At 36.9% G+C, this 137,989-nt stretch overlaps 21 protein-coding genes, 2 long non-coding RNA genes and 1 pseudogene across 41 annotated transcripts; 10 read left to right on the top strand and 14 right to left on the bottom strand.

Moving 5' to 3' along the window:
* LOC109720177 lies at positions 2,184–2,858 on the top strand. The gene has a single exon (XM_020247091.1). It carries the CDS (start codon positions 2,274–2,276, stop codon positions 2,664–2,666), a length of 393 nt encoding a protein of 130 aa, XP_020102680.1. The 5' UTR covers positions 2,184–2,273; the 3' UTR covers positions 2,667–2,858.
* LOC109720174 (RNA polymerase I-specific transcription initiation factor RRN3-like) lies at positions 5,228–11,162 on the bottom strand. The gene is made up of 15 exons (XM_020247086.1): positions 10,946–11,162; positions 10,318–10,422; positions 10,158–10,229; positions 10,000–10,071; positions 9,675–9,911; positions 9,287–9,397; positions 9,090–9,203; positions 8,812–8,931; positions 8,108–8,176; positions 7,846–7,952; positions 7,623–7,706; positions 7,453–7,549; positions 6,710–6,829; positions 6,358–6,542; positions 5,228–5,989 (listed from the first exon to the last, which is right to left on the bottom strand). Exons 1-15 carry the CDS (start codon positions 11,045–11,047, stop codon positions 5,689–5,691), a joined length of 1,896 nt encoding a protein of 631 aa, XP_020102675.1. The 5' UTR covers positions 11,048–11,162; the 3' UTR covers positions 5,228–5,688.
* LOC109720176 lies at positions 14,015–14,669 on the top strand. Its single transcript, XM_020247090.1, has one exon. The coding sequence runs from the start codon at positions 14,098–14,100 to the stop codon at positions 14,530–14,532; it is 435 nt and encodes a 144-aa protein (XP_020102679.1). The 5' UTR covers positions 14,015–14,097; the 3' UTR covers positions 14,533–14,669.
* LOC109720175 (homeobox protein knotted-1-like 13) lies at positions 15,867–21,670 on the bottom strand. Of its 2 annotated transcripts, none has more exons than XM_020247087.1 (6): positions 20,773–21,670; positions 18,284–18,404; positions 17,715–17,908; positions 17,221–17,352; positions 16,352–16,488; positions 15,867–16,264 (listed from the first exon to the last, which is right to left on the bottom strand). In XM_020247087.1, the coding sequence occupies exons 1-6, from the start codon at positions 21,496–21,498 to the stop codon at positions 16,228–16,230; spliced, it is 1,347 nt and encodes a 448-aa protein (XP_020102676.1). In that variant the 5' UTR covers positions 21,499–21,670; the 3' UTR covers positions 15,867–16,227. The 2 variants fall into 2 exon arrangements, with proteins under 2 accessions (XP_020102676.1, XP_020102677.1); XM_020247088.1 differs by having other exon boundaries at positions 15,867–16,256.
* LOC109720489 (chaperone protein dnaJ A6, chloroplastic-like) lies at positions 31,891–36,857 on the bottom strand. The gene is made up of 8 exons (XM_020247642.1): positions 36,707–36,857; positions 35,700–35,880; positions 34,657–34,798; positions 34,474–34,531; positions 34,190–34,232; positions 33,304–33,352; positions 33,138–33,218; positions 31,891–33,029 (listed from the first exon to the last, which is right to left on the bottom strand). The coding sequence occupies exons 2-8, from the start codon at positions 35,828–35,830 to the stop codon at positions 32,181–32,183; spliced, it is 1,353 nt and encodes a 450-aa protein (XP_020103231.1). The 5' UTR covers positions 35,831–35,880; positions 36,707–36,857; the 3' UTR covers positions 31,891–32,180.
* Positions 37,274–39,472, bottom strand: LOC109719941 (peptidyl-prolyl cis-trans isomerase CYP28, chloroplastic; the record flags this gene model as incomplete). The annotated part of the gene is given in 2 exon segments (XM_020246797.1): positions 37,274–37,717; positions 38,903–39,472. Coding segments are annotated over 2 exon segments (779 nt in total), but the record flags the coding sequence as incomplete, so codon positions are not given.
* LOC109720013 (aberrant root formation protein 4-like) lies at positions 41,897–43,708 on the top strand. Its single transcript, XM_020246873.1, has 6 exons — positions 41,897–42,113; positions 42,213–42,392; positions 42,573–42,722; positions 42,889–42,961; positions 43,204–43,288; positions 43,705–43,708. Exons 1-6 carry the CDS (start codon positions 41,997–41,999, stop codon positions 43,706–43,708), a joined length of 609 nt encoding a protein of 202 aa, XP_020102462.1. The 5' UTR covers positions 41,897–41,996.
* Positions 43,819–48,390, top strand: LOC109720723 (aberrant root formation protein 4). 2 transcript variants are annotated; one of them, XM_020248001.1, is made up of 14 exons: positions 43,819–44,038; positions 44,135–44,311; positions 44,492–44,641; positions 44,820–44,892; positions 45,134–45,312; positions 45,405–45,464; positions 45,568–45,721; positions 45,847–45,906; positions 46,251–46,522; positions 46,593–46,664; positions 47,025–47,102; positions 47,200–47,397; positions 47,506–47,557; positions 47,967–48,390. In XM_020248001.1, exons 1-14 carry the CDS (start codon positions 43,922–43,924, stop codon positions 48,182–48,184), a joined length of 1,860 nt encoding a protein of 619 aa, XP_020103590.1. In that variant the 5' UTR covers positions 43,819–43,921; the 3' UTR covers positions 48,185–48,390. The 2 variants fall into 2 exon arrangements, with proteins under 2 accessions (XP_020103590.1, XP_020103591.1); XM_020248002.1 differs by lacking the exon at positions 44,492–44,641 and having other exon boundaries at positions 43,821–44,038.
* Positions 55,607–62,241, top strand: LOC109720466 (probable adenylate kinase 5, chloroplastic). 3 transcript variants are annotated; one of them, XR_002218979.1, is made up of 20 exons: positions 55,607–55,875; positions 55,960–56,067; positions 56,873–57,001; positions 57,093–57,227; positions 57,685–57,831; positions 57,983–58,057; positions 58,156–58,261; positions 58,366–58,406; positions 58,520–58,648; positions 58,957–58,992; positions 59,062–59,142; positions 59,240–59,378; positions 59,768–59,847; positions 59,935–60,000; positions 60,499–60,528; positions 60,640–60,749; positions 61,385–61,522; positions 61,686–61,715; positions 61,803–61,889; positions 61,988–62,241. XR_002218979.1 is itself a non-coding variant. In XM_020247609.1 (19 exons), the coding sequence occupies exons 1-19, from the start codon at positions 55,669–55,671 to the stop codon at positions 61,825–61,827; spliced, it is 1,812 nt and encodes a 603-aa protein (XP_020103198.1). In that variant the 5' UTR covers positions 55,607–55,668; the 3' UTR covers positions 61,828–62,241. The 3 variants fall into 3 exon arrangements, 1 of the variants encoding a protein (XP_020103198.1); XM_020247609.1 differs by having other exon boundaries at positions 61,803–62,241; XR_002218980.1 differs by lacking the exons at positions 57,983–58,057; positions 58,156–58,261; positions 58,366–58,406.
* Positions 67,187–69,430, top strand: LOC109720509. Its single transcript, XR_002218984.1, has 3 exons — positions 67,187–67,441; positions 67,818–68,485; positions 68,562–69,430. It is a non-coding gene; the product is annotated as an uncharacterized LOC109720509 (long non-coding RNA).
* LOC109720510 lies at positions 68,702–71,388 on the bottom strand. Its single transcript, XR_002218985.1, has 3 exons — positions 71,173–71,388; positions 70,193–70,299; positions 68,702–69,194 (listed from the first exon to the last, which is right to left on the bottom strand). It is a non-coding gene; the product is annotated as an uncharacterized LOC109720510 (long non-coding RNA).
* On the top strand, positions 76,608–79,825 carry LOC109720518 (probable receptor-like protein kinase At1g80640). Its single transcript, XM_020247688.1, has 10 exons — positions 76,608–77,147; positions 77,546–77,713; positions 77,800–78,044; positions 78,136–78,268; positions 78,370–78,433; positions 78,528–78,624; positions 78,753–78,855; positions 78,948–79,066; positions 79,174–79,263; positions 79,354–79,825. Exons 1-10 carry the CDS (start codon positions 76,928–76,930, stop codon positions 79,510–79,512), a joined length of 1,398 nt encoding a protein of 465 aa, XP_020103277.1. The 5' UTR covers positions 76,608–76,927; the 3' UTR covers positions 79,513–79,825.
* On the top strand, positions 82,015–84,369 carry LOC109720519. The gene is made up of 4 exons (XM_020247690.1): positions 82,015–82,379; positions 82,464–82,513; positions 82,623–82,675; positions 83,846–84,369. The coding sequence occupies exons 1-4, from the start codon at positions 82,123–82,125 to the stop codon at positions 84,188–84,190; spliced, it is 705 nt and encodes a 234-aa protein (XP_020103279.1). The 5' UTR covers positions 82,015–82,122; the 3' UTR covers positions 84,191–84,369.
* Positions 86,955–87,704, bottom strand: LOC109720008 (zinc finger protein AZF1-like). The gene has a single exon (XM_020246869.1). The coding sequence runs from the start codon at positions 87,702–87,704 to the stop codon at positions 86,955–86,957; it is 750 nt and encodes a 249-aa protein (XP_020102458.1).
* On the bottom strand, positions 89,099–93,140 carry LOC109720634 (succinate dehydrogenase assembly factor 1A, mitochondrial). 8 transcript variants are annotated; one of them, XR_002219020.1, is made up of 4 exons: positions 93,030–93,140; positions 91,634–91,963; positions 90,429–90,871; positions 89,099–89,335 (listed from the first exon to the last, which is right to left on the bottom strand). XR_002219020.1 is itself a non-coding variant. In XM_020247875.1 (3 exons), the coding sequence occupies exons 1-3, from the start codon at positions 92,338–92,340 to the stop codon at positions 90,758–90,760; spliced, it is 456 nt and encodes a 151-aa protein (XP_020103464.1). In that variant the 5' UTR covers positions 92,341–93,023; the 3' UTR covers positions 90,350–90,757. The 8 variants fall into 8 exon arrangements, 1 of the variants encoding a protein (XP_020103464.1); XR_002219018.1 differs by lacking the exon at positions 93,030–93,140 and adding an exon at positions 92,059–93,023; XR_002219015.1 differs by lacking the exon at positions 93,030–93,140 and adding an exon at positions 92,329–93,023.
* LOC109720530 (50S ribosomal protein L35, chloroplastic) lies at positions 93,433–94,869 on the top strand. The gene is made up of 3 exons (XM_020247708.1): positions 93,433–93,737; positions 93,818–93,934; positions 94,516–94,869. The coding sequence occupies exons 1-3, from the start codon at positions 93,486–93,488 to the stop codon at positions 94,591–94,593; spliced, it is 447 nt and encodes a 148-aa protein (XP_020103297.1). The 5' UTR covers positions 93,433–93,485; the 3' UTR covers positions 94,594–94,869.
* On the bottom strand, positions 95,498–101,041 carry LOC109720529 (lysosomal Pro-X carboxypeptidase). Its single transcript, XM_020247707.1, has 10 exons — positions 100,454–101,041; positions 99,820–100,000; positions 98,771–98,904; positions 98,042–98,154; positions 97,673–97,796; positions 97,264–97,419; positions 96,541–96,693; positions 96,252–96,331; positions 96,075–96,124; positions 95,498–95,885 (listed from the first exon to the last, which is right to left on the bottom strand). The coding sequence occupies exons 1-10, from the start codon at positions 100,877–100,879 to the stop codon at positions 95,752–95,754; spliced, it is 1,551 nt and encodes a 516-aa protein (XP_020103296.1). The 5' UTR covers positions 100,880–101,041; the 3' UTR covers positions 95,498–95,751.
* LOC109720158 (pentatricopeptide repeat-containing protein At5g66631) lies at positions 104,860–107,717 on the bottom strand. Of its 2 annotated transcripts, XM_020247053.1 has the most exons (3): positions 106,852–107,717; positions 106,283–106,749; positions 104,860–105,238 (listed from the first exon to the last, which is right to left on the bottom strand). In XM_020247053.1, the coding sequence occupies exons 1-2, from the start codon at positions 107,492–107,494 to the stop codon at positions 106,376–106,378; spliced, it is 1,017 nt and encodes a 338-aa protein (XP_020102642.1). In that variant the 5' UTR covers positions 107,495–107,717; the 3' UTR covers positions 104,860–105,238; positions 106,283–106,375. The 2 variants fall into 2 exon arrangements, with proteins under 2 accessions (XP_020102642.1, XP_020102641.1); XM_020247052.1 differs by having other exon boundaries at positions 106,283–107,717.
* Positions 107,517–108,933, bottom strand: LOC109720006 (vegetative cell wall protein gp1-like). The gene is made up of 2 exons (XM_020246866.1): positions 108,877–108,933; positions 107,517–108,197 (listed from the first exon to the last, which is right to left on the bottom strand). The coding sequence occupies exons 1-2, from the start codon at positions 108,931–108,933 to the stop codon at positions 107,517–107,519; spliced, it is 738 nt and encodes a 245-aa protein (XP_020102455.1).
* On the bottom strand, positions 109,275–111,902 carry LOC109720155 (probable CCR4-associated factor 1 homolog 7). The gene has a single exon (XM_020247049.1). The coding sequence runs from the start codon at positions 111,560–111,562 to the stop codon at positions 110,711–110,713; it is 852 nt and encodes a 283-aa protein (XP_020102638.1). The 5' UTR covers positions 111,563–111,902; the 3' UTR covers positions 109,275–110,710.
* On the bottom strand, positions 112,091–114,661 carry LOC109720156 (actin-related protein 2/3 complex subunit 3). 2 transcript variants are annotated; one of them, XM_020247051.1, is made up of 5 exons: positions 114,517–114,661; positions 113,287–113,395; positions 112,936–113,205; positions 112,600–112,754; positions 112,302–112,416 (listed from the first exon to the last, which is right to left on the bottom strand). In XM_020247051.1, exons 1-4 carry the CDS (start codon positions 114,517–114,519, stop codon positions 112,645–112,647), a joined length of 492 nt encoding a protein of 163 aa, XP_020102640.1. In that variant the 5' UTR covers positions 114,520–114,661; the 3' UTR covers positions 112,302–112,416; positions 112,600–112,644. The 2 variants fall into 2 exon arrangements, with proteins under 2 accessions (XP_020102639.1, XP_020102640.1); XM_020247050.1 differs by lacking the exon at positions 112,600–112,754 and having other exon boundaries at positions 112,091–112,416.
* LOC109720004 (stromal cell-derived factor 2-like protein) lies at positions 115,571–119,550 on the bottom strand (the record flags this gene model as incomplete). The annotated part of the gene is made up of 6 exons (XM_020246864.1): positions 115,571–116,074; positions 116,562–116,691; positions 116,779–116,828; positions 117,685–117,825; positions 118,940–119,080; positions 119,191–119,550. Coding segments are annotated over 6 exons (906 nt in total), but the record flags the coding sequence as incomplete, so codon positions are not given.
* Positions 120,476–123,739, bottom strand: LOC109720003 (annotated as a pseudogene).
* On the top strand, positions 126,506–136,181 carry LOC109720279 (formin-like protein 6). 6 transcript variants are annotated; one of them, XM_020247276.1, is made up of 19 exons: positions 126,516–126,977; positions 127,103–127,178; positions 127,488–128,188; positions 128,723–128,944; positions 129,046–131,129; positions 131,225–131,354; positions 131,762–131,833; positions 132,188–132,241; positions 132,332–132,373; positions 132,569–132,649; positions 132,752–132,802; positions 133,278–133,359; positions 133,507–133,601; positions 134,121–134,192; positions 134,283–134,399; positions 134,742–134,810; positions 134,921–134,987; positions 135,417–135,788; positions 135,892–136,181. In XM_020247276.1, the coding sequence occupies exons 1-18, from the start codon at positions 126,945–126,947 to the stop codon at positions 135,596–135,598; spliced, it is 4,230 nt and encodes a 1,409-aa protein (XP_020102865.1). In that variant the 5' UTR covers positions 126,516–126,944; the 3' UTR covers positions 135,599–135,788; positions 135,892–136,181. The 6 variants fall into 6 exon arrangements, with proteins under 6 accessions (XP_020102867.1, XP_020102866.1, XP_020102865.1 ...); XM_020247274.1 differs by having other exon boundaries at positions 126,517–126,977; positions 132,143–132,241; positions 135,895–136,181; XM_020247273.1 differs by having other exon boundaries at positions 126,517–126,977; positions 132,143–132,241.

Below are 137,989 nucleotides of genomic sequence, written 5' to 3'. Positions count from 1 at the left end.
CTGCAGGGGATTTTTCCCTTTGATATGGTCTACCTGAATCCTCTTCTTTTATTCTCTGTTTCTTTCTCTCTCACCTTTTTTTTTTTTTTTTATTTTTTGACAAATGTGAAGTTAAACAGTAATTTTATTTTGTAGAGTTTAAATTAAGCAAAATTTATGTAGACCCCCTAATAATAATAATAATAATAATAATGCGTTCAAGAGTTGAGATGGGAAGATTCTTATTCTTAGGCCGTTTTCGACAATATTTACTATTTCAGTAAAATTATGGTATCAAAGTTAATCTTAATTCTTTGTTACTTTATGAGGTCGAGAGTTTTAATCTCCACCATCAACATTTATTAATATCCCTAATTGTATTTTTCATTTTCTTTCGACCATTACTATGGGCGTTTCATTTTCTTTCGACCATTACTATGGGCGTTGTTAAACAAAGAGAGGATTGCTATGTCCAAAGTTTGGCCCTAAGCTTGAGCTTATCCATATCTCAGCATTTCCAACATTTTAAACTAATAAGCATCTGAATACCGGATCTTGTGAATCCGCAACCCGGGGTACCGACTGCTGTGGGTCCGGTATCGATTCTTGGGATTCCTCAATGGAAGCGTCGAATCAGATTTTTACCATAAACACGTTTTATCAGTAAAAACTGCTACAATCATAAAAGAGAAAAATATACAGATAAAATAAGATTCATTAAATAAGAAAAAATTACACCTGACTCCTCTTTTGCAACAGTAATTATAATCCGAGCCCTCTTTCTGAATTTCTTCTATCTTTCTCTCATCTTCTATAAACCCACAAGAAGACAATGCTTCTCGTGCACCTATGCACTAGGTGCACTCAACTCACTAATTTTCTCTCTCTAGTACGGCAACCAAGGCCTCTCTCTCTATGTGGTACGGCACACCCAATGCTTCAGCCATACTAACCCCTCGATAGCCTCTAATGCATTATATATAATGCTCAATTCTCAATCCTAATATATTTAGAATTTTGACTTTAATTAATATTTAAATTTATCTTAATTAACCTCTAATAGATTTAAATATTAATCCTAATCTAATTAAATTTATACTCTAATTAATATTTAAATCTTAATTTATTTCCAACAAATTTAAATATTAATCCTAATTCAAATAGGAATCAACTATAAATCTAACCAAATCCTAACAGCATCAATACAGAGACTCCCAAAGTGTACACGAAAGTTTAGGACCTCATGATCTCAACGCCGAAAAAAAAAAAAACCGAGAAAACAAAACGAAACATAACTTCAGATTATTTCAAAAAATATATATTATTGAGAATCTAAATCTATGGCTACCTACGGAATCTTTTCAGAGTTTTCATAATAGATTGCAAGACTAATATTTCTACAAAAGATCCATAAATTGCTGAACTTTTTATGAGCTTGAATTGGGTGTAACTCGGGATACAGCCTAGAATTTTTTTTTTTTTTTTTTGCTTAGCAATATCTTATAATATATATATATATATATATATATATATATATATATAATCCATTAATTTCCAACCATATTGGCGATAAGCTTCTAAAGTAGGACCATGCACTAATTAGTACCCTTTTTTGGTGATCTCTTTTGCCTTTCGTTTTCATCATGTGTTGGACGTGAAGCTTTTCTAAATCCAACCTCCACCATTGAATAAATACGAACTAAAAATAATAATTATAATTATTATTATAAATCGTATATATCTTGTGCTAGATATTAGCAGATAACTTGTAACAAATGAAATATAATTAATAACTTTTGTCCCATGGCAGTAGAATCATGAGAGATTTGCGGGAAATTCTATTTTATTATACCATCGTTTTCACGAATACATCATGTATTAATTAAAGATATAAATTTTTATAGTTTGAATATTTATTTAGATATTATAAATCATATCGAGCGATATTATTAAGATTATAAAGCCTCTAGATTTTTGGCTTTTTAGAACTCTCTGCGGTCTATAGAGGAAGGTTCATACAATATTTTCTACAAAAACTTTTTCTTCGAAATGACGAAACTACCCTTGCAGCTTCATTGCCGCGTTACTTAGGCCCGTTGCTTTTCGGGCTCTTCCCATTTGAACCGCGTTGTCCTTATCCGTCATTTTAACACGCCCATATAAATACTACAAACTGAATTGTAAATTGTAATCCCTCTCCCATTTCCCCGTTCTCTTCCTCGGATCTTCGACCCTAACCCTAACCCTAATTCCCGATCCCCCAAACGCAAAAACCCTAGTGGAGAGAGTCGCCAATGGAGTTCGACCGCCGCTACGGCTCGTCTCCCCCGTCGCTGAAGCAGAAGCTCCGCAGCTCCGTCTGCTTCTCCTGCTGCTTCGGCGCCGGCGGAGACGCCGACGACGAGTACGGCGGAGATGGGGCGCCGTCGCTCCTCCGATCGTCGTCGACGTGGATCCGCGCCCGCGCGCAGGAGATCCCCGACCTCGTGGCGCGGATGCGGCGGCGCCGCCGCTTCGCCGGCGACTTCGGGTACGACCCGCTGAGCTACGCCCGCAACTTCGACGAGGGCGCCGAGGACGACGCCGCCGACCCCGCCGGCGAGGGTTTTAGGTACCGGAACTTCTCCTCCCGCCTCCCGGCCTCGCCGGCGCCGCCGCATGCGGCGATGGAGACGTCGCGATCTTGAGTTAGGGTTTACGATTTGGTCTTCGCGTGATTCTTCGATCGATTCTTTTCTACGTGTATATACATACATATATTCATATATTAGAAACAATTATAGGACTCTGAAGGGTTTGATTTGATGGGATTGTTTTTGGGCCTTTTGATGCTTGTAATTGTTGTTTATTTAATTTAAAACAGATTTTTTCGGATTATAGATCGATATATTTTTCTTTTTCCGTTATATCTTTTTTATTTGAATCGTATTGGTCGTTTGAATTAGAAATTTTCATTACTATAATATAATTAACCATGAGATATGCGAATCAACATTTCTGTTAACTTAAAATGCCGATAAAATTATTATTACTAAAATAAATAAATTTTCTAATTAATTAGATGTGAAGTATGTAATATGATTAAAATTTTTCTAGCGTGCAGGGTTAATGAGAAAAAAGGTTAATTACTCTAACTATTATGTAAATTAACCGCGTAATTGGTAATTATTGTTTTATTTAATTATGGAAAAACTTCAATTTGTTCTCCTCCACGTGGTTTAGATTATTTTTTCACTTTGTCATTCTATGATTTAAAAAAATATATTTAATTATTCCGCGGTTATCATCAAAAAAAACTTTACTTTGCATCTTATTTAAAAATAATTTTTTAAAGTAAAATAATAAAAATTTTAGAGTAGTTAAGGATAATTTTTTACAAAATATATGACAAAGTAAAAAAAAAAAAAGAGAGTGAGCTAATTAAATTACAGTCGAGCAAATTGAGATTTACTCTTAAAAATAAAATATTAATTGTGATTTAGATAAAGATCATAGGTAACTCCGCCTAAAATATATATTCTCACAGTGAGAGGGAAACGCGTTTCCTTTTTCTTTCTTTTTTTTTATATTGGTCGGACTAATGCAAAGCGTTTCCCGCGAGCGTATTTTGTTGATCGAGAGGTGGTCGTTATTCTTGTTCGCAATTGGAGGGTTCCGGAGTGCTCTCGCGCGTTTTGATTCTCCGCCTTTCAACTTTCAAGCAGCCGCCGCGGCGGCTGCCAGCTGGTGCCTGCTTCGAAAGTCGCGTCGGAAGCGCTTTTCGGATGCAGACGTTTCCCGCGCTCGCTGCGGGCATAATAAAAGAGGCGGCGGCGCGTTGACGCGCATTTCAGATGTACCGCGGAATGAACGAATGAATGAATGAATGGTGATCTGATCTTATCTTATGTTAAGGCCCTAGTTCACGAAATTAAATTTATTTTTAAAAATAATTTAATTTTTTATTTTATATTTCCAAACTATATATATACCCCTCATGCGTTTGAAAATATCCCATCTACGTACCCTTACTTCTTTTTTTTTTTTTTCTAAAATACCTCTCATATGTTCCACCATTATTTCAAAATACTCCTGTAGTTATATCCCCACAGTTATCCCCTATTAAACTAACTCGGGTTAATTGGTAATTTTTCAGAGATAACGGTAACTGTTAACACCTTAATAACGGAATTTAACTCCAGAAGTATATTAGAAAGAACTTGGAATATAAAAAAGGTATTTTCAATATTAACCTTCTAAGAAGGGTAAATAAGAAAACCGAGAACATTTTAGAGGTATATAGGCAATTGCCCCTATATATAGGAATATATATAGAGAGAGAGAGAGAGAGAGAGTCTGGCTGGGATACTATCGATAGCACGAAGCATTTGGTGCTATCAAATTTTCTGCCGTTAAATTTATCCTTTTTATTTTCATCTGTTCGATTATACTATTCAACCAACCACCCACTCAATCCTAGAGGACCCACATCATTCTAACCGCACATCTTTTAATCTAAGAATAGAAAACTTAATAACACCAAGTCATTAATGCTATTAATAATATTCCAGCCTAGTTNATATATATATATATATTATTTTCGTTCTTCTCTAAATATTATAACTATGGGGACAACGGTGACGACCGGTAAAAGTTAACGGTCACATTTGCAATGATAACAATTTGCTTTGCAATTTTATAGCCATCCTAAAACTTAGGATTTTTTTTTTTTTTATATTTAGCCCTCTTGGAAAAAAGAATTTATAAATAGTCATAATAAATTTGAATTTGTAAATAGCTTGTTTCTTGTCACGTGAGCACTTACATGGCATTTTTAAGTTGAACACGGTAATTCAATCATCATGTTTAAATACGGAAATTTAATCACCCTTTTTATTTTTTTCGTCCGGAAGTAAAAAATGAGAAAGTATGGATATGAACATAGTAATTTATTCATCGTATTTAACAACAGTAATTTATTCATCGTGTTTAACTTAAAAATACAAACACCACGCTCGCGTGACAAGGAGAGGACTATACTAACAAATATAAATTTATTAGGATCATTTATAAAAGATTTTTTTAGAGGGACTAAATACAAAAAAAACCCCTAAGATTTATAAGTTTAATTCCAAGTTTCCAACCTAGATATACATGTAGTGGCAAGCACATGAGACAATTTTAGCTGCGTTCATGTGTTCGATTAGAAGCTGCTCAACTTAAAATACATCAGATTACGATGCAAATATCACGGTAAGGCTTAAACTCATAGATAGATCTAAGGCTTTATTTGTTCTCGTTTTAGCTTCAGGCTTTCAACCGCAGTCACATTTTGACTAACAAAATATTCTAACAAAACAGAAATAAAAAGGAAGAGTTGGATTGCATACTTTATAACGCGCTCTCAAAGTCGCAAATAACCCCTACTACAAGAAACAACAGAATCCTCGTATACACCAAAAATTTCACACCAAATGTTTGTATTCTACAAGAAAAACAAAAGATGTCGTAATTTGCTCGTGTACACTCCGCCCCCGAGATGTTCCGACCGTCACACCGCCATTTTCTACTTTACACTCAAGCAAGAGATTTATAGGCACAACTGCACCATTGTTCAACTGCCGCCGCCATCTCCAACAATGTTTATCCAAATTTGCCCCAAATCCTTCGCATTTGAAGGCTCTCCAATGTCTCACGGATAAAAAATTAGATGAGAATGTAGGCGGGTAGTTACCATGTCGGACTAACGGAGGGTCTAATCCTGGCAGGCATTCGAGAGGGAATTTGGAAATCGGTGGCCATTGGGAACTGGAAGGCGGGCTTCGGAGTTATCGACATCTTGTTCATCGAGTATCCTAAATCATCTTCATCTTCGCTTTCGAATCCAATATTGTTATCCTCATAGCTCCCGATGTTTTCGGCAAAGTCGGGGGCGTCGAGGTCGTCGAATTCCTCGTCATCTTCTTCACTGTTGCAGTTGCTGTATGTCGTCTTGACCATGGACCAGAACTCAAAATTCGGCCGCACGAACCTACAAAAATGGGAATTCCATTGCTAAAATCAAGTCACAGGACAACATTCATAAGGCCAACATAGTGTCCGAGTTATGAGTAATTTATAATGCAGGTATTATGGTCCAATGTTGGAAAACATGGAAATGTTTTGGTTTGTTCCAAGGAAGCTGAAAACCCAGGTATTAGCAGTGTTACAGTGTGGTTTCTAGTTCACTTACAACAGAAAGAGAGGAGAGAAAAGACCCAATTGAAACAGATTTAAATTTAGTACACTCAACACAGCAAATTGAAGTTCAGTGACCTAAATTAAATTTTGCAATAATTTTAGCGAACAACCGTGTGCTTAAAGTTAAATGGGTGCTTCTGAGGTTTCAGGTATACCAACCTGTCAGAATCTTTTAATAGATATGGATCAAAGGGGAAGAACATATCCAATCTCTCTGTTCCTCCAAATGCCTTTGACAATTCAGACTCAAGTGAGTTTTCATAAATCGAGGGCACGGAGGCATTGAATAATCGAGCAGCCTTCGCCTGTCGAAGGAACTCTTGGACTATAGAAGGTAAACAGACCTGTAACTCCAAAAAAAAAAAAGAAAAAGAAATCAGATGAAAATCAACATCGCTAGGAACCACAATTCTTATCACATCAAAGCGAATGATGCCATTTAAGCAGTTTTTACAATCATAGAAATGCATATTTTGAACAGGAAGTTGAAATTTGCCCCAAAAAAAAGCACCTTGAGAGGATCCAAGGCGTGAGACAAGACAAATCCCAGAGGCATGTGGAAGAGTAGAGATCTGAGGTCGGGATAGTCCATTATTGATCTCATGCGGAAACAGAGGATGTACATCATTGCCTACGGTAGAGGAAAGGGGGGAAGAATGAGAAAATGCATTATCATTAGCGCACATATATTAAAATAGCACTGAGATTCCACCAAAAACTAAAATATTTTGAGAACTAACAGGTGGAAGACATGTCAAAAATAATAAGATGGTTGTATTACACCTCCAAAATATAAAAGCATGTAGTCTGTGCTTAAACAAGACCCCAGATAATAAAGATTACTGCAAGGGTAACTCATTATCTTCAAGTGCTAGATTGGTCAAATAACCACTGTCATCACCAACATAGTGCAATTAACAGTATGCCATTTTACGAACTGCTATTATCAAGAAAGCATCCACTATTCAAGACTTCAACCTAGATTTAAATAAAGTCAGAAAGTGAGGGTAAATAGATGGACTAGACCTTCTAAAATCATATTAAACTAATATATCCAAAGAAACCAGGCAGCACAACATTAGAGAGTGCTACTCAAGCTGCACGCGAATGATTGAATGATCTCAAAGATCATAACCTCCCAACATGCTGAGAAAGTTAAATAGAAACTCATGATCTCTGTCACTTCTTGAATTTCTATCATGGTAATAGTGCTCCATTTCTCAAATGCAACATCTTTAGTCATAAGATATTTACCTGACAACCAGCGTAGAAGACTTGATGAAATTTGGGGTTAATTAATTTCTCCTGGACGTTTTGAAACCGGCAGTAGTCAAAACACCAGTCCACTAATCTGCATGAGGATTTTAAATAAGTGATAGAAAACATAAAGTGCATAGGCAGGCGATAAGGAAAATTCACCTCACCTTTTGAGTATTCTCATGACGACGGGAGGGGAAATAAATTTTGCCCGGGCTAGATAACTTGCAAGATATGAAACAGCGCTCATTCTGCAATTAGTCCCAAATAACATCAGAAAAACATTCTTTCCTTAAAGCTAAGTAAGAAAATAGAAATAAGAGAAAAAAATACATCATGAATCGGACTAAACGAGAAAGATTACATAATAACAAGTGTGCTTTTGCATACCTTGAAGTTGGATCCTCACATTTATCAACAAAAACATCAGTAAGAATGTCAGCAAACTTCACGCCACAGTCATCAGGATCCAATGAACAAGCATAGAACATGATAAACTGCATGAGTAGCAAGCCACTCAAAGCGTCAGAAGAAGAAAAAAAGCATTAAAATTTCTGCGATAGATTTACTATTCGCAGAGGGAAACTAAAACTTGTTATGCAATAATTCACATTATGATCTGTAAACAGAAAATGAATTGCACTGTCTTAACCTGAGCAAACTTGGATTTGTGAAGCTTTAGTACGGATCTCTTAAAGATGTCCATAAGCATGCCAAATTCCTGCAACAAACTTTAAAATAAGATCGAAAGATACACCAACCAAAAAGTGCAGTAAATTGCTTTCACCAATCAAGCAGGATCAATTACAGTTGGTCAATAATATGCCAAGCAGAAAACCTATCCTAATCCAATAATTATGAATGAAATAAAGTATAGGCTTAAGCTTTGAGTGGGACAGAATCCATGATAAGTTGGACCAAAATTTGGAAGATGAAATGGCACAGAAAAAGATATGGTCTTATCTAATATGAGACAAAACTCACAATTTGACGACAACAACAACAACTAAAGAAAACCAAAAGTTACCATTGTTAGCTACTTCAGAAGATGTTCAGAACATGCTACAAAGCATTGGTCGTTCTATGTTCTCTAAAAGCCTTGAAAAGACATGTTGAAACAACTTAAAACATGTAGTAAGGTATTACAAATGAAGTATATGATAGCAAATATGAGACACTTCCAGCAAATTAAACTCCTGCGTTTTTAGCGCAATCAAAAGTAAAATGATTCGATAAAAAGAAACCTAAAAGTCGAATACTAGGGATGCCTTTTTCCCCTAGCACAAGAAATACAACTTGACATAATATAGGAAAGGAGCCCTATGAACAACCCGAAATATAGCAGTAGAAGCTGACCTGAAACAAACGGCCATCATCTGCACGTGATTTGAGATGCTCACACACAACCACCATCAGGCCATCCAGCTTTTCAGCAAAAGCATTACCCTTAAAAGCTCTGTTATTATCTTCGAGAGGCTGCAAAAAGAGGTAAAGCACCTCAGCACATACTCTAAAGACAGCTGATTAAAGAAACTAGGCAACTTCTACTGTATACTCAAAGTTCACATAATTAGCTAGAATATAATAAATACGAGAATAGTATAGAAGCCAAATTCTGCATATCCAAAGCTGACCTTTCTTCCATCTTTCCCATCTTTAGCTACATCTTCCTCTAAATCTTCCAGCTCCATGTCAAATATGCCTTTGTTCTGTTCTTCCTGTAGAATGTCTTCCCACGTTATATTTACCTGCAACACTTGGAGAAGAATTTGTTAGATCGTAAGCACGCTGCAAAAAAATATTCCATGAGAGCAGTAACATGGCAACTTACATCTAGGTCTGTCAGTAGATCCACCACCTTCGCCATCAATAGGTTTCCCAGAAACTCCCCAATGTCGTCAGTTTGTACACCTAACATGCACTCTACAAATACTACAATTTTCTGCAGGAATGATATAGATAAATAATGAGTTAGTATAATTACTAAAACGACAAAGACGGAAGGCTTCAATGTCAATTTCAATGATTAATAATACACTACCAAATTTATGCCACTTTTTAATGACATAAATGTACCAATGGTAGGGGAAAAAAACAGAAAAACAAAGGAACTCGTCGACTTATGAAAGAGTCATATAGTTAACAGCATAGCTAACTATAATCTTAAACTAACAAACTTACAAGAAAGAAATATGAGAATTCTGTAGTACATGACTTACAGCTTTAGCATCATTACACCTCGGCATACTCCTATCAATTACTTCCTTCAACTTCATTGGAGCAAGAGGAACCAAATCAGTTATATAATGCAAAGCCATGTGCAATTGTTTATGAATTTCTTTCTTTTTTACTACGAAGCGTGGATGGCTTTCAAATTCCAGTAACCTTTCAGGTGGGAGGAAGTTGCTAACTAGCATGTGCAAACAACCATCCAAAAATTTGTCAGGTACAGCAGCCTGTTTTTATTATGAGAAAGATCGTCAGATGGTGAAAGACTTAATTCAGCCCGACAACAGTAAATTGCTATATCAGTAAGGTGCATACCAAGGAAGTGATTAATTCCAATAAAGCATTCCTTGCTTCAACCCCATAGTTCCAAATGCGCATGGCAAATATCTAGAAAACGTATCACAGGGAGTTTTAAGAATCTAGCCAATACGAAGGGAAGAGAAAATATATATTGATTCACAGATAGGACATACATTGCTCAAAAGTGATCCGTGGAAGATGATGTCGATTTTTGATACAGCCCCTGTAAGTGCCTTTAGTGCTGTCTGGAAATTCAGACAAAAATAAAATCAAATTCAAAAAAGATTATCTTGGACTGGTTTTGAGAGGAGGTATTAGGATTCAAAAACTCACCACGAGCAAAGCCTCCTTGTCGGAATCCATTTTCTTGCCCGGGTCAATGATACTTAGCAAGGTGTCGTACTGATCTCTGTCGCTCTGAGCCACCAAACTCGGAGCCTTGAGGCGAAAACAAAATACCAAGTATAATTAGTTATATTTACCAGCAAAACTTGATTGATATAAACGAAAAAACCACAAAAGCAGATGAAAATATGAAATTGCTTCTCTTATTTCTAATTAGTTAAAAAAACTAAAATCGTAGCTATCCATATCGTCTGATTATGTTACTTGTGGATGGAGGATTCATGAACTGAATTTTAATTAGAATAAAACATAAGAAACAGGAAACAGAGTATCTATACCGTCCAAAGATTATTCTTTTAACTGCATCCAACATCAAAGTGAAATACTACACCATCAAAACTATAAATCGGTGGATAAAGCATTAAGAGATACTCAAAAAGCATAACAATATTTTGTTACTCCAACAACTATGATTATAATTTGCTTACGTATCACATCATTTCGACAAAAGAACCAAACTTTACCGCAATTAACATCAACTGCGATCAATCCAAACATGCCCTAATACAACCCAGTGAAAAAATCCAAACAAGTCGATCGTGTACGAGTTCCTTACCATCCGAACCGCATCGAGCACTTGAACGACCGAATCGAAGGCCTCGGAATCGCTGATGTATCCGTCCTCCGCCATGTCGTTGCTCATCAACTCCGCTCCCATGCTTCTCTCTTTTCTAGGGTTTCGCGTGAGGAAGGGGGATCTCCGCGCCCTAATTCGAGAGCGGCGGCGAAGGAGCGGGCGAGAGAGGAGAGGGCTCCTGAGGGCGAAAGTGCTCAGGAGGGTGAAGCGGCGGCTAGGGTTTTGGCTTTTATACGGTGGGTTCCGGGTCGGAGCCGATTCGGAAAAAAAAAAACGGACCCGGTTCGATCGGATTTTTTTTCAGTATTCGAACCGTTGATTGGGTTTCCTGGGTGGTTGGGACTAGGGATGAACGGTTGTGGTTTAAAGGCTTTTTTTAAAGTCGAATTATGTATATGTTGATTCGCTTTGTTTATCGAGTTTTTAACTTACATTTTTTGGGGGGTTGGTAAATATTAAATTGTTAGATATGTTATATATTTATGATTAGTTTTGTGATAATATTTTAAATTCGATGGTAGTGGTATTTAGTTTAAATTATTAATTATTAATCATCAATTATAGACTAATACGTAGTTTCAGCTACCTCTGTTTAGAATTATAGAAAGAATATATTATGCACGGCTAGAAAAGTGTGATGAAAATAATTATTTTTATTTATGTAAGTGGTAATACATTATGGGTTTGTTCATTTCACCGAAAGTGAAAAAAAGTGAAGTGATTTTAACTGTAAATAAATGTTTTCGTTGTTTGGTTCATTGTAACTGTAATTTCGATTTCCGTCGTAACTCTAACTTGTCAAAATATCGTAATTAACCTTAATCCACAATGAATTGAAGTCAATTTTTTGAGCACCATTCACCTCTTGCCAAAAAAATAATGTAATTAGAAAAACTTCAACTCTACAGTTATAGAAATAAACAACGAAAGATAAGTAATTTTTATCTAAAGGGTTGTTTGGTTTTCTAGAATTAAAAAGAAAAATTTTAGAAAACAATGTTCTCTATTTGAAAAATCTTTTTTGACCGTGTAGTTTTCAGAAAAAGTGGTTTTTCTACAAAAGAAAAAAAAATGGAGAGTTCATGACAACAAATCTCTTTTTATATTTTTCAATTGTTTTCACTCAAAAAATAAAAATTATAGGAAAAGGATGGAATGAAAATCATTTCCTTTTTTATTTAAAAATAAATTTATAATTTTTAAAAAAACCACACTCTCTAAATTAGAGCTCATTCGAGATTCTATTTCAATATAAATCTTACTTTCAGTGAATTAAGTAGGTATATTTTCGCGGTTCCTCCGAGATATTTTTTAAAAAAAAACATTGGTAAAGAGATCGACTAAAGAAGCTTTTGAAATTGAAGGGTTTGAGAATAACTCTGTACCATGTTAAGATGAAAAACCAATATGATTAAAAAAAAAGAAACCTTAGGAAATACTATTAATAGAAAAGGACCAACAATTTCCTCACAATTCTCCCACTTAATACTTTTTGCACTTTAGATACCTGCTAGAGGCTTTAGTGAGAGAGAAAAAATCCCTTCATCTTGGGCAAAAATACAAAAAAGATAAAAATAAATAAATATTATTTTACTCTAAATTTATTAGAGTTTAGCCCGAGTGCTGTTAAATTTTTTAGCTCTTGTATTGACCCTCTTGGCCCTTGAATTATATACAATTTGCGCAAAACGCGGAGGCCCCTGCTGTACCGTTTAGTACCCACGATTCAAGAGTTATATAGATTGGAGATCTATCATTAGACACAATTGTTGACTTTTGATCTATATACTATAAGCACCAATTATTTGGTGCTTTTAAGAACGTTCAAGCTCAATACAAGTATTATATTATTTTTAATCGGAGTCTTTACTAATATATATATAGAGAGAGAGAATTAGGCTACTATACATACTATCGATGGTACCAAACACTTGGTATTATTAGGTTTTTGATCTTTGGATGAAGAGGGGGGGGTGTTTATTTAAGATATATTTTGTATTAGTGCTACTATAGATACTCTACATAGGATTCCTTATAATATTATAGGATTAATTTTATACATGTCTCTACAAATATAGTGAATTGTAAATATATTTTTACAAAATTCAACTTTTATATATTATTCCTAAAAAAATTCTAATATTTTCAAAAATGTTCCTCTGATTTATTACCGTCAAACATTGTTTATTTTGTAAGTGAAATAACATTTTTGCCATCACAAATATGTTCCCTCCAAAAATTTCAACTGTTAATTGAACGGGGGTAAAAAGGTTAATTCACCTCATTAACTAATTAGAATTAAGTATTTTACTGATGGTTAACTAATTTTTTCTAATAGATTCTTATGGTAGAGATATATTTAAAAACATCAAATTTTTTACCGGGATAATATATCTTTGAACTTTATAGAAATGTATTTACATAGACCTGTATAAAATTATTCCAATATTATAACTGAGTTGGCAATATATATTATTATACATGAGTCCGGCTACTATACTTTTATGAGTATTGACTCTTTTATACTTATAAGTATTCGGTCATTAAATTTATTCCATTAATCATTTTCATCTGTTAGATCATACTATTTGACCAACTACCCACTCAACCTTAGGGGACCACTATTATTTTAAGTGGGGACCACCATCATTCTAACCACACATTCCGTCAATCAACAGTTAAAAATTTATGAGTATAAGGAGATCTATACTCATAAGAGTATAGTAGGGCCAGCCTATAATACATTATTATTATTAGAATTAAATCATAAATCTAAAGCATTATCCATTTTGCATATACAATGGCTGCATCAAAATCAGTGCCGCTGCCGACAAGCGAAAGACCACATGCGAAACAAAAAGGAGAGTAAATGACGAAACTACCCTTCTTACTTACATCTCGCCCCACGCGGGGAAGCGTCGCTTCGGAATCTCCCCGTTTTAACTCGCTTCGTTCCCTTCCCACCGTGTTGGACTTATCCGTCTTTTTCATTTTATTTTATTTTATTTATTATATTAAACCCCCAAAGGCCCCAACCTATAAATACGCAACTACTCCTCAGTTGCGGCCTTATTCCCCTCTCCCATTCGCCCGAGCGGGAAACCCTAACCCTAGCGAGCACGGCATCCGCGATGGAGATCGAGCGCCATCGCTACGGCTCCTCCTCCTCCTCCTCCTCCTCCGCCGCCGCGTCGCCGAAGCAGAGGCCCCGTCACTCGATCGGCTTCTCCTGCTGCTTCAGCACCTCCGGCGGCGGAGAGGCGCCGGCGCCGTCGCCGACGCAGTCGCTCCTCCGCTCGTCGTCGACGTGGCTGCGCGCAAGGGCGCAGGAGCTCCCGGACCTCGTGGGGCGATTGGGGCGGCGCCGCCGCTTCGCGTCCGGCGATTTCAGGTACGACCCCCTCAGCTACGCCCTCAATTTCGACGAAGGGGGGCTCGACATCGACGACGACGAGGACGAGGACGACGACGGAGCCAACGTTGGACTGGGGATCGGGTCCCGCCACTTCTCCTACCGTCTCCCCGCGCCGCCGCCGCGTTCGGAGATCGCAGTAGGGGTCGCGTGATCATCTTCGTTTTGTATCGTTGATTAAGTGATTGTTTGATCTTCATTGTTGTACTTGTCATCGTAGCACATGTTTTGGACTCCTTTTGTTTCCATAAATTATTAAGAAAAATGTTATCCCGGCAAGTAGTAGGTGTATATCTCACAACTCTTTTATCCTCTGACGTTTACAGAAATTCAGATTGAGTTTTAGTAAAAAAAAAAGAAAAGAATAAAAAAAAGGAAAGATAAGTAGAGAGTGAGAGTATTTGGATAATGTACACCTAATTTAGGGATGTTAATTAGTAATACGCTATTTTGTACTTTGTTTTTGAACCAATTAAAAATCTAAAAATTATAAACATTTTAGCTATCAACGGATTAGTTATTAATTAATACCATAAAAGGGCGAGAATCTTTCAAACTATGTTTCTTAACTATTTTTTGTCGACAATTTTCTTGCTCTTTAATATTTTCTTCTTCTTTTTTAATGTGGGGCATTCCATCTTTTTCAATTAAAAGTTTTATTATAATTAAAAGCTCCACTAATTATTAAATACATAAAATCAATTTTGTTCGGGCAAAAGATTAAAAAGGCCCATTTATAATGGTAATATATGCGTCCTTCAGTACTCTTTAATTATTATTTGACTAATATTTACCGTTTAAACTATAATATATAATATAAATTTAGAAGATTGATGATAAAAATTAAAAATTTAAATATTAAAAAACAAAATATTTAAAACTGGAGACGATACAATGTGATCGTTATCTAGACAATAAATTTTATATACATAGTTGATAATGAAAAACGTTTTTAATGTTAACTCAGATGAACAAACGTAAAATATCATCCAACAAACGGGAAATAAAAACTTTCTAAAAAAATATATAATTTTCTTTTTCCACAAATACTATTTTTCTGTAAACTAAAAAGCACGAAAAATACTTTCCCGACGAAAAAAATAGTTCTCTGAAATTTTTTTTAAAATTTCTCTGGAGAATCAAACACCTCCTAAGCAAAATTAGGAAAGACCAAAGTCCTCTTTGTAACAAATAACAGAGATATTGTCGCACTAAAACGACCAATAGTTAAAGGGCTCCCTATACTTATTTCATCAAGAAAATACTCTACTTCAAATTGTATTCACTGACTCAGAAAATATACTCACAATAGAAACAGTAGCCAATGCAGAGGAAATCATTGCAAATATAACTATATTTGACAATTTTTGTCTCTACATTTCCACCACAATATCGACTCAGTTCTATCTTATATATATATATATATATATATATATATATATAAGCTATGCTATCATAAATAGCAACTGTTAGCAGTTTACAGCAACATTTTCTTATACTGTACATTCGTGCACGTATCTTATTCCACGCATCTATATATATATATATATATATATAGAAGCAAACCAATCAGTTTAGACCATCCAATTGAAAGAGAAGAGACCGAATAGATTGTTTCACGATATTACTATAATCTATGATCTATGAAAGCCCACTAAATGCTGCGAAATCTCTACACACCTGTGGAAAAAAGCTGTTGCGGTGGTTCAAATCGAAGTACTTCACGAAATTTTCCTATGCCCTGTGCTATAATTAGCTTTCTACATAAATACCAATAGAGTACCCATACGACTTTTGCGAGCAATTCCTTGAGTTCATTGCTCGTTGCTGTCTATTCCTCACCAGTCATCTATACCAAGTTCTGGGAATTGTTGTTACCTGCATTACTTTTGTCTCAAAATTTAAATTGGTGGAAAGCATCAAAAAGAAATAGTAGTAGACATTTAGAATACACAAAAGGTTGCCTCAGATACCTTTTACGTTTGCTTTTCAGCACAGAGGATGAGGATGGGTTGCTGTGCCAGTTTCTTTTCCTTTGATTGATAAACCAATTGTTAATCTGCTTCAGCTGTAATCCTGTTTCCTGCACCAGCCGTGCCTTATCCTCTTCCTGCATGATTTTTTTTTTTTTAGACAAATAATATGAGTTAGGAAAGTTCTTACGCTCTAGAAAGGATGCATTTTGCAAAATAGAGAAAATTCAAATATAATGTTTTATATATATATATGTCAAATGGACATAGCATACAACAAAGTGCTTATCCGGCCTGGACTCCGAAATAGCTTTTGCATTCTAGAAAACAGAGGAAACTATGCATTTGACGAACATCCGGAGCTTTCATTGTAGAGGAGAATACTATATTATTTATTAGTGCTTTTTCGAACAACTACACTCAAACAACACTTCCACTACAAGTCCAGTCAGACCAAACAGACCCTAGAATCAATTATACATTCTGTTTTTTTAGAGAGAAAGGTAGCGTATTACCCACTTTGTTTACTTCTTTTAGAAATAAACTTAGCCAGAAATGTACATCAACTAGGATTCGAACTAGGGATCTCGGATACCAACCACCAAGCCCTTTGCCACTTGCGCTAGGGACGGCCGGTTCAATTATACATTCTTTTTTCTTTTTCTTTTTTTTTTCTTTTTTTTTTTGAGAAATAGGAAGCACGCTACCCGCTTCGTTTATTTCATTTAGAAATAAACTTAGCTAGAAATGTGAATCAACTAGGATTCGAACTTGGGTCTCAGGTATCAACCACCAAGCCCTTTGCCACTTGCTCTAGGGACGGTTGGTGTTCAATTATACATTCTTACTAGCAGTAAATATTTACTTACTGTTGGGTATGGCCACTTCGAGTGGGACTGCCACCAAGCTTTCAAAGTAGAAGTGGTATCTCCTGGGAGCTTTCCAGCTCTTCGCTTGCGAAGAATCTCTTCTCTTATGTCTATAAGCTTCTCTTTGTAACCCTAAAAGTTGCAGCGATTTAGTTGACAAGTCATACAGCAAGAGACTCAAAAAGATGTTGGAATACTTGTATATCTACCCCTACAAATTATGTATTTCCATATATATCCCGATGAGACCTGAACTTTCCTATATATCCCTCGAAAATTCAAGTTCTTACCAAAATACCATCAAGTTGGATAGCCATCCATGTCAACGGGCGGCTCATTTTGTATTAGAAGCTTTTCAAAGAAGGGCATTTTTTCAAGTAGAAGAGTACAAAAGTACATGATATAATGTCTTTGGGGACATATATCAAAATTCCGATTATTTTGTTGGGAGTATACATATAATATATACATCTAAGAGTTCTTTCCCTTTCTACCTGTTTCAGTTCATGCTTCAGCTCCTGTCGGACTCTTTCCATCAATGAGCGCTCGCTTTCCGTTGGGACAAGAGGCCCAAAGCCCAGAGTGTCCGGCCCGTCCAACCCGTCATACAAGTTTGCTTCACTATTTGCTTGGTCTTCATCATCGTCATCAGACATGGTTGCACCTGTACCTTCACCCGGAGATACACCTACAGCAGTGGCACAATTATAGACTATAAGTGCATTTGTTTTCTATGAAAGAACATGTGTCTGGGTTGTGAATCTGCTCCTCAAAAAATTCAGAATAGAGGTGTTGTTCTTGCTTAGTGCTAGGTAGATAAAACCTTTGCCATGCATGCGCTTCAAATGTGCTAATTTAATTATAGCTCTAATAGGACAGGAGCCAATCACTTAATTGCACCTACCAAATCACCTCTTGTTCAGAAACTTAAGGCATTACAATCCAGCAAGTTACATTTACCACTGTGGTAATGTTATTAGATGCAAATATCAATAAAGTGCTTTACAGAAAATTCTATCTTTATCGACCTTAACCCAACTGACAGGGAAAAGAGCTTGTTCACCTGTCAAGCTTTGCAAAGATTGTTCAAGCTCCCAACAAGCCATCACTGCTTCCATTGCATGGACACGGACATGCTGCTGTAGCTGTTCTTTGAATGAGCAGAGTAGCAAGACATAGTGTGTCTACGCAAGGAGGAATACATATATTAGAGGAATACTCTAAAAATCTGAACAAAGTAGAAGAATTAGAAGAATTTATACGAAGCTTAGGCAACTTGCTTAGCCAAAATAGCTCCATCGACAGTCCGATCAGGATATACCCTCTATTACTTAAGGGATATGTGGTAATGGGTTGACGGTGAGAAAGGAAAGATACCATAACTGTATAATTAATACACTCTCTGTGTCCTTTTTCTAGGAATATGGTGAATCACTTCGTAGATGTAATGCATTATCCCTAAAAATCTCTTTTGTGATTGGAGAAAAAATCATGATTATTAGGATCTTGCAATGGACTATAATCAACTGGCTAAGTCCGAAGTCCACCACAAAATAAGCAACAAATCTTTCTCTCACATTACTATTAACGGGGCTAACAAACAATAGACATGACAAATAGCTCTAAAAGAGTCTAACATTACACAAAATTGTTCAACATTATGTTGTTCAATTAGTCTCACTCCAATTCCATCCAAGAAGAGCATGATCCCAGTTTGGCGATGCGTTCTTCCAACAATGAAATAAAGTATTAGAATATATTTCAATATTAGAACGTTGAGCCCATGTAATACGGATTGACTTAAACTAGTGGATTATACTGGTTAAGTAAAGAAGGTAAAACTATTTTATAGCAGGAAAGAGAATCTGAAGCCATGATGTATGAAATAATGCTACCAAATGTTCTTGATATCACAGATTCTGGCATGAATTGAGTTCTCTATTGCATGAGCTATTCACATTGAATGGAACATCCGCAGGGTAACATCCAACAACTTGTATTGGCTTTTGCTTTAAGCCTCAACAACTACAATAATATTCAATTTGAAATCATAATTTTGATAAGGGAAGCTCTAGCCTAATTGAAAGAACATGTTATATCATGAATGGCAATTACAAAACAACATAGCCCCTAGAAAAGAAATGAGAGGGATTTCTAGGGCAGGTTCAGAATTCAGGAGTTAGAACCGTGATCTGTACATTATCATTGATGCAATTCTAAAAACGGTTACTACTTTTTAAGTAGTAGTGTTTTGGGGGCAGAATTAAAATCACTACTTAAGGCATCATAAACCAAAGAATTAGATTGTTCCCTAACGGCTGTTTAGATAGTAATTAAAGGCTGTTATTTCTGCAATCTCACGGATCATAGAAGTCTATGTTGGTCCCTTTTTATTGTTTGCCTTTGACTTAAATTAGTGAACTCATGATAGTGAAAGATATGAATAAATACGAAGTGCCTACAAACAAAACAACAAAAGTTGGATATTTTCCAAGAAATTTCACTTTAGTCCTCCACCTTTAAACCTAGGCATTCAACCCCCAAAAATCATATGATCATACAGATTTTTGGATCATACTCCTTTAAATTAAAACTCCCATTAGAGAGACTGAGATCACCAATTATCTGCCAGCTCAGCTAAGTTGGCATTTCAGTGGGAGGGGGTTCCCACTAGTATGGCTAAGTGGGAAGGACTAAAATAACGGACCTACATGAGCTCAAGGTGTTCGATATAAAGTGAAACTTAGCATGTGGATGGAGGATTGTCAGTGCAATTAACCTAATAAACTGAACAAGGCTCAATTGTCATGATACAACAAAAAGAAACAGAGCAACGTTCGCACATATTGTTCCAGCATACAAAATCCCCACCTTTAGCATCTTCCACACACTCAAAATCATGTCGGATCTTTCTTCTATATTTCGAAATACAAATACAAACGAGAAGCCAAAGAGATCTTCTTTAATTAAACTTCATCAATAAGAGAGTGTTTGTACTCTAGTCACCCCTCCAACTATGGAACTAGATATATCTATTGACATGCACTATCAATTAGAAAGGTTAGCCACTTAGTATTCTCTCCTTTATTTTACACCGAAAAGCTTTCCCACATCAAAAAGAAAAGAAGAAGAAAAGGGATAAAAGAACATCTCAGCAGGCATATAATGAACCAAAGCAATCAATCTTCGACCCATTAATTAACTTCCTTCTACCAAAGCCGCTGCTTCACACCCAAAAATCATAAATAAATAATCATTTAGCATTGGTCCAAAATTTGGTTCACAATTATATGCAAAACGAACATAGCATATTGTAGCAACTCTCTATACCTATTATTAGTCAAACTGTATTTGTTTTTCTTGTTGGTAGAAACCTTACTATCTAGTAACAATTGAACCTCTAAAATAAAAAACACATCACCACAACTCGAATTCCCTTAGGAATTCAATAAATAGAGTCCACACCTTAAGCAATTCCCCAATTCTATAGATGAATATATATAAAATATACATATATCGAGACGAAAAGAGAGGAGATAGAGGGGAATTCACCATGAACTGGTCGAGCTCCTTGTCGTCGGGCATGTGAGCGGCACCGCCTCCACCGTTGAGCACCGAGTACTTGGTGACGACATGCTGCGACTGCGCGAGCTGGGCGTCGATCCTCGGGAGCTGGTCCACCGGCGTGGCGATCCGGAGGCACGCGACGTGCGCCGAGAGCAGCTGCTCGTACAGCGGGTGCGCCAGGATATCCGCCTTGTACCGCGCGCTCTGCCACGTCCCTTCCCCTGCCCCCCCAGTCCCCTCCCCCGCGTCGCCCTCCCCGATCTCCTCGCCTCCGCCGTGGCTACTCCCCGGATCGGCGGAGATCCCCGACGCCGACATCAACGTCTCCCCCGGTAAGGCCACATCGGACCCTCCTCCCCCGCCGCCGCCGCCGCCGCTCCCGTTCCGCTGCAGGATCGCCGGGCGGGGGAGCCACTGCACGGCTGCGCCGCCTCCGGCGGCCGGCGCCGGCGCCGCCGCGGACGAGTCGGAGCTCGTCTGGAGGTGGAGGAAGCTCCCGTCCACGTACCCGTGCTGCGCCGCCCCCTGCTGGCGCAGGATCGCGCTGTTGAGCCACGCCGGCCCCCCGCCGACCCCGCCCTCGGCGGCCGCCGCCGCCGCTGCCGCCGCCGCCGCCGCCGCGGTTCTGAGCACCGCCGCGTTGTCCTCCGCGTACTGCGTCGCCATCCCCATCTCGTGCGAGAGGTGGTGGCCATGGCCGTGGTACGCCATACCCTCACCGCCGCGGTAACCACACCCCTCCTCTCTCCTCTCTCTCTCTCTCCCCTTATCCCCAATTCACGGAGACCACCCAATTTAAGCTCGATTTTGGAGAGAGAAACGGAGAGAGAGATGGGAGGAGGGTTAAGTAAAACGCCAAAGAGGGAGAAAGAGACCATTAGTTTGGTGTTAGTTGTAATTGTCATTAACCATTTGTTTAATCCTAATTACGTTTTATCACGCAATTTAATAAGCCTATTAAATATTGCTCATTTTCCTTTTTTTTTCTCTTAATGATTAAAGAATCCAACAAATGATTTCCCAAACAATATCTCGAGTTCTCGACGCGTTAGTTGGGTGTAGAGGGCGGTTTAGCGCTAAACATACCCTCTTTTTTCACAACATTTCGCGCTAGATCCTTTCGAAAATGTATCCTTGCATGGAGAGCCCTCTACTATAGGATATTTTGAAATAACCTCCTGGACTTTTTTTTTTCTTTTCCATCGACATCTTTTGAACTTTTAACTTAAAAGAGATATTAAATTTATTAAAAAATTTAACTTAAGTGACTAGAGTGAATAAAAAGAATAGAAGTTAAGAACGTGCTAATTGAGAAAAAACAAGTTATGCGGCTTACTTTAAATTTGCTGACAATTGAGAATTTTTTTATATATTTTAAGCTTTCGATATTTTTTTTAGATAAAAATATATCTCCTAAGTACTTTTCTTTAAATTGATATTTCTCTCGTCTTCTAATTTTTATTTAAATTTATATATTTATTTGTAGAAAAAAATTATTACATTATTTTAGGAAATCAAGGGGTCTTGATAAGAAAGTTAAAGTTGAGGTGGTGAACTCAAAATTTCATATAATTGAGGGGGCCTCCACAAATTTTACCTAATTGTGTGCATTTGTGGTAAATTAACGGGGTGTGATAATAGGAAAGAGGGGGCGGGAGAAAAAGGGCGCGAAGGGAAGGGGCGTGATGCTAGGGACAGGTCGAGGGACACGTGGCGACAGAGGAGGTGTGGACCACTGAGGTGGGGCCCGGTAGTTTGGAGCACGCCGGGTGAAGGAGCCAATGGGAGTTATCCACGTGGGCGGGGAGAGCGAAAGTGGGTCCCACAGGAATTGACTTTAAGCTTCGGAACGGGGTTAGATGGAGTAATTTTTTCCGTGCACCGGGTCTATCGGTACGCCTCATGAACCTATCCAAATATTTGATGATTCATATTTTAAAAATAAAATTTAATTTTACAAAACAGCATATATATATATATATATATATATATAGGCTGGGGCTGCTATACTCTTATTAGTATAGACTCCCTTGTACTCATAAATTTTTAACCGTTGATTGATGGGATTTGTGGTTAGGATGATGGTAGTCCCCACTTAGAATGATAGTAGTCCCTTAGGGTTGAGTGGATAGTTTGTTGAATAGTATGATCTAACGGGTGAAAATGATCAATGGAATAAATCTAAGGGCCGAAAACTTATGAGTATAAAGAAGCCAATACTCATAAAAGTATAGTAGCCGGACTCATATATATATATATATATCCATAATAGAAAATACATCACCGTCTAATTAGATTCTAATTTTTAATCCTTTACATTATAGGAGAAAATCTTCTCAATCGTGCTTCTTTTATTTAGAAATAGTAATATTCTATCCAAGATCTTTGGAATATATATACAAACTAAAAGTACTACTATTTCAATATAAAATTATTATATTATTTCTGATTAGATATTTTATTTTCTTATACAATACAATAGAATTAACATGGAATATATACTAAAACTCTAAAAAAACAACTATTTAGTTAGGAGCAATAAAATACGAGTAAAATGTTATCTCCATTTATATTCCTTCTTTTTTTTGTCATATTCATTTAAAATACTTTATCTTGGACGAACTCATGAGCATACTTCTTAGCACTGTCATTCCAATTTAAATCTAATAACACATTCTATATGGTGTAATTGGTAAAACCCGTTTGATTTACGATTCGTAATATTTCGATAATCTTTTTATATTTTCTACCGCATCATTATCATTCAATTCAAACTAGATAGTCGTAAAAGATATTAGAAAAAAAAATGCAAACATTATAGATTTATAGATACTAAGAATAGTGGATTATCATGCGTTACGAAATACTTTTATTTTATATTTGATAGAAATTATTAGCAGCCTATTAAGATAATATATGCATGTGTCTTGATAAGTTAGTAACAAACTTATTAATATATAAATTATACAATATTTTCGAAATATTACGTACATATCTCAAACCAAACTACCCTTTATTTTGTTAAAAAAAAAAAAATCATTTTCAATTAAGAGTTCTAGGAGTGTAGTGCATGAGGCGTGAACTTACACCGGGTGCAGGGAAACAGATTTCTGGCGGGAACGGGGGTGGGGCGGCTCCCACTCCTCCTCGCGCGCGCGCGCGCGCGTTTTCTCTTTCTCTCTCCTCTGACGTTTCCATTTTCTCTTTCTCTCTCTCTTCTTTCTCTCTCCTCTTCTCCTTCTTCTTAGTTGGTGGTCCCCCAAACTACCACTACTGCTACTGCTGCTGCTATTATTGTTACTGTGATGGCTCTGGGGCCTACTATGCAAAACCCGATACCGTTAACCCGGTCGTCAACCGACCCGTTAATATAAATTCACAAGTTTTTTCTTTCCTCATTTTATTTACTTATTTGTTGTTATATTAGTATTTAAAAAATGTTAAAATTAGATTGTGGAACTGGCTTCAGTTGCAGTTGTATAATGGGTTTACCATCTATTGGTTTAATAATTTTATTTTGGTAGAGCTGATGACGATGACGACGCTCCTTTCTCGTTGAATAGTATTTGATCAGGGCTTATTTATTTCACCAAAAATAAATAGGTGAATGTGAAACCCTAGATAGATATATATATATATATATATATATATATATATATATATATATATATATATATATATATATAATGTAATAGGACTATAATTTTTAACTCGGTTTAAATGAGCGGTGGTTAGGTCCAAGAGATTTAAGAGAGTTAAACATGCTAGAACGGGAGTAGTTCTCGAATAGGTGGTGTCTTGAAAAATTGGGGCATTATAGTTGGTATCAGAGCCATTTATCAGCCGAAAGTGTGAGACGAGTCTCGGCTGAGTCAAGATTATACAACAGGGAGAGTGGGACTCTCATATTGTTGACTATTGTGGGTAGAACGTGACTCCCCCACAAGATCGGTTTAGGTTAGCGAGACGAGTCTAATATCGCCTAACACTTGTGAGTCGAGACTCTCATACTGTTGACTGTTGTGGATAAAACGTGACTCCCCCACAAGATCGGTTTAGGTTAGCGAGACGAGTCTAATATCGCCTGACACTTGTGAGTCGAGACTCTCATACTGTTGACTGTTGTGAGTAGATCACGGCTCCCCCACAAGATCCGTTTCAGTTAGCGAGACGAGTCTAATATCGTCTGATACTTGTGAGTCTGAGCTTGATGAGAACGTCAGGACTTAACAGAGAGAGAATGTGAAAACCCCAGATAGTCTTATATACACGATATAATAAGGCTAAAACTCTTAATCTAACGTAAACATTTTATGTGGTGGTTTAGCCTAAAAGATTAAGAGAATTAAGTGTATTAGGACGGGAGTAGTCCTAGAATGAGTGACTCCCTGAAAAATTTGGGGGTTACAGTGAAGCTGATTTTGACTGTAATTGTTTGTTTCCGCTGTTTGATTTGCGGTAAATTAAATTAGTCTGCAAGTCCATAGTTTCAAAACAATGGAAAAAAAACAAAAAAAAATAATTTATTAATAAAATAAGTAAAATAAATAAAAAGTAGAATGACTATAATTTTAATGTCTCGAACTTCCCTTCAAAAAAAAAAAAAATCTTAATTAAGTCATATTCAATCTGAAAATCAATCACGGGGTCTTGAAATTTGATAGCATCGCTAATTATATAACAAATTCTTAATTCAAACAACTCAAAATAGTTTCAATCCAAATAAATAAGATCTAGGAAGTGTGATTCACAACCTTAAAAACGGACCAATCTGAAACTGCGTAAAGTTGAGGGGGGCCACTTGAGAATCTTTACCTAATTTATTTGTGAGGCTTTAAGCCGTCAACACGTGAAGCAGGTGCATGGATGTATTGCCGAGGCACGATACAGTATCATCATTGTACCATCTTTAATTCTATATAATATAATAATATATATATATAATAATATATATATAGTTATTAATATTATATATATAATCCTGTTTTATATTGTTTCGTTATCATTTAAATAGATAAAAAAACGTATAAAATTTACTTGAATTATAAAATATTTAAATTTTACTATTTATTTTTTTAAAATTTTAATTTTATTATCTAACTTTTTAATTTATTTAATTTGAGTTAGTCAATATCACTATAGCTTAAAAATTTAAGCTAATTTTTTTTATTTTAACAAATTTATAATTATGACAACTGCATATATAGAGTATGCTAAATAAATATGTAAAGATAAATAATAAATTCAAATTTAAAAGTCAAAGTGAAATGATTCATATTTGAGTGTAAAATTTTATGAAAAATATTTGAGGGAGAGAAATTATATAAATCAAATAAATTATTGTATAAATCAAAATAATAATAAACAATTTTGTTAGCTTTTGTAAAATATACAAATAGTTTTTTAAGAGAGGTACAAGCTAAAGTGCTGGAGACGTTTAAGTTTCCTAACCACTTAACTAAGCTTTAATTGAGTTCCTGACCTTCTAATTATTACAATTAAATCTTTAATTTCTTTGCTTAAATTTTAATTAAATCCCTAGTATTCTAATTGATGCAATTAGATTTTTAATCTTTTACTCAGGTCTCAGTTAAATTATCATTTTAATTAAAATTTGTGCTACGTTAAAGTTTTAGCCTAGTGACTAGGACTAAAAAATAATTACACTATCTTACACCTCTTTTTTTTAAAAAAAAAAGCCTTTTTAGATATGCACATTTTATATACCATAGTTAAAATTTAAAATTTGTAAAATTTATGTGCAAATAATTACGTATTTTCGAGATTTATTACCCGCTTAATGAGAAAAAGTTTCAAAATTTCTCTGTGCTATATTATTACTAATGTGACAAAAATTTATCTAATTCAGCAGAGATTAAAGACGAAATGGACTCAGTTGAAACTAGGGAAAAAAGCTAGCAACCTAATCGCAATAATTAGAAGATGAGGGACTCAATTGAAACTCGTGTAAAAGGTTAATTAACAACCTAATTTCGAATATTTAAAGATAAGGGGCTCGATTGAAATTTGTGTAAAATGATAGGGTAACGGCGTTAAAGAGAAAACGGGGACCACGTAGTTTTTTGGGGGACTCATCCGCGAAAGTGGCGTGGTCCCCTGTACTGCGTTTCTCTCCGATTACTGGGCCCGGGGCACGACGTGGTCCCCACGCGCTTATCGTACCGTCCTGATTGCGCCACGTGTCGTAGTGATAGCGCGGTCCCCGCCCTCCTGGCTCAGGGTAATTATTCGACGCCCACTTTTCTTTAAAANGGGAAAAAAGCTAGCAACCTAATCGCAATAATTAGAAGATGAGGGACTCAATTGAAACTCGTGTAAAAGGTTAATTAACAACCTAATTTCGAATATTTCCGATTGTCGTCGTAAACGGGCCGGATCCGAGGGGAAGAGGGATCCGCTAACCCCCCTTTTTTTTATTAATAGTTCTATTTTATTTTTTGTCCCCCACATAGTGTTTCATTTGCGGTGGACGGAACAAAAGAACTAAAGTTTTCTCTCTTTTTTTTTTTTAGCGGTTCGGAATGATTTGTTTTTATTAAAAAAAATTTGGCCTGCACTTACGGCCTCATTTAGGGCGGGTGCTCTATCAATTCGGATTCATTTGCATCTCCAATCATAACCCTATTCAGAGGATCAAATTTCGTAAATATACAAGCGTAGTATTAGAATCTGTCATTTAGAAACTCCGAGAATAACTGATCGTCCTAGAGCAAGTGGCAAAAAGCTTGGTGGTTGGTATCCGAGACCCAAGTTCGAATTCTAGTTGATTCACATTTTCAGCTAAATTTATTTCTAAATGAAATAAACAGAAGCAAGTAGCATGCTATCTTTCTCTTAAAAAAAAAAAAAAAAAAACTCCGAGAATAAGTAAGAATTACTGTACTAGACAATGACTCTTATTTAGCCTAACCTTAAAAAGGTGATGTTAGATTGACTAAAATACCCCCGCTTATTATTTTAATTTTTTTTTTTAGAGAAAGGTAGCATGCTACTCGCTTCGTTTATTTCATTTAGAAATAAACTTAGCTGGAAATGTGAATCAACTAGGATTCGAACTTGGGTCTCGAATACCAACCACCAAACCGGCCACTTGCACTAGGGACAGTCGGTACCCCCGCTTATTATTGCGGTATAGTATAATGATGTTGCTAAGAGCGTTATTTTAGTAAATTGGGATCTGTAATCTATAGCTAAAAATGTGTGAATTGGTCCTCTCAATTTTTAATTTTAATATTATTTCTTAATTTATACTTCATTAGTATTTAATGTCTTGGATTTAAGACTTCTTTATGAGATGTTAGCTGTTAAGGCTAAAGAAGTCATTAAACTTAAAATTGATAAGTTTAGCAGTAAATTTGATAAAACATTTAATTTATTTGAGAAAAATCACTTAACTTCTAGAAAATTGAGAGAGGGGGTCTCCAGATATTTTTTCTTAAAAGAGGAGAAGTCAAGTAATAAAACTACCCCTTATATTGGAATATATCTCTCAGGTGTTGCCTATGGTTTCGATCCGATTGGATTGGGACAGGTCGGGTCGGGTCGGGTCAGGTCGGATTGGGTGGGACTAAGGTGCGGCTCGAGTTCATCGAAAAGCCAAAAAGCTATTCCTCAGACATGTTGGAACTTGAATAGCAACAGAGTAGAACGGAAACAGACAGTCACTTTTTATTCTACGCACGAGATTATTCTGAGGCCAAAATTATTCAAGATGAATTATATACTTTTGTCTCTTTCCATCCACACGCGTAGAAACTCAGACAAAGTAAAATAGATTTTTGTGAGAGTAGTACAAGGACTAACAGAGATGACTACCAAGGCAGATAGATGGGGAATCCATTCCAATCAATCATATGAAAACCTTGTGCACAGAATGATACTGTCGATTATTGGCGATAAAATTATTCTGTATGGCTTAATAATAAACAGCAAAATTAATTTTATGTACGCGAAGTTATAAGTAATATATGTTTAACTAAAAATGGAATCGTGAGCGGACCACGACAAATCAATTTGGCAAAATTTGCGACTAAATTATTTGCAGGGAATCCAATCGCAACTTTTTTTTTTTTTTTTTTTTTTTTTTATTGTCCGAAGCATCCAAACCAATTATTATTGGTGCCGAGGTTTCGTGTCGCATTTGCCATCGCCTACGTGGCACGCTCCTGCCACCCACATTGTGCCACGTGTCAAAGGAAGGAGAATACTATTCTTGTCGAAAATGTCCATTACTCCAAATTGGATTTGTAATATCCCATTAAATATTAAGAAAAACTTCAAATACCAACTCTATCGTTTAGCACTTTTTTATTTTAATATTCTCTGATTTAAAGTGTATCACTTTTATATTACATTATTTTATTTTATTTTTATTTTTTTCTCTACTAATTTTTTTTATTAAATCAGTAATAAAATTAAGATTAAAGGGTACTAAAGTGAATATTCAATAAATTATAAGTGAGGTATCTGAAATTTTTTATATATGATTTAATAAAAAATTAACGAAGGGACTGGCGAAAAAAAAAATGAAACCATAGAATACTAAATTGATACACTTTAAACCACATGATATTAAAGCGAGAAGTGTGAAACCACATGAGTGGTATTTGAAGTTTATCCTAAATATTATCGTCTAATCTAAAAAATATAATTATTTTTTAAATCTATACTTTTTAAAGTTATATACTTTTTAAACACAACTTTTACTTAATCGAAGTACAAATTGACTTTAAAAGACGAATTTTCTACAACCCTTTATACAAAAGGTTCTAGCAAATGAACTGTTCTAATGACAACTCTAATGGATGATCCAACAATCAATTATCAATCAAAACACAAAATCTAATTATTATCTAGCTCGTTTCAACTTTTCGATACTTTTTAATATTTCGAGCTTTAAAACTAACTACAATTAAAAACCAAAATTAAATCAAAACTTACTTTCGTAACACTAATTGGAGTTTATAAAAAAAAAAAGAGCATTATATTATATTATAACTAATTTCTGAATATGGCATGATGAACCACAATTAGTGAATGGATACATCAGCTCCAAAAGATGATCATTATTACTTTACATAAATTCCTATCGTCACAGCTCATGATGTATCAAGTATCAACTCCAAAAAGTGTTGGTTATAAGGCTTTTTTTTCTTCTTCTTCTTCTTCTTTTTTTTCCACCCTTCCCACAACTTTTTTCCTTTCCTTTTCTTTTCTTTTTTTAATCTCTCTATCTCCCTTTATATATCTATATCTGTATCTATTACTTTAATGCACGTTGTCATGTCAGTGAATAGAGTTTGCACCCATGTGGCGTTACGTTCGAAGGGACATGTGGATTGAACCAAGCTCTCTCTCCTTTGTCCACATCCTCTTTATTTAATAATACTTTCCACAAAGTGCTCTCTCTCTCTCTCTCTCTTTTTATATATATATATATATATATATATAGAGTTGAGCTAGAATACTCTCGATAGTAAACGGGGCGTTTTACTATCGAGTTGTTTTCGATGATTGAGCTTCCAAATTGACGATCGGCTCCGTTAAATATGATCTAAACCATTTAAACTACCTAGAAATCAAATTTCACGCACTTTCGATATTGTTCTTTTATCCATCTAGTGAACAAAAAATGAATGGCTGAAAATGAATATTCTTTAAAAAATGATGATAGGAGTCTTGTAATCAAGATCAAGAGTATAGATCTTGTTTTAAATAGTTTAAAGAATTTTCTAACAAAAATTCAATTGATTTGGATATCTTTACACCGTTAAACGAGAAAACGTCTCTTATCCACCATTAAAATTACAAATTTTGAAACCCTTTGATCATTAGGCAAATGATGTCGAAAAGATTTGAAATTTGATTTCTAAACACTTCAAGTGGTATAAATCATGTTCAACGGAGCCGATCGTCAATTTGGAAGCTCTATCATCGAAAACAACTCGATAGTAAAACGCCCCGTTTACTATCGAGAGTATTCTAGCTCAACTCTATATATATATATATATATATATATATATATATATATATATATATATATATGCGCGCGCGCGTACTTCACTATTGGAGTACAGGGGAATGATGGAAGAAGCTGCTATTTCCCAACCCACATAGAAAGGACAGATCCCTTTAAGACAAAGACAAAGGCACTGTACTGGACTTAACACATGCCCTGGAGTAAAGGAAAAGGTACATCAGAGTAATGTTTGTTGCAGCCCTAAGAAGATTCTTAAATAAAAGTGTGGTACATGAATTAAAAATTTAAATACTATAATTTAAGTGAAAGAAGTACAAATTCAATATTTGGATGTTCAAAACTGAAGGCCCCCCCGTGGAATTGAGTTGGATGTCGCATCTAGAAATTGGTGGACAAAACTGACTCCGTCAAATGCTGAGAATTATTATAATATAGTCTTAGCGGTATACGAATGCCTTGTTTGGTATTCGAGATTAGTTTTGACTGTGTATGATTGGAGAGCGATGTTGAGATTCAATTATCTCGTCCTGGTATAATTATTTGATTTGATTGAATTCAATAATTAATCATCTCTCTCTCTCTCTCTCTTTTCAGTGAAAAACTTGCATGCCTCCACAACATACGTTCAGGGAGGTCAGCAGTTCGACCGCCATGTGTGTATATTTTTGGATGTGTGTGTGGGGTTGGGGTAGATTAAGGTAGCTTACCGGCCAGGCCTACAGACCATGTCAAAAAAAGAAAAAAGGAAAAAAAAATCCTCTGTTCAAAGAAAGATGGGAAGCATCAACAATTTTACTTAAAAGAGTTTGCATCAAAACTGACAAAAAACGCAGTTGACATCACAAAGTTCAACTACTAGACAGAATTGTTTCAACTTTTATAGGCAGTAAATATACTGTGGAAGCATCAAAGTGATTCACAAATTTTAATCTCTTTTCATCGTTCAGATTTCGGAAGAGCTCGGCGCAAAAGTGTCTTCGAATTAGTTCTTCACAAACACTAATCCTCTGTCTGTTAAATAGGATAGCCTCCCACTAATGATACTCACGAACTTCTTAATTAAAGGTTACATGATATTTTTTTTACAAAAAAAACTGCTCGCGTTAAATCACACCGAAAACCACAATTCTTGCATTACATGAATCAAAATTTCAAATAATTGACAAGTTTACAGACAAAGCTATTCTGTTTATCAAGAAATCTCTGCACAATCTATGAATGACATAGAATTTAAAGACATCATTGCGGTTAGTTTTACAGCAAACAACTATCCCTCGGCTACTCTCGTCAACTCTTTGAGCAAAATTTATCGTATAAATAACCTATACTATTAAATAAAACATCCATTCTATTTAGTAAAATCTAAAATACCACATCGGACATCGGCCCTCCACTATCTCCTGTTGTTTGGTGTTTTGGCCTTGTTGAGGTCGGCGAGCTCTTCGATCAGCTTCCTCTCCTCACTGCTCAATCTCTTCGGAATCTCCACCTGGACTCTCACCAACTGATCACCCCTCACGTTCGGCTTCCCGAGAAACGGCACTCCCTTCTTCGCCATCACTAGTGTCGTTCCCGGTTGTGTCCCTGCGGGTATCTTCAAATCGACCGTCCCGTCCACTGTGGGGACCTTTATTGTTGTCCCAAGAATTGCGTCGATATATGAAACCTTGCACGTGTAAAGAATGTTGGTCCCATCCCTCTTTAGCACAGCATCTGATAAAACCTCGATGAAGACATAAAGATCGCCTGGCGGGCCCCCTCTTCTTCCTGCATTCCCTTCTGACCTAACCCTTAGTCTGCTTCCAGAGTCTACTCCAGCCGGAACTTTCAGGCTAATCCTCTTACTCCTCCTGACACGACCGTCACCTCCGCATGTACTGCAGGGGGTGGAGAACTCTCCAGTGCCGTCACATGTTGAGCAGGTGGAGACTTGTTGGAAGACACCGAGCGGGGTCCGCGCGGAGGAGATGACCTGGCCCTGGCCCCCACAGGTGGAGCACTTGGTGGGGCTCGTACCAGGTTTAGCGCCCGACCCGTCACAGGTCCCACAGGTCTCCAAACGAGTGATCTCAATTTCTTTCTCCACGCCAAAGATGGCTTCTTTGAAATTTAAGACGAGATTGTAGCTCTCGTCGTCGCCCTGGATCGGACGGTTGCGAGCTGCCCGACTTCCTCCCATCCCGCCCATCCCACCCATCCCTTCGAACAATGATTCGAAAAGATCGAATGGGTTGCTAAAATCCTACAAAATTGAAGTTTGAACACTAAAGCCTAGTAAAGAGAGAAGTTAAAAAGTGCAGAGATGTGTTTAAATTTGATCACTGTAAATAGCTCATCAGTGTTGACTTACTCCCATGCCCATGCCCGCGCCTTTTAGACCAGCTTCTCCATACCTATCGTATATGGATCGCTTCTCATCATCAGATAGGACCTGAATAAGAAAAGATGTTAAGGTACATCTGTGAGACAAATGGCTCCTGCTACCAACTATAAAGTAACTGTGCCGGAAACATAACCTCATATGCGTTACTGATTTCCTTGAATTTTTGTTCTGCTCCAGGTTCCCTAAAGCAGAAAATACATAAAAGAGAGTCAAGTCACGTCTCCCAATTTGCTGATTAGCTAGTAAAGAAAGCTTGTACACCAACAGTACAGATCAAGAAGGATGTAATGAAGTCGATACAAAGAAATTAGCACTAAAGTTACCAAAAACAAATCAGCTGTAATATATGTACCTATGAGAATCATGTCCTAAGGCGAAACCAAGGGGTTTTCCAAGGTTCACAGAAAAAGCACAGTAGTTCTTTGTGGAAACTGCTCCATTAATAATAATGTGCAAGGATTTCCGAACTCGGGGAACTTCTTGTTAGCTCAGAGAAGCATTAATCAATCTTTATGAATCAATATCTTAAAAAGCCAGTAAACTATCATTGTTCATCGCTTTCTTTGACTCCCGTAGGTGATTTTGCTTCACTAGGGGGAGGGAAAAAGAAAAAGGTTAGAAGGCGAACAGTGATCTCATAGTTTATGCCAGCTTCTTCTGATTCAAAACCCGCAAACCAGATGGGATTTTCAATTATTTCAACTCCTAGAATTCTCTGAATAAACACTCCTCAGATGAAAAGCTTCTCAAGAAAGAATTTAAATTTCACCCTACCAATATCCCCAAAAAAAAAAAAAATCTTAGCTATTTTTAATTTTAAGCAAACAAACAGGACCTTACTGATAAAGTAAGATTCCTGCTGTGAATTTTAAATGATAAAAAGGAACATATCAGATAAAACATCAGTGAGAAGAATATTCACCGGTAATCATTGTTTCTAATGGTCAAATGACATTGGAAATGACCAACAGTATTTAATGAGAAAAGGATTACTCTTATTTAATAACAGATGTACCCACTTGTTCACATCTGGATGGTAACTCCTAGCAAGTTTCCGATAAGCTGCACAACATAACAAATATCTCAATGAAAATGAAAGATAGCAAACAAGTACGCCAATACATTATAATAAGAGAAATGCTTGGAAAAGAAAAACAGAGATCAGATAGAGATACGCAGTTATATACACAAATATATGTGGTAATGCAAAAAAAATTTTAGATGCAAAACTTGTAATGCTAGTATGATTCCTAAGAAAGAAATGCAACAGTAGTGGAGATAATGTCAACCTAGTCTTACTCACCACTCTTAATTTCAGATTTACTAGCATTTTTGGATACACCGAGGATGGAATAATAATCCTGTAAAATAAGGTATCACAGAGCAGCCAAGTCATAAAACCAAATAATTACTTGGAGCAAGAGAAGCAGCATCCTCATTTTGATGTATAAGCATAACAAGAAACTAGAAATGACATGGTACTTACAGCATCAGCTCTGACAACAAGTCGTGAACCTCTACACCGGCGAAAGTTTGGTGACGCTACAAGGTTAAGTAGAGAAGATGAAGGCACTTGATTGAAGAAACTTGCATTCGATGATGCCAAACATTTCTCTCTGACGCTAGTACTGCACATAAACAGCAATTACTGAGGCCAAAAAACAATTTCAAAAGTAATGCTTCATGGGGGGGAGGGCGGGGGAAGGAAATCAAAGCAATGATTATTAATATAACCATGATTATAAGAAGGGATAAAAGCTAAGATAATTCATCCCATCATTTCCTTTGAGCTAGCAATTGAAATAAAGGCCTTTCTTTAATTATTTCACAAGGCCAACTGCCCTTTGAATTTTTGATACAAGCACTCCCAGATAGGATAATAATGATAAAACCGTGCATTCCATATTAGTTCTTCAGCCAAAGACAACAAAAGTTTAAGTGCCAATCAGCTAGACCATCCACTTAGAGCATTTTAAAGTCAGATCGATAATAATTTCAAACAACAAAATTCAAACAAACTGTAAGTTTATTATAATACTGAAAGACGGAAAACAACTAAGACAATCAGAATTTAGGCGGATTTTTAATTTCTTTATAGTGATATAAATTTCATTATATTCTATCCTAGCAGACAGACATGGAAGAGAATCCAAGGGCAATACAATAAATCCGTAATTCCACATGTTTCCAAATTTATGAAAAACGACTGAGAAAATATTGTAGAACAAAGAAGAAGAAAGAGAAGAAAAAGAGAGATCTCGGTGCATAATTTACTGATTCAGACTGCGATTCAGTTGACAAACATAATGCCAATGGTATCTGTTTTAAGTATCTACATTGCAGCCTCTGCATATAGCCACCAAAATGCTAACATAAAAACTAAGCTGTTACAGATGTCCTAACTCAAAGGTCACACTCTAAGATCGAACAAACTATATAACAGAGCAATAAAAGAGATCTGATCTCTGATATATACATGCTTTACATGAGAATTTGTTCTGCAGCATAAAGTGAAAAGAATGCACTGACCCTTTGTGGGATGCCAATAAGTTCTTAACACAACAGCATGATTTCGTTCTTGGTGATACATATGCCAATACCAGTCGAGGTTGTGCTCCCAATTGAGGTATGGATGTAATTCCACACTGTATGATTGACATCAGATTGCTTTTGACTGGGAAGGCCAGACGGCTTCAATCTTCAGTATCAACTACAAGCACAAAAAATAAAGAAGATGAAGCATCACTGTAAAGAAAAACACACCGATGAAAATTGACAGTAAAATGTCCAGATAATCCCTTAGCCCGTGTATAGCTGTATTTTGTTCATCTACTCATAAAAACACTTTAGTCCCTAAACTGTCATGTATTACATTTTTGTCCCAGACCGTCGACCAAAAAAAAAAAAAAAAAAAAAAACTATGAAATGGCCATTTCTCCTCTTAAATGACTCGCTTATTTAGATTACATCAAAAACCATGAAAAAAAAATCCATTTAACAATTGTCGGGAACTATAGTGCAATACACACGAGAGTTCATGCACTAAAGTGTTTAAAACTTTAAACCGAAAATGATGGACCGAGTCACAGTATTCGGATAGTACAGGGACTGTTTAGGCAACCCAAAAAATAAATCAACATCTAACTTGTTCATGATGAGAATTGATGAACCATTTATCCAGTACGAATAATAGTTCATCTACAAATTTTAACATTCAAATCTCTAATATATTTCCCTTCACTCTCGTTGCTAATAACGCTAGTCTAATTCAATTCATCACGTGCTTTACATCTTAGAAACATCAAAACAACTCCTTTCCATTAGGTTTTCCCCCAAAACACGTTCGCATGCATCACAATACAATCATAAAACGAATCAGGAGCATCCAGAAACCAAAAGGAGCACATTTTTGACATAGAAGCATCCAATTCAACTCCAAATGGAGATGTACACGAGAGGACACACCGCAACAAAACCCTAAATCTCTCCGAATCGAATCGAGTGTCAAGCAAATGAGGTTGAGAGGCTTATACTACCTGAATCGGCGCCGAGAGGGTGTGGAAACCCTAGAGAGGAGAGAGAGGCGGCGACGAAGCTCGTCTCTTCTACGCTCGAGGGGCGTAGTAGCTTCTACCGCGACGGAGAGAGAGAGGTGATAAGGTAGTGCGAATTGGGGAAGGGAGGGGGCGTGGGGACATGGTGTGGTGTATTAGCGCAATGTGGACCGTTAGATGGGAGCCAATGTACCCCCCAGATTAGGACACGTGTCGTCGGACCATTGCTTTACTGTGAGCTGGATTCTGGAATGTTTCTTCCCTTTGCATTGACCTGAGCACATCGTTCGGCACGTGACGTGCACGTGCTCTTGACAATTGGGTAAATTGCACGCTAGTCCACCCCTTTTTACTTCTATATTACTTTACTCCTCAAAACTTTTAGTTTGGGAGAAACCTATCTCAAATTTATATCCGGAGAAAATAGTTGTTGCACCCGATTCGTACATCAATGCATGGCACATGAATCACAGAATCAGCTCTCGATCCATCTAAAATCTCGATATTTTGCATGGACTAAAAGTACAGCTTCAAATATTACCAGTACGAACTATAAATTTATTTTTCATTTTATTGGTAGATACCAAAAGGAATGAATTTTCTTTTGTAGGCTTGTGAATGTACAGCATTCTACATAACATATTTGTGAAGTTGAGATTATGTGGCAGAAATGGGCTTTACAGAATTTAACACATGCTCTTTTGCTGAAGCAAAACAGAGAAGAAATAAGACACACATGTAACAAAAATAGCTCATTCGAATTCATAGTATTGCTCTTAATATGTTATGGTAAACTCGGCGAAAGTGAAGGCTTTGTCACTTTTAGCTCTCCGCAGTCGCTGATATAAACTGTTTTCAGCGGCCGATTCCACATCGTGCGGGCCACTTGAGCTCTCTCGTCGCCGATAAACTCGGCAAAATCATTCAATAGGCGAATCCTCTCAGCTGGCTTGTAAGTAGGAATGCTAGCTATAGCGGTAACAACATCCAGTCCTGAAAAAAGAAAACGTAAAACAATTATGAAAAAGTCGGCATCTGCAATCGTGAAATCTTCTTCCTGTAGGATGCATTGCAAAATCGAAAATGTCCGAAGCACGAGCCAAGCAAAAAGAAAATCCAACTTTAACTAAGAAAAATGATTAGAGCAGAGCAGCAGTGCAGCTGTATCATGCTGTTTTGTTATCAAAGGAAGCGCTCCTCAACCACGATCTATAATTCTTCTTTAACATTTGGAAGCTCAATGGCCGGTCGGCAGAGCTGAATGAGAAATTGAAGTTAAAATATTGATTACTAATTTGTACAAACAATGACTTGCAACAAGTAGACAAAATAGATATTAATTCAAATTCATTAGTTCATGGAGGCGCTGAGACCAGCAGATGGTTCGTCGAACTGAAGAATCAATGACTACAGAAAGAATTGTGCATTGTTTAAGCTAAACAATAAAATCTCTCTGCATTAAAACTGTTGAATGGATTACATAGTAAAATAAGCACTATGATTATTATTTATGCATGAAGTCCAAAGTTGCTACTATACAACAGGCAGTATAAAGAAAACAAACAAGCAAACGAACGACAAAACATGCTATCCCTTGTGATTTACTTACAAGCAACTTCTTACATCTCAACCTGAACATCTCTTACTTCTAAATGATTATAGTCGTCAGCTAATCAGAAAGCATGGCTTATTTCAATGATAAGTTTCTATCCCGACTTTTCGTTTTCATCGATTATCCAATTCCTATATATGCAATATGACGGCAGAAAAGAAAAGATACTAGATATTGTGTTCAATAAACATGGGCAATGCGGAGATCAATAAACCTGATTTCGCCTACTAAACGGGCTGATCTCTCATCTATTACTAACCAGTTAAAAGGTAGGGAAAAGAAGAAATAACACTAATCACAAGCTAGTCTATTGAGAATTATAGGGAGCGACAACGGATCGATGCACATTTAAGAACATTATCAACTATAATCTCAATATGTAAACGGCAATATCATCCAGCAGAAAACATAGAGAACTTATCCAACAATGTGCTTGTCCAATTAACAACCTTTCATAGACATCTATTGTCATTCATTTCTATTCTGCAGTTGCAATGTTAAATGTGGCACATTCTACTCAGATGCAAGAGTTCTTGGTCGAGAAAGCATTACATCAAACATCTTACCTTCAAGCACGGTGCCGAACACGATGTTCTCGCCGTCGAGCTGCGGACACGGCCCCGGCCCGGTCGTGACCAGGAACTCCACATTGTGGTAATCGGGATCCAGCTTGACCTCGTCGTCGTCGTCGTTCTCGGACAAGCACAGGGAGAGCGTGCCGGGCCTCGAGTGCCTCAGCTGGAACGCCTTGGGGTCGACGGTCTCGACGTTCCTGGCGAGCCCCGGCGGCGGCCGCACCTCGCCCTTCTCGCGGCGGCCCTGGCGCCCGGCGACGAAGAACTGGCCGGGGAGGACCTTGTGGACGAGGGTGCCGCGGTAGGCGGCGGCGGCGCACGCGGCCTTGAAGTTGGCGGCGGTGACGGGGAGGAGGCGGCCGTAGAGGCCGAAGACGACGCGGCCGAGGGGCTCGGCGTCGGCGCACGCGGCGAGGTCGGCGCCAAGGGGGCGGTCGGGGCGGAGGTAGCTAGGGCACACGCTGAAGTCCATGAAGACGCGGTCGGTGACCGCGGGGGAGGTGGCGGAGGTGGAGACGGAGGGGGAGGGGGAGGCGGTGGAGTCGGATGCGTTGGAGGGGCTTTTTATAAACAAGGTATTTAAAAACTTTATAAAAAAATTTTTTTTCTAAAAAAAAGACTTTTAGTTTAATCTGTTTTTTTTTTAAATTTTTTTTTAGTAATTTTTTGAAATTTTTTTTTTTAAAAAAAAAACCTCAACGATTGCACACAATATACAGTAGGCTTGCCCTTTGAAGAAAGGTGGGCTTGTAGGTGGAGTTGAATACTATTTATTTATTTATTTATTTTATATTTATATTTATTTTAGGTGAGAAGTGGAGCCTCCAATGAGGGCGGTGGTGCAGCAGTAGGTTACCGGCGGGGTAAGGGAAGGGTAGAGGCGGTGGTAGCAGTGGTGGTGGTGCGGTGGGGAGAGGGGGCTGGGGTTTTGGGATTGGGGTTGGGATCCCGTGAGGAGTGGGGCGCAGCGAGGGAGTAGGAGGAGGAGGGGCGCAGGAGGCGGCGGCGGAGGGAGAAGGGGANAAAAAATATTTTTTTAAAAAAATATTTCAAAAATTTATGGAACAAATATTTTTATTTTTTAAAAAAACAGAAACACTAGAATTCTATCAAATTAATTTTTTTTTTCAAAAAGCTTGAAGAAAATTTATTCAAAAAAATGAAAAAAACTTATTTTTCAAAAAAGTTTCTTTAGATATTTTTTAGGAGCAATTGCTTATATACCCTTGAAAAGTTTCCGATTTTCTTATTTACCCTTCTTAGAAGGCTAATATTGAAAATATCATTCTTATATTCCAAGTTCTTTCTAATATACCCCTAAAGTTAAATTCCGTTAGTGAGTTGTTAACAGTTGCCGTTATCTCTGAAAAATTACCATTTTGCCCATTCCAATATACCCTTGTACCGTAACTAACTTTTCTTGTATACCCTTTATATAGCAAATACTTTTCTTCTTTGCTTTTCAAATATCAATTAATTAATTAAGTACGTCGGGAGCGAGCAGATAAACGGATGAGATCGATTGCAGCTAAACCAACCTTGGTGACTGGAGGCATAGTTAATTAATTCGAATTTGGCAAAAATTCGGTATGGATATAATTCGGATGAAATTCCTCTTTTAATTTTTAAATTTGTTGAAAAATATGATTAAAAAATGGATTAAGCAATTATTCGGATACGTGATTTATACGGGTATTATACGTTCATTAATTAAAAATTCGGGATCAAAAATTCTACTTTATAATAAATATATAATAATTAATATACTATATATATTATTATTATATTTTTTATATATAGATTAAATATATTTAAAATTATAANTATATATATATATATATATATAGCAGGGCTGCTGTACTCTGCTCCTGAGCCGTTTTCGATGATAGAATTTTCGAATCGACGATCGGCTCCATTAGACTTGATCTAGGGTATTTGAAGTTTCTAGAAAATAATTTTTGCAATTTTTTGATATCATTTACCTGGTGATCAAAAGGATTCAAAATCAATAATTTTTAATGGTTGATATCTGCCGTTTCCAAGTTTAACGGTATAGAAGTATTCAAATCAGATGAAGTTTTGATACAAAATTCTTTATACTATTTACAACAAGATCAATATTTGTGATCGAAAATTTTAGTGCTATATCATCACTTTTTATAGAATTTTTATTNACATCAGTCTTATTACTTCTGTATTTTCTTTTTAATGCTAACCATCGAACCAGATTGTTTAAGCACCTGGATAAAATGTAGCATGTCTTACAAAGGAAAAAAAGAAAAAAAGAAGTTTGGCTTAGGAAGTCTCTTGCATGGACTTGTACCACCTAGCGAGTTAAAAATCTATCACATGTAAACATGAAAAATTGTAATTATGGAAGTTCATGCCTAGACATCAAGTAGTCGCAAAATGGCTATTGTTATCTCTACTCAAGATCTAATTCAACTTAGTCGAATTAGCTAGTATCTCAAACTATGGACCTGAAATGTTAGAGCAAGACATGTCTTTGATAATATGCTAATCATTAATTTTGTTTACAGCTCTCAAATCTTATTATCATTCGATAATTGACTATTGGAGCGCTGCGGATCTCATTTAACCTGCCAATAAGCTAAAAACCATGCGACGTGTGGTAATGTAGAACTTTAATCTGAGTTGAATAAAAATAGTAGATCATGTTATGTTGGTTGACTTAAGATAGTCCTGAGCCAAAAGGTCAACGAACAAGACAAAAACGAGTAAATGGGTTTGTCCCCCTAAAAGTGGGAGGATGAGGCTGTGGTCTACTGGGCTTGTTCTACAGTGTTGGGAAAAACATGGGTTAATGGGCCCTTAACATAAGATTTGTAGAGATTATTATAGGCAATATAATGACTTCAAAGCTCAAATAATGCGAAACAAAATTTTCATTTGTAAAATAAAAATATATGATTAGACAAAATTATTCTCATATAAAATAATTGTTACAGCAAAAAAAAAAAAAAAAAAAAAAAAACGTTGAGAAGCACCTAGGTTCCCGCTCCGTCTTCTTCCTACTTCGCACTCCTACTTAAATCATACTCTCTCTCTCTCTCTTTCCCCTCCGATGTCCTCCGACGATCCTTCCCCCATCGTCGACCTCGCCCAAATCAACCTCAACGCCGCCTCCTCCCCTTCTCCTCTCTCCCTTCGCCTCCACGATGCGCTCCGAGCTTGTTCTCAGGTAAACCCTAAACAAATCCCCTTCTCGTCTCCCCATTCCCTGCTCTCATCCTCCGTTCTCAAAACCCTAACTCCGTCACGCCTCCCTCGCTCTACTTAGGCTGTGGAATCCGGCGACTTAAGTGGCTCCGACTCGGCCGTAGCCGCAGTGATCGATCTCCTTAATTCCGCTGCTGATCCGCCGCAATCTGATGCTGAGAGGGTGGTTCCAGATGCTAGGGTTTGTGAGGAGTTGCTCGTTGAGGTCCAGCGATTTCTTTCGAATCCTTCTTCTAATCAGGTTCTTCTTTTCGTTTTTGTAATCATTTCACTGCGAAGTTTGCATTTAGATCGGGTTCTAGCATGCTAGACAAAATTTTCGGCTTCTAAAATTTAGAGGAATGCGCTTGAGAATTAAAAACTCTAGTAAAGGCTTTCGTTGGCATAATAGTGGAAGTAATTTGTCATATGATGGCTTCAGATGGTTGTTGATGCTCTCTCGCTTGACCTGCCCAAAGTGGTGGCTAAGTATGGAGCTTTATCAGACAAATGTCGAGAAATTGCGGGCACTATTGTCGAATTCCTTGTGTCCACCTGTAGTCCGCGCGACATGCTATCCATCCTCTGCGAGGTAGAATCTCCCAATTTGGTCACTAGATTGCAATCTTAATTAAGTGTACACGAGTTTAGGGATTGACGAATTGTTGCTCACATGCTTGCCTTTCAATCATTCTGGTTAAAATGTGTTTCTTTCTGTTATTGCATTATATGAATAATCATATTTTGTATGCTTGCAGGCATTAGATGTGCATATTAGAGTGTCCAAAGAACCAACATACTTCATTCTACTCTTCGACGGACTTGCAAAAGGTATCGTCTTTCTGGCTACTCACTCAATGATACGGATACCAAATTTTATATATCTTTGCACGAACTATTATTGAATGTTAGATAATTTTGTAGGACAATCTAACTTGTTAAACATAGTACTCTCAACAAAACATAAATTGCATGATTAGTGCGTATTGTGCCGTAAATTCAAATTTCTAGCTGACCTAATTATTGGGATGAATTTTTTGGTTTACTTGCTAATGAACTTTGAATCGTTTCAGTATTTGTTCAAATCCAGAGGCATCATGTTGAACAAGTAAAGGCAGCCCTCCCCATTATTCTCCAAGTTCTGCGTGCCATCTCTTNGCGGAGGAGGAGGAGGACGACGAGAGCGGCGGAGGAGGAGGACGACGAGAGCGGCGAGAGGGGTGGTGTTGGAGGTGGAGGCGTGGGAGGTGGTGGTAGTGTAGGAGGAGATGAGGCGAGGTGGAGGCGGAGGAGCCAGCGCCGAAGTTGGCGGTGGTGGTGAGCTGCAAGCGAATAAGTTGGGAGAGAAAAAGAGAATAACTTAAAGGATTAGTATAATAAGGTAGGGGTAAAATAGATATTTTATTTAGATTTTAACTCTAGTATATATTTAACCCATATTTAACCCGAGTTAAACTAACAAGGGATAACTGCAGGGATATTTTGAAATAACGGTGGAACATATGAGAGATATTTTAGAAAGAAAATAAAATAAGGATAGATCGAATATTTCTAAACATATGAGGGGTATATAGGTAATTTTCTTTTTTTTTCTTTTTTTTTTTTTCTTTTTTTTTAATACCAAGCAGACCCTCGTGTTAACTTGTTTAAGCTCAGCAGAAAAAAAAAGAAAAAGAAAAAAAAGACAAGAAAGAAGAAGGGTTCCTTGAGAAGCACCAAGGTTCCCGCTCCCTCTTATTCCTACTTGGCACTCCTACTTAAATCATACTCTCTCTCTCTCTTTCCCCTCCGATGTCCACCGACGATCCTTCCCCCATCGTCGACCTCGCCCAAATCAACCTCAACGCCGCGGCCTCCTCTTCCCCTCTCTCCCTTCGCCTCCACGATGCGCTCCGAGCTTGTTCTCAGGTAAACCCTAAACAATCCCCCTTCTCTCCCCATTCCCTGCTCTCATCCCCCGTTCTCAAAACCCTAACTCCGTCACCCCTCCCTCGCTCTACTTAGGCTGTGGAATCCGGCGACTTCAGTGGCTCCGACTCGGCCGTAGCCGCAGTGATCGATCTCCTTAATTCCGCTGCTGATCCGCCGCAATCCGATGCTGAGAGTGTAGTTCCAGATGCTAGGGTTTGTGAGGAGTTGCTCGTTGAGGTCCAGCGATTTCTTTCGAATCCTCCTAATCAGGTTCTTCTTTTCGATTCTGTTATCATTTCACTGCGAAGTTTGCATTTAGATCGGGTTCTAGCATGCTAGACAAAATTTTCGGCTTCTGAAGTTTAGAGGAACGCAGTTGAGAATTAAAAACTCTAATAAAGGATTTCGTTGGCATAATAGTGGAAGTAATTTGTCATATGATGGCTTCAGATGATTGTTGATGCTCTCTCGCTTGACCTGCCCAAAGTGGTGGCTAAGTATGGAGCTTTATCAGACAAATGTCGAGAAATTGCGGGCACTATCGTCGAATTCCTTGTGTCCACCTGTAGTCCGCGTGACATGCTATCCATCCTCTGCGAGGTAGATTCTCGCAATTTGGTCACTAGATTGCAATCTTAATTAAGTGTTGTATTAAGTGTATACGAGTTTAGGGATTGAAGAATTGTTGCTCACATGCTTGTCTTTCAATCATTCTGGTTAAAATGTGTTTCTTTCTGTTATTGCATTATATGAATAATCATGTTTTGTATGCTTGCAGGCATTAGATGTGCATATTAGAGTGTCCAAAGAACCAACATACTTCATTCTACTCTTCCACGGACTTGCAAAAGGTATTGTCTTCTGGCTACTCACCCAATGGTACGGATACCAAATTTTATATATCTTTGCATGAACTATTATTGAATGTTAGATAATTTTGTAGCACAATCTAACTTGTTAAACATAGTACTCTCAACAAAACATAAATTGCATGATTAGTGCGTATTATCCCGTAAATTCAAATTTCTAGCTGACCTAATTATTGGGATGAATTTTTTGGTTTACTTGCTAATGAACTTTGAATCGTTTCAGTATTTGTTCAAATCCAGAGGCATCATGTTGAACAAGTAAAGGCAGCCCTCCCCATTATTCTCCAAGTTCTGCGTGCCATCTCTTCAGACTGTCATGAGGAAGCCAGTGATGCCATAAATATTTTATTTGAGGCAGCAATTAGAATTGGGAATTCTATGCAAGAAATGTGCAAGAGAGTGGTTTGGATCTAATACACTGAAATCTACCTCGGCCTGCATCTATTATGTATTGCCCAAGTAATGCTGCATTATTCTTTTATGATTGACATTAGGTGGAAGGGAAAAAAGATGAGCTTCGTGCTATGCTTGGTCTATACGTACTACAGAACATAGTTAAGTACTTAAGAGATATTTCATGTTCATTTTTGGGATTTTTTTTTTATTAATATATCGCAGAGCTATTAATTCACTATCCGCTATGATTTGTTATTTCAGGCTCTTATATCAAGAAGTAGGCAGAAGAGTATCGTTTCAAGATGTGGTTCACTTATTCTTCAGTTCACCAAATTTCTCCCCTTTTGTGGGTTCTCTTATTTTGGCCTAATAACTGGATCTAGTCTTGCTTCAGCTACTGCTGTAATCTCCAAAGGTAACTCCCAACACATCTGAGGTCCTCCTTTTAACTTAGTTTGAACTTTTCTGCAATCTATTTGTTCTCTAGTTGTTTTGTTCCCCAAGGCCCAATTTTCTTATATTTTCTTCAAATTGATGAAGGTGATGGTGACGGCACTATAGATTGCTTTTCTTTGACCATGGATGGTGCAGCTCTTGCAGGTTTGTGTTCCTGATTTAGCTCTTTAAGTTGGTGCATGCTCATTTACTTCTTATTCTTAATGAATTTTTTACTGCTATATTTTACAACTATTTAATCATTCAAAATAAGTATATACCCCTGTAAAATTATCTATTAGAATATTTACCCTGCAAAATCTGAGTTTCATACATGGCCTCCGATAACTTTATTTCTTACATATGTACCCTTGTGCTTACGAAAGTACCCCTGTTTAAAGAATTTCCAGTGCAAAACCTACCTCGGTCTGTAAATTGGCTGGCTTATTGTTTTGGTTTCATATTGTTGAGTCTCAATAATTTCTCCACATGTGGCATGTTCTGTTCAGTGGTATGGGGCCATATCTCTGATGATATTGCAGAAACTGCTGGTGAGCAGTTAAAATCAGTCCTAAGGGAAATTCAGAACAACCAAACTGCACGGTGGCAAGCTATTGGCACGCTGAAGTACGCATTATCATCGAATGATTACCCATGGGAGCTAAAATCTAACACCATAGATTTGTTATTAAGTATAATGGATGGATGCAATACTGAAGGATCAGATGACAACTACTTGGACTTTTCAGGCTTTGTGCCCAGTCTTTTTGTTACCCTCCAGGTACCCCTTTTTCTGCTCCAATCCAACAGATTTGGTTGTACTTACTCTCATATCTGAAAGAAACTTACAGGCTATTGAAATGATAATGATGGGCTCTTTTGATGCATCATTGCGGAAGAAAGCTTTTACTGCGCTGAGGAGGGTATGTCTCTGCGTTCCAAAGCATACTGTTAGGTGTTTTTGTTTTGGCTACAAAATGCTCTTCGTTATGCGAAATTAGATGAATCAATCTTTTATGAAGGGATTGTTGGGATGGTTGAACCTGTTGAATTTGTTTTGACTCTCTATCAAACAAATACTTTTTGTCTTTGGGAGAACTGATGAGGATAGAGGATATGGATGTTGTATGTTTGAAAACATCTAGAAAAGTAAGGGCGATTGGTCATCGTTGTGCATTACATAGATTCGTAAATTGTCTTTTATATAACATATAGCAGATTATATATTGTTAACAAATTGCTAATGTTTAATACTTCTTTTCTTTTACATTAATTGTTGTCAGGTTATTTCAGAAATCCCATCCTCCCACCGCTTTGACATCCTTAAGGCCCTCATCAAAAATAGTGTGTCTCCTTCATTGGTTAGTTGCATGACGTGATGAAACAAAGTTACTCACTTTTCAAGCTTGAATTTTATTTGCTTGTTCGTTTAGATGTGTATTTGTCATTTATTCACAGACTGCAATTCTCATTGATCTTGTGAGAGCAGAAATTCTGACGGAAAAGAATCAAAAGTACGTCAGAAATGTCAAAGATGCTCAATTTGAAAGTGGATCACACTATTCATCCTGGAGCTCTCAGGCACTTGAGTTAGTGGAGTTGATCTTGAAACCTCCTGAAGGAGGCCCCCCTGCCCTTCCAGATCACAGTGAACAGGTACTTCTTATCTATTCTCTGCCTTGTTTATAATGGACAACATCTTTTCAGCAAACAGGAAAATGAAAAATCATGGTGCTTTTGTGTGACTGTTCTTTGGATTTGTAGGTGTTATCAGCTCTCAACTTACTTAGGTTTATCCTCATAAGAGAATCAACAGGTAATTTGCTCAGTTGATAGAATGTGGTGCATGTACTTGTTGTTGGTTCATTCATCTTACCATGTATTTCGTATGTTGTTCTTACCATGGTTTGTCTTTTATTTTACTATCCATGGCTTGAGACGCTGAGCGGTCTTGTAGGATATAGACAAAGCAATGGATTTTGCACCAATTCCTGTGGAAGCTTTCAAATGTGTCTCTTAATATGCTCAAACAACATGCACAAATGCTTTCCCAGACTAACCTTAAATTCTCCGACTGTTGTGTTGGATGCCTCCAACTCATCTGAAATATTGAAAAAGCAAGGCCGGTGGCTCACATTTCTCTTCTCAATTTCTGCGAGTAATGAAGATGATAGAATGTTCATTTTAATCTTCTAATGTCTCTGGATTTCTGTTATCTGAAACAGGACAAACAAATCAGAAAACTGTTCTCTCAGATAAGGTGCTGCAGAAGGCCTACTCCGAATGGCTTCTCCCTCTAAGAGCACTGGTCACAGGAATTGAGGCGGAGAACGAGAAAGATAACAGTGAGCTCGCGAATGATATTTTTTGTGCCCTAAATCCTGTTCAATTGGTACTGTATCGCTGCATTGAACTTGTGGAAGATAGGTTGAAGCATTCCTAATGTGTTTGATTTATGTCGGAAAGTATGAACTTTTTTTCTTTTTTGCTTGATTCGAAAGCTTTCCATTGCCTACAATTGGTTGATCCCCATATGTTCATGGACAAAAGTTTTAACCTTCCAAGTCAGGGCAGTGTTCTTTGTTTGTAATCCATAAACCGGCTATATTTCATGAAGAAAGCAGTGGATTTGTGTTTGCGTTTATTTCATCTGAAAAGGCGATGCTTACCACAATTATCAACTTTTAATCGAGAATTAAAAATACGGTTTGTATTAAGCAAACATTTCTTTCGTTTAGAGTTTGATTTAGGGATCAAACATAAAGATCAAAATAAGATGTAAGAATAAACGATTGTACACGTTACACCATCAACAAAACAATCAATAACAGTTCTAGTTTCTGAAGTCGAGGGCAGGAAGATCCACTCAGAAATTCTATTGAAAACTTGAATGACTCACAACGATAGGTATCACAAATAACTACATTCGCTTTTGGGCAAAAGAATAAAGTGTGAAATAATTAGTCCCTAAACTATTACATAGATACTAAATACTGTATTAGGGATTTTGTAACAAAAATATCGATCTAGTCCTCGATCTTTTAAACCTTCGCCTCTCTTGCAGAGTGCCACAGTACTGAATACTGATGCGTGTAAGTTACTGAACAAAAAAAACTCAGCAAGAAAGTCCTTGCTTCGACGAACCCTCGGAAACTCGGTCACCAATCGTCGTCGTCGTCAGGTGGGGGTAAATTGAGATCCAATGGGAATTTATGTCCTTTACTCCACAGAGAAGTAGAAGACAAGAGCGGTGCAGTTCGCGGCGGCGATTCTTGGGGCCGCGGCATCTCTTCATCTGCTACTACTGTGGAATCAGTAGAAGCACAAGTAGATGTAGATGTTACGAGTGATTTGAGCTCCTGCATTGGTAAGTAGAGATGTTTGTTAGGAATATGCGAATTCTTTTGTTTAAATCCTTTCGGTTTTTAGAAATAGAAAAATTTAACTTCATCAAAATTATATAGTTCAAAGAATAAGGCTCAAATAACAAATAGTCCCAATAAGGTTAGCTTCTTTCGGTTCTTGGACTCGCCTCGAGCCTTCGGATCGCTGCCGAAACCTCCTCCTTTTGCCTCTTCAACTCCTCCAAATCCTGTTTTGAAGTAAGTTTCGATCAGAACATGTCCAGAAGATTAAAGATTCAACGAACGGAAAACTGACAGAAAGACGAAGATCAATCGCACCGTCTGAAGCTTCTGCTTTTCTTCCGTCGCGGACCTTCTAGCCTTCTCTAGTTGTGCTTTCTCGATCTGCACCAGAACAGAGTATCTACAAATTAGTAAAAAAAGTTGTGTCAATAAGAAAAAAATAAAAAATAGAATTGACGTTACAGTAACATCCGCAGCAGCAGCAGCAGCAGCTGCAGCGACGGTGGCAGTAATAGGCGGCGTCTGCTGGCACACCCTCCAGAAATCGAGCGGTGAATCCGGGCTCGACGTCCTGCTGCGGCCATTCGCGGCCAACACCTCCACCGTTTTCTGTGCAATGATTTTTGCCGCCTCCGCCGCCGCGATCCACCCGGTCGGGCTTCGCCTTTCGTCTCGCGACCGCTTCTTTTTCCGCCCAGCTGACGGCAAACTCATCGGCTTCTGAGGAGAGCTCGGCACCGCCATCCTATTCGTGAAGCTGCAGAGGATGTGGGCCGCTTCCACCACGTTGGGATCCTTCTCTTCCATTAATGCAAGAACAAGAAAGAGAGAGAGAGAATTTTTATGATAAAAAGAAAGAAAGAGAGAGAGAGAGAGGAGGGAGTAGGACAATGCAAGCCGTTAGAGGGGTTTATAACGACTAAACGAGAGAGAGAGAGTGAATATTTTGAGGAATTAATGCATGGACACGTATACGTAGCGAATAATTTTTTATATATATCTTATCGTATAAAAGATTTGTACGTGTATATAGCGTCTTTTCAAATAGCTAGCTCCCTAATTTTTTTTTTCTCACAATTTCTTAATTGTAATTTTTTTTTAAAAAAATTAATTATTTTAATTAAATAAATTAAATTTATCAAAATTGAATAATTTAAATTATTTTTTAGCACATAAAACTAAAACAGTATGCTACTGAAGAATAAAGCCATTAAATTTACCAAAATTTTGTAACTGAACTTATTAGAATATTTAAATCGAACAGTTAAATATTTTAAATATATAAATAAGAAAGTATTAAGGTTGAGGGCTTTATTTTAAAATATCATATAGTTGAGCGGGCTTTATTTTACACACACTTGCCCCGTTGCCCGTGTATTAGAGTAATTTTATTATCCTATAAAAGTAAAATGGTAAGATGTGTAATTAATTATCTCTAATTATACCTCATTCCCTAGTACTAGTTTAGGACCCGCGCGATGCGGCGGATAAAAATTATAATAAAAATTTATGAAATAAATAAACAAATAAAAAATATAAAAAAGCAAGAAATAACCCTATTTAATTGGTTAATAATATAAAAAATATATTAAAAATTTTTATTAAGCAAAGATCAAAGAAAGAAAACAATGTACAACATATTGCTTCGACATCAATTTTGAGAATCTTTCGCTTCATCCGTTCTAAAATAAAAATAAAAATAAAAATAAAATGTTAATAATCCCGCATCATGCATTTTTTTGCAAATTTATATCATCTTATGATATTGTATATCCAATCAAGTTGTTTTTCTTCACAACAATAAACGGACGCATTTATAGTAATTTTTTTTTTGGGTGCCATGATTTTTAATTGATTGAATCGAGTAAACTGAATCTGCGAGCAACAGATCACATGCTATTAACTTCTTTTTAAATCTGTTTACCAAATTTGATTTGTTTATCCAATAGGATATGCTTGTAAGTTCTTGCTATGATTCAGCTGATACAAATGTATGCTCTAGTGGAATTGTTACCAACGTGACTTCTCATTTTTCATTGTGACCACAACTCGATCCAATCCTTCAACAACTTGTTTTGTTCGATCGCCGCAGAAAAAACCCTTCAATAAGCACCACATTGTAGAGAAATCATATAAAAACAATTCTCCTAAATTTTATAAAACTATTACCTTCATCTGGCTTAATTCGAATAGCTACTTCCCAGTATGGCGAAGTTTGAGGATCAAAGTGACACCCCTCAAAGCTTGAGAACGAAAAGTGCAATTAATATAGCCATTACTTTATAAAAATTTGGAGTCTGTTGATACTTATTTCTTTATGAGCTATTTTGTGATTATATAGTAAATCGTTAGCATCTATGTGATTCTTTTTTAAGGTATTGTTTGGTTCGGGGATAAGCAAAAAGTGGGCATTCTAGGGATAGGTATAAATTGAGGTATAAGCAGGGATTAGATCAATTTTGCGTTTGGATAAAAATTGGGTTATTTCTGGGAATAAGAAAAATAACGTTTGGTTAGGTAAGATGGAATAAGATTTAAAGTGGGTAGTTATAAATAAAAATTAATAATATTATCACTTTTTTATTTATATTAGAATTTAAATTTTTATATTTTATATTTATATTTTAAAATTTAAAATTTTAACTTTTAAATTTCAAATTTTGAAATTAAAATTTAAAATTTAAAATCTCAAATTTTAAATTCAAAATTTAAATTTTAAATTTCTAACTTTAAATTTAAGATCAAATTTAAATTTGAAAAAAAAATAAAAATTTAAAATTTCAAAAATTTAAAATTTCAAAATTTAAATTTAAAATTTAAAATGTGGAATTTAAAATTATAAACTTTAATTTTGAGATTACAAATTTTAAATTTTAAATATAATTTATTATAATATTTTAAATTTTAAATTTATTTAAATTTTAAATTTTAATTTATTTTAATATTTAAATATAATTTATTATAAAATTTATTATAATATTTAAATATAAATAATATGTATTAGTATAGCACAATTAATAATTTTATAATAAAATAATGTATTATAATATATAATATATTATATTTATATAATTTAATTTTAATTTATTTTATAATTTTAATTAAGTTTGAAATTAAGCATGGGAATTGCACTATTCCACTAAAATGGTGGAATAGTAAAAAGCTTGCTATTTCGGGATAACCGGGAATAGCAAGCTTTGACCGGAATAAAATATTCCGGTAAAAATAATTCCGTTTGGCGGAATAGCGGGGATAACTTTCGTTATCCCTACTTATCCCCCGAACCAAACGGGGTCTAAGAGTCTGTGATGGTTTTCTTTACTGTGTAGCTATTAATTTTAACATGTTTGTAAGTAACTATATTTTAGATATATAAAAATTAATTTTTATAAAATATTCAAATTTTCTATTATTTTATTTAAATTAATTAAAGCTATATATATACTTGTGGTCCTTTATAAACATTTCAAAACAACTATGGATGCAATGAGTAATGACCAAATTAAATATAATAGCATATGATAAACCGACTATATTTCATAAAGAAACCAGCGGATTTATGTTTGCGTTGTTGTATTTCGACTAAAAAGCGATTCTTACCACAATTATCAACTTCTAATCGTGTTCTTTAATCTCAAGACTAGCAGAGAATTAAAAAAAAACGGTTTGTATTGAGCGAACATTTCTTTCGTTCGGAGGTTAATTTGGGGATCAAACAAAAAGGTCAAAATTAGATGTGAGAGTCAACAATTTTACACATTACAACATCGAACAGAACAATCAATAACAGTTACAGTTTCTAAAGTCAAGGGCATGGAGATCCACTCAGAAATTCTATTGAAAACTTGTATGGCTCACAAAGATAGGTATCACAAAATAACTACATTCGCTTTTGGGCAAAAGAATAAAGTGTGAAATAATTAGTTCCTAAACTATTACATAGATACTAAATACTGTATTAGGGATTCTGTAACAAAAATATCGATCTAGATCTAGTCCTCGATCTTTTAAACCTTCGCCTCTCTTGCAGAGTGCCACAGTACTGAATACTGATGCGTGTAAGTTACTGAACAAAAAAACTCAGCAAGAAAGTCCTTGCTTCGACGAACCCTCGGAAACTCGGTCACCAATCGTCGTCGTCGTCAGGTGGGGGTAAATTGAGATCCAATGGGAATTTATGTCCTTTACTCCACAGAGAAGTAGAAGACAAGAGCGGTGCAGTTCGCGGCGGCGATTCTTGGGGCCGCGGCTTCTCTTCATCTGCTACTACCGTGGAAGCAGTAGAAGCACAAGTGGATGTAGATGCTACGAGTGATTTGAGCTCCTGCATTAGTAAGTAGAGATGTTTGTTAGGAATATGCGAATTCTTTTGTTTAAATCCTTTCGGTTAATCTTTAGAAATAGAAAAATTTAACTTCATCAAAATTATATAGTTCAAAGAATAAGGCTCAAATAACAAATAGTCCCAATAAGGTTAGCTCCTTTCGGTTCTTGGACTCACCTCGAGCCTTCGGATCGCTGCCGAAACCTCCACCTTTTGCCTCTTCAACTCCTCCAAATCCTGTTTTGTAGTAAGTTTCGATCAGAACATGTCCCGAAGATTAAAGATTCGACGAACAGAAAACTGACAGAAAGACGAAGAAGATATATCGCACCGTCTGATGCTTCTGCTTTTCTTCCGTTGCCGCGGACTTTTTGGCGTTCTCCAGTCGTGCTTTCTTCATCTGCACCAGAACAGATTATCTACAAATTAGTGAAAAAACGTTGCGTCACCAAAGAATAAGAAAAAAAAAAAAAAAAGAATTGACGTTACAGTAACATCCGCAGCAGCAGCAGCAGTGACGGCGGCAGTAGTAGGCGGCGTCTGCTCGCACACCCTCCAGAAATCGAGCGGTGAATCCGGGCTCGACGTCCTGCTGCGGCCATTCGCCGCTGACACCTCAGCCGTTTTCTGCCCGACGATTTTCGCCGCCTCCGCCGCCGCGATCCACCCGGTCGGGCTTCGCCTTTTGTCTCGCGACCGCTTCTTTTTCCGCCCAGCTGACGGCAAACTCATCGGCTTCGGAGGAGAGCTCGGCACCGCCGTCGTATTCGTGAAGCTGCAGAGGATGTGGGCCGCTTCCACCACGTTGGGATCCTTCTCTTCCATTAATGCAAGAACAAGAAAGAGAGAGAGAGAGAATTTTTATGATAAAAAGAGAGAGAGAGAGAGAGAGAGAGAGAGAGAGAGAGAGAGAGAGAGAGAGAGAGAGGAGGGAGTAGGACAATGCAAGCCGTTAGAGGGGTTTTATAACGACTAAACGAGAGAGAGAGAGAAAATATTTTGAGGAATTAATGCATGGACACGTATACGTAGCGAATAACTTTATCTTATCGTATAAAAGATTTGTACGTATATACAGGGTCTTTTCAAATAGCTCTCTTAATTTTTTTTTCTCACAATTTCTTAAAACGATTATTTTTTAAAAAATAATTATTTTAATTGAATAAATTAATTTTATCAAAATTGAATAATTTAAATTATTTTTTAGCACATCTATTTTCTATTTGTACATTAAAGGAGGGTTTGAGGACCTTAGAGTGACACGTGTCCCCCCAAACCTCCTCTTCTCTCTCCTTCTACACACACACACACAACACACACACACACACACACACATATATATATATAATACAAAATTTAAAATTTTGATATTTTTAAATTTTAAAGTTCTAAATTTTAAATTTAATATTTTATATTTTAAATTATAATATTTATTTCCAAATTTTAAACTTTTCAAAATTTATAATTTTAAATCTCTAAATTCTAATAATACGCGTAATAAATCGCGTAATAAAATCTAACCTAATAAATGCAATTTAAATTACATAAAATATCGCTGTATAAAAAAATATAGAATTTAAATTTCAGGACTAAAATTTTAGAAATATAGTGCATATGTGTATATATATAATTAATTTTATTAAATAATTTTTTTTACAATTTTTTTTTTTTATTGGTTTTCTTAAATTATTTTGATAGATTTATCTCAAATTCTTTTCATATAAATTTTATAAAATAAATTATTGTATAAATTTACTTTGCGCATAATTATTTTTATATAATTTTTTATTTAATTAATAATTAGACTTATAAAACTATATAAAAATATTAAAAAATATATAATTTATTATAAAAATAATTTTATATCCGCAGCATCGCGCGGGTAATTCACTAGTAAAATTAAAACAGTATGCTCCTGAAGGTTGATAAAGCCACTAAATTTAGCACAATTTTGTAACTGGAAATTATTAGAAAATTCAAATCAAAATTTCATATATTGTAAAAATAATATATAAAAATTAAATTTTATAAAAATTAATTTTATTGTTTACTATATTTGTTAGGGTTCGTATGAAATTAACCCAAAAAATAAAATGGTCGATTCATATCCTATCCCTTCGTTAACGATCATCTCCCTCCACTCCCTCCATTCACCTCCTTCGCTATAAAAGCCTCTTCCGCTTCTTCTTTCCACTTCCTCGAGCTCGAGCTCTAGAGAGAGAGAGAGAGAGAGAAATGGCGACGCTGAATCCAATGGCGATGGCTTCTACGATCCAACCCCAACTCTCTCTCATCCCTATTCGCCCTTCTTCTTCTTCCTCCTCCTCCTCCTCCCCCTCTTCCGCTTCGCCTCTCTCCTCTTCGTTCTCTCCTTCCCTCACACGATCCGTGAGGAGGAGTCGCTCCTCCGATCCTTGTACGAAGAGGAGACTTAGCTCTAAGGTGAGGACGATGTGTTCGATTCGTGCTATTAGGGTTTTTTTTGGATTGGAGCTGCGTCGATTGGTTAGGTTTTCGCGTTTGCAGGGGCGGAGGGTGGAGTGCTCGGCGCCGGAGCCGGAGCCGCTGAAGGTGATGATCTCGGGCCCCCCGGCGTCGGGAAAGGGTACCCAGTGCCAGATGATCGTCGAAAAGGTTCGATCATTGCTTCATTTTTAATGATTTTCTACAATTATTTGGGGTTATGAACCTACAGAGCATACAGTAATTGGTAGATTAATAGATGAGGAGTACGATTAGATGTTCACAACTGCAAGAAAAATTTGGTATCTAAGTCTCTAAGTCTTTTTGATTTGAAAAATAAGGTAAATCGCCTTGTAGATGGAATGCAGTATCGTCACAAATCATGATTGCTGGGAACTTACAAGGGATTAAAACCAAACTCGTAAATTGCAATTGCTGAGGGAAATTTCTCACAACGCATGGATTCTTACTGAATAACTTGTTTCAACATCTAAACTGGCAATTAGGACTAAACGCATAGGTTGTCCGGTTCAATCTCCAACCTTATCAAGCTAGTCAGTCCCGCGAGTTTTCGGAGGTCACAAAAGTTCTTCAGACACTAGCGATAAATTGAGTTAATAAAGATAGCCTATGCTATGCATTGGTTACTTCATATAAGAGCAACAATTGGAGCAACATATGCAAAATGAGATTTTACTATTTAGAAGAATGTACAGAGTTGAATTCTTACTGCTGCTTGGTAAACTGGAATTCCCTACTAACTTCTCTCTTTAAATCTCTCTCACCTGCAAATGCCTTAACAAAGGTACTTTTTCCCCCCCACCCCCTCCTGCTAAAGAGATAATCTCATGCATGAACTGTTATTGGTCATAATGCACTTTTTATTACATAATTTTGAGATGCCATTTGCATTGTTTAGATTTTTGAATAAATCTTGGTTGACGATGGTTCTTTGTTCTTCTATTTTTCTCTTCAGTTTGGCTTGGTGCATATATCAACAGGAGATCTTTTGAGAGCAGAAGTGTCATCAGGAACAGAGATTGGAAAGAAAGCAAGACACTATATGGATAACGGCATGCTTGTCCCAGATGAAATCGTCACAGATGTAGGACCTGAACGTTCTTGCCTAACCCTCCGATTCTAAACTATCATATTGCTGTAGGATTAAAATATAATGGTTTTTTTTTTTCCAACAGATGGTGGTTCCACGGCTTTCGCAACAAGATGTAAGAGAAAAAGGATGGATTCTTGATGGTTACCCAAGAACTTCTTCGCAAGCTCAAAGTCTTGAAAAAATGAAGATAAGACCAGACATATACATCCTAATCGTAGTATGCCAATGCTCATCTATTTTTCTCATTTATTACTTTCTTTGTATTCTATTCACCTGTCTGATTTTCCAGGATGTGCTAGAAGTTTCTAAGGCTTGGATTTAAATATGTATATTTGCTTTCTTGACTAACTTTTTAATGTTAAGTAGTTCAGTCTGTAGATAACTGTGAGCTGTCGTCATCATTTTGTAAATTTTAAAGATTTAAGTGTATGGACAATCATTTGATGCAAATTTTATTATACTCTAATGTCTCATATCTCCTCCTCCTCCTCCTCTCTCTCTCTCTCTCTCTTAAAATGCTAAGTATATTCTTCTCTTCCTATAAGGGTGATAGGGAGGCTGACTTAACCTGAAAGGTTAACCTAAGTGCTACATTGCTCTACCGTAAAATGAGGGCCCTTTGAATGTTGCACTTTTGACCTTTTACCTTTTTCTTTAATTTTTGTTAAATGCAGGTACCAGATGAGATTCTAATTGACCGATGTGTTGGCAGAAGGATGGATCCAGTGACCGGAAAAATTTACCATCTCACCAACTTTCCTCCAGAGAACGAGGAAATTTCTGCACGGCTCATTACTCGACCTGATGATACTCTGGAGAAGGTATTTCTAACTTTTCTTTTATTACATAATGATTTCCAACTTCTGCTATCAACAAAGTTCACTTCACGGATAGAATCTTATTTTATTCTGTCAATGTAACATGTTTTAACATGTTTGAACATCATGGAAAAGTTTTACTTTCTCTGACCAGGTTAGTTCACGCCTTGAGACATATGAGAAAAACATTGAGGCTATTCTTCCAACATACCAGGACATTCTGAATAAGGTGCTATGTTTTTTTTTGAGTTTTGAGGTTTAATTTACAATTTTATACAAAAAAATGAAAATAATTTTTTCCGCTTCTTTTGATGTACAAGAATGTAGGTTGATGGAAATCGCTCAAAAGAATTAGTATTTAGAGAAATTGATTCCCTATTGTTAAGGGTTCGGGAGAATGCCTCAAGGACTACAAAGTTAGCCAAAATTAAAGGTCAGTATCGACTAATTTTTTTTGTACAAACATTTATACAGTACCATTGTTTTTGTCATCATATTTCACTATGTTACCCAAATTCTCCGTTTTTTGGCTTCCAGCAAACTCATACACCAATACGGCAAATGCAGCTCCGCAAAATGTATGCATTAAATGATCTTCTTATTCTATTATATGTGTGAGTTGATCTTGTTGACATTAGCATGTTAGCTTGGTTTTGTAATCAGTTCTCACTTGATAGACACTTGTTGTCAGGATACATGGCGAGGTATTCCCACAAAATTGAACAACACTCCTCATTCTAGGGAAATAAGGGAATACTTTTACAATGATATACGGCAAGCTACAAAGAGGGCTGTAGAAGATAAAAGGAATCGATTGAAGGTTTGCTATTAATACCTTTTTGTCTATAATTTTGAAAAGCTTGTAAGAACTTCTTCTCGCTTTTTAAGTGTCAACTGATGAATAGAATTCTGTGCAATTCTTTTGTTCAATTTTTGAATACTGCGGTATCATCTGAAAAGACTTTTCTTTATTGCTTTCACTTTTAGCTATTCTTTTGTTCTTACCGCCTGTTTACTTAAATTCAAGTATTCTTAGCACCACGTATCATTTTGTGTTGATATCTCGACCTTGCACTATGTTATATGGAACCTAACGGTGTTATATGCTTACTTTTACTTGATTAATAGGTGGAGATCAACATTCCGGAACTTAACCCTGAAATGGTAAGGGTACAACTTTCTGAATGTATACTCCCAGGTAATGGTGGAACTTATTAAGCATATTGTGCTCAGGATGTTTACCGTATAGGCACCTTGATGGAACTTGTACGAGATCTCGCTCTTTCATTTGCTGATGACGGGAAACGTGTGAAGGTATTATGTCTACGAAAGCTTTTTTTCTCCCTCTTTTTGCCTAAGTTTCAGATTTTATGTATGATCTGAGTAGAAGCAATTAAATTCTTTTTATTAGGTTTGTGTTCAAGGGTCTATGGGAGAAGGTGCACTTGCTGGTATGCCCCTACAGCTAGCCGGAAGTAGAAAGATATTGGAATTTATGGATTGGGGCGAGTATGGTGCCATGGGTACCTTTATCAATATTGGATCCATAGGTACGTAGTGGGGTAGTTTCTTTCAGTATGAAGCTAGTACTTGCTTCCATGTTTTCTTAGATGTAATTATTTACAATTTCCACACCTTTCTATCAAAACCTATCAGCATAGGAGAAAGCTACGTAGCTAGTTTGTGAACAATATGTACAAAGCTAGTAGACTGCATCGTCAAGAAATCCTTTTCCTTCTCTTTCTTTCTTTTTTCTTTTTTTAATTTGAAGAGAAGGAAATCCTTTTCCTGAGAGATTCCATAAAAGGACAGCTGTGAATTTCAAAATACTCTTGATACTGGAAATAGTTAGTGTCGCATATAGAGTTAGACACTCCTTGAAAGAAATATTAACGTCATACTCATAATCTGTCACGAATAATTCTTTGCGACATTGCAGGGGCTAAAGAGGTTGATGAGCAAGATGATATGTTTATTCTAGTGGCTCCTCAAAATGCTGTTGGGAACTGTATTATTGATGTGAGGAACTGGTGAAATTAGTCAATTATTATATTTGTAATCAATTGCTTTCCTTTTGCTTTTACTAACCTCCCAATGAATTTGCAGGATCTGAAAGCTATGACTGATGCTGCTGGTAACCGACCAGTAATTCTCGTCAATCCTCGTCTGAAGGTTGTCACAAGGGTTTTATAAGTCTTTTTTCTTTTTTCTTTTTTCTTTTATTCTTCATCTCTTCTTGTTGCTGCCAGCTGACCTAATATAAATTATAAGAAAGGATTCTTCACCATCTTCACCTAATTGACATCTGCTTAGCTCACCTCTTGACGGTTTCAAATTCAGTTTGTCTTCCAGTTTAGTTTGAGCCAGTGAGGTATAACCTAGTCCATGGTTTTGGAGTCTCAAATAACTAGAGAAAATCTGTAAAAACTTTTTGACCCCTGGTTACATAATAGCATAAGACTTAGTTATATCTTGTTGTATCTTGCGGCTTTTCTATTATAAAGCTGAAGATTGTGTAGTCTCTTATTCATTTCATCTCATTTGTCATGACTTTCCTTGTGCCAGTAGTTTGCTTAATTTTCCTATAATCATTGTTGACTATGGTGACCAAATCTAGTGCATTATTTTCGTTTAAAACTCCACCCTTACTCTCACTTTTCACATTCTCAGGACATGCCTGGATCAAGTGGCGTTATGCAAGTATGTAGTGACTCTTCATATTGTCACAGCATCATTATGTTACGGGATTTCTTTAAAAGTATATAAAACATCTTTGAATTTGGTTTGTAACTAAAACTTGGCACATTGAAGACAATGGGAAGGGACAAGAGATTGGAGTACGCTGCATCATTCGAGATCTGTTATTTCTTCCGCCTTCTTTATGTTGCAGGCACATTATATCCAATTATGGGCGCTTTAAGGTAAAATCCTTCTCATGTCCTAATATTTTGCTTGGGTGTGTAGTTTCAACTTCATTAGGTTGGCCCCAACGTAAATTTGTCTCCCTGCATGATTTTTCCTCTCTACTATTAGTTGCTTATAACTCGCCTCATTTATTTTAGGGTAAATTGCACCACTAGTCCCTTAACTTTCAATCAAGTTTCATTTTGGTCCTTGAACTTTCAATTTCAACGATAAATTATTGCCTATGCCCAGTGCATCTGTACACTTATGCACCATGCTTTTATCAACTAATTTTACATTTGTATATTTCAACCCTATTACTCTTGAGTTACAATTTTCTTTAATATAAAAATAGATCTCCGAATTGAAAATATAATATGGATGAAGAAACAATGAATTTATGATGTATGAACAAGCAGGTTGGTGCAAGCGATAGTTTTTAATCCAAGGACTAAAATGAAATATTTTTGAAAGTTTAGGGACTCAATTGAAACCAAACTAAAAATTCAGTATCTCGAATATCAAAATCATTATTTTGAGGACCAAAATGAAACTCTCCCCGAAGTTTGGGGACTAGTAGTGCAATTTACCCTTAATTTTTATCCCTTTGAAGAGATATAATGTTGACTATTATTGAGCTCTTGATTGGTAGGATGTCTTACCCAAATAACTACGAGCTTTACAAGAGGATTGACGAACCTGGCAGAAAAGAGAAGTATGTCATTATAGCTGAATTTCCTGAAAGGCCGACGGTCAACGAAATTAATGATGCTTTCGAAGGAAAATCCAGGTATTAACATTGCAAATTAAGAGGTGGTAACTTGGAATGTTGCTTTTATCCCTCAAATAGGGAAATAAAAACAGAACAGTGTGAATTAATCCCTGAAATAGTCCTTTACTTATATTACACCTAATCTAACTACTAAAGAATACTTCTTGGTTCTGAAATGCAGAAACAAAGAGAAAACAACTTCTGGAATCTGGTAATATCTATTTGCATCATAGCTTTTGCAATTTCATCATTTTTGTATCGAAGGTGTTACTATCGAGTTCGTTCATCTCTGTTTCAGGGGGTTTTTGAGCGGTATACTATGAATCGGAGAGGCCACTGTCAATACCATTTGAAGTTTGTTTCTGCTGGCGAAGAAAACAAAATAGTAAGTTCTACTGGCCTTCCAATTCTTTTTCAGATTTTGGCTTCTAGCTTTTCTGTAACTCTCCAATCTAATGAAGTGACGATTTTGCAACGGAGCAGGTAGTTATTCAGCGCGGCTGCTTTTATATTATTGCTGCTGGATAATTTAACCCTGTTATGATTGTCATAAAAGAGGTTTATAGCGTTGTCTATTTCATAGCTATTCTGGAAATCTCCAATGTTGTAATTTATAAGGATGATTTCATGAAAAATGCAGTAGGAAGAAGAAATATGAAAACCAAATGAAAACCAAGTATGGTGAGAGAAAAAGTATGGATCTTTGGGAGAAAACATCACAAGCCTCTGCTTTTCCACTCTGCCACTCAGTTTTTGGTTTGTAGCTGTGCTTCATCTTGTAGTTCTATGTAAAAACACTCGGGACAGCGAAGAACTCGGATAATGTTGTAAAAAGTAGGGCTAATATGGTCATTAGGTAGTCCAAAACAACTGGTGTTAATGTCTAAGAATTAGATATTCACACCGACCGTCCGTAGAGCAAGTGGCAAAGGGCTTGATGGTTGGTATCCGAGGTTCTAAGTTCGAATCCTAGTGGATTCATATTTCCAGCTGAGTTTATTTCTAAATGAAATAAACAAAACAGGTAGCGTGCTACCTATCTCTCAAAAAAAAAGAATTAGATATTCACAAATCTAAGATTTGTAATGTACAGGTTATTAAGTATTGTAGATCATATTTAATGAACTAGGTTTCCTTTTTCTGAATGAATTGCATTATGTGGGAGGAACTATATTTGATGGAACTCGACGGTTTGTCTGGTTCTCCGGACGAAATCTCAGAAAAGTAGTTTTTTAATTTTTTTTGAAGTCTTTTTTTGTTTTCTAAATTTTTTTATTTAGAAAATAAGAATTATGGAAAGCGTATTTTACACGAAATTTTTTTTTTTCTAAAAATAAAATTTTGGGATGTTCGGATGTTCCGAAGAACCAGTCACCTCCTAGCGACGGTTGAACTTTTGCCGGGACACATTAAAATAAATAAATAAAACCTCCTAGTTAATAAATTAAAATTTTGTGTGACTTTTTCTGCAAGATGAAGCGGGAGGAAGCCACCATTTTATCGAAATGAAAGTGATGAAGTACCTTATTTAGAGTGAACTTTGAGCCTCCTCGTCATCTAATCATAGATAATATAATTATTTCATATTAAAAAGATGTATAAAAAATGTTTGTTTCTATGTATATACACACACACACACACATGTGGTTAGTGTGCCAATGTTGAGACAACTGTATTAGAATTCCTTAACCCTTTTTTTTTAGAAGAAAATAGCTACACGCACATCTCAAATGAGTATACATTTTATATTTTATTCATCAAATATCTTATTAATTCAATGAGTGGAGTGTCACTCACTGGCCATATCGTGTGACTAGTAAAAATAGTTAATTCAACTATTGGATGAATGAGATGTACATTATACAGTGTTTTTAAAATATATAAATAACATATTTTTATTATTTTAATATAAAATTATTATATTATTTTTAATTGATTATTTTATATAATATAAATATAATTAGCAGTTTGAGACCTCTAATATATTGCCTTTGATACATTATGAACTGCTCGAGATGCAAGTATGCCACTCGATAAAGATTGGTGGAACTCCCGTTCCAATCTGTCCCGATCAGTATGGCAAGCGAGATTGACGGCAACTCAAAATAAGAAAAAAAGAAATATCATTCCGGATCCGCAACGAAAGATGAGAATTTTTTTTTTTTTTTTTTTAATTCGTTCTGACATACCTAAATTTGGTTCCACCCTCAATTTATTTAAAACTTCGTTTGGTTCGGGATTAAATAAAAATTAATTATTTAAGAGATAGAGTTAAGTTCAGGATTAAGTCTGAAATAGATCAATTTTGCGTTTAGATGATAATTGAGTTGTTTCCGGGACTAAGAAAAATAACGTTTGAATAGATAAAATGGAATAAAAAGAATAGTGGATAGTTATAAATAGAAAATAATGATATTGCTCTGATTATTATATTTGAATTTAAATTTAAAATTTAAATAATTAAAAATAACAATTTAAAATTTAAATTTTAAAATTCAAAATTAAAATCTATAATTTTAAATCTCAAATTAAAGTTATAACTTTTAAATTTTAAATCAAATCTCAAGTTGCAAATAGAAAATGTCAAATTTAAAATTTTAGAATAAATTTAAAATTAAATATTTAAAATATAAAAATATAAATTGTAAAATAAATTTAAAATTTAGTATTTATATTTAAAAAGTTAAATGAGGGTGAAGATTAGTTAATCTAGATTAGTTAATCTCACCCTTATTCAGGAGGGTGCGGTTAGTTAACCCTATTCCAAATGAGTTAGAATAATCTATTTGGGACGGTATTAGCTAATTCCATTCTAAAAATATTATATTTGAAATTAAAAAGGGGATAACTCTCTTGTACGTTTTTTTAACTCCGAATCAAACGCCACCTAATAATAAGACGACAAGTGAGAATAAAAAAAAAAAAAAATCGTCCAGAACCGTCTGCAATTCCTGCAGCTGCAGGGTATAGTCCCTTCTCGACAGATCGTCCTCAGACGCGCAGCTGCGTTCGCTTTCATCCGTCCGCTGCATGGTGACGTGGCCGGGACTGAGACCCCAGTCATTCTTTTCTTTTTTTTCTTTTCTTCTCCCTTCCCGCTGCGCTCGACGCGACAGGTGGGAGCGGGGAACACGTGGCCAACCTGCTGCTCCTCCACTCCCCCCCCCCTCTCTCTCTCTCTCTCTCTCTCTTCTCTCTATACTCTCCCGCCATTCTCCACCTAAAATACCCGCCCTTTTCGTTCACACCGGCGGGGGCCACGCCCGACAGCGCCTGCCACGCCCCGCTGCCGACGTGTCCTCCCGCTTCCCCCCCCCCCCGGCCCCCGGGGCTCCTCATCCCTGCACCCGGCGCACAACCTTGTACGTACTCCCATCAACCGTAATCTTAGGCCTCGTGCACGACCATTTCCTATTACTAAAAACTCCAAATATTTTTTTTTTTTTTAGAAATGCGATCTTGTTATTAAATTCTATTTTTTACAAAAAGGGCGCGGTCCATGGAGAGAAGGTGTTAATACACCGGGTGCAGGGAGTGAATTCTTGCGCGGTGAGCCTCCCACGCCCCAACCAATGCCGAGGGGCTGCAGCCGCCATGGGCGCGGCGTGGATTCGGCCGCGTCGCCAATTCCCGCACCATTTGGAAAAATTCTAAAATGCAACGGATATATTAGTGACGTGGCGTAACAAACCAATCAAATTAATCATTTTAAAAATATATGTCCTATAATGATTGTAAAAAAATATTTTTATTGTATTTTTGTTTGAAAAGAAAAAATATGATTGGCTTGTTATTGATGATGTGGTGTAAGTGCGGGATTCGGCCACGTCGCCAATTCCCGCACTCCACCATTTGACCCCGTCCCACCGGGGCCTCCTAGGATCACGCCACGTGTACGGTCCAAAAGACGCCAAAGCGACCTCTTCTACGGCGCCCCGGCCCATTGGGCCGCGTCCTCTCTCTTCACCGCCATGTGTATATATATCGTTAATATGTACACGCATGCGCACACGTACATAAAACGTACGTGTATTCGGTATTCCTATTCGAACATGCTTGCGAAAGTGTCCTTCTCTTCTTTTATATTACAACTCGCCCCTTAAATTTTGTTTCACTTTATCTGTTGGCACGGTGCATATTGAGACACTTTCATTCTAAAATAAAATACCTTTATATTGTTATAGGAATTGGCACCACACGTTGCCTCTATCTAAACATATATAATATATTATTATTATAGATGATCAAAAATGAATCGAGAAATTGCATTGCAATATCTTTGGTAAGATTAATTAAGCTCCACGTAGATCAAGATCTATGTATCTACGATGCTGAGGCACGCACAAATTAAGTTACCTAAGGGCTAAATTGCAATAACAAAATGTATAGGGGGTAAATTGCATTTAACTCTTGTGCGGTCTCTTTTGGGCGTACTTAAAGGGCAATCTATCGTGTGTGTGTGTGTGTGTGTATATATATATAGAACCCCCTTCCTTGGTTCACCCACTCTCTTAATTCATTATAAAAAAGAAAAAAGAAAAGAAAAAAAAAAGGGAGAGGGTGAAGTTGGTGAATATATAAAATAAATGAAAGAGCGAGGCATAAGATGCGCATGGCGTGGAACGATCAATCAAACCCAACCAACGTGTTGAGTCCGATCGTGCCACGCTGTGTGCGTCTAATGCGCTCCCTCTATCTATGTTGCTTTTGTTCCGAGGTAGTTATTTGTAGCTACGCAACGGTAAGATCTTCTTCTTCTTCTTTTTTCGGTATTGTTATACTTTGATCTCACGGAACATCACTTCTTTTGTGTCTTAGGATGAGTATTTCATGTTTATAATTACCGTACAATCCTTCTATATATGGTACCTCTGATTCTCTTTCTCTATCATTTATCTCTCTTTATTTTTTATAAGTTTGTTGATAGAAATATAATATGTTACGGATTTTATGTAGCGATAATTAGTAAATATAGTATTATTATAACCCATCATGCTTATGGTTTGTGATTTTCTTATAAAAAATGAAATTGTGTTCTCCAAAAAAGTTGGTCTCATTATCATAGTATTGGTCCAGGTATATATATATATATATGTGTTACATCAATCGTTGGAAAAACGTTTACGTATCAAGCGTGGATAAATCTGTATTATATACTGTACCTTTCTATACTTTTATGCGGTGCCCCGTGGCTTGCACGTTTCCTGTAGCCCTTCGCACCCATAAAGTTTCCCTGCGGGGCATCAACGGAGAACCGACGGGTGAGATGGGCCTGCTGAGGGAGAGGAACGGTGGATCTTTCGGTGTACGTGGATGGGTTTCTATGCGGTTGTTCGTTTGATTAATCATGCGGGTGTGCGTACCAAAAGGGGGTGCGATAGTGCCANAAAAAAAAAAAAAAAAAAAAAATCCACTTTTTTATTCCAATATGTACACATAGTTTTAAAAGATAAGTAAAATAATTATTATTTTTTCAAACTATATTGTTATCAAAAAATAATATATTTTTAATATTTATATTCAATATAATTATACTTATAATAACAATTTGTTATATATACTAACGAATTAAAACTCATTGTAGGCCGGTGTGCCTTTTTTTTTTTTGAAAAAAATAAAAAATTTCTAAAATTTACTATTAATTTAAAAATTTTATTATTTACTATATTTGTTATTTACTGTATTTGTAGGGACCTATATTATATAGGATATACTTATTATTTACTATATTTATAGGGACATGCATGAAATTAATCGAAAAAAAAAAAAATGCCAACCACCCAAATTTGTAAAACCCTAATCCAAAATCCGAAGAAAACTAGAGAGCTTGCGCGCGCTCCGGCCATGGCGGTGAAAGCCCCGACGAAGACGATGACGTAGAACAAGCGACACCTCCACCATCAACCTCACAATTAGAATAATCACTGCTAATTGAAGGTACGGCTTAGAACTCTACTCATGGTGAAGTAGATCTCAGTTATTATTCAAAATTTTGGCTTGTTAATGGATCAGACATTTGAGTTCTTTTTGTTTAAAGTTTCGATTTTGAGAGGTACCCGGATGGGAATTTGGCGAGATGAGCCTTTGTTTCGCTAGTTTGTGTGTTTCACCTTAGTTTGTGTGTTACTTTTTTTTGATATTTTGTTGTTAGAATGCATAGGATTTTATTTAGAATCTTTGCTGTGTTATGTGCAGTATCTGGTTAAGATTCTTTTAGCCCGAATGCGGGTTCTGCAAAAGTGCTATTTGAATATGGTTGTTTGAACTACACCGAGGAGCAACAATAACTCTAAATTATAACTTTTACTTCTAGATGTTGGCTTAAAGGGGTCAGAGGGCTGAGTCACGTTCGAAATGGCTGGAGTTCACGAGGCTAGTCAGACTGAGTCACAATCGAGACCCGTAAGCGCTGTGCTTGTACGCCTTAAATAAACTGATTGCGTAATTTCTAATAGCCCGAGCTTTTGGGATTGATGGTTAGCGCCAACACCTTGACACTAGATGCATATGCTCATTCCTTCCATGACAATATACTCTTAAAACTTTCGGTTTATCGAACACTTGGCTTGCGACGTGTGCTATTGGTGGCTAAACTTACTGCTTTCATATTTCAGTGGTTCTCTAAACTTGAAAGTGCTTCTGATCTTCCTTCCTTGTTGTGCTACAAAATGACAGCATTAATTACTCTATAGAATCAGAGGAGAAATGTTGCAAAGCATTTTCTGAAACATCAAAAGCAGGTGAGTTTGAGCACTGCATTTCCGAATTTAGGCTTTATGTCTGATACTTGTTTCCAGCTCCTCTGATCTGAAGTTTCTCTCTTTCTTGTTTTGTTATTATTTATGTTCTTTTCCCTGGGATTTTTTAATGAGATTTTTTTTTTGTAGCTAATAGTGAAAAGTATTTTTAAACTGATGTTTAAGGAAAATTCATTTTCTGCTAGACAATCTGTGAGGAAAGCTAGAAGTTGAAACAACCTTTGTAAGGCTCGTGAAATAATTCATGTTTCTTTACCTGAGCTACTATATTTTGTTAAAAGAGATTTTCGATTGTGCAGAACAAGAGCAGAGCCTTTCATCCTGCTTTTATTCACTTCTATTTTCAATCACCTCATTCAGTGAAGGGCATTGTCCTTATGCTCGTTGTTCCGTTCTGATGCTCGTATTCTGTTCAATCTGTAATGAACTTATACAGCGGTTGACTCACATGTGGAGTTTGCTTCATGTTCAAGAGGCAGTATCTTCTGTACATCTTAGGAGCAAACATTTTTCTCATGCTTTTTACGCTAAGTGCTCCTTGTTATAAGCTGTAGTTTTGCATTACATTCTTCTCTAAATTCAGAATCTTAAGAATCAGCACCGAGTCATCTTTTATTTGTTCCGGCCAATAGATTATATTCTGAAATAGAACCCTTTCTCAGTTAGTAAGTCTGCCTTCCTTGCTAACTTATTGCGGACGTCCGGTAGAATTCTTTCTTTCTCATAGTACTTGCTGAGTTTATACTATCTGTTTCTTCAAACTGGAATTCATACAGTTCGTTCACGTAAACATCATCGATGGTGAACGCCCCTACTTTGACCTCCGTGTTGCTTTTGTCCCGTGCCATCTCTCTCCTCGCATCTTATGTGCTTGTACAAAACCATTACATCTGACAATGCATCGGTGCCAGCTAATGATATGGTGGAGAGACCTGAGTATATTCAAGCGCCCCAAAAGTATGAACTACTGAATGTCATATGAACTATATGGCATATGAACTATATTTGATAATGAAGGCAAAGTGGAGTGCATTTTCATTCCCATAGTTTAAACTAAAGAGTTGTTTGGGATATTGGAGCTTATCATTCATCAGAATACAATAAAGTGTGCAAGGAAAGGTAACAATAATAATAGCATACTACAAAAGAAGGATTTTGGTTCAATAAATATACATTAAAGTATGAAAGTTCTCACTGGCATTTAATCTCTCTATCTTTCTATGCATCCCTGATGTAGTGATGTTGTCATCTCTTCCTTTTTTCTTTTCTTTTTTTTTTCCTTTTTTCTTTTTCCATGTGTTTAGGTTGTTGTTAGATCTCTTTCTATACTGTCAATTTTTATCTTTATTAAATATTATCCTTCTATACTATTTATTTTTCCCATGTGTTTACTAGTTGATGAATAATTCATGGGTGTGCATCATGAGTTGGAGTGTTCTGGGGCTCTCTTCATTTTGGGTTGTTGAAGCTTCATATTAGTTGCCCTCTCTTAATTAGAAACACACAATGTACTTGCCCTCATTAAAGCTCAGTATTCTAGATCAAGTCCTAAAACTCATAATATTATCTTTTTTTAAAAAATATTCCCACCCATAAAATGTTGAGACAAAATTTTGAAAGGTTGTTCATATTATTAGTATTGAAGGCCATTGCATGGCGTACCTCAAAATTTTATGTCACGCCCCGGATTACACGTTTTCCGGGCACGCCGATAAATCCGCCGTATACAAAGAAATTTTTTCTTTATACGAAGCGATAGCTGTATCTGTAAAATATACAATACTAAAAACAGTAGTGTAGAACTGAAAAGAACTAAGCAGGTAGAATGAACAAATCTCATATACATACAAACGAACAAGTACAAAAACACTCGCTCCAGCGAGTTCTAGTATCAGTAAATATATAAGCTCAAAATAAAAAACACTACTACCTGCAGCTGGTGATCCTCTAGCACGGCGATTCGTCGGGTAGGGCTCTAGCTCGCGACGCCCTTGCCTCGATCAGCCTCTGAAGACACAGCAGGCGGAACAGCAGGCTCTGCAAAACACAGGATAACAACTGGGCGTGAAAACTACTGTAAAACAAGTAGTCCTCAGTGGGTACCGCCCTCAAAATCATCGGCTCACCCACTAAGACTACAGTAGGAAACAAGGCTAAAAGGTAAACCCGGAAAGAAATCCACAGCTACATGCCACTACACTATCCAACTGTGTCTACTATCACTTCTGACCCAATCTCATTAGGGACTGTGTACGCACCCGTCCCGCCTGTCTAAGCCGTGCTACCTCCACGCTAAACAGTCCGTGGATAGTAACTAATCAGCGACATCAACGCGAAAGCACAAAGGCAGACTCCGGAGCGGCACTCGTGGGCGCGACCCAACCAAGTATGCAAGCGTATCTTTGTCGAGCTCAATCAGTCTCTCATAGGCTAAAGTCAAGAAAGTAGGTCTAACAGTACTACCAACCACTAGTCACGTGCCCTCGTCACAATCTGATATCGGAACGATCAAATCCGGGTCCGCCGTCAACCGCTACGGCACCCACTAATCCGGAATACTGTAAACACTACTGTAAAAATCGGCTCGGCATCCCAGCACGAGCGTAACTGAAATCTGAACTATCTGGGATACTCACTATGAGGATACTGCAACAGTATAAAAATACAACGGCCCCTAGGGCTAAATTAGGTAGTTTAACATATGCGAGGTTCCGAACGCTGGTTTTCTCCTATGTTTTATCCAAGTCCCACATGTATGATTAATAACAACTAATAACATGCCCCTAATTCAGTTTATATGTTTATAACATACCTACTCATGAATTTGAGCTAAACAATAACAACTTGTAATATTAATGATACATGTCGACCAATAATACTATAGGAGTAGGATTCCGATGATAAACCCACCTCGGTAGCTAAATCCAACCCGGCGCGACGTCGAGAACGGCGGAATCACACCCTTGCCCGGCCTCCTCACAACGCTATGACGACGAACGCACGCTCGAACGGCACCGCGGCGCGACGTCGACGACGAAAACCTCCTAAGCTCGAGCTCTCCACCGTGCCCACGAGCTAACATAAAGAGAGAGAGAGAGAGAGAGGGGAAAGCAACCTTAATTAGCACCTGCCACCTTATCCTAATTAAGGCGGTGGGATAAGGTTGAAAGGCGACAATTATCCAAAAGCCCCTCACTTACTACGATATTCAACTTTAGTCCTCTACTTTGAAACTTGAGTTTCAAAGTTCGTTTTTTACGTCTATTTTGCGCAAAACGTCTCGAGCTCAATCAAGTATAACTTATACTATAACTTTGCTAATTTGCTAAGGTTCAGTATCTCACATTTTATCTCCAAATGCTATTGATGAATCAGTATTTATATTGTAGCAAATTATCGGCACAATTTTTTAAATTTTTAATATATATATATATATANCATGGAAATGGTAAATCATTCATTAACAGTATTTGGAGGGCCTTATTACTGATTAATATGTAATAAAAATCATGGGAGAAAAGAAAAAAAAAAAGACAAAGAGTTGAATCATTTGAGTTACTCAACTTTTATATGATTCAGGGTTACAACATGGGTAAACTCTTATTAAATTCCCCCGCGCTGGTGCCGCACAATGGTTCAAAAATTTGCACTTAATTATTATGTGGCTCTATTGTTATTTTTATCCGATAAATACATTTATCAAATAGAATAGCGAAGTGAATATTTTTTGATAATCATAAACCAGTTAGTTGAGTGTAGTTCTTTGATTCATACAATGATAAAGTGAAATGAGTTAAACCAGGGAGTAGCTAAGTGAAATAAAGTGAAAATAAACTAACCTGCGCATTATTTATTCATTTATTTATTTCCTTAAAACATGCAGGTCACTGCTCACCTGTTGGTAGTTGCTGCGCCACCATCTTGTGCAGTACACTTGGATGTGAATTCTAACATGTATTCTGGGACCCCAAACAGATCAGACGATCTGTTAGGATTTATTTGCACTTCCTCTTATTAATTGATTAAACTGGATAAACAGAGCATTTATTTGCCACTCTTTGCTTTGTGTGCTCTTCTCCATATCCAATGTATTAATATATAGATATATATACTTGGATTGATCATGCGCATCTTTGCTTTCTAAATCCTACTAGTAACATGTACAATCTCAGTACCGCGAACCGCGAATCACTGGTAGGTATCTGGGTGTCGGCTTTGAGATCGGAGGTTTGAGCTTCTGTATGAGAATTATATAAGTAAAATGCGTGAATATTTTGTGACCTATCGTTGTGCTTCTCGCAATTTTGCATTCGATCATTTACTCATTAATTTAGTTTAAATATAATTTTTTTTATATGTTCTCGAAAATGTTCTTCTTTTTTTTTTTTTTTTTTTTTTTTTGCAAGCACATTCTTGGTGGCTAGGTCCTTGGATTATGATGTTTCAACCAACCAACAAAAAAAATCAAAAATCAAAAATCAAAAATCAAAGTCAAAATAATTTGTGTGATTTATCAGGTTTGGCATGGTCTACCTCCATTATCTAGGTCATAAATTAATTAAATTATGGCCCTAGTCATGTCGGATTAGGTCTAATCTTGTCGAGTCAAGTCTCATCGGGATCACGTTACAACAAACCAATTTAACTAGCCCGTGCGTACACATAACTTGATGGATCCAAACCATGTGATCAATATTACTTAACAATATCAATTCTTATATGTTTAATTATATTTCTGAGTCTATTTACCACTACATCTTTTATTTTCATATTGATCATGCATGCGACAAAGATGAGATTGAGATTGACCATTCAGATGCTGTAATAAAAGGGACAATTTTGCGACAAATTCAAATTGGAGACCTAGAAATTTACTTAAGTTTCTCTTTTATACTAAAAGTTCCTTGATTTATTTACCAATAAATGCTTGTTCATTACTTATGAAAATAGAAAAGTTGTTGAGAAAACCAAATTAAATACTAAAAAGTATATGTTGCATGGCCTAACATGGTAGCCTAGAAGAGTCAAACAAGATCCAATCAGTTCCATCCCATGTGACAACCATGAATTAATCCAACTCCCAACAAAAGCTAAAACCTCACATTATGTATAGCTGGTGCCAATCATAGTACATATTATTATTTTATTATTCCATTAATAAATGGATGGGCTCTCACTTAGTCCAATGTGATTAAGATGGTTCCCCCTCCTCATAGAGTCAAATTTTAATGGGATAATTTAAGCATGATAGTCAATTATACATATACAAAGTGTGTCCTACCAAGTAGGTGATATATATGTATCTTTGTCAATCTATTCCCCCCACAATTAGCTTTTTATGATTTGGTTAAGCTGTTATTATTTCAACAATTAAGTAAGATTCGATCCTTCTTATTCAATCATTTAACAATTATTACGGCTTGGCTTCTGATACAGCTTCTTTATTTTGAGAAGCAAAGAACGAACATTTGCCCAATAACGCTTGCAAATAGGGGTGGCAATCCAGCTCGCTGTTCGTGAGCCAGCTCGTGTTCGGTTCGAAATGAGCTCGAGATCGGCTCGCTCATTTAGTAAACGAGCTGAACACGAGCTGGATTTTTTTGCTCGTTTAATAAACAAATCGAACACGACTTTGGGTCAGCTCGTTCGTGCTCGGCTCGATAACACCTCGAATACATATATTTTATATTTATATAATTTATTTAATTTATATTTTTATGTATAAATAAATAATTATATATAATATATATTTTTATTATTTAATTTTTAGTAAAATAAAAATATAAATGCGAGTTTAATTATAAAAAGACTAATTTATATCTAAAGTTTCAACTATTAGATCAAAGTCTAATGGATAAGATTTTATAAATTTATTTTTTATTTATATTTAATCTAATTTTCTTTTAATTTATTGCTCGTTCGCCGGCTTATGTTCGGCTCGTTAATAAACGAGTCGAACACGAGCTATTTTTCGGCTCGATATTTAACGAATCAGCTCCGTGTTCGGCTCGTTTACACCCTACCTGCAAATAGCTGCAGTATATATTAAATCTTGTTAAGATAAATAATCGATACTTAAAAAAGTTCTACTTTAATAGCATTTAAAGAAGATTACTGGTCCCAAAAAATCCAAGTGTGCATGAAAAGTAGTGTTAATTAACTTCCTTAATCATCATGCAATGGCCAATGAACCTTGTGTGGTTTAGTAGTTTATGCACTCCCAATAAAAAAAAAAACTACACAAACCTTTGTATAGCTTAATTTGGAAAAAAAAAATCATGTGGTTTTTGGCCAGTACAGGCTCCATGTTCTTTAATTATATATTAAACACACATGAATTCCAATGTAAATTCGTGTGATTAAAACATAATTATCGTGCTTGTTTGGTTTAGCTAGAGCAGTTACTTATCGTAAGTTTTAAAGTTTGAATTTTAATTAAATTTCTCCGTAACTATTTAAAGTACCGTACAGGATATTTTAAAAGATTTGAAATGTATAATGTAAACTTTTTTTTTAAAAAATATATATATATATTCCATCTAGTGATGTTCGTGTGCGCTACTTAAATTTTCACAAAAGCTTGAAGTGATATGAAATGCTTATAAGAGAAGGGGGAAAAAAATCAAAATTACTTGAGGTTATTTTTTCATATAATCCTTTTCTTTTGAATTTTCTTTTCCTGTTTTTAAGTTCGGATAGTGATTTGAAATTATGTGGAAAAGTTTATACGAGTCTTAGATAAATTAAATTCGAATGTTGCTGGAAAAAAAATGAACATTTCGGAAAAGTTTGGAGACAAAGGTTTTTATTTATTTTTTTTTTTTTTTTTTTTTTTTTTTTTTTTTTTAAGGCTTAATTTGATATCGAGACCTACTTGACTCTATTAGATAAAATAGAGTTGAGATAAAAACATATAGAGATATATTTCTGCATTCTTCAATGAGATCGCAGAAAATATATCGTAATTGCGATATGCAAAATAGAATATTACGTACAAAAAAAATAAAATATTTTCTATCATACTTTTTAACCGCATGTAACGTAATCTCTCCGTAATTTTAAACGAAGCTTTAATTCTTCCAAAAGTGTTTTAGAATCCGACGTGCTGAGATGGTCTTAAAGAATGGACCCACATTGGTGGGGCCCACATGTCATATATATATATATATATATATATATATATATATATATATATATATATATTACCATATATGATATGATTAAATAATATAAACTAATTATAATGCGATTATATAAACAAATTTTGAAATCCAGGTAATCAATTTTTTATTTTCCTTGTTTTAATGAAAGAATCAACCAAAAGAAGCGGCAGCTCACTGCCTGCTCACATGGCAACTAAATTAAAATACATAATAAAACACCCAAGGGCGATTCAGTAGTTACAATTTAATCCAATTCAAAACTAGAGATGCAAATGGGCGGATCCGATCGAGATGGATTGATTTTTATCATATTTTTTTGCTCGTATTTGCCACTCCCTTCGGAGTGTGGTCAGAACGGCAGCGATTTTGACTAATTTTTAGGAGATCTTCTTAATGGATACAAAGAGAATTATTTATTGTTCCTTCTAATTTTTGGTTTCTACTCACAACTCTGACACATTAGAGCAGAAGCTCTATCAACCTGGATCTCTTTGCATTCTTAATTTTACGAATGCAATAAATGTTTTTTTTTAAATCTTTTTTTAGAAGTTTTGACATCTAAAGTTTGTATATATAGTATAAATATTTTATACTTTTAACTTTTTAAAAACTTTTAAAGTTTGTATAAAATTATACAGAATTGAACTCAAAATACTTTTAGAAGCACAAAGTAAGTGCTGCTTCTAAATTTTTAGTTCTTAGATCAAAGTTCTTTATCCTTAAATTATGATATTCTGCTTGGTTTTATTGATAGTAAATAAAATAATATTGATTCAAGGACCACCAATGGTCAAAGTGTTTTGATTTAAGGGCAAAAAAATTTAAAACATAAAAAGAAAGAAATTAATTTTTCTAAAAGTGCTTTATCTAGGCCCGTATTATACGAGAGATAGAATAGAAACACAAGAGGAAAAAAAAAAAAAAAACTACATCAATATATCAACAAAAAATAAGTTTGTAAATCCAACACATTATGCAACAAAAAAATTTGGTGTATAATCCACTTATATATTGGTGCAATTATTTCTTTTTTATAACACAAAACCCCCCACTTTCCTTTTTCTCCCATCTTATATTTTTAGATACTCTCTCTCTCTCTCTCTCTCTCTCTCTCTTTTTCTCTTCTTCTTCTTTTTGTAACTGCACCCTTAAATGCATCTCTCTCTCTCTCTCTCTCTACACTAGTTCTCTTCTTTTTCGAGGGGGTGGTCTCTGTTCCTTGTATTTCTTTTCCCCTCTATCTCTCTCTCTCTCTCTCTCTCTGTTCTAGAGAGAGAAACAAAAAGTCTCACAGGATTCATCACTGTCAAAAACTAGGCCCACCCAAAAACACTATTTGAAGAGAGAGAGAGAGAGAGTAACAGAGGATTCAAATCAAAACCACTTAAAAAGATTCCAATTTGGTTTTGTTTCCTTGGTCATAATTTGGCCTCTTTCTCTTTCTCCCTCCCTCTCTCTCTCTCTCTCTCTCTCTCTTTCTCTACAAATTTTTCTTTGAAACCATGAAACCACAGGTACCTTTTCATCATCATCATCATCTTCTTCTTCTTCTTTGGTTCCTCTCTTTCTCTCTCCTACTTGCTCTCGCCAATGGGAGAACCCACCCAATCTCCTCACCATTGCATCCCCCTCTCCCTTCTCCGCAATCCCAACGCTTGCACCCCTCTGTTCAAAACCAACCTTTTTCTGTGTCTCCTCCATCAATGGCACCATCTCCTCAAGGTACGGTGTTTCCAATTTTGAAACGATTTTGGCGTTTTTTTTTTTTTTTAAATTTGTGGGCTTTCGGTTTCTAAGCTTTTAATGCCCCCGCATTACTGAATTTTCCAGTTAATTTGTGTTTATTTTTCTAATTTTATCAAAATCTAGCAGAAAAATTTTGTTCTTCAGTTTAGTAACTCAGATTTGCTTCTGTAATCAGTTGTAAAAATTGTTGCTTTTTGTTGCCACTTTGACGAGAGAGAAAAAAAAAATGGCATCTTTATCCTTTTGACTTGAAGGGTTACTGTAGTTTCTGAGTAATCTCTGGATCTGCTACAGGACTCAATTTGAGAGAGCAAATTTTCTATGAGTATATGGTATTCTACTTCAAATTTTCATGGTAATTGTTATGGGTGCAGTGATGCAGATCATAGTTATAAGACATCACCCTCTCCACAAAGAACTCATCATCGCGATCGCCGTAGCATCCGTCGCAATTCTCATCATCGTCGTATCGACACTTTGCGCCTGGATCCTCTGGCGAAGAGCTCGCCAAACTTACGATTCCAAAGACATCCAAAGCTCAGGTTTTGCCTCTTTTAAATTCCCCTGCTAAATCCACTATGTGTCACAAATTGTTCTTTTGATATATGGTTTTTATTCATGTTGTTAGATGGTAGAGGGATTACATTAGTTCCGGTATTGAGCAAATTCAGTTCATTAAAATTGAGTAAAAAAGGGTTGCTTGCGATGATCGACTATTCGTACTTAGAATTGGCTACAAACAAATTTAGCGTGAGTAATGTATTGGGCGAAGGAGGATTCGGTTGCGTGTATAAAGCTTCTCTTGATGGGGGAGCTCTCGCGGCTGTAAAGAAATTAGAAGGCGGTGGACAGGATTGCGAAAGAGAATTTGAGGTGATCTACCGAAGTTGGGATCTTGCTAAATTTTGGTGTTTTCGGTGATTCAAATGGTAATTTCTTAAATCTTTTTTTTTTTTTTATATAGAATGAGCTCGATTTGCTCGGAAGAATTCGGCACCCGAATGTGATTTCGCTTTTGGGTTATTGTGTACATGGAGAAACGCGGCTGCTTGTTTATGAATTGATGCAAACTGGATCTCTCGAAACACAATTACATGGTACTTTTCCGTTCACTTCGTTCCTAGTTTTATATTGTTGTGAGAGTGTTTATAAAGACCCAAAAAGCTTGGATTTATAAATGTAATTTCCTGCTTTGTAGGACCATCTCGCGGAGCAGCGCTAAATTGGCACATTCGAATGAAAATTGCGCTCGATACGGCAAGGTTTAAATTTTGATGCTTACTTCCACTTCTCAATATGGTGATCAACTTATAAAAGTAGTTTACTTAGTTGTACCGAATTTGTAATGGTCCACAGAGGATTAGAATATCTTCACGAGCATTGCATCCCGCCAGTGATTCACAGAGATCTAAAATCATCGAATATACTTTTGGACTCGAGCTTCAATGCCAAGGTAGATTCGAGTTTTCTAGTCTAATTTCGCTGGTTTCCTCTTCGTTTTTAATTTTGTATGTTTCAATTTACACTTTTCTAAGTCTCATGTTATATCTGTTTTTGATAAGAACTTGAATTTGGTGATAGATTTCCGATTTTGGGCTAGCAGTGGCCGGCGGGAATCAGAACAAAGGCACTATAAAGCTCTCGGGAACTCTCGGTTATGTAGCTCCCGAGTACCTTTTAGATGGTATACTCGCGTTGTTCTTTCATATCTCCTATATATCTTCGTTTTCCTTGTTAAAGCCGTTTTAATAACATTATCGAACTAACATTCTTCAGGTAAATTAACCGAGAAGAGCGATGTCTATGCGTTTGGAGTAGTTCTTCTCGAGCTTCTGATAGGGAGGAGGCCGGTTGAAAAGATGGCGCCATCTCAGTGCCAATCTATTGTTACATGGGTATCAATTTCTCTCGTATTAATCCCTAAGAACAAAATTCGAATTGAATTTTTTTATGGACCCATAAAATATTCAATATTATTTGATATATTTATTCACGTATGCAGGCCATGCCTCAGCTAATCGACCGATCGAAACTTCCTAACATAGTGGATCCCGTAATTAGGAACACGATGGATCTGAAACACTTATACCAAGTAGGCGATATGGCTTTAATCTTGTTTAATTAGTTGAATAGAAAATTTTGTATACTTAACAAGTTTTTTTTTTATGTGGTTATGATCCAGGTCGCGGCTGTAGCGGTTTTGTGTGTCCAACCTGAACCGAGTTATAGGCCGTTAATAACCGATGTTCTGCACTCTCTTATTCCTCTGGTTCCTTTAGAGCTCGGGGGTACACTCAGAATCGTGGATCCTTCGACAAACCGAAAGGCTTCTTCGCACTGAATATACGAATTGGTTCGATCAATCGACCGTGTTTGGATTCATCTTATGACTATCTCTGCCCCATTTGTTTGCCACTATGTATTTCCCTGATCAAGTATGAAAAAGTATAATCTTTTCTGAATTAGTATAGGTGGTAATATTCAAAGGGCTTATTTCTTCATTGATGTTGTAAAAAGAAAAATGAATTTAACTGCATTTTTTCTATTAGAATGGAAATCATTTGTATAGTCTCGAAAAAGTAACATGTCCTAAATTAGTCTTTGTGGGGGAACTAGACTTCTGACTGTTTGATTGAAGTATTTTCAACACCTTATTTTGCTGAGTAACATCATTTTACTGTTTTTCTGAAACCAATTTGCTTAAATAAAGAGAGTCCAAAAATACGCACAAATTAGTTATACTGTGACACTCCTAGGATTTGGAATAATCATATAAATGATATATAATAGCGCTAAACCTTTTATCCTGGCTATAGTATTGTGGGCGGTGGCTAGGGCCAAGAGATTATGAGGGTTAAACGTGTTAGAGTTAGAAGGATGGATGACTCCTTGGGATGTGGGGCGTCACAGTTGGTATCGGAGCTAATCACCAGCCTGAAGTGTGAGATGAGTTTCGGCTTAGTTAGGGTTATACAACGGATAGAGCGTGGCTCCCCAGTTGATGACCGTTGTGGGTGAAGCGCGGCTCGTCATAGGGTCAGCTAAGTCTAGATCGTTTGGTGCTTGTGAGTTTGCTTGAGCCTGACGAGGACGTCGGGGCTTATAGGGGAGAGGAATGTGACAGTCCTAGGATTTGATCCTGCATATGAGATATAATAAGGCTGAAATTTTTAATCCGGCTATAGCATTTTAGACGGTGACTAGGCATAGGGGTTAAGAGGATTAAGTGTATTAGGACTAAAAGGATGAGTGACCGCTATGCATTGATTTCTCGAAATTTGAGGTGAATGATAGTTTAATGCATTGATTTATTCACCATTATGGTTATCAGATAATATTTTGATGTTCAATTCGTGGTGCTTCAACTCAAAAATACAAGGTGACTTAAAATACAAGGTGATTCACTTGTTACGGGCTCAGTTGTCCTCATATGTCACTATCCAATTTGCTTTATGATGGAGAACAATGTTTGCTTGAATTATTCCAGTAAATATGTGATTGTTATTCCAAAATGAATGCTTTAATGAGTAATATATTATTTGGGTGAAGTGTTGAGCTGGATTATTTGCGTGGAGTGTTCATTATATTCAGCCTTAGTTGGTAGTTGCTGCATTAACTTTGCTGATAACTGCATCACATCCGATTTTGGGTCTCCGATGAATAGGCGATGTCGGAAATGTAGGATTCCAAAGGAATTCCCTCTTCCTTTTCCCCCTTTTGTTTTAATTTTTTCGGGAGCTTTTGATGTGTTTTTGTTTAAACCTTTGTTTTCTGAATCTTGGTTCTGATCAGTGTGGGAAGAGCTCACCAACCATTTTGTGATCACTGTGATCACTCATAGTTGAATGTGTTGTTATTATTATCATCACTATCTGTGGTTAAACTGTCGGCCACTGATACGAAGGATACTGTTCTTACCAACTGTTATCGATTTGATGAACAATCGAAAAGATCAATCATTATGATTTCTGTCACTGTTTAGGCTGAATATTTGCCCAGTCTCAGCTATCATTGAGGTTGGCACCCTATCAATATTCAAGTGGTGGTTGAACTCAAATTTAATTTATGTTTTCCTGACTTTTTTCTCATTAATGGATGGAGTGTGATGCAGCAACTAGATGAGCAGATCAACAACATGGTTTTGCATTTTGAGACTAGAAATATATATATATATTTTTTAAATTATGTTAAACTCAGCTATCATATTCATGTATTTCATCTTATGTCAAATAAGCATTCAAAGTGCATACAAGTACACTGACATAAGAAACCACCAAAGGACTCTTTGATCTATGCAAACTCTTTTGATTTCAGAACCAGGTTTCAAATTTTGAATCATATTGGATTTATCCAAATTTGCCGTTTTTGTCGGGAAAAAGCCCGGGGCCCACATTCGAAGCACATCTTATTTACGCTTGCAGTGGACACACAACTTGAGGTTTGAAGATGAGGATACCTATCAACTAGACTGTATTTGTTCGTCTTAGGTTACCGATGCCTAGAAGAATCTAAATTCTTTTTTGAGACATTTATTGCGTCCTGCGATTCAAATCCTCAAACCAACCATTCCTTTATGGGACGTCTGGTTTCTCCGAAAATTCTAGAGAATTGTTTTTTCAAAAAAACGTCGGAAAACACCATTTTTTTAGTGTTTTTATTTTCCGGTTAAAAAAATAAAAAATATATAAAAACAGTAATATTTCACAAAATTTTGAAATTTTTTTTTGAAAAATATATATATTTTTTGGGAACCAAATAGAGACTTTGCCCTAATGTCTTAATGGGCCTTTATTGGGCCTATATGGCCCAGAAAGAACCATTCGCTCTTGCGCCCAGTGGGCTTTGAACTCTCTTTCTCCTCCCTCGTTCCGCCGCGACCTCCTCGATCTCCTCCGCCTAAACCCTAACCCTCTCGCTCGCCCTCTCCATCGCCGTTCGCCATGAACGTGCGATGGTCCTGAGGCCTCGACTGCGACCGACACCCCTCTCGGATCGTCTCCGCGCGCTGCTCTTACCCTTGCCCAGGCGCTTCGCCGGCGACAAGGCGGTGGCGGAGTCGGGCTCCGGCGGTGGCGCCGCCGCATCCTCCGATGGGGCGGCGGCGGCGGTGGAGGCGAGGAAGGAGGCCTACCGACAGATCCAGAACCTCGACTTCATGACCGCGGCGAAGATCCTGTTCACCACTCCTCCCAAGCGGAAGAAGTTCGGGTAATCCCTCGAATTCTAGGGGTTTAGGGTTAGGGTTTTGTGGCTTGGGACTATTGAAGCACTCGTTTGTGTTTTGGATCGCAGGCTCGATTTCCATTTGGTGCAGCTCTTTTTCGCATGCATGCCTTCGCTAGGTACGGAATTTTCCTTGAATTTGTTTGATTTTTCTAGTTTTCTTTCCCCTTTAAATTGTAGATTTTGTAATGTAATTTTAATCCTAATTGGATTTAGTTTTGTGTTCAGCTGTGTATTTGGTGGCTCAGTATGCGAGGTATGAGATCAGGAGAATGGAGGCGGTAATGTAGTGTTCTTACTCTCTTCTTTTATCTCTGTTGCAATTATAGTTCATTTCATTCTAAAAGTTAAACCTGCATCTGTTGGAGTTTACTGCAATGGTTGTGTTCTGTAAGCATCGATTAGTTGATTTGAGTAGGAGCTATCCAAATTTGTAATATTTGTTTCCTTTTTTTGCTGTATTTTTGCTCTTAGCTTGGAGAGTTTGTGCAAATTAGATAGAATATGTTCTATGCTGGCAACAACAGCAACATCAACAACAATGTTTTGAAAATCTTGCAAAAAGAATTTAATAGAATATGTAGTATACTTTGTTGTAAATGGGGGAGAATTAAGCAGCGACTGTGTTGGAACTGATGATTTTAAGACCACGTTCATAAATTTTGTTGTATTTCGTCAATTTTAGAAACAGCTCCTATTTGTTAATTTTAGAACATGAAGTTTGTGCATCAGTTAAGTTGTAGTCCTGGAACAGTTCCTACTTTGTAGATACTAGTTGTTAACTTGTGACGTGACATTATATACTCCCTTTCTTGCCAACTTTTGAAAGTTTGTGTTGCTTATGAAAACAAAAACTTTCAATGGTCTGATAGCAAGAAAGATAGCCATCGAACTTATCTTATGTTTCTGGATTACAATTGATTGGATTGGCCATGAAATGCAGATTTTGTGAGAGTGATCATGAGCAAATGTTAAGTGTAGCTTATATTATAGCTTTTCCAGTTTTCATTTGAAAGGCAGCTGAACGTAAAAATCCTGCATTATTCTGTTCCAACTAACTCTGTTTTTCATGCATTATGCACGGCCCATGCTAAACCTTTTTTCTTCTTTAAGCTTATGAAATCCTTTTATCTTGTAATTCCTGTCTCGTAATCGCGCATTGTACGTACAGGTCTCTCTTTCTCTTTCCTCTACATTTATGCAGTTCTATCTGTATCTGCTCTGTGATTTGTGAATGTATCTGCAGGTTTTCTATCTTGAATATTATTGATTGTTGGATAGTACAGTCTCTTATTTTACTAATTCAATGCCCTTAGTCAATCATCATACCTAAAGATTTATATTTTTCTACAGCCATATGAAGGTTTTGATTTTTCTATATTTCTTAAAAATCCAGAAACCTAACTCTTCCAACTAAAAGACCAGGAATAGTTGTCTTGTTCTTGTTTCAGGAAGTGGAGGAGAAAAAGAAAAAAGCCGAGGAGGAAGAAAAGGCGAAGCAGGCTGAATTAGAATCCCTCGAAGAAGACAAGGATCTAAAGCTATCGAAGGTGATAGATAGGTTGGATAAACTGGAGGAGGTCGTAAAGGAAATCGCGGACGAGAAAAAGAAAACTCCCACTTCCGACTCTTCCAAAGACCAAGAGGTCAAAAGCAAAGAAGAAGCTTCTTCTGCTGAGAAGAGTTCCGATCAGAAAAATTACGTAGAAGCCAAAGAATTGACCACGAACAAGAGTAAGGAGAGCCCCGAGGGGCAAGCAAGAAACGTTGACAAGGCAAAGGCGGCATCTAATTAGTCGGATAAACGGTGCCTCATCCTGTTATTTGTTCTACAGAAGTGTTTTTGTATGAGAAATTCCGAACATTGTGTATTCTTTGTTTGAGAAACGGGACGGCCACAAATTGTATTCGTTATTACGTTTTCAAGGGAATACATTTGATTGTTCGCATGGTGAGAGCTCATTTGAAGGTGATACACTATTGTGTTCTTGTAGTGTGGATGAGGAGTTTTTGCTACTTGACCAATAACTACAAGTATGAAGGTAAAAACAAAAGGGAAAGCCTTACTGATGAATTTAAGCTGTTTGAAGAGGTAACATCATATATTTTCATTAAATACATTCGACATTTCCATTGCAACAAAAATTTATAATATCTATTTTTTCCTCTGCACCCAAGTACTGGTTCTTGGAATAGAGAAGATATTCCAATATACATGCCAAATAACAATCTAGTAGAAGGGTCAATTTTATGTTTAAATGGAGATTAATCTTTCTAAAAAAATTCTGTATAATAAGACCATGGTAACCCTCCCATGGTTTTTTTTTAAAAAAAATCTCTTTTTCGCAAATCGAGAATAGTTAAGTAAAGATTGTTCAATTATATTAAGTTATCCTGAAACCACATCTGTTCATTGTAGATCAGATATAGGCACCAAATTTAAAATTCATCATATAAAACAAAACATTGATTCTACATTGTTTGGATTTATCTGGACCAACTTGCATATAAGAAATAATGTACACAATGACCTAAACTACTGCACACTATAATAACACAAAATATAACCTTATCCATAAATTGGGCAACAACTAACCAAAGAACTTCACCAATGTTAATAATTTAAAAGCACCATTTTTTTCTAATTATGGAAATTAGCTGTAGAAGCACAACCACCTAAAATAGAGATTATGATGCAAGAATGGTGGAGCACATAGAAGGCTTTGTTTTGATAAAGAGGAGAAAATTTTCTATGGTAGAGATTAGGAAAGTACAATGTGGAGAACAAAGCCTACAGTAATTTAGGCAACTTTTTATCATCAGATGTTGAACCATAATGACCCAAATTCAAAGTTGGAAACTTGAGCCTCTAATATAGACACAATGCAGTAATTCGAATTCCTGACCTTAATTTAGTTGTAGAAAATTCATATATTAATGTTGTGGAGAACCCTATAATGCCATTGTTGATCTTTTTTTAACTTAAAGATCATGCTCATTTCTGATAATTAACATGTCTGCTAAAGGTGGAGATCATGCATTCGATTCCCCATGATTTATGGGATATTTTGGAAACTATTATGAGGGACTAAGCATGGGTGATGTGCTTTACACTTTTATATTCCATGCAAGGCATGCTGTAGAGGGCATTTAGTATCTGCTCTGCTCACTTCTAAAATAGCTTAATTTGCTCTGAAAAGTATTATATTAGCAGATAAAAATATTTGAAGCTTTTGCTGTGGCAGGAAATTGAAAATAATTGTTCGATATGTAAAATCGATCAGTATACCTAAATTCGAACAATATTTTAATCGGAATGTTTCATTATTCATTTTACTCAAGTCTGTTAGTGTCTTTTTGGCTGTCTATTTGGCTTGACTTTTCTTTTTCATTCTGAAATAGATATTGACAACATATATATATTTTCTACGATGTAAATGAAGTTTCTATAGCACAATGTATAATCCAACTGGGTTATACAGGGATGGTAAAGGCATTTAGCAGGTTGTGTGGAAATGGTCACAAATTATGAGTAATAATAATGTGATTAAATTGGATCCAAATTTTAAGACTACTAATCACTATTCAATTAAAACACCAGGAAGATATTCTTGCATGGTAAGCAAATAACCAATTTAGAAGATACTGTACATGCATGTCATTTAAGAGACCATATTTATGATAAGGATTTTCATATAATTAGCCAGCTATATAAACCATATATAAAGAGTGAGAGAGAGGATCCCCATTTATTAGTAGCAAATCAAGGAGTTGAAACACAAGAAAATTAGAAATTTAAATCTCCTTCTTAGTTGGCAAAAAAAAAAAAANACCTTTCAACCTAAAAAAAAAACATTTCTCTAATTGCATTCATAGGTTTTTATTCACCAGCAGGAACTAGTAAATTTTATGTAGACACTTCCATAGAAGGCTCTATTTCAAACCAACCACAAACTCAAAATAGAAGAGTTGAAAAAGAATTCAATGCACCCAATCTAGGAAATCCAATTTTAACCAAAAATCCCAATACCCATATATGTGTAATGTCTCAGCTTGCTTAGTAGTTCTTTTCATAAAGAATGTTTTTTTTTTTAAAAGAAAACCTTACTTTAGTAGCTGTTTACATAATTGTCCATGTCATCACATTCTATCAATTAATAATACATACAAATTAAGGTAATTCAATATATTCTTTTTCGTACATCAACTGCAGATCACTACTGTAATAGAAGATTACGATATTTTATCAAAATAAGTGAATCACACTCACTTGAACTAATTAAAAAGCACCCCAAAAAAAAATCCATCCAAATTATGAGAAAAAAAATCCACATAATTTAAGAATACCTTGAACTAATTAAGTTGAATCACTGCAATCTATTCAACTCTGCAATCAAAAATTGGGAAATATATAAAGTTAGAGAGAAAAAAAAAAAAAACTAAATTCCACAGTATAATAATCATCTAATGTTGCATCATGCACATATTATATATATAATATATATAACCCAAACTCATACGCCTAACTAGTCAAAGTCAAAGTCAACGCCTATACAGTCTCTACAGCTTCAAAGTCAAGTCAACGTCGGTCAACTCCTTCTCCTCTTTGACCTTCACACTACTATCACCACCACCTCCTCCTCCTCCTCCTCCTCCTCCTCCACCACCACCCATCCACTTATAACCAATCGCTTCCGCGCCCTCGAACCTCGCTGCGTGGGCCCTCGCCGCCGCGCTGAACACGTAGTCCTGCGCGTAGAGCCGTCCGATCCCCGCCAGGCGGCTCTCAGCGTGGTTTCCGAACACCCACCCTCCCCCCACCGCCGCCGCCGACGACGTCGCGCCGAGGCAGGGCTTGTGGATCACGGCGTGCGCGCGGATGCCGAGAGGCCTGCTGCTGCCGCCGTTGAGCGGCGCGGCGCAGCGCTTCGCGAGGGTGCGCTCGCGCTTGTGGGCGTTCTGGTGGCCGCCGAGCGCCTGCGAGCTGTAGAACCTCCGCCGGCAGTAGTTGCACGCGAACACGCGGGGCTCAGCCGGCGGCGGCGGCGCGGCGAGGACGCCGAGGAGGTCGAGCTCGACGGCCGGCAGCGCCGCCGACGCTTCGCTGCGGTTGTTTTCTTCGCTGTTGTTGTTGTTGTTAGTGTTGGGTTGATCATGATCATCTCTTGGTTCTTTCTCTTCTTTAGACATCTCTTGCTCTTCTCTTGTGTGCGTCATCGTGGTGGAGGGGTGGGCTTTGTTGTGGTTGTGGTGTGGGGAGTATTGGGAGAGGGAGAGGCTTGAGCTCTCTGAGAGGGTGGTGGTATCCATGAATATTATCCTATGATGATAAGTTGAGCTTACTTAATTATCTCTACTTCTTGTGTTGCACTTCTCCTTTCTCCTCCTCCTCCTCCTACTACTACTAAAAGAGAGAGAGAGAGAGAGAGAGAGAGAGAGAATGAATGTAATGGGAAAGGGATCAAACCAATCTGTGTGTGTGTGTGTGAGAGAGAGAGAGAGAGAGAGAGAGAGAGAGAGAGAGAGAGCTAGGAATCTTGCAAAAGAAGCTTACATGGAGCTTTTAATCTCTCTCTCTCTCTCTACTTTAACACATTCTATATATTTATCAGGACTAACCCAATATAAAAATCACATATTTTTCATTTTACTTTTTCATATTTAATGGCTAAAATAATTCTGACGATATAAATAGGAGATCACCGTATTTCCATATTTCGTCACAAAAAGCTCCATCAATAATGATCCCATGGAAACTTTTGTATTATACACATGCGTTTGAATGATATATATATACACATTAATTCTTTATGCGCATACACATATGCACATAATACTTTCATCATATATATTATACATAGTCTCTACAAGAAATTAAGCATGCATGGTTATTAATTTGCTTTAATTTGGCGTTGAGATGTTTAGTTCATTGCACATGATCATATGTAATATATTTGGAGGTTGGAGAGTAACTGCGAAGCTTAAATTGATGTAATTATTGAAGAGATTTGTTGTATCAGGTGAAGATACAGCTGATCAAACGTGTATTAATGTGTATGTTAATTAATGCATGCATCGCATCCGTATCAATTAAATCTTGAGGTTAATTTGCTTCTTTCATCGTATTGGAGGTAGATTAATGCAGTGTTTCAATTAATTTTGGGTAAAGGTTTTAGCGTGAATCATCATATATACTCAAGATACATTGATATCATTAATGATTAGGGCTTAATTAACCCATGCACTATTAACAATAGGCCACCACAGAGTAATCTAAGCTCCATTTTAGGCAATATAATCATTCACCGAAAATTAGTGTTTAGTGTAAACTTATTACAAGAAGAAATTAAAATTCCATATGAATGTAACTACTTACGTAGCTCTTCGCAAAGTACCAATTCTCATGAATATTATGCGGGGTCAAACTCCATATTATCCCACACACATTTTGTAGACAACAAAGGTGGTGATTCCACAATTTGCAATGTTAACTTGGGTGTTTATAGTGTTGGTTAGAATAAGCTCATTTTATGAATTTAAGCATCCACTGTCTAAGAATAAATTCCTCTTCAACAGTTTAGGAATCACCTTCCCTTTATATCTTTGCACAACTCGGTTTGATGCAATAATCACCTGAGACTCATCTGAGAATGTCAAAACTTTCTTAATCAAAGATAGGGCACATGCAAAATAAGCTCCTCTCAAATTCAAATTATACAAATTCATATATAATTTGGCATAATTTAGACCATATTCTAGCTCTATCCAGCAAAAATGGGATTTTTTTTTTTTTTTTTACACTCTCCACCCAATTACAAGCAAACACAGCGACACGAAGGAACCAATCAGGCGACTCCACCTGGCGGCTCGAAATCGACATGTGGCCGACAAAGATCTGGAGAAAGCTGAGGTGGAGAATTGGGCCCCCACCAAGTGCTTTCCTACACAGCAAAAATATGTGGAAATGTTACCATAAGCACTTTTAGAAAAACAATTCCTCCTCAATTCAGCAACCTAAGCACACACTGAAAAGCCCCACTACTAAAAGAAAGTGTGGAATTAAGTAAACACAAAAGATAGCATCAGTGGATATGGGTGGCTTCTGCTGCTTTATTGATCTTTTCACAGCAGTGTCAAAGTGGTTAAAGTGTAGCACATAACCCACATAAGAAGATCCTGCACTGTAGATTGTCTATTGAAGTTAGGTCATATCTTTATTTGAGATCTTTAAGGTCCACATCTGTCCCCATAATACTCGTTGAACTAGATAAAAGAATGAGAGAGGGTGGCACAAAAAGAGGTTTCCATACAAATCTCATATTAGTGGATGATGGGAAGAACAAGGAACACAAGTATACAAGTCCAAAGTACCAAGTTCTCTTTGTCACCATCAATGTGGCCAAACTTTCACTGTTTGGCTACTTTGTGCTACATGGATAATCTTCAAAATCACCAATGTTATATGACATGAGAATAGTAATTCAAGTTGGGAGTGATTGAATAGTGATGAGACTATTACTGGTTCTTTGACTATCATATCCATTTGGCGAACGATACAGTATAGGAGCTAGTCCTAAATCACCCTCAGTTTTGCAAGGTGGAGGATTGAATTCCCCACATAATCACCTCATTTGTTACTGTTTTTCACCGTGCACATGGCATGGTCCATTTGATTTTTCACTTGCAATCTATTTTTGATACTTACTAGCTCTTGTGAAAGAATAGTGTGAACAGGAGTTCTGGGTGCCCCACTCAATTATTCTACTAACATAATAATTCAAGGCAACTTTCAGTTCTTCTTTAAGTACTCTTATTCGAAAAAGAAAAAGAAAACACTAGGATGAAGCTCTGTATACTAAAGGAGAAAGATACTTTTCAGTATTTTTGATCTTTTGACTAATCCCCCTAGTACATCATCCCTCACCAGGAATACAGAGGACAAGAACCAAATATTATAAAAGTGCAGAAGTATAATTAGCAGAAATTAAAGCTGAAATTTTGTTTGTATCAAGTGAAGAGTAACATTTGACTTACAAGCATGCAGCTTTGTTGCTTGGAACAACATGTTTGGGCTAAAGATGTGATTATAATCATATAACTCGACCCACGGATTGCTGAGCTCAAGAAGTCATGTTACAGCAACTAATATAAGAGAGTTGAATTGAACCTCAGGAGTAAAAGCAGATATATCTGGTATCTGTCTTATTCTCGAAAACTATGTTGGTGATGTGAATTTCAACACTGCACGGTTTCTGGTGGCTACTAGTAATAACAGAATTCACCATGTTGGAGATCTCAACAAATTTCTATTCAAAATTTTTCCCAATCTTAAGTTCTCTGTAAAGGAAGGGGGGCATATGTGATCATGATCGACTCGCTGTAATGTTATCGTTTGATTCATCAACATCCCATTGATCATGAGAAGGGACAGAAGTTCCAGCATCAGATTGCGAACTTGCTGCGGCAGATGAAGAGGCCTGATAGTTTCAAACGAAAAGCAGTTGTTAGAACAGTTCATGTTCCCATGAGTTACGCCTAATTACCCAATAAGGAACAAATAATAGAGGTAATCTGTAAATAATGAACTAAAAGTAATACATTTATTAGATACTTCTAAAAACAACAACAACTGCACAGTAATAAAGTACTTGGTGAATATATCCTACCAAAACCACAATAAAATGCAGAAAAGCACAAAAAAGCGATAATATAAAATAATGTGCAAAAGCAAGTCAGAAGGCGCCCTTCAAAAGAAAATGGGGGTCCACTTTGATATCAATCTTATGCATTCAGATTCTCCATTTCATAGATCATTACTCCTCTTCATCATTTAATCTAATTTTTCATGTTGACTATCCACCATCAAAATGTAATGCTCCCAAAATATTCTGAAGTAGATAACTCAAGTTTCTGTCAAATTGACATATCATAAAAGCAATTATTCTGACAGCCGATTCTTTAGACTTTATATCCCCCTCCAAAGTATTAAAAATGCTATATAGAGGTTTAACTTGTATCTTTGTTAGAGAATAGGATACTCCATATCAGTAGCTGACCCTACCTACTGTTGCATCTAAAGAGTATACTTACCAAAATACTGGCTACCGGCTACAAACATAACAAAGTATTATTGTGGTTTATGTTTAAGTGATTGAGTCGGATAACAAATCCCCCTTTCCCCCCGAAAATTCAAAAAAGACAAGAATACAGGCAACAAATTAGTTTTCTTTCGCACTCACTTTAAGGGTCAATAAGCCAGTGGTATCAGGATTCTTGAGTTGCTCAAGTTGCTTCTTTCCGCGTCTCAGCAAGTACTCAATGTAAATAAAATTCTTGCGATCAACGTTCTTCGCGTTGTGGCGGAACTCGGTCGAAACAACCGACTCAATCGCACGACGCTCCTCCGCGGCCTTCAATCGAGCTGCCCGCAGGAATCCTCTGTACAGGCCCAAAACCTGCTTTTGCATGCCAGACAGCTTCAGACGGGAGCCCATCTCGCATTTTGTGCTTAGCCTCTTAGCCCAAGTAAAAGATAATACCTCAAAAGCATGCAAGTTGGCCGAGTCAATCTGTTCATTAAACAATGCAAAAGGGAAGTTATTACACAGAAAAACAAAGAAAAGAGAAACCCTCAGAAGTAGACAAATTGAATAATATCACCCACTGATTTTCATCTGTAAGAATAGAGCTAATCTGAAGGGACAGAGAACAAATTACGCTGCAAGTTCTTCACATGTTAAACTTTTCAGCATGAACTTATTAGACTCTAGCATGAAGTGCACTGGGGAGAAATCTTTGAATGTAAGCTTACGACATAGAAGCAAACAGTATATATATCACAATTTCACAATCTCATGATTAGCGAGAGATACAAATGTTCGACAATGGACTCTAAGGGCAAAACTATAACTACGTGCAATCAACTAAATATTACATATCCTTGCATTTAAGATGGTAAGAATGCCCAATAAGGAGCTGATTGCGCGAATTAAGTTCTGACATAAGCCTTTAGTGCCTGTGCGGCCGAAGCTTCTACTTCCACTTTCAGCAATAGCAACCTCTTCTAGAACACTCTGCAAAGAGAAAAGTCTAAAACTTTTACTGCATCAGGAAGCAGAAATGAGATTCTGACCGTCAAAAGTAGTGTTGGTGGCGTATAAATATAACATTTTTACTGATCGCACTATTCAGACAACACTTTATCAAACAGTACGGTATCGTGCAGCAAGATCAAACAGACCCTTAATACGGACGCTGAAATCAACTCTAAGAAATTATTAAGGCTAAGCATACATTACAATGCTTCCATGGATATGCACCTTTAGTACAACAAACTCAAAGCAAATTTAAGCACAAGAGCATCAAATTATACAGGAATGCACCCAAAATCCAACATTGATGTAGAAAAAACCAAAAGCTAATATTTATAACTCCAACTGAGAAAAAATTGAGCCTTTTAGGGTTAAAAATGGGATTTTTTTGGGGAAACCCCCGAGAGGGGGATTGAAACAAAACCCTAGCGCTTGATTAGGATGGTTCCAATGCGGAATTGATCAGGAAATGGAACACAAACAAAAAGAAACAAATTAAAAATTAAATGGAAAAAGTAAAAAAATAAAGGAATCGTTCGAATACCTCAAGCGATCGATCAAGCGAAACTTACCCCGCGATTCCACAGAAGAAGACGCGGAGCAAACTGAGTCGGTGTTACCTGTACTGAGAAGTAATTCCCTGCACCTGGTTCACCGCCTAATCCATGAACCGCCAGGGTATCCACCGTTTATTCCGTCATAGCTCGAAATCACAACCGCCCAATTAATTAAAGGCCCTCGTGATTCCGCGCGAACGCTTGGACCATATTTATTTTATATTAAAATTATATTTATATTTATTTTATATGAAAATTTTTGATAATGGGCCGTCATAGGCCCGGCCCATGATAAGATTTATCCACTCCATTTTTTTTAAAAAAAAATTTAACACCATTTTTTCAATTTTATCCTCTAATTATCCCAAAACTACACGATCCATTTAAGAGGAGCCACAAACGAAAATTAAAAAGAAAAAGAAAAAGAGGAGGAGCACCTAAACATGGCCTCCTCCTCCGCTCTATGCTTCTCCCCCTTCTCCCCCACTCTCCGAGCTCCTCTCCGCCTCTCCCATGGCGTCGTTCGCTTCTCCTCCACCCTCCCCTCCTTCAAAACCAGCCTCACCTGCTCCCCTTCCTCGTTCCCATCCCCCCTCACTCTCCGCACCAACCTCCCCCCATCACAATCACCCTCGCAAACGCCCTCCTCTCTCACCGTGTTCGCGGCGAAAGGATACAAGATGAAGACCCACAAGGTGCGATTCTTTACCACCCGTTTCTCCCTTTTGATCCGTTGCGGTGGACGAAACCCATGTCGTAGTTTGTCGATTTGAAGGCTTCGGCGAAGCGATTCCGTGTGACGGGGAGTGGGAAGATAGTGAGGAGGCGCTCCGGGAAGCAGCACTTGCTGGGGAAGAAGAACACCAAGCGGAAGCTTCGCCTTTCCAAGATGGTAAAAAAGCACTTTTTTTCCCCCTTTTTGTGTGTTTGAGATCAGCTTCTACCTTTTTCACTTATGTCTGATGTGAAACATTTTAGGTTTTATTTGCTTGAATGGGAATATTGTTAAATTAACCAGCGATTTTTTCAAATTATCTCGCTCTTCTTTCTAATGAAGCTTTTTAGTTTTAATGACATTGCAGATTTTAATAAAATTATTTCGACAAAACCAGCTCCTTTTTCCACAGGTTTTGTAGCTAATGTGTTCTTCGAGTGTAGGAATCGAAAACAGAAATTAGTTTATTAATAAACAGTTAAACAATTACTTAGAAATGGCCATGTAAAGATAAGTTTGAGCATCACCCATTACAAATCGATGGAAAGGATTATGCACCAATCAACTTATTTCAGAACGAATCTTCTATTACAAAATGAGCATCAGCTATTCTATACTTTGAACGTCTTGGTTATTTAGTTATATAGGAAATGGTTTGTAGTGGTGAATTTTTGGGAGACATATTTGACTTCTTTTACGGTCAATAACTTTCTTATATAATTTCTTTTTCTTTCCCTCTCTTTTTCTTTTTTTTGCAGCACCCTGTTAATAGAAGTGATTATGATAATGTGATCGGTGCGCTTCCTTACCTCAAAGTGAATCGAAAGGCAACTTGATGTTCCAGCAAACCTGGGAAAGGATAATTGGAGTTATTAATTCTCTTGATTGTAATTTTTCCTATCTACTTATCATTTGGAAATGTAAGTTCCTGATTGCCTTTTTTTCGGTTTATGCTGAAATTTTTAAGATGATACTATGAGATTGTTCTCTTTCCCAGTTTTTTTTTTTTTTTTTTTATCATTATTGCAAAATGGTATGATCTTTCAATGTTTGACTTTTACCCTCTCGACTAAAGCAGGATACTGCAATTTACTACTGTAATAACTACTAAATCAGAACATGCCTTTGTGTTGGGTAGTTTTTTTGTTTTACACACACCGCTTATGTTCTGATAGCGAGACTCAGTGGTGTCTTCATGGGTAGGCAAAGCAATTTCTTCGATAACTCAACTTTACAATCTTTTAATAAATTGTCATTCAATCAGATAATCTTGTTCTGTCTTCAAAAGCTAAACGAGTTCCTTTATGTTTCTTAAACATACCACTCTGGGTTAACATGTGTGGAAAGGCCGTAGAGTATTCATGGTTCATCCTTTTATCTATGAACATACATTGGATATGCACTCACTTTTCCATTTCTACTTGTATACTTCATCATTTTCAGTTGATTCAATTCATGTTGGTGCTCTAATTCTTTGGCAAAGGTCTTGATTTTGAGTATGGTGGCCAAATTTTCTTTATTTGTGATTTTATACTGTCTTTCATGCCTCCATGAAATGAGAAGTTTCTTCCGTATCTTTTGGATCCCTCCGTTGGATTGATAATTTTGAATTTATCCAATTCATCACAGAAGAGGTTATTCCTTTTCCAACAAAACCCAACTCGCAATTCATAAGAAATGAGTAAAAATATATTTATCATACTAATCTTGTTGTGAACTTAAAGTAGGATCAAACCGAGATAAAACAATAAAACCTTCGACTACGGCGGTTTTGGAACCAATCAATTTATAAAAAAAATTACAGAGTATCATGAACTTTCCTTCCAATTTGTACAGATTCTGCATCCAGTTGAAAAGGCTAAAACAGAAACAATTTTTTCTTTGGAATGCCTAAAAAGTAATCTATTTTCAGTACAAAAAGCTCAAATTTTATTTCTCATTCATTCAACTTTATTCAAATATTTGTATTTCAATCCTTGATGGCTTTTCTCCCATCATGATGAACTTTCGTAGTCTCTGCGATACTGATCTATCCAACTTTGGATGATCTCAACTTCTTGTCTCCTTTGTTCTTTAACCCATTCTGGATCTTCTTTTGTGGCAAATCTGAAGTCTAAATGATGAGCCCCTGATGAAGTAAAAAATAGTTTACAAAAGTTAGTAATTAGACCATAAATCACAAGAATCGCGAAGAATCTTTATGTTGGTTCAGTTGTAAGTTAACTTTTGCATCTAACTCCAAATAAACATTTGCAATATTGATAAAAAATTGCTCATTGCTGTATGGAAATATCAACTTGATTTAATGCCTGCTGACCTTTTTCTGTGACAAGGGCAGTGATGCTACTTGATATGTTCTTGAGTACCCTACAATTCAATAAGAGGGAAAACAAGAATCAGAGTTACTGAATATGGCCTTCTCTTTTTGTAGAGTAATTAGCATGACTTTAGATCATATTATATGTCTTTGTGATAAAAGTCAGGTAAATCTCACCCCCCTCTGCTCCAAGGGTCTCTCATTCCATTAGAGAATATAATGTTGCTTCCGAATCTCTTGAGAACTTGGTGAATTCTCTGCTTCATGACAAAAATAAACAAGTATACTATGAGTAAACAGTTGATTGTAGAGATGGGACACTGCTGATGATCAGTGTCGATCTTCAATTCAGATAGTTTAAACTTAATTTTCTATCGATTGTCGAAACATCAATTTAGAACGACTATGGTTCTGCTAAAATTCTTCCATGGGTTACAATCAAATGCATGAAAGAAATGCAACTTACATTGCCACCGTATTCTGTTGTAATCCAGTGAGGCCGTGGTCGAACTCCGTATTTGGCCACACATTGGTCTTCGGCATCCTTGTAACTGTATGTCGATGGGGGGAACATGCTCTCATTCGAGACCGTCATGGGCATGATCATCTCTGTGCATGCCTATAGACTAACAAACTTTTTTCAATTTTTTTTAAATTTTTGCTTGCTTTACTCTTTGATAGAAGAAGTATGAGTACAGTAGTATTTGTATTTGTTCAGATAATTCTAGTTAATAAAGGCATTTATTTTTTCTATTATGGAACCTGAGCTAGCTAAATCTGTGATATTTGGATCAACTTTCTTGGTGAACTATAAAAAATATAACTATTTTAAGATGTATAACTATGTATTTTTTGAATCTTAAACAAGTAGTCAGTACCATGCATGGTAAGTAAGTATCAAGGTCTTCCTTGGATTACACAATATTTTTGTTGCTTTTTAAAAAAGCAGAAACAATTCTAGACTTAGTTGATTCATTTGGCATCTCTATTTTATTCTGATATGATCATTGAAACAATACAAAAAAACACATAAACCATGTATTAAGTAGGATACAATTAGATTACTACTGAACACTTCATTATTTTTTTTCTGATGTTGGTGTTGTCAGAGACTGTAATGCTTCAATTCCCACTATATATACTCTAAGTTCATAGAATTGGTTCAACTTTTTTTTTTTCCTTTTTGTACCTGCCAATCCCAACCATTTAAGCCATGAGGATCCGACTGATTTTCGATATCAAAACATTGCTCATCACCAGAGTAGTTGTAATACAAGCTTGCTCCTGCAAAAACCTTGCTGATTTTGTCGGTGCCTTGCGGAAATCCATCTATAATTTTGCACATCTAAATAAGCCAAAAGAAACATTCATTACTCACAAGTACTAGCTACATAATACCAGGGCTACAAATGAGAAGGAATTCTGAATATTTGGCATCAACTCCTTGACTTTTCAGTTGAAAATTAGGGCAAATATGTGTCTCACGCCAAACTTTCCTACCATGCAGGAGGATGCTTAACTTTTGTGCTTGTTGTTCAAATTCCATACGCATGATGTTAAGTTTACTAAATTAAAGAGCATATATTTAGAGATTTTACCTCTTTTACTGGGTAGGCTGGTAGAGGCATGAGGAAGTTTGCTGGTGTTGGATAATCTACCATGGCCGTATATACGAACGCCGTCCATAGCCAATTCTGTATGGAATTTACGAATTGAATACTCCTGTAGAGACATCGAAACTGTTAAGATGAGTATTACTATTTCTGTATCGTTTTCTATAAGATCTCGATTGATCGATCTTTTAGGGATGCAAATTACTAACATCCTAACTATATGAGATGTGTTACTATGTACAGAGTTCTATGCATGGTTAGTAGGTGTATAAGGTTTTTCTCTACTAGTAAGCCTGCAAGTATATGCCCTGTTTTCAAATTTTAAAAAGAGTTGGGTAATGTGAGAAAACTTACTTGCAAGCTCTGAAGGTCTTGCTGAGTTCTGAAAGCCCTTCTTTCGTACTTCCCTTTGCAATCAGCTCATCCCAACTTTCCTTGATGACTTGGAAACAATTCAAGCTCTCATCCTACAAAGATGGCAAAAGCATAGCTAAGATGGTACGGATATGAATTTATTGTCATATAGATTGTGTGATGAAGCATTAGTATACATATACACCCCTGCAAAATCTGAAATTCATTCATGTTCTTTTTGTCTATGGCCCTGTTTGCTCTGTTGTAGGGTATGGTACTGTTCAATAAAATTTTGTACAACTAGTACTATCAGTAAAAAGCATCATATTGGTATCCTTGTAATAGATTCTCTATGCAATAGATCACTTTCGAGCGTTAAATCTCGTTGTGTTTTCCGTTGCGATAACCTAAGCTCTGACTTTTCTCTTTCTACACAACTTGATAGAGTCAACTGTTGCTGAAAGTAGAAGCAAAATTTAGGCCAAATGAGCCCTCAGTTTCCAATGTATATTGCCACATATAAATTTTCTAGTATATCTTTAAAAAGTCGATTTGTCATACTAATACTCCTAGCGCTAGGTTAGTCCAGTGGTTGCTATCGTTGTGCATGTGCATTTTAAAGATAATGCTGGAGCCACCAACTTCTTGAATTGTAAATTAATGCAGATACAGAATATAACAAAAAAAAAAAAAGCTCTAGGGATCTTAGGAAGTATACAATGAACAAACCTTGTAGTCTTGGGACACAGCATCATAGAAGCTGCTCCAAGGAGTAATGTAATCAAACTCCAGGATTGGGGCTGATGATGCCAAGGCCCCAATTGTCATGTGGGGATACTTTATTCTGAACCATGCAGCCAACACTGAAACCCAAGCCAAAATTCAACAGAAAAAATCAAAAACAGCTTATGACTGCAGCAGTTTTGTGTGACAGCTCAACAAGCTGATCACTAATGAATTAAAAAATGGTATTCTGATTGATTAATGATGCATAGGGCACAGATCCTTCCCATGTTTCACAGTTCTCACATGCACAACAGACAAAGTTGGAGTAGTCCTTTTGACTAATGGGGGGTGGAATCTACTAGTTAAAAGAAATGATAATATTTCTTCTAGTGTGAAATATATAATGTATTACAATGTTAACTTTTTTTTTTTGTGTTGGTATCTTAAGATCTTAAAGAAATCAATTTTTGGAGCAATTAATTTCACAGCAAAATATTTGAGTGAATTATTTATTAATTCTAAGACCAATTAATTAACTATTAAAACATTGGCAAGAATCAATCAAATTTTGACAACTTATTTATTTAGAAGAACAAACAAAGTAGTATGAGGATAGGACCAATGTACAGCTAACATTACCCTACATATTTGGGACTGTTTATGGAACAATTTTAGTCTAGGTTGACTATGGCACTCCTTTTACAGTACTGCTACAGATACCCCACAATATTATTGATGAGTACGGTTAATAATATCATTTTTAATCTCGAAATAATATTATTAAATTTTAAACATCATCATTAGATCCTAATTTCTAAGCCTTAAACACTTTATATATGGGTGCCAACATATCAACAACATACTAAAATACAAGTTGTGGAAAATCCACTCTAAAACTCTCATTTTCGCTCATTTGGTCACACATCCATTAGTCACGACATCGCACATCAGTCAAAAATTAGATAAGGATTAAGAAAATACTATGCTTAATTAGTAATTAAAAAGAAAAAAAGAGTAAAAATAGATTCTTTTTTTTAAAAAAAATTGCTTACTTCCTCCATAGGAACCACCAAAAACTACAACAGGAGAAGCTTCTGCAGAGAAGTTTTGCTTTAAACTTCTGATGAGCACCGCATAATCTGCCAGTGCTTGTGTTGAAGTGAGATAACCCAATGTCTCGGCCGATTTATACGATTCATTTCCGAATGGCTTCGATTCCCCATAAAACCTATGCTACAAAATTATCAAAAGGGACATAAATTAAGTGATGAATTTGTAATAACCACACACCATTTTCCTCTGAAAAGATCTTAGTAATAACATGCAGGATTTGTTTAGTTTGATTCAAATATCAGAAGTGGTGTTACTAACAGAGTTATTAAAAGAGTCAGTATTTGACCAGATGCGATAAATATCTCAGCATTTTATTATTTATGGAAAGATTTATTAAATTCGGTTACTATTTACTGTCTATATTTGATCAGATGTCGTCGGAATCTCAATTTTCATAATTCAGGTATTGATGAAAGTAACAATCAAAAACTTCTCCTAATATAGAATTTGAAGATAAAAACTCCCACTAGCGTCGTATCTGCTCTTCATTCTAAATGTTAAAATTTTGTTTACCGTTCTCTATCAATTTAAACTTTTCAAAGAAGTAAAGCCGTAGATACTACGTATACGTACCTCAATGAACACGAGAAGTGCTCCGAACATAGGCGCGATATCGAGCATGAAGCCGGTGTTCTCCGCGAACCATTCGATATCGCCTTCGTTTCCTGTGTACACAAATATGGGTGCAGTGTGGAGGGGACCCTGATCCCAGAAAGTAGAGTTGATGAGGTACTTTTGGTAGAAGGTGTTTTCTGCTCTTGGCTGGAAGGTGAAGTGGTCTAGCTGCTGTGGGAAGTAGTGGGTGGTGAATGGCAGGTCTTTGCTGCTGCTGCTGCTGCTGCTGAGTACTGCTTTTCCTTTTGCTGCAGCTCTTTGGGCTCTCTGAGATAGAGAATTAATGTAAGGGGAGGGGAATATTGGTATGGAGTGAGATGAGTTTGTGCACAGGAGAAGGAGAAGAGAGAGAATGGAGAGAAGAGATGAAGTTGAAGAACACATTTTCTCTCTCTCTCTCTCTCTCTCTCTCTCTCTCTCTCTCTCTCTTTGTGTTTGTGTGCACTGTTGAGGAATAAGAAGAGCTAGGATGGATAAGAAATGGAGATGATGTTGGAGTCCAATTCTTGGCCAATTCAGGTTTGGTTGATTCTGTACGATTTTTCCAAAGGCAAACAAGGTGGCAGATCAGGAAATGGGAGCTCCAGTACAAAATGACTTTGCTGTCAGCTGGGTGAGAAAAAAAAAAAAAAAAAAAAGGAAAAGTCTGATTGGAGATGGGGAAGGACTATTTTTTTCAAATAATTTTGTAAAATTTTATAATTAGTTAAAAATTTTCTTTGAAAAATTACTTGATCAAATAACTTTTCTTTTGTTAACTCAGCACTGCAATGAATAATTCTGACAAAATCGGTAAATCGTTTACCGCCTTCAAGAAGACGACGAATGATTTACTTACTGCCTTCTAAATTTTCTATTAAAATGGTAAATTATTTATAAAGTGGTGTACGATTTACTGCTTTTAAAAAATTTTATATCTAATTAATAAAAGATAATATGGTAAATCTTCAATAGATATCTCAAATTTCATTCACAATCACTTTGTACGACAAATCTCCGATAGATATCTCAAATTTTACAAGTCCAAATCATTTAGACAATGTGCCCCGAGCAGTCTAAGTCGTCATAGATAAAGCACAAACTCCTTTAAATACTTTATTTAAACTTTCATTCATGATCATCAATCCAAAGCGTCGTCCTCCATAAAATGTCCTTATCCAATACTCTCTGAGGTATCTACTGATAAATAAAATTTGAAATATTTACTGAAAATTTGTTATGCCGTCTAGAAACCCCTCAAAAATGTTGAATCCTTCACCACCTTCAAAAAAGCGGTGAACGATATTCACCGCTTTAATAGAAAATCTAGAAGCAGTAAATCGTTCGTCGTCTTCTTAAAAGCGGTAAATAATTCACTACTTTTGACAAAAATATTCAATCTGGTGCTGAGTTGACAAAAATAGAATTATTTGGCCAAATAATTTTTTTGGATGATCGTTTAACTAATTATAAAATTTTATAAGATTATTTAGAAAAAAAAAAAAAAATTCTGACAGCGAATTTATTCTTCACATTAGATAATAGCAGTCACAGCCGTAGGAGAAAATAAAGAATCTGAGAACATAAAATGGTATGAGAACCGTCGAATCAGTTGGCGAGAAAAAAAAAAAAAAAAAAAAAAAGATTTATCAGACGTGTCTAATTAAGTGAGACGTAGTTTTGTATTTACAGCTGATAAATAAGTCGACAGTGTTTTGAGAAGTCAATTTAATTAGTACTATACTACGACTATGTACCCAATAATAGAAGTAAATGCGTCTAGTACAATTGTGCTTTAAAAGATTCCAATTTAGAACTAAAATGGACAATAGGATTGAGATACATCTTGTAAATTTTTGTTTTCTTTTTTATTTGCACTGTTTGGTCAGGGTAAAATCTACATTGGTTCCTTCAATTTTGATAAATTATTATTATTATTATTAATTTTTCGCCTTATTCTTTTATTTTAGATAACTTTGTTTCTCAACAAACTTAATTTCTTGCGACATTATTCATGTTCTTTTATATTGTTCCTGCAAGACATAAGAGATTTTAGAAAATATTAAGAAATTTTTTGTTAAAAGTTTTGTCACAGGAAAACAAATGAAAGGTTATTTGTTTGAATGGAAGGTAAGAGACCAAATCATAATTCTTAAGAAACCTACACTGGTCTACATACTTTATCCACAAAATTGTCGCAAGTTGTTTTTTTTTTTTTTAGAGAGAAAAAGATAGTATGCTATCTATTTCATTTATAAGGAGTATGAACCGGGCTATAGGAGTGAGACAACTAGGACTTCGGGGGACGGAAAAAGAAAAGGAAGTTGTCGCAAGTTGTTACTAACTATATTTATATACTTTGCGATATATATTTATGAAATATATAACATAGGTGGAGTGTTACAGTATTTCTATCAGTCAGTCGTATAAACTTGAATTAGACATCGAATTGTTTTGATGCGAATTATATCTCACCTCAATAATGCGTTCGAAACACGCATATATGCACACTATTTTTTGGATTCAAAAGAAGCTCAAAACAGTAAATATGATAAGCAACATCTACTAGTGAAAATGTTCCATGCAGATCAAGGAGGGTCTTACTCTTTTGATCAATCAATTAGAGAGCAATTTTAGAAAAGTTACTAAACATTGGAAACGTTCATTTGTGGCAACATTTCTTGCTCCACTTGACATTATTTTTTTATTTTTTATTTAGAGTATCAACAGTGTAACGAATTATAAAATAACATTACTGGTACACTTCAAAATATTAAACACAAAACAGTTAAATTAAATTTTACTTTTCAGAAACTAATCCTATATTTAATTTTATCTTTTTTTTCAAAAAATTCAAAATACATGTGATATATATATATATATATGATGAGAACTTGAGTAGTTTTTACACTAATTTGAAAAGAGTCTTNAGAGAGAGAGAGAGAGAGAGTATATATATATATATATATATTTATATATATATATATATATATATATATATATATATATATATATATATATGATGAGAACTTGAGTAGTTTTTACACTAATTTGAAAAGAGTCTTTTCGATAAAATATTATTTCAAAACGATCCCTTTCACGTGATCGTTATCTCGGGTGTCCCATCACAAATAATGCCACAAAATATCGATGGAATTTGTCTAAATCTAATTATGACTATTCTAAGTTTTAAAGTCCATCGCGAATAATTGAACAGTGGCATTTTGTCATCTAATATTCGTGTAATTTAAAAAATTATTGTAAGATTCGCATAAACAAAATTGAATGGTAAAAGTTTCACATCATTTTCATAATAAATGCTTTTTGGTTGGAGTTGATTAATAAATAAATAAAGTAGGTCCCATGATAGTTGGGAGAAGTTAGATAAGTGTTATTTGGATTCCAATGATTGTTCATAAACAAAATGGCGAAAAACATAATTTTGTTGTGACATTTTTAATCTATCTAAAATTTGGTAGCAAAATTATATTCTTAAAAAACAAAAAAAAAAAAAGAAGGATTGGATCAGAGTAAAAATATTTTTAATCTGATAGCACGTTATAGATAGCGTGCTAGCTATTTGGACACTGCACATACGTTCCTGCTAACAAAGGCAAAATAAATAAATAAATAAATAAAAATTAAAAATTAGGGACTAGAGAACTCAGTTGTTTTAAGATGGTAAGTCCAAATAAATCCCCTCCTAGAATTGTGGTATATCAAATAGAGAGGGATAAAATAATTTTCGATCGTATATATATTTTTTTGGTTATTTACTTTATCTTCGGTGGAAATTCAAACTTTTCAAAATAACATGATTAATTTTAGCCCACCTCAGCCCGATGTGAATTACAGTAAAAAATTGTGAGAAAAAATAGTTAGATATTATAGTATCTCTGACACCTGCAAATTGTTACATCATTCATTTTCTAATAAACAAACAGCAGAACTAAGAAAACTACGATTCTGTTACATACAAACAAACAGCGAAAGGAGAGTAATTTTCACTTAAGCTTTAGTTTATCCGAAAGGCGACTTCAATCTGAACTTTACCTTCAGCCAAGCCTGCTTCCACACAGGCTGATCCTACTTTGCACAGGCCTTAGCAATAAAATGGGCCGGGCCGGGCCTTACCGGGCCGAACCCGGGCAAAGAGTCTCCAGCTTTTCCCAAGCTAATCAGTATTAGAGATGACATGATAACAAACAATAGTGATACATCTAATACAGCATTTCAATTCAGGCCCCAAAGTTTCTTCTTGTTTGGTTTCCAACGGGTCGCTGCTGCAATAGGAGAGTCACCATATCCATACATAAGTTAACACGCCTGAGAAACTTTGCGATCATGATTTTACGGCTACAAAGGAAATTAGATAATCTTAGCCCTTCTGTAACAAATTATTTTTCCCTTTTCAATAATGGCCTTTTAGACATTTACAGCTCCAAAATAATTATTGCAGGTCGCAGACATTACAACCATTCACAGCCATTTATAATTTTAATCACACGCCGAACACGAATGCACCAAAAACATTCCTCATGCTTTAGAGATCAAAACCAAACCTGGATGAAGACTTCTAGATAATCCTCTCTCTCTCTCTCTCTCTCTCTCTCTCTCTCTCTCTCTCTCTGCCCCCTGATTATACCAACAGTTCATATCCACTGTTAAGTTTTCGTCTTCTGCCGTTTTTCCGTTTTTCTTCTTCATCGTATCGAGCAGCAACCCCTCCTCTCTGAAAAGTCTCCTTGTTCCTCGAATCGGATCCTGTAATGAATTAGATAGGCATAATGTAAGCAACTTTACGAGTAAGCAATTCACATATGAATTGAATCAGACAAATGCTAGAGCAAATAATCAATGCGGAAAGGGCATAGACAATCTATTTCTCAATATGTGTTGGTACACTTATGCACTTACATCCTAATTCATCCTATTCCAAGACTAGGATGTCAAACATTTCTATTTTACATACATTTAAAGTTACGTTATTATAAAGAGCAATTGCGATTCTGCGATTCTGCTCTTAGCTTTTTCCTCCTTTTCCCAAGTCTTTCTTCTGTTCTGCTCCCTTCTCTTCTGCGGTCTCTACCTGGTTGTTAACCAGCTTTTTCTGGGCCAAAACCTCAGGCTCAAACTTTGCCTTGTATACAAGGCATATAGCATGCCATTCAAATGACAAAATCCACAGGTCTTCTTGTCCAAATAAACCAAAAAAGCTCCTTTTCCCACGACTTAATTGGAAAGGTAACCAGAAATGTGGGCCTACACATAGCAACACACTCATTTCTCTTCTCTACTTCAGCTTGTGCATCAGGAGTTACATTCCCATGGCACCAATTGTGTACTCCACAGTCCAACTGTTTTACCACATACCTCTTTGCAAGTAAAATTCTAAACAACATGAATCAAACTAATAAACTTGAAGTAGTTGCATCCACCGTTGTATCTCTTTCATAGACACATTGGAATTAGATTCCAGACTGTGAAGTACAAAAGGGACCGTCCGAACAAAAATGTTTGCAAAAGAGATAATTCAAGCATGGTGATGCATAAAGAGGTATACCGCCAAATATGGCATCTGTCAAATTAGTCTCTTGATTGTCATTGCCATTCATTATCGAACAGCAGATTCTAAGACACTAGACTATCGTATAGTTTGATCACACACCTCCGCACGGTATAGTTATCTACTAAGTTAGCTTAATCCGGCAAAAACAGTTCAGAGGTGCAACCATGTACTGAAATATAATCACAAAGTTCAATTGAAGGGAAAAAAAAAAGCATAAAATCTGCAAAATTACTAATTACCTGATAAATTAAATGCCACACCCGCAAGGCGCATAGCAAGCCAACCACTCATCCTTCAGGCATAAACACAAAACAGCATGCAATCACCGTGTTCTACCCAGCACCCCCTTCGAAGCATCTGGAATAAATATCAAAAACCCGCTTAAAATCCGTGGCGCTCACGGTCCACACATGCCCCGGCGAAGCCCTGGGAAGCCCCGTCTCCACATCCTCACATCTCTCCTCCACTGAAGCCGCCTCTCTTAGCTTCCCTTCCTTCCACAAGCTCTTCACAAGCAAAGCCTTTGTTGGTCCATCCGGCAACAGATCCGACCTCCGCATTTCGTCGAACAACCTCAAAGCGAGAACCGCCCTCTCTTGCTTACAATACGCACGGATCAGTACCATATACATATACGTGTCGGGCTCCAACCCACACTGCCTCACCATACCGAACAGCTTATGAACACTCTTCAAATCCCCGACACCTGCAAAATACTGCATCAGACCTGAAAAGGTTTGTATATCTGGAAGAACATTTTGTAGCATCATCTCTTCCAACAGCTCCATCGCATCGTGTCCCCTCTTACACTTGGCCAATGTTCGAAGCAGCGAGGAGCAGAGCAACAAGCGATTAGGCTTCGAAATCGGGCCGCAGATAGAATCGGCTTCTTGGAAGATCCTAATGGCAGCGTCGGCTTTTTTAGACAGCCCATAAAAGTCGACAATCAATCTTAGCGTTGCAAAAGGGAGGAGAATTTGTTCCGATTTCACCTTGGAGAGGAGTCGGTCGACGAGCTCGGCATGGCCAGCCCGTGCAAGGATGGCGATCATCCTCGCGACCGTGTACCGGTCGTGCGCGAACCCTCCCGGCTGGTACGCGACCCAGCAGAAGAACTCCCACGCGGACTCCGCCTTCCTGAAGGCACGGAGGAGCTTGCACACCAGGCGCGGGGTCCACACCAGGTTCGCGGCTTCCAATTCGGCGACCTCGCGAGGGTCCCAATCCTCCAAAGCCCTTGCCAGCGCAGTAGGGTCGAGCCACGGCTTCAATCGTATCTTTTCTTCGTCACCATCACCTTCATCATCTTCTTCTTCTTCTTCATTTTGTTCTTCTTCTTCCCCAAGGGTGACCGTGTATCTGATCCGGCTGTCGGGCAACAATTCCTTCACGAATTCGTCAGTCCCTTCAACGAACCCCGCCTCCCTCATCGCCTTGACCGCCGCGAGCATCGGGCGGCCGGGGAGGATCCCGTCACAGCGGAATTCCCTGATCAGGGCGCGGAGATCGTCGAACCGGCCGGCCTCGGCAAGGGCCGCGGCGAGGACGTCGTACTGCTTGGACTCCGGCGGGCCTCATGGAGGCAGCAGGTAGAAGATCTGGGACGCGGCGTCGAGGTGCGGGAGCGGAGGAGGTGGTCCGATGAGGACGGTGTAGGTGGGCGGGAGTTGGGGAGGGCGCGAGCGGATCATGTCGAGAGGGCGCGGACGACGGCGCGAGGGGTCGTGGGAGGAGGAAGGGCGTGGAGGGAGATGAGGAGGTTGAAGGCCTCGGCGGGGGGCGGCGGGGGAAGGAGGAGAAGGCGGAAGGGCGGAGGGGCGTCGGAGGCGGCGGAGACCAGCGGAGGAGGTCGAGCGGGGAGGGGGGGGGAAGGAGGGAGGAGGGAGGAAGGAGGTCGGGGAGGAGGCGGGAGAGGGCGAGGCGGGAGGCGAGGCGCGGAGGAGATGGGGCGAAGGGAAAGGGGGAGGGAGCGGAAGAGGCGGGCGAGGCGGCGGAGGGCGCGAGCGAGGCGTGGAGGGCGACGAAGGGGTCGAGGAGGAGGGAGGAGGGATTTTCAGTGGGGGAGGAGGACGAGGAGCGGAGGCGGAGGCGGAGGCGAGGGAGGGAGTCGATGAGGCGGGCGCGGCGGAAGTAGAGGAGAGGCCGCGTCGGCGCCTGGCGGCGAGCGCGGCGGAGCGGCGGAGGACGAGGAGGAAGGAGATGATGCAGAGGGGTTTAGGGTTTAGAAGAGGAGCGGGGAGGAAAAGAGGCATTTTGATGGGGTGTTTGAGGGGTCGCTCATCTGCCTCTTGAGGTGTTTGATGAAATGCGGGAGATTTTGCTTGATGTTATGAGAGAAGGGTAAATAAAACGAAATTTTACTCGCATTATGATTTTGATTGATTGTGGGATAACATAATTTAACTTATCTTATTTTTCAGAGATTAGAAAAATCATCCTTTGTCAGGAACACGGAGCAAGTTAGAATAATGGAATAATAATACTGAGCAGCAGGCTCATTATTTGCAGAAGGCTCATAAGACGGTTTTCAGTTTGGTCGCAGGTAAAACTGAGCCACATATATATCTGACATGAAATTCAAAGATTGATTTCAAAATTCACACCTAGCAAATCGAATAGTAACTTTACTAATCTAGATAATCCGAAGTCGGAGGAAGACGTGCTAAAAACCAACCAAAACCGACACAAGTAAAACAAGAACGGGCCAGATTCAAAACAAGATCGCTTCTGAAACCACTAAATCGGACTAAATTCGAACAAGCATCGCTGGCCACAGTGTTAAAGAACATAAAATGGATCATGTTTAAATGTCAAACTCAAGATTATGCACTACAGCAAACAAACATGAGACGGTAATCCATAGTGTTAAAGAAACAAACTCGTTCTGCATCAGTGTTTACAATGATGATTGTAGAAGAAACACAATACATAAAATCACACAAGTGGAAGAACAATATCTTCATAATAATGTAATACCAACAGTAAGACTTACTAGAAAACTATCCGAACCTTTCTCACCAAAAATAACAACCATATAAGACTGTAACAGGCATCCCCTTAGCCACTTTTCCACGATCTCATCGAATGCTTATTCAAGTTCATGACAACAGGTCAATGTCCTCTTGTCCTCTTCCTTTTAAGCATAGTGTGAAGAAGAAACGGTAACGAATTTATACCAAAGATTTTCTCTCAAGCATAATAGCATAGCATTTTCTTCCTACAATAGAAATATGCACTAATAACTCTATTGGAGTCCTTTATTTACCCAAAAAAATCCAATAATTAACTATTCTTGGCTCACTGCTTCATTACACCACAACAAAAAAAAATAGAGGCCAACCTCCAAACTTTTCAAGAAAATTGTGTTCCTCAAACCACAAAGAACATGAATTTTTAAGATAGCTAAAAGCATGTAGAGTTATCTTAAAAGAACAGAATGCCGATGAACTAGTTGAGGCGATTTGAAAGATAATAGCATGCAAGATCAGATATTCTGAACGGCGCTGGATTCTCAACCATTCGATTAACCCCAAAATCAACACTTAAAGCACAGAAGCAACAACAGCATCAGACTTCAAGAAAAGCATCTCAAACGCCAAAAACTTCTCAGAAGATATAAAAAACAATAAAGAAGGACAGCGTTGGCAAGCCAAACTAGTTGATATAACAGTGATTTGACATAGAGCAGAATGGAACAGTCGGCAAAAGAATAACTATATAATCCATAACCATTACAAATGGGAAATAACGTGATTATTGATAACTGACAATAAACGAAGAACTAGATAACTGATCAGAAAGGAAAAGAAAACCAAGATCGTTAAAGGAGACTAATAGACAGAAAAAGCATTTAAGGGCAACAGGTTACTTACCTAAAAGTCGCTACCAGTATTACATACTAATGATTTAATCTATATACAAATATTACAAACTACATAAGATTCATATCTATTAATGTCTTTAAACAAATGCTATCCACATCTTATCATATAAAGTCGGCAAATTTAAAGGTATTTGAAATCTTAACAAACCCTGCGATATCTACTAAGATCAATTCATTTAACAACTCCTGAATCTAAATTTGAGCTCTCATCCGACTGAAATCTGATGAACTCTTTTCCTGTCACATTAGATCCGTCATCTTGAATTTGAATTTGAATTTGAATTTGAATTTGAGCTCTCATCTAACAATATTCTGAATGCCACTCGTTCATAATTGAGTTGCGTTGGATCTCCTAGTATTATTCGATTGACAAATAGCCTAAATAACTTAAGCAAATCTAGGAGTTCAACATTTATTTAACGGAACCAATCCTATCCGAGTCTTGCTACTAACAACAGGCAACCATCTAAATAGTTAACCAAGCTAGCTACTAAAGCCAAAGAAAGAAGCAACTAACATATATGCAGAGGAAATGCAAAAGAATTAACCAAGTATCAGAAAATTTGCAAATTTTATCCGAAATACTATCTTGATCTTACCGTCGTTGAGACTGTGTAAAACCCGCAGCCATCTAAAATGTGATCTAGTTAACTACTAAAGCCAAATATAGAATCAACTAACATATATGCAGAGAAATGCGAAGAGATGACCCAGCATCAGAACCCCGAAGAGATAAAGTAAACGACTTTTCTATATCTCGTTTCAACGCAACTGCAAATTTTTATTAGTAGAGCCTTACCGACGGATCGTCATTAAGACCATACAAGATCCCAGCATACTGCTCAGCCCTATCCTTGAGGTGCAAATCTAACAACCTCCTAAAGCACCGTGCCGTGACCAGGCTATCGGACCCAGCCTGATGGCTGATTCCGATGCGCTCTACGCCCAGGCTCTCGGCGAGCTTCTTGAGCCCCCCGTAGAGAGGGCCGCGGCAGAACTTCATGAGGTGTTTCACATCATAGAGATTGGGAAAGAAAATCTTAGCTAGAATACAGAAGCCGCGGATGGTTTCGGGCATCGAGAGGGGCTTTAGGATCTTGAGGAGGTAGGCGATGTCGGAGGAGCCGTGGAAGGTGATCCAGGTGACGGAGTCGTTGAGGACGGCGCCCGACGTCATGAGGAGCTCGGCGAAGCGGGCGGCACTGACGCCCTGGGCGCGGTTGCGGGCGAAGTCGATGCCGGCGGCGCGGAGGAGGGCGATGGAGTCCGGGGCGCAGGGATGGGCCTCGGGGTCGAACTCGCGGAAGTTGAATTGCCAGAGGCAGGGGCGGGGGAGGCAGGGGAGGCGGCCGAGGGCGTCGGAGAAGGTGAGCCCGACCTGGATGAGGTGGAGGACGTCGACGTTGGCGGCGAGGTTGTCGTAGTTCCGCCACTGGTAGCTGTCGCGGCAGGAGAGCACGCGGAAGGCGACGCCGGGGTACTCCGTGTCCAGGGCGATGAAGGGGTACTCGTCGACGATGGACCGGATCACCGCGAACTCCGCCTCCAGGTTCTCCGCCCACACCTCCCGGATCTCCACCCCGCCGCCACCGTCGCCGTCGCCGTCGCCGCCGTCCGCAGGGATCGAGGAAGCCATGGATGGGAGGGATCGGAGGAGAAGGCAAAGAAGAGGAGGGGCATGCGAGAAACCCTATCCTGAAGCAGAGGTGAAACCCTAGATCCGCGTTGGACCTTGGGGTGTGGGTGGTGGTGGTGATCTTTGATTAGGGTTTCGGAGATCGAGCGATCGGGGGTGGGGTGGAGAAGAAGAAGACGACGAGGGGAAAGAAAGAAAGATATTAAATACAGGGTTGGGGTATATAAAAAGGTTGAATTTTATTTATTTATTTATTTAGTCGGCGTTCGTTTCCCCACGCCTTGTCTAAAGAATGCATTCCTGGACCGGGTCCACCAAACAACTCATTTACATTCACCTGAAGCGAATGTGCCCTGCTGCAACAAAACTACTGCAACTGTAGACTTCATGCTTTATATCCACTGATCTTGCTTTTTCATGCATATATCGAAAGATGTTGAAGCAAAATCCTGAACAAAACCAAAGATAATATCAAAAAACAGATAGATAAAAGCGGCAATTGTTACACAAAAATGTTACAAAGAAACATAAAGACCAACTCAAATCGCTATAAGAGACGAAATTTCCAGTTTTCTCAGTATACACCAATTTTACAGGTATAACAATCCCACGTTTCTAGCTTAACTGATCATTACAGCTTTCACAATGACTGAAAAAGTTAAAAGAAAAAAAAAAGAAAAGGAAAAATCTGTATCCTGAAGAGCTCCAACCCTAGGGAATGATAATGTTCATGAACTTCCTCTTTGCAAAAGCCAACCACCACTTATTTGGAGTGCCGTTAGGCCTATATGCGCAGCTTAGCAATCTTCCGCTTGTTTCCTCCCTTATCTGCTTCAGATAATTCCTGAATAACTCTGCAGTCCAGCAACAGAAGATGATTAATGCTACCCCAAATATCGATCTGATAGGGATTGATCCAGAAATAGTCTTAGCAACTAATATTATTGTTCTAAGGAAAAGACATGAACACACAACTTTTTATCAGAGCCTCCAAAGAAGTGCAGTACGAAGAAGCACAAACAACCTTCAAAAATAACCTCAACTTCCTAATGGAGTTAGAAGGAAGGTTCGAATTGGAGCTTCTATTTGCTATTCGCATAGCTTCTACATCTTAAGGTCATGCATGGCCTCAGTAGAGCTTCTATAGACGTGATGCCCGAGTAGATCGATGTCCCCCGAGCGCTGCAAAAAGCTTCTCACGAAAAAGCAGAAACTTTAAGTTGGAGCTTTTGCTTTGGGTTTCAGAAGCTCATTTCAGCTTCGAGCCACAGCAGAAGCTCCAAATGTTAAATTTGCCAAATACTTGGCTACAGTTTTTCAGACAAGCTCCTTAGAAGCCGGGTGAAAACAAGCACCCAGTAATGCCAATATACCTGCTTCATCCTGAGATTGAGGAAGGGCAAAAAGGCCTGGAAAAGGAAACCCCAGGTCGCCGGGCACAGGGACCTTCTCTAGCCCCAAATTGATAATTGCCTTTGTCCCAACAGCTAGTGTTCTGCAACCCTCCAGCCTTTTCAGTGCCACATTAATGTAAAATGTCAAGTAAATGAGTAATTTGTCTGCTGGGCTCTTAATATCGAAGTTTCTGAAGAAGACGTTCGCCCTAAAGAACGTTATTGCCTCGTCAACAATGTCGATTTTGCCTGGAAAAATGTAAACGCCAATCATCGATAAGACGAGTTTTGTTTATTTGGAATAGATCGTAGAGAAATAAGATATGAGACCTGGATTTGAAGCTGGAGCGGGACCCTTAATGTGGCTTTTTAATGGAAGCAAAGGGCAGCCACAAGCTTTGGTGATACCATCTTCTTCAACAAAGCTAGAGTGATAGACCTGCAAATAGAACATGTGAATCGATATAAAATTTTCACATAAACATGATAGAAAGATCACATGGAACATTTTGAAGAAGAACTCAAGATGTAAAGATAGATTTTCTTTAGCCTGGCATTTGCACTATTACTTTCAATATTGTTTCACCTCAATGAAGAACCAATAACCGGAAATGCAGCTTATCAAAACCAAATTGGTTAATGAAGGCCTCGATATTCATATGACAAACACGCATTTAAACATAGTTTTAATGGCAATGATCGATTAACTACTAAAATGAACAGATTAACAAAATGCGCATATTATGTGATTCAAAGACACTGCAAGTGTTGCCACAACTATTTAAGATTTCAAAAATAATAATAGATATAGTGCCAATCTGAATAAGTATAAGGAACGTGCAAGAATTTTCTTGTTCTGCCTACATCAAAGTATAATAAATTCATTCCTCAATCAATTTTCACCGAGCAATTAAAAAAAAAAAATCGTTTATAAATATAGAGGGACATCACATAGTTGATTCCTTATGCAATATTTGTTATGGTCTCTCTCTATCTCTCTTAAGAAAAACTCGGATCGTTATATCTGTCTCGCTAAAACGGTGCGCGATAACTCTAAGTACATGGAGATTACCACATGCAGATCTCAAAATATGAATCCACTTGATTCTAATAATCAAATATCATTCTCAAAACCTATGGAGAATCATTCCTAAGTAGTATATAAATACTCAGAAATATGTGCTTTTGCATGCCTTGCTTTCAACCGCATCACAAAATTCTCCTTTTTTTTGTTTTGTGTTTTTTTTTTTAAAGCACGAGAACCACAGCTATGAACTAAGAACTAAGCTTAAACGATGAAAGTTAAGCATCAAACACACCTCATGTGCTAAATTAACTAAATTATCTCAAAAAAGGGGCTTCTCGTATATCTAGCAATTGATCGATTGCTCTTGAGGAAGGGGTTTTAAACGAAACCCTCAGAGAAGAGTCACCAGTAAACAAGAATCAAATCCGATGTTTCGGATCTAACAAATCCACGAGAATCAATTCAACTGTGAACCAGATCTAAGGAATTGAGAACGAAATCAAATCGAGAAAAAAAAAAAAGAGAGAGATTACCATTTCCCTGGAAATTGGATATGATCCAGGGGATTAAGCGAGACGAGCGTGGGATCGCAAGCGACGAAGAGAACGAAGCCCTGCGATTCGCTTGAAAATGGCGAGGTGGTGGAAATAAAAGCGATTCCTTTTTTTTTCCTTTTTTCCTAAGGGATGATTTACTATATATATCTTTCAAAATCACTATTCCTTAAAATTTCTGAAATATTTTATTTATTTTTATTTTTTATTTTAAATATATTATTTTTTATTTTTTATTTTTAAAAATACGTTTTCTATTAATTTTCGTTAAATCATCTCGAATTAAACATAAGGTAAATTTCTATTATAATATAAAAGTGTATTTGAAAGAATAAAATGGTAATTTCACAAAAATAACAAGATAAATTTAACTCTCGGTGATATATTTGAAAGAATTTACAACTTTTTACTTTTAATTTGAAGGAATAAATACAAAAGTGTAACACTTTTCAAGTTGTATAAGCAATTTGCCTTTTAAAAAATATATATATAAAATGTAAAAATATTTCACGTGTTGGAAGGCCGAGATTCTTTATTGGGCCTGTAAGAAGACCCGATAATACGGGCCCAGCTCCTGCCCCTTAACAGTTCCGACCCTCTTAAAAATTGTTAAAAAATAAAATTTGTCGGTAGAACGAATGATTTGTAAAAAGTACAATGATTTTGGTAATGTGATAGCTAAAGCATTTTTTTTATATTTTGAGTGCTCCAAAAAAGAAAGAATTTAAAGTTCTTCCAATCTTTCATATTTTTTCACTACAAAATTGTATTGTTTAGTACAATTGATTAATTGTTGTTCTGAGGAGATTTAAAGAGGTTGGGAGTTTATACTCCAGTTTGTGCACCCGCTATTCAAAACCAGCTTTCATGCGCACAAACCTATGTCACACAAGGCAATCAATTTTGAAAAAAGCAATCATACACATAAAAATGGATGGGATGTATAATTTATGCCCCAAAGGGAGTGTATGAATGGCATTTTTCAATATTTCCCAAGCTGTTCATCCCTCGCAATGATCTAGAATAGATTTGATTACATTGTATACAATTATAAAAGATATATATATATTATGCATATGAAAGAGAAAAGAAAAAGGAAAGTGTCTACAAGAATTGAGCAATCAACCAGTTCAAAAGGTAGACATGTGCCAGGATATGGATATTGGAACTAACACACTAGCATTAGTTTCGGTGTCTATCGAGATGTATAGATGTCACAGTATCTCATTACATCTAAAGAGAGAAGGGGGGAAAAAAATTGAGGCCCAAATTAGCGTAGGAAACTATATATATATATTAAAGAGCTCTTAATTTGCTACTCCCAAAAGAACTGCGCGAAAAGGACTCCAAAGTTGGTACACCGTATGATCGATCTGATGCAAAAACCCTCTACAGCGGAGTTTGGTTGTCCCACCAAATCAACAGTATGTACTTTGCGACAAGACGGAGCAATTTACTTATTTCCATTCGCCGGAAGATAGACGCCTTCAGCCGCCAGCCATACGTTGTCGGGCAGCTTGTCACCAACACCACAAACCTGCAAAAGCAGAAAATATAAGATTGACAAGAATTAATTACTCTTTGTTAGTTGACCTCCCAAAAAAATTTAAAAAAAAAATTCCAATAAGAGATCACTAAGTGAACTCTAAAATTGGGGGGGGGGGGAGGAATAAAAACATATACAATTTGCATGTTTCAACCAACAACCATCAGTTACATGGAAGTCAAGTTACACAAATACTAATCGAAGAGACCTCAGACCCAAACATTTAACCCCATGTGACAATCACATTCTAACGGCGGATACAGAAATTTATCGGAATTAGATGTTCAGGTAGTTGTAACAATGGCAGATCATTCGTGTAGTTTTAGTCAACTTTAGAGTTCATGCACTGATCTATAATCGCACTAGAATTCAGGAGTCTGGTATATTTTTGCCCAAATAGTCCTACAATTTTGCAAAGAAATCTTTATATAAACAGTCGAAAATCTTTACACTAGAATGCTTTTTATATTTGCCTTACCTCTTGCTGCCCTCCTGCTATGCGCGTGTATTTCTTATTATGAGTGTGGAGATAACCACCGGTATCAATGTGGCGAAGTCTTATTCTTTGGTCTTGTCTCCATATTTTCCTAGCGCCCACTATCTCAAGCCTGAGAAAGGGGAGAATGGCAAATAGTTAGAATGAAGGATTCGTTTTTTCATCATCTCAAATATTTCTTGGACAAATAGATCCTTACTGCCAAAAATCTCCAGTATCTGACTGACTATCACCTCCAAAGCAGCTGACCTGAGAAGAAATAAAAACATATTTAGCAGCTAATTGAAGATACTGAATAATCACAGTTAAAAGTTATGACTTCACCAGCATGAAAGAAAATTACCAAAATATGTTCCTCAATTCATAGTTATTTCTCTAATCCTCCCAACACTTTACTAAGAGCACATAAACTTATGAGCGGACCTTAGGTATGCCGCGTTAAGTTATGAGTGCACATAACTTTCTTAAGAGTAGTTCTTTTGCATTCAACGACAGAAGACCACCGAGATGGGACAATACATGCTGCTTGCAAGTAATTTGCATAATAAAAATCAACTTTCAATTTGTGCAATTTATCCACTGCAACCATAGTCTCCTTTTCCATGATAGTAACCCAAATGCGTTTCCAGAGTCTTTAAAGATGAGAATCGGATAAACTTTTATTGGATTCTAAAAGCACTATGACAACACTTTACCTAAGGGAATCTATATAGCAAGTTCATTCCCTGCAAAACATCAGTAAAATGTGCTTTCCTCACAAAAGACATATAGCTTTCAAATATGATTGCGTACTTAATAATTGTTAGCAAAATAGAGTGATACACCAACCGAGGAGACATCAGTCAATTCAAACTTTGGCACTAACAAGACTTCTCTTTTGAATCCAACGAGACCGCCAAATGCACAAGATGTGTAACTTTCACTGATCTTTCACGTGCAGATAAGAAAGTAGCTTGAATTTTAATACTTGGTAGATCGTTAGTTGCTACCTATTCATACTGATTTATCTGATGAACTGTAAGCATGACTGGTTCACACAATGTAGGAAGTGGAACATCAGAATTATAACTAGATTTTCCCACACGAGAAGAATAACAGTACTAACCTCCAGGTTGCCGGTTATAGGGGATGGATGCAAGTGGCTATGAAGCCATTTTCGAGTCCTCATGTGTTGTAACCTTATAATTGTTCCGTTTGGTATTGGATCACCTTGTTTTGCAGATGAATCAGGTCGAGGCCTCACAATCTGCATAATTAACAATATTCATATAAGAAATGAATGAATGTATAAATGCTAAATGAAAAAAAAAAAAAACTGCTTAGCATCCAGTAAGACATTATAACACGCAGAGGCATGCCAAAAAAACTATAATTCATGGCACAGAAAGAAACACCAACTTGCAAAACAAATTGCATGAAAAGATATGTTATCCTGTCTTCATGTCAAGCCTTGGCAGTCAAAGGTTGGGATGGATGAAATCCTCACACTTATTTCTTTATTCTTATTAAGAAATCTCACTGAAGGGCTGCTTATTCGATATGCATTGAATGCCGTTTGCCACTATCCATAACATAAGCAAGGAATTAGACCATCAAGTGCAGAAGAATAGATTAAGCTATCTTTTGGACTCAAGCTCAGTATCATTCGGTGTATCTACATTTCAACTTACGATGTCATTGACCCGTGCCAATAAACTAAGTGCATTAATTGCATTCATAAAGTGTCCAACTGCAAAAGGAAGGGTTCCAGGCTTTACGGTAGCAAGATGCTACAAAATCATCAAGCTTCACTATTACCACATTTTTGAGATGTTTTTATATTTAAATCAAGAGTACAACCATCTATATAGAATCACATACAAAATTTGCCCCTAAAAGCATCATTACACATAAACCAAACGTGCACATTACATCACTACTAAACACATCTACTAAACACATTACATCACTACTAAGTAGTAAGCCAAACGTGCACGATTATATGTACATCGCCAGCCCTACTGTGACAAGTTTAATGCCGCAATATAGACAATCAAACATTCAGAAGTCCAGAACGTTGGAAACCATATCATTCAACTTCACAAGCAAACTGTTTTGGTGCTCGCAAACACTATGCTAACACTTGATTTTTTTATGCCTGAATTCTCATTAATAGTAAAAACAAGCAAGAGGGGAGATTATCAAAGACAAATTTAATACAAAGTTATTCTCAGCCATTGTAGTTCAAAATCATAAAATCGAATTAGATCCAATTAACTAGCATTATACCGATTCACCGATCAATCACAAAATGAAGCAAAACAAATCAATTCTAAAACAAATTAAAATCAAGCTGCAATGAATCTAATCCGATCACATACCCAGTAGCTGTTAGAGTCATCAACATTGGGAAATCCGGTAACCGACTGTTGTCCGCTGCCCGATCCGTAGGGCACCTCGTGCGAATGCAATCGAAATTTGGTCCTCTCGTGCATCAACTTGATCACGGATCCATACGTAATCTGAAACCCTCCCCCAAAAAAAGATGACAAAAACACAATCATATCATAAAATCAGAGAACGAAGAGATCGAGACGTGCAATATAAATCGAAGCGATTTGCAGAGGCTCACCTCGACGCCCTCATCGGCGTCGGGGACGGCGGAGTCAGGGTCAGGGGAGGGGGAGGAGTCGGGGAGGTCGAGGCCGAGGAAGAGGGAGACGGAGATGGCGAGGAAGCCGAAGGCCACGAGGAGGAGGAGCGCGAGGAACCAGTAGCTTTGCCAGAAGGGGATATCGGGGTCGGAGCGGCGGCGGGAGCGGCGGCTAGGGTTTCGGTCGCGGGCTAGGTTTAGGGTTTCGGCGGAGGAGGAGGGGACCTTCCGGCGAGAGAGCCCCTCGGGGCCCGGCGGAGCCACGGCGGCGCCGTTCGTTGCTCGGCTCTCCAGAGCGGTGAGATTGGCGCGTGCACGCACTGGGCCGGTGAGCGTAAGCTAAAGCTACACCTCTCCGTCTCTCCCTCTCTCTCTCTCTCTCTCTCTCTTTGGGGACTTCGTCGCATACGGAGGGTCTATGCGACGCTGGTCTATAGTCAAGTTTTTTTTTTTTGGGGGGTTCACTTTATAATAATTTCGATGAAGGGGGGTACGTCATTGAAAGGGTTATGAACCAGTGGGGCGGCGAAACGTGGGACGTTTGACGACGTGGCAGTGAATGATTGGCTTGACCGTGCTCTCGAAATATGCAGTATATATAGAAATAAAGTATTGACGTGTGGATTAGACTTATTTAATAATTAGAGATTTGATAAATAAAGATAAATAAACACCTTAGCTAGATGTAGTGTAATAAAAATTAAATATTTATAGCCAAAATATTGAATTAGGCTAAAATATTTCTAACAGCACCAGGTAGGTTATTGATACTATTAAATTTTCAATCTTTAAATAAAAAAATATACGATTACAACAATAGTTATTCTTTCTGCTTGAACGATTTATTGATTGAATAGTATAATTTAATAAATAAAAATAATAAATAAATTTAACTGTAAAAATTTGGATAGTACGAAGTACTTAATGCTATTAGAAGCATCCCAATAGGACTCCGGAGAAATTTCGCTTGTTTATTTTTGTGCCGTATCTCCGTGGTAGAAGGGTCAAAAGCAGAAGCCAAGCCAAACAAAAACTCATAGTTCTTAATCCACTTATAAATATAATATAAACCAAGTCAATATATCTTAAACTCAAGCTTAGCCCAACAATTACAGCACAACTAAGAGATCTCCATGCTGAGGCCAATCCAATTTTATGCAGAGAGGTGCAGCTTCAATTAATTGTTCAGCAATTAGACACAAATCTCAAGCTGTACTTGATTCAGGAGCATAAGACCACATTGATCTTTAAACAATTTGCACTATAAAACCAACAGTTACTATATTACACCACAATAAACCAAAACAGTACAAGAAATGCAAGATGATCACATGCCCTCGCCTATTAATATGAATCCAGTTCTGAGATGTTACTATGTGTGATCCAAAACCATGCACATATACTCACTTATCTGCAACTTTTATTTACAGATATTTTATCGTATTCCATCAATTCCCTGCAAGTTTCCAATTCAATCATTCCAAACATGTTTCCTCTCTCTTCAGTATCTCCAACCTGAGACCGATCCTCTCGCGATTGCGCTACAGGCTTCCATAACAATTTTGCCGATTTCAATCACAGTTTCCCTATATTCAGCCTTTTTCAGCCTCAAAGAATTTATGTGGGAAGCTATATCATCCTTTACTATATTTCACATGACTTCACCTGAAAAGCAACACACAGTTATCATAAATGATATCAAATGAGTGAGTGCCTTTACAGATTCTTGCCCAAGCTTTAGACTTTTTTTTGTTTGCCAAACTTCTAGTTGCTACTCATCAGTAACAGAGAAGCAGCCCAAGCGAACCAAGGGAAAAAAAATGTTTCAAAGATACTTTTAAACAAATGTCTTGATTTTAAAAGTTTGATATTACTGCCCAATATTAAGTACGTTTGATTTATTTATCTATTTTCGACTCAATATTCTTGACCTAGAGAAATGCTCAGTTACTTAACTGAATAATAAAAGAACTATTTGACTTAAAAGGTAAACTTCTAGCAAAACTTGACAAAAGGAATGGAAAGGTGATGCAATAGTTTAAAATTGAGGTACCCATTTCAAAATGGTTTGTAGTTCAAAGTTAATATGTTATACCCCCTTTTTTTTATTTCGATACTTACCAAAGTTTTGTCCCTATTCTGTGATGCAACCCTTGCAGCATCCTTCCACCGACGTGCCTCGATTTCTTTCTCAACAAGCTTTCTCTCAACGCATTTAAGTGTGGATTCCAACTCCGCTATCCGCTCTTGCTGTCTTGTATGTAGAAGCTCATGGAGCTTCCTCTCCAGCTCAATCGCTGAAACTCCAGAGTATTGACCGTTGTCTTCTTCCTCACCCTCATCAAATTCCTCCACATATCCAGTGAAGCTTTTAGAAGAACTGGTGCAGTCACTGGATAACTTCAATTCGCTCAAAAAAATAATGATACAAATGAAGAGAAAGATCAGTCATCCTCTTTTATTTCAATTGATCGAACAAACAAAAAACAAATAACTAATCTTGTAGGTAGTAACTTCTATATATTTTTGTTATCTTTTATCCTTTTCTTACGACATTTGAATTCATAAAGATTTGATGGAAAACAAAGTAAAACATAAAGAAAACCAAATTTTGGTTGGAAACAAACTACAATGACAGACAATATATATGATAATACAACATTGGATTAATCAATTGTTACCGCCGGAAACCAAGTATCATTACGTGAAATGCATAAGATTTTACTCAAATTATCCAGAAGTATAAAAATTTAAAGGTATAGGTAAGTAAAAGAAAAATCTACACTTTGATCAGATTCTAACTGAATCAATTGACTCCTCCTGTTTGGCGCAAAAAGAAATAGACAAACTGTAAGTGCTATGAGCATTTTCTTTTTAACAGGAGTATTTACTGAAGTACACAAAACAACAAACTGTAACGAGTTTCTGAGAAAGAAAATAAAGGCAAGGTTAATGTCTGAGGTGAAATGCAAACGATGTCTTCGGATGTCCCCAAACATTGAGCGCGAGACAGAAAATTGGTTTGAGGAAGTGGATACAATTAGTACTGCAAGAAAATTTAATTAGAAAATGCACTGACCTAACAGAGTTTATTCTGGCAAACACAACAGCTACACATAAAATCAATAGGACAAATTCTGGAGACTGATATGATCAAGCAAATGATAATAGAAGATTAGTTAAAACATGGCAGAAAAAATTATGTTATATTTTAGTATTTATTTCAAGTATATAGCAAGGATACAGGGAAAAGATAACATAATTAAATAGTTCAATCAGTTCCGAGAATGGAAAACAAACATCTTTGTGAGAAGGATACCTCTGTTCTATGTTGTTCTGGAAATAATAATGTATTTTCTCCCTCCATGTTGAGCTGTAGACGCTCTAGTTCGACTTCAAGTTCTGCTTCAAGTTTATTCATCTTCAAGGAGCTTTCACAGCCGACTACCTCACGACTACCAGATTCCTTTATAAATCTCAGCCCTCCCTGATGTGATAAATATCCATTGTACTGCGAAGCGATAGTATCTTCTCTAATTGCATTTCAAGAGAAATCTAATGTAGCAGACGAAGGACTGTTGCTTGACCCAGATAGGCCACTGATCACATCTTTCTTCCCAAACTCATCTTTAATCTGTTTAAGCAGCATCTCCATTTGCGTCCGAACTTCCGACATTTTATTAAATTCACTTGCTGTTTTAGCTAGGAGGAGTGCCAAACCAAGCCCTATACCGAGGTTAAAGGATGCATCTTCGGACCTCAACCCTGGAAAGAAAAGTTTTAAGAGCATTTGAGTTCTTGCAAAACACAAATATTCAAAACAAATGCCAAAAACGTAGAGTCTAAAATGAATTCCCTTTTAAAAAACATAGGGAAATGAATGTAATTGACTTGTTTTAGCATATCAGCAGAGTATAAATGACCATAAACTGCGCCTCGATATGAATAAAAAACAAAAATTAGACATTTATCAACACCACAGATTATATAAAACGAAAAGCAACGACATGAAACCAATAAGAGCTGCTGCTATTACTGCATAACATATACATGTACCACAAAAGAATTATATCAAAGAAGGTGATTTTTTTTTTTCTATCAACAACAGCATAAAAACACAATAAAATAAAAAGAAAGACTCAAACGAACAAAACAAGCGGGGATTGAATCGAAACCCTAACATACCTGAAGACACGGTGAGCTTCCCACTACTCTCCTCAGACCTCCTCTTGCCACCATAAAACCTGGAGAACCTCACCAATCGACCCAACCCCGACCCCCCCATCCCACCGCCACTCCCCCCGCCCCTCTTCGAGGTTCGAAGCAACCACTTTGAGAGCAGAGTCCGAGGGCTTCGGGAAGAGATCGAAGAAGACGAACAAGAACACGACATTAAAGGGGCCTTCGTCCCCTTCCGAACTGCGTCGATCTCCTCGCCGTCGTCGTCCTCGTTAAGGTAATCCACCATCCGCCTCTTCCCCTCGACCTCCGCTTCTCCGATCCTCGCCTCCCTCGTCGAATCCTCCATGATCGCTTAGTGTGTGTGTGTGTGTGAGAGAGAGAGAGAGAGAGAGAGAGAGAGTGGGGTGGATTCGTTACGTGAGAGCGGGATTTGGGGGAGGAGAGAGAAAGCGACGAGAGAGATCGACGGAGTAAATGGTGGCGAGCTTCGAAAGCGACGAGTCGCGAGAGAGCCGAATACCAAACCCGATATTCCCTGCACCCGGTGTACCCCTACCTCCCGCATCACCGTCCAATGTCGTATAATACGGACGGTACGGATTTACTTTTGATTGGATGGACGGTGGAAAGATGGGAGGTGTACAGATGCGTGTGTACGAGTGGCGTAGGACATGAAGTGGTCTACGGAGGGAATGAGAGAGAATTTCAAATGGTTGAATCCTGTGGGACCCACCAAGTAGGATCCGGATACGGCCCAAAATAAATAGCGGAATTAATTAATTTTTTTAGGCGCCTCGAATATTATTGGGGGGAAAGTACTATTACGTCCTCGACAATTTAAAATATAATTTGTTATTTTTGATAAGGTTATTAAAATTATTATTTAATTAAATTGTGTTTGTACGGTTCATCTGAATAATTTCTCTAATACTCGTTCACAGCAATTTCTGCCGACAAAATATTCTCACTTAATTATGGACCATTTGATTTGCTATGTAATTTTTTTAAAATTTTAATTTTATCATACAACCTTTTAATCTGTTTGATTTGAGTCAGTAAATAATATTTAAAATTATAAAATTAGAATGTGACGTCTATTATTAGTATATATTTAATTCATATACTTTATGTAATATTTTAAACTATAAATATATCAAAGCTTATTCTCAAAATAAATAAATATATCAATGCAAATAATTAATTTAAATTGTAAAGTCAAAATATTATTGATTAATTTAAATCAAATAAATTGAACAGTTGGATAGCCAACTTAAAGTTTTAAAATATTAAATTGTTGATTTAAAATGATCTACCTATTTATTATTTATTATATTTAATTAATTGTGTCTTTATTGCTGAAATTGAGTGTCAAACTCACGTGACTCACGCCTACGAAGACTAGATTTTGTCCTGAAGCCCGAAGATCCTCAACCCGTCTCTTATCCGTATGCAGTTGGGATCATCAAAATCTTGGCACATTCTATTTCTATTTTTTGGCACATTCTATTTCGATTTTAAATTTTAAATTTTAAATTACATATTTTATTTTATTTTTTTTTAAATCTCTAAATCTAGCTCGGTTGGTTTTGAATTGAGATAAAAGAACACCACGAAACTGCAATTAAGTTTTCATCTAAAAATTTCTTACTCAAACAAAGGCAGAATAGTTGACTTTTAACTTATGACACTTTAAAGTGAATTTGATAGAATAAGATGAAAAAAATACTATTTAAAGAACCAGATAATTTGCCAAATTAAGGATGCCGAGCGTTGTGAGTTATAAAATTGGACCATGATTATTTGAATTGTAACTTGGTTTTACGGTATGGCTCAATCCCAGTATAATTGTTTGACTTAACCAGATTCAATAATCTCAAATTCTCGCAGCTCGCAAACATTTACATTGCTAAAACTATCCACCATAACATCAATTTCCCAACTCATTCTATTGCTTTTATGTATTTATAATCCACTATTGGCTCAACAGCCCTTATAAAATCTAGTCACACGTTTGCTTTGGCGCATCTCGAAATAGATTGGAGTCTCTCAAATCATATTTGTTACACTACAAAAAGTTATTTTTAGTCGTAAATATTCACTTCTAATGTATAATTCATCATGAATTAAATTTGTTTGTAATTCTACTTTTTCAAAACACTACAGCCTTTTTTTTCATTATCCTAGATATTATTGTGAAAATAGCTAGTAAAACACACAACCAAAATAGAATGATAACAGTTCTAAAGCTATCAACGGTGAAAAAAACAAAAAAAAAAAAACTTTAGTTAAATTGAATGTCATTTTCAATAAATACATTAACTTTAGTTAAACTGAGTGTCATTTTCAATAAAAAAAAAACTTACGTATAGACGAACAAATATGTTGCTAATTCACCAAACATTCCCATAATAGCTTTTTTTCACCAATCCTTATCATAACAAGCCATGTTACTATTGAGTATCCCTATCCCTCTTGCATGATTTGTTTCAAGCAATTAGTTAGATTACATAATAATAATAATAATAATAATAATAATAATAATGACAAAAAATAATTAAGTGTGGTGTGTAGGAGACTCCAATCCAATCCAATCTTAATGATTCTAGCTAACTAGCTAATGTAGAACATGCCCATCAAGTGAAACAGGCAAACATGCACGGAGAACCCTCAACTATAGCACAATTTGGAACGGATCCTCAACTTTAACTTTTTCTAGTAACATAATTCTCTAATAACTAATAATAAATTACTGTTAAAATTTGTCAACTTAGCCTATTAAGATAATTCAAATAAAAAAAATCGTAACTATAAAATTAAAGTAGTTAAAGTTCAGGGGCCTATTTCAGAAGAGGTCCCTCAGTTGAATTGTCTCGGTACATTTTGTCCCAAAAAAATTGCAACAGTAAAAGACAAAAATCAGCACCCTAAGTTGGAGGGGTACTTTTTAGATTTTAGTGTATTGGAGGGGTCTAAATACATTTTTACAACCAAAAAAATGATGCACGGAAAAGACAAAAAAAATGGTGGGTACAAATATCAGCATCCTAGGAACAAATTATTAATCAATAAAAAAGTATTAAAAAAAATATTTTTTTAAAAAAACTCATACTACATAACGAAGAAATCGACACGTCACCCTCCTCCTCTGCCGAACGAGAAAACCCACATAAAACTCGAGCTTTTCCCCATTAATTGGATCCCTAAAGAGATCCAATTTTTAATCCCAAAAAAGAAATAAGAGAGAGAGAGAGAGAGAGAGAGAGAGAGAGAGAGAAGGGAGTGGGAAAAGGAGAGCATTGCGATTCCTTAAAGCCGCGGCAAAATCCATGCCCTGTTCCCGGATCCACACTCTCTGCTACGGGTATTATTTGATTGGGTACATCTCCACCGCTGTTATTAATGGAGCTCCTAGGGCACGAGAGGAGCTGTTCTGAGCTGAATCCCACGGCGGATTTGGCTTAGATGAGTCGAAATTGTTGGGATTTTGGGGTGATTTGGGTGGATCTGCGAGATGGCGCTGTTTCGGAAGTTCTTTTATCGGAAGCCTCCTGATGGGCTGCTGGAGATTTCGGAGAGAGTTTATGGTTTGTTCGCAATCGACCCATTTCGTTTTTGTTCCTAATTGGATGATTTGAGCGTTTTTTCGCGTTACTTCGTGTGTTCTCTGGTGTTTTAGTTGTAAAATTATCATTTTTTATGTGCTTTGCAGTGTGGAATTACTAAGGGATGGTCCTTTTTACCATTGGTTTGGGTGTTTTATTACTTGAGATTGTATAGTTTTCGTGGTAAGAGTGTGACATTGTTGAAAGCTTTTCGTTTTCTGAGAAAAATGCTGCATTTACGATTTATAATATTAATTCTAAATGTTGGTAGTATTGAGTTTGCTGAAGATATAAAGCTTGCCAAAAAAAAAAAAAAAGGGGATTGATGATTGTTCAAAAGAGTGAATTGTGGGCCATTATGCAAGAACGTATTGATTAATGCATATGGTTAGGCATCTTCAATCTTCAAATATCCATAATACCTTAATTTAGTCCCCATCCATTTTAGTTTCTCTATATCGGATTAGTCGGCTCATACCTATTTATTTGCAGTATTCGATTGCTGCTTTACGACTGATGTGTTAGAAGACGATGAATACAAGGTCTACATGGGAGGCATTGTTGTTCAACTTCGCGACCATTTTCCCGACGCCTCATTCATGGTGTTCAACTTTCGCGAGGGCGAGAATCAGAGCCAAACGGCGGGCATACTATCAGAGTATGATATGACCGTCATCGACTATCCCCGACATTATGAGGGGTGCCCTTTACTCACTATGGAGATGATCCATCATTGTTTAAGATCAGGAGAGAGCTGGCTTTCTTTAGGCCAGCAAAATCTCTTACTTATGCACTGCGAGAGAGGCGGCTGGCCTGTTCTAGCTTTCATGTTAGCAGCACTTTTAGTTTATAGAAAACAGTATTTAGGAGAGCAGAAGACTTTGGATATGATCTATAAGCAAGCCCCCCGCGAGTTACTTCAGCTGTTGTCGCCATTGAATCCTTTGCCTTCGCAGTTGAGATATTTGCAGTATATTTCGAGAAGGAATGTCGGGTCGGAGTGGCCCCCTCTTGACAGGGCACTTACTTTAGACTGTGTGATACTTAGGAATATTCCAGGCTTTAACGGGGAGGGCGGGTGCAGGCCCATATTCCGGATTTATGGGCAGGATCCTTTTATCGCTTTAGATCGGACTCCCAAAGTATTATTCTCTACACCGAAGAAGAGCAAGTTAGTTCGGTTATATAAACAGGTAATCTTTGATATGCTGCTTGATTGCATGTCTTACTTTCGTATATAGTCGACTTCGTGATGCAGTCGTTAGAAGTAACATTTATTGTTATTACAACTTTTGCTTCAATACAATCAATATGCTCCACTAGGCTAAAACACATGAAACTCCTTTATAGATACCGTGATTTCCACATTGCTCGCTTGAAATTTTTAAACGTATAATTTGCTCATTGACCTATGCCCAAGTGATGGATTTCACCTAGCCGAATGCTGTTGAAGGTGACAATGTGATGAAACTTAGCAGTTTAAGTGTGTAATATATAGGTTTTGATATTTTAGAGAGGAATGTAAAAATCACGTTTTTCAAAATGAAAAATACAAGGCTTCTGAAGATCCAGCAGCTCTGGTAATACTGAGCATAATTTGGCCTGTTTTTGTATATTTATTAATTCGTTTTGTTTCAGGAGGCAACTTTGGTTTATTATGTCAGACTAAAACTCTGATGACCACCTTCATATTTCTTGTGCCATTTATCCTCTCTTCACTAATGCAGGCAGATTGTGAATTAGTAAAGATTGATATCCACTGCCACATTCAAGGAGATGTTTTACTTGAGTGCATCAGCTTGGATGAGGATCTAGAACGAGAAGAGATGATGTTTAGAGTAATGTTCAATACAGCCTTCATTAGGTCTAACATTCTAATGCTCAATCGCGATGAAATCGACATACTGTGGGACGCCAAAGACCGGTTCCCAAAAGATTTTCGCGCTGAGGTACAAGTGTCCTTTTTTACTTGCAATTGCATCCTTCCTTGTAAAAATGCTGAAGTAATAAAGATCAATTATTGTTCTTTCTCTCTTTTCCTTTTCAAAAGGTTCTTCTTTCTGAAATGGATGCAACGAATCAGTTAATTACTATGGAATTGGCTAGCACAGGAGAGAAAGAAGGGCTTCCAGTAGAAGCATTTGCCAAAGTGCAAGAAATATTCAGTAATGTGGATTGGCTGGACGCAAAGGGCGATGCTGCACTTCAGTTGCTCCAGCAAATCACTTTATCGAGTAGTTTTGGAGAGAAGAGAGATGCCCTTTCTCCCCGAAAAGAAGAAATCGAGATTCTTAAAGAGAAATTAAGCCCTAAAATTCGTCAAGATAAAGTTCAATCTGATACTACTATTACAGAGACTAGGAGCGAGCAGCCTGCGAAGCAGCAGTCTGTTCTCTCTCCCAAAAATTATACTGATTCAATCCAAGCTGCCTTTTCTCCACGAAAAGAAGAAATTGATACTCTTAAGGAGAAATTGAGCCCTGAAATTCAACAAGAGAAAGTACAATCGGGTAATTCTTCTATTACAGAAAGTAGAAGCGAGCAGCCTCCAAAGCAGCTATCTATTCCCTCTCCTAAAAGTTCCACCGATTCAAACCGAGTTGCCTTTTCTCCGCAAAGAGAAGAAATCAATGCTTGTAAGGAGAAATCGAGGCCTAAATTTCATGAAGAGAAACAACAATCTGAAAATAGTATATTTATGGAAATTAGGAGTGAGCAGCGCCCGAAGCAGCAATTTGTTCCCTCCCCTAAAAGTTCTGGCGATTCAATCCCACGAAGTCAAACTGCTCAGCTCCACGAAAAGCCGGTTACGTTGAAAAGTGCTTCTCAGGTCAAAATAATATCCCAACGAATCCCAGCTTCTCGGTCTACTCCAGTTCTTTCTTCCAACTCGGTTTCAGGCTCTGTGAAAACTGTTTCAAGATTTCATAGTGCACCTTCTGCTCTCGGCATTACAGCTCTGTTGCAGGATCACGCTGAGTTTGTAAGATCAGATAATTCTAGTTCTGCAGTGATTTCTCCCAATGTTCAATCCCTGTCAACTGGTGCGGCTAATGGACCTTCGCGGCCTTGCACTCCTTCAAGATCATCGCCTCCAAAAGGGCAAGCTTCTCAATTATCCACTTCAGCAAGCTCCATCGAAAAGGTTTCAGCAGCTACTTCTTCAGGTGCCCCAGTTAAAGCACCACCACCACTGCCTCCACCGCAAACATCACCATCGCCGCCTCTGCCACCAACCCCTGCACCGCGAACGTCACCATCGTCGCCTCCGCCACCACCCCCTCCACCGCAAACATCACCACCGCCACCTCCGTCACCATCCCCTCCACCACAAACATCACCGCCGCCACCTCCACCACCGCCCCCTCCACCGCAAACATCAGCATCACCGCCTCCGCCGCCGCCGCCGCCACCGCCACCGTCCCTGCCACCTCGTATGTCAGAGAACAAAAATTCTATTCCTTCATCTTCAAAGGATATAAATCGTCCGACAGTTAAAGATAAACTGTCTTTAATGCCTCCTACTCCCCCTCCTCCTCCTCCTCCTCCTCCTCCACTAGTACCAAATTTACCTAGATTAGATCCAACTAACTCAGTCCCACCAACATACCAAACATCCTCTAACAACACCACCTCCAAGAAATCATTACCAACTCCTCCCCCTCCTCCACCTTTCACTGCCTTACCTCAGCCGTCAAAGAAGCCACCAACTGTAGCTAATGCTCCTCCCCTACCGCCTCCTCCTCCTTCAAGCTCTGCACCTTCAGCACCGCCACCGCCACCGCCACCTCATTCGTCATCCAAGAACTCTGCCGGGCCTGCCAGCAAAACAACGCCGACTCCACCTGTACCACCTCCTCCCTCTCTTGCTCCGCCTTTCTTGAAGGAATCAAGCTCTTCTGGAAAGAAAGGGTCTGGTGGTGATGCTGCACCTCCACCACCTCCTAATGGTATGAACCCTCCTTCATTGGGCGGGAGGGGACGAGGCATGACTCGTGCAGCAACTAGGGGCATGCAATCGAACCAGTCTTCAGCTAAAAGGGCTAATTTGAAGCCACTGCATTGGGTGAAAGTAACAAGAGCGATGCAGGGAAGTCTATGGGCTGAGGCTCAAAAATCCGATGAAGCTTTAACGTGTGTGGCCATTTACACTTACTAATCTTCTTGTTTTTTTGGCTGATTTTTTTGGGTATATTACTCGCATTTCTTTTGTAATTGTTTTATGTTAGGGCTCCAGACTTTGATATGTCCGAACTTGAGAATCTTTTCTCCGCAGCTGTGCCTAATTCTGATTCTCGAGGTTCAGCTGAAAAGTCAAGCGGACGTTCTGCAGGATCGAGATCAGAGAAAGTTCATCTGGTGAATTATTATTTCATTCTTGAAGCATTTATTTTCGTGTCTTTATGTGCTGGGATCTCTTTTATGAGTCTGACGATTGGTTTATGTTTTTTTGTCTCTTCTCTGATACACTTACTGTTCTTTCGCAAGTTTTTGTTTTCTGAAATACTCATTCAATTTTCCTCTTCAGACATCATCGTTTGTGAGTTCTAAACTGATAATCACAACATCTAATCTCCCTAATCTCCCTAGTTTCATACATCTGATATCAATTGAAAAAAAGTAGATAAACTAAATATAATAGTTGTAGGCTCTTTAATTTGCTTGTGTCATGGTTCCACAACTGATCAACTGCAAACTTGTTGACCTTGCGCTATGGTTCTTTTATTTACCTCATGTTCCATCCGTCATTTACCTGATTCTTGCAGATTGATCTTCGCCGGGCTAACAATTGTGGAATCATGCTTACAAAAGTTAAGATGCCACTCTCTGATTTGATGGTAAGAATGAAAAATATAATTGACACATACTGGCATACTGCATTCTCATATTATTGTAGATTTTGAATTATATATGGAGGCACGCCTGATATAATGACATAGAAGAGCTCATTTTTTTAGAAAAATAATACATTCTTTATGAATTTTAATTGGTATTCAATAAAGAAGCATTATTATGAACAGATTATCTGCTTCTGGGTACGTTCTGTGGCATAAAGGCTCCTACTTCATGTCTACTTCTCTCAACCATACAATTATTTCTCATATGAAAAAGACTCGTCTCATGGTTGCTCTTTTCTTTCATTTTAGAGTGCAATTCTTACCCTGGATGATTCTGTATTGGATGCTGATCAGGTTGAAAACCTCATAAAGTTTACGCCAACCAAAGAGGAAATGGAACTTCTAAAGGTAACATTAGATTTTTGCTATATTTCACAAGTAACTTCATCACTGAGGCTGTCCTTTTCAGTTTAATAATGCTTTCACCGTCAAATTCAGGGTTACAATGGAGATAAAGAAAGCTTAGGAGAATGTGAACGGGTCAGGAATTATGTGACTTCTATTTTGAATTTTTTTTTTTAAACTGTAAAATTAGTTTTATCTAGACGCTGATCTATTCCTTGTTCTAATTGTTATCAACTTGTCAGGCTGATAGTTCTCTTCGTGCGCTGTAGCTCTTTTGGGCCTTCTTTCTTTGTCGAGTCCTTTTTTGACATTCAAACTTTTCACTTTCAGTACTTTTTGGAGCTTATGAAGGTACCACGGGTGGAATCAAAGCTGAGAGTATTTTCCTTTAAGATACACTTTCGCTCTCAGGTCAGACTAGCTATTTGTTCCTCCTTATATTTATAATTCATATTTCTAAATATTGTTGTCTTATTCGTATTAACTTAGTTGAATATGTTTTTTTTTTTCCAGGTTTCTGACCTTAGGCGCAACCTTAACATTGTAAATTCTGCTGCAGAAGAGGTCAGTTTTGATTAGTGGGCGCCAATATTAGTTTAGGTAAAAATGTACATGGACCACCTCAACTACAAGCCATTTTGATATAGAACCTTCAACTGTTTTTCTTTCAATTGATACCTCCACAGTTTTTTATTCCTTTGATTTGAGTCATTTCCATCAATTAAACCAAGCATTTTGTTATATATAATTTTGGTTCTATGAAATCTAACCATTCTGAACACTTTTTCAGCTATTAGAACTAAAGATTTTGTCAACTGTTATTATTCTGATAGCTGATAGAGTTGTGAAGTTCAACGAATGCCCAATCCAGTTTAGCAGAATAACTCAAATAAAAAAAAAAAAGTTTGAGGGGTGCGTAAAAGAATAAAGTTGGTAGGTCTATTTCAAATTGTCCTATAGCGAGAGGTTCTCTATACATTCTTACCTTAAATTTATTCTAAGATGATTTCTTTTACTCATTTTGCTTCCATGCTAGTAGATCAGGAGCTCTATGAAATTGAAAAGAATTATGCAGACAATTCTTTCTTTGGGGAATGCATTAAATCAGGGAACAGCCCGGGGTAAGTAATGATTTAAAGTATGATGTTTAAACACTGCAACTATTAAGAGATACCACTTATAAGATTAAATCCTCAAGAGTTTTTTTTTTCCTACTCTTCTTTGTTAGCTTGCTCTAAATTATTATTCGCACTATGCTATAATTGCAGGTTCTGCTGTTGGATTTAGGTTGGATAGCCTTCTCAAACTTAGTGATACACGTGCACGAAACAATAAGATGACTCTAATGCATTATTTATGCAAGGTACCTTTCCTTGTTAGCTGTGATAATTTTGTAGAAGATGTTTTGATTTACAGACATGTATACATAGTAGGGATGAGATAATGCAACACGCTGGCACTACCATTTTTTAAAAAGGATATGACACGTGAGGAAAAGGACATACGTATGTACTGCTCACACACATGCGAAGGGATGTGGCGACCAATAAGAGTATACCCGAGCAAGCAAATCCACTTCATTAATTAACTAATTAGAATGTCGTCATTATTCGTTATCGGAGAAAGCTCTTCTCGGTAACATATATCTGAACCCCAATCCTAGAAGTATCAAAGAAATGTCCACCTATATGGTACCTCCTTTATACAGTTGTATACTGTGTATATAAATGAAGTATTCAACGTATATCAATGAAGTAGTCGATGAGAATTGTGTCCGCCACATACATCTGTAGACTATTCAAGTATAAACACAAGCTCTAATTATCTGTTTCAAAATGTGCTTACCACTGCTCTTTTGGGTTTAATTTCCTTATAACTGCAGGTCCTTGCTGATAAGCTTCCTGAACTTCTCGACTTTCCCAAGGATCTAGTTAGCTTGGAAGTGGCATCTAAGGTACAATTTAATCAATGCAACCTAGAAATTTTTGATATTTTGCTAGATCCATGATCCCTAACTGACACAAAAATTTTCAATTTTGTTCAGATACAACTGAAATTTTTGGCAGAGGAAATGCAAGCAGTAAGCAAAGGACTGGAGAAAGTTGAACAAGAATTAACTGCATCTGAGAACGATGGTCCTGTGTCCGAGACTTTCCGCAAGGTATACTGATGCACAATTATTTCGACCTTTTGCTTCTTCATTGCAGAGTTTATTAATTTATTAGTCTTATTGTCTTTGCTTTTACCTTTTGGCCACTGTTAGCTTAATTTTGTCCCACATATTCTTCCAACTTTTCACTAAGATGTTAGAGAGCAATTTGTTCAGAATCCAAAGCAGGCCCCTAAAGAGTGATATCACCATAAGACTGCAGTGACCGGTTTGTTTTTAGGATACAACTTCATGATTATTAAGTGAAATCAAACTCTGTTGTGGTTTGTGATTTGTCTCTTATTTATTCATTTTATATAGAGGCCTGCGCAATAACTGCTATCTTTTCTTCAGACACTGAAGACTTTTCTTAATGTTGCTGAAGCTGAAGTTAGGGCTTTAACTTCATTGTATTCTAACGTGGTAAGTATGAGATTTTTCGCAAAACAGGATCTGAAGATGTTTTGAGATACAACTCTTTTCTCAGTTAAGATTTAAGTTCTTGAGAAATTTATCATACTTAAACATAACAGGGGAGGAATGCTGATGCTTTAGCTCTTTATTTTGGAGAAGGTCCTGCCCGCTGTCCATTCGAGCAAGGTGAGTGTTGTGTCAGTGCATCAAATTTGCTTCAAAAGACCTAAGTTTCCAAATTTGAGTGCCATATTAATAGCTTCATATACTAAATCATATGTCTTCGGCGTATCATCTGGTAGTATTTAAACTGATTCTTTTCATGCCTTTATATATACCTCTACCTGCTACCTGTGGCTTGCTTACGGTTTTTTTTTTTTTCTTGACTAATTTTTTCTATGTACATTGCATTTCTAGCCGAGTTTTTAAACTGCCTCACATGTATTCTTTTCAAAAGAAAATTTCATCTTAATTATTTATGCGAGCAGCGAGGAGAATTTATTTTCTCTCTTTTGTTTTTAGCTTCCTATATGCATAAAAATGGGTTCTATCCATTCAGTTCTATCTGGAAATATCACTAATCATATCCCTCATTTGTCTCCTTATGTCGTGCAGTGGTCTCGACGCTTCTCAACTTCGTGAGGATGTTCATACGCGCCCACAATGAGAACTGCAAGCAACTCGAACTTGAAAAGAAGAAAGCTCAAAAGGAGGCGGAAAATGAGAAGAAGCTCAGCAATTCGAAGAAAGAGCTGGAGAATGTGTTACACTCACCGAAAAGCGCCAACATCAAATAACACAAAATTTTCAACCTATTTTTACTGACCCAACTAATAACACAATTTGTTTCTCCACTTATGAGAAACAATTGCAATGCCCTTTTCTTGCAAATGCCAACAGAGGAAAATACAGAATCTCATTAACAGAAAGTAGAAACAACCCTGTGGGAAGATCACAAATGGTGCAGAAAACTCCTCAATCAAAATGGTAAGCATGATAATTATTTTGTGGAATCATTTTCCCCCCCCAAAAAAAACTATATATTCTGATATTGAATAGTTCTAAGTTGATATCTGTTTTCTGATTGCAGCAGGTCTTTCAACAGAACCAGAACAAATTTGACAAGTTTCCTAAAAAGTGAACAACTTGTACAGGCTAACCAAAATCCATGTTCTTATAGACATCTTTGAGTATAGGTTTTCATTCAATCTGGGACTACTATCATTTTGTTATTATTATTGTTTTTTTTAAACTTCTATGTTCATTCCTTTTCTCCCCCCTCTTTTTTTTACTTTTTCAGAGAACCATCATGTAAAAAAAACATATATATGTTGTCAAGTAATGTGAGAAATATTTTAGTGATAATTTTTTTTATTTCTACACAAGAATTTTTATACTTTGTTATGTGACATCTGCATGGGAAGTTTGTGCCATGCATCATTCATTAAAATGAAAATTAGGGGGACAAAAATAAAGTTTGTAGTTAGGGTAAGGTGAGCTACTTTTTTCTCTGCTGGTGCCTGTCACATATAATATGTCACATCAGAATTTGTTTGTTAGCATAGATGAGCTTCGGATTCCTTTGGTAAAACATCACAAGATACGACCTGATACATCAGCTCATGTACCTAAATTTTGATCATAATAGTATTACTTGGTTCCTCTTTTAGGAGCCGTTTGGTTCAGCGTAAAATCGTAAAAAATAATTTTTTATAAAATATATTTTTTGATAGAAAAAATTTTTACATTTTAGTAGCATTTGATTTGTAGGGGAAAAAAGAAATGTGTCATTAACGTTTGTTTTGGTTAAAGAAAAAAGAATTCACATTTGTTTTGTTGGGTGGAAGAAAATGAATGAAAAAAGTTTTGCGCTGTTTGAATTTTTATTTTCCGTCGAAAATAGCAAAAAATAGAAACTTCAATTTTTCTCTAAATTCATAAAAATACTTTTATAAAAAAATATTTTTACGTTGAACCAAATAAGTAAAAAAGTATTTTTTATGACAAAAATAATTTTTCAATTCGTTTTACGCAGAACCAAACGCGGTAAAAGTATAGATCTATGCGTCGCTGCGATATAAATTTTCTACTTCATCTCATGTTTCAATTTGTATGGCTGATTAAAAGCAAACTCATCTAATTCTCAATACCTTTTATCTCCCCCACTTAGCTAGAAATATTATTAGACACCAAAGTAATTAGTATAATGATTTAGTCCCTTTGCCATAGGAGTGGCAATCCGGCTCGCTGTTCGTGAGCCAGCTCGTGTTCGGTTCGAAATGAATTCGAGATCGAATCGCTCATTTAGTAAATGAACTGAACACGAACTGAATTTTTCAACTCGTTTAATAAACTGAACCGAACACGAGCTAGAGGCAACTCGATTGTATTCGGCTCGATAACAACTCGAATACATATATTTTATATTTATATAATTTATATTTATATATATTTAAATAAATATAAATAATTATATTATATATATATATATATATTTATTTATTTATAAAAGACTTATTTATATGTAAAGTTTTAACTATTAGATTAAAGTCTAATGGATAAGATTTTATAAATGTATTTTTTATATATATTCATTCTAATTTGTTAAACTTATTGTTCGTTGGCAAGCTCATGAGCCGGCTCGTGTTCGGTTCATTTACTAACGAGCTGAATATAAACTGAATTTTTTGATTTGATACTTTAATGAGTCAACTCGTATTCGACTCGATATTTAAATGAGCTGAACACAAGCCGATCCAGCTCACTTGTGTTCGGCTTATTGACACTCTTACTTTGCCCTTCTTTTTTTTAAAAAAAAATTGTAATTAATTATTTTTTTTTTTTTAAAGGGGGTAAGTTACCCGCTACAAGCACTTACATAAAAAAGAAGAATAATATGGAGACAATGGAGTTAGGACGTAAATTGAACGTTGAAGGTCCCATCCATTCCATCACCAATCACAATAATATAAGCCCTAGTGCCTTTTGAAAAAGAAAATTTATTGCCTCAGCCCTTTGTAGTTTGTATACAATGTACAATAAGAAAATACTATTCGCATGTCGTATCAATAGATACACATCTTGCACCCACAATTTAAAAATATATTTTATTTTTTAAAATTTTTAGTATTAATAAAAAATGTTAATAAAATTCAGTCAAAAAATAATAGCCTTTTGATAAATAAAAT

Source organism: Ananas comosus, linkage group 14 (genome assembly GCF_001540865.1).
Source record: "Ananas comosus cultivar F153 linkage group 14, ASM154086v1, whole genome shotgun sequence".
Classification (NCBI taxonomy): domain Eukaryota; kingdom Viridiplantae; phylum Streptophyta; class Magnoliopsida; order Poales; family Bromeliaceae; genus Ananas; species Ananas comosus.
The sequence above is the reverse complement of the archived record's forward strand: the minus strand, read 5'-3'. Positions and strand labels throughout refer to the sequence as shown.

What these genes read in the sequence shown, in the direction of transcription:
- LOC109720529 (XM_020247707.1), bottom strand. Translation starts at nt 100,879, where the DNA reads ATGTGTTCTTCAACTTCATCTCTTCTCTCCATTCTCTCTCTTCTCCTT. An exon ending in CTGTGTCCCAAGACTACAAG is followed by an intron (nt 98,155 to 98,770) that starts GTTTGTTCATTG and finishes CCATCTTTGTAG; the next exon opens with GATGAGAGCTTGAATTGTTT. An exon ending in AAGACCTTCAGAGCTTGCAA is followed by an intron (nt 97,797 to 98,041) that starts GTAAGTTTTCTC and finishes ATGTCTCTACAG; the next exon opens with GAGTATTCAATTCGTAAATT.
- LOC109720466 (XM_020247609.1), top strand. Translation starts at nt 55,669, where the DNA reads ATGGCGACGCTGAATCCAATGGCGATGGCTTCTACGATCCAACCCCAA. An exon ending in CTGATGATACTCTGGAGAAG is followed by an intron (nt 57,832 to 57,982) that starts GTATTTCTAACT and finishes TTCTCTGACCAG; the next exon opens with GTTAGTTCACGCCTTGAGAC. An exon ending in GCTTTCGAAGGAAAATCCAG is followed by an intron (nt 61,523 to 61,685) that starts GTATTAACATTG and finishes TCTGAAATGCAG; the next exon opens with AAACAAAGAGAAAACAACTT.
- LOC109720006 (XM_020246866.1), bottom strand. Translation starts at nt 108,933, where the DNA reads ATGCAGAACGAGTTTGTTTCTTTAACACTATGGATTACCGTCTCATGT. An exon ending in CCGTCTCATGTTTGTTTGCT is followed by an intron (nt 108,198 to 108,876) that starts GTAGTGCATAAT and finishes GCTCGCCGCCAG; the next exon opens with GCGCCGACGCGGCCTCTCCT.
- LOC109720158 (XM_020247052.1), bottom strand. Translation starts at nt 107,494, where the DNA reads ATGCTCGCGGCGGTCAAGGCGATGAGGGAGGCGGGGTTCGTTGAAGGG.
- LOC109720519 (XM_020247690.1), top strand. Translation starts at nt 82,123, where the DNA reads ATGGTCCTGAGGCCTCGACTGCGACCGACACCCCTCTCGGATCGTCTC. An exon ending in CCCAAGCGGAAGAAGTTCGG is followed by an intron (nt 82,380 to 82,463) that starts GTAATCCCTCGA and finishes TTTGGATCGCAG; the next exon opens with GCTCGATTTCCATTTGGTGC. An exon ending in CGCATGCATGCCTTCGCTAG is followed by an intron (nt 82,514 to 82,622) that starts GTACGGAATTTT and finishes TTTTGTGTTCAG; the next exon opens with CTGTGTATTTGGTGGCTCAG.
- LOC109720489 (XM_020247642.1), bottom strand. Translation starts at nt 35,830, where the DNA reads ATGTCAATCATACAGTGTGGAATTACATCCATACCTCAATTGGGAGCA. An exon ending in TAAATCTGAAATTAAGAGTG is followed by an intron (nt 34,233 to 34,473) that starts GTGAGTAAGACT and finishes TATGTTGTGCAG; the next exon opens with CTTATCGGAAACTTGCTAGG. An exon ending in AAATCAGTAACGCATATGAG is followed by an intron (nt 33,219 to 33,303) that starts GTTATGTTTCCG and finishes TTTCTTATTCAG; the next exon opens with GTCCTATCTGATGATGAGAA.
- LOC109720177 (XM_020247091.1), top strand. Translation starts at nt 2,274, where the DNA reads ATGGAGTTCGACCGCCGCTACGGCTCGTCTCCCCCGTCGCTGAAGCAG.
- LOC109720156 (XM_020247050.1), bottom strand. An exon ending in CGCTCCAGCTTCAAATCCAG is followed by an intron (nt 113,206 to 113,286) that starts GTCTCATATCTT and finishes ACATTTTTCCAG; the next exon opens with GCAAAATCGACATTGTTGAC. An exon ending in TCAATCTCAGGATGAAGCAG is followed by an intron (nt 112,417 to 112,935) that starts GTATATTGGCAT and finishes GCTGGACTGCAG; the next exon opens with AGTTATTCAGGAATTATCTG.
- LOC109720008 (XM_020246869.1), bottom strand. Translation starts at nt 87,704, where the DNA reads ATGGATACCACCACCCTCTCAGAGAGCTCAAGCCTCTCCCTCTCCCAA.
- LOC109720634 (XM_020247875.1), bottom strand. An exon ending in CTGGCTTATTGACCCTTAAA is followed by an intron (nt 90,872 to 91,633) that starts GTGAGTGCGAAA and finishes TGAAACTATCAG; the next exon opens with GCCTCTTCATCTGCCGCAGC.
- LOC109720279 (XM_020247274.1), top strand. Translation starts at nt 126,945, where the DNA reads ATGGGCTGCTGGAGATTTCGGAGAGAGTTTATG. An exon ending in TAGTTCGGTTATATAAACAG is followed by an intron (nt 128,189 to 128,722) that starts GTAATCTTTGAT and finishes TCACTAATGCAG; the next exon opens with GCAGATTGTGAATTAGTAAA. An exon ending in CCGCTGTCCATTCGAGCAAG is followed by an intron (nt 134,988 to 135,416) that starts GTGAGTGTTGTG and finishes TATGTCGTGCAG; the next exon opens with TGGTCTCGACGCTTCTCAAC.
- LOC109720175 (XM_020247087.1), bottom strand. Translation starts at nt 21,498, where the DNA reads ATGGCGTACCACGGCCATGGCCACCACCTCTCGCACGAGATGGGGATG. An exon ending in AGGAGCTCGACCAGTTCATG is followed by an intron (nt 18,405 to 20,772) that starts GTGAATTCCCCT and finishes CTCCTTGCGTAG; the next exon opens with ACACACTATGTCTTGCTACT. An exon ending in CGAAGTGGCCATACCCAACA is followed by an intron (nt 16,489 to 17,220) that starts GTAAGTAAATAT and finishes AAAATCATGCAG; the next exon opens with GAAGAGGATAAGGCACGGCT.
- LOC109720176 (XM_020247090.1), top strand. Translation starts at nt 14,098, where the DNA reads ATGGAGATCGAGCGCCATCGCTACGGCTCCTCCTCCTCCTCCTCCTCC.
- LOC109720155 (XM_020247049.1), bottom strand. Translation starts at nt 111,562, where the DNA reads ATGGCTTCCTCGATCCCTGCGGACGGCGGCGACGGCGACGGCGACGGT.
- LOC109720174 (XM_020247086.1), bottom strand. Translation starts at nt 11,047, where the DNA reads ATGGGAGCGGAGTTGATGAGCAACGACATGGCGGAGGACGGATACATC. An exon ending in GGTGTAATGATGCTAAAGCT is followed by an intron (nt 9,398 to 9,674) that starts GTAAGTCATGTA and finishes TCATTCCTGCAG; the next exon opens with AAAATTGTAGTATTTGTAGA. An exon ending in ATCTACTGACAGACCTAGAT is followed by an intron (nt 9,204 to 9,286) that starts GTAAGTTGCCAT and finishes CAAGTGTTGCAG; the next exon opens with GTAAATATAACGTGGGAAGA.
- LOC109720518 (XM_020247688.1), top strand. Translation starts at nt 76,928, where the DNA reads ATGAAACCACAGGTACCTTTTCATCATCATCATCATCTTCTTCTTCTT. An exon ending in ACTCGAGCTTCAATGCCAAG is followed by an intron (nt 78,625 to 78,752) that starts GTAGATTCGAGT and finishes ATTTGGTGATAG; the next exon opens with ATTTCCGATTTTGGGCTAGC. An exon ending in GCCAATCTATTGTTACATGG is followed by an intron (nt 79,067 to 79,173) that starts GTATCAATTTCT and finishes TCACGTATGCAG; the next exon opens with GCCATGCCTCAGCTAATCGA.
- LOC109720530 (XM_020247708.1), top strand. Translation starts at nt 93,486, where the DNA reads ATGGCCTCCTCCTCCGCTCTATGCTTCTCCCCCTTCTCCCCCACTCTC. An exon ending in ACAAGATGAAGACCCACAAG is followed by an intron (nt 93,738 to 93,817) that starts GTGCGATTCTTT and finishes GTCGATTTGAAG; the next exon opens with GCTTCGGCGAAGCGATTCCG. An exon ending in AGCTTCGCCTTTCCAAGATG is followed by an intron (nt 93,935 to 94,515) that starts GTAAAAAAGCAC and finishes TTTTTTTTGCAG; the next exon opens with CACCCTGTTAATAGAAGTGA.
- LOC109720723 (XM_020248001.1), top strand. Translation starts at nt 43,922, where the DNA reads ATGTCCACCGACGATCCTTCCCCCATCGTCGACCTCGCCCAAATCAAC. An exon ending in TTTCGAATCCTCCTAATCAG is followed by an intron (nt 44,312 to 44,491) that starts GTTCTTCTTTTC and finishes TGATGGCTTCAG; the next exon opens with ATGATTGTTGATGCTCTCTC. An exon ending in GTCTTTTTGTTACCCTCCAG is followed by an intron (nt 46,523 to 46,592) that starts GTACCCCTTTTT and finishes AGAAACTTACAG; the next exon opens with GCTATTGAAATGATAATGAT.